This window comes from Hemitrygon akajei, unplaced genomic scaffold, assembly GCF_048418815.1.
Source record: "Hemitrygon akajei unplaced genomic scaffold, sHemAka1.3 Scf000197, whole genome shotgun sequence".
NCBI classification, from domain to species: domain Eukaryota; kingdom Metazoa; phylum Chordata; class Chondrichthyes; order Myliobatiformes; family Dasyatidae; genus Hemitrygon; species Hemitrygon akajei.
In genome coordinates, this window is record NW_027332082.1 from 280,323 (window position 1) to 382,213 (window position 101,891).

At 45.6% G+C, this 101,891-nt stretch overlaps 1 protein-coding gene and 1 pseudogene across 1 annotated transcript; both read right to left on the minus strand.

The window, feature by feature from the left end:
- Window positions 1-34,564: 34,564 nt before the first annotated feature.
- Window positions 34,565-84,396, minus strand: LOC140724363 (uncharacterized). The gene is made up of 4 exons (XM_073038810.1): window positions 84,234-84,396; window positions 49,918-50,085; window positions 38,927-40,091; window positions 34,565-35,629 (listed from the first exon to the last, which is right to left on the minus strand). Exons 3-4 carry the CDS (start codon window positions 39,683-39,685, stop codon window positions 35,372-35,374), a joined length of 1,017 nt encoding a protein of 338 aa, XP_072894911.1. The 5' UTR covers window positions 39,686-40,091; window positions 49,918-50,085; window positions 84,234-84,396; the 3' UTR covers window positions 34,565-35,371.
- On the minus strand, window positions 61,225-101,626 carry LOC140724367 (uncharacterized; annotated as a pseudogene).
- Between the last annotated feature and the right edge of the window lie 265 nt (window positions 101,627-101,891).

Genomic DNA, 101,891 nt, shown 5'->3' on the forward strand with positions numbered 1-101,891 from the left:
GGGAACAGTGTTTCAGCATCTCACTGTTCCTCAGGTGGATTCTACATCGGCTTTGTCCGTCACTTTACCGTTTCAAAATCCACAGCACGAGTAGGAAATTTTATACAGATACGGTATAAGATATATAAGAGGTACACACTTACATAGGTAATTTTAACAGCTTAATACGCACTTTTTCCCTGAATCAAAGAACTGGTCAAAGAACACTGAGGTTGTCTACAAGAAGGGTCAGAGCCGACTCTATTTCCTGAGGAGACTGAGGTCCTTTAACATCTGCCGGACGATGCTGAGGATGTTCTACAAGTCTGTGGTGGCCAGTGCTATCATGTTTGCTGTTGTGTGCTGGGGCAGCAGGCTGAGGGTAGCAGACACCAGCAGAATCAACAAACTTATTCGTAAGGACAGTGATGTTGTGGGGGTGGAACTGGACTCTCTGACGGTGGTGTCTGAAAAGAGGATGCTGTCCGAGTTGCATGACATCTTGGACACTGTCTCCCATCCACTCCATAATGTACTGGTTAGGCACAGGAGTACATTCAGCCAGAGACTCATTCCACCGAGATGTAACACTGAGCGTCATTAGAAGTCATTTCTATCTGTGGCCATCAACGTTTACAGCTCCACTCTCGGAGTGTCAGACACCCTGAGCCAATAGGCTGGTCCTGGACTTTATTTCCACTTGGCGTGATTAACTTATTATTATTAAATTATTATTTAATTATTTATGATTTTATATTGCTATATTTCTTCGCTATTCTTAGTTGGTGCGGCTGTAACGAAACCCAATTTCCATCGGTATCAATAAAGTATGTCTGTCTGTCTGTCTGTCAATCAAATTCTTTCTGAAATACAACTTCGAAAATCACCTGGTGACTCTAATATCAACCGGTGTTGATGCAATATTTTCTGTTTTTCTCTGTCTGGTACAGCAGCGGACAATGTCTGTAATGCTGGGGTCATTGGTTTGCATTTCGCGCCGCATACTCGCCAACATCTGTGTTTGCGACTGACTCCGGTAACAGTGCAAACAGAGAGGGTTTGCGCCAGAAATCATTCATGTTAATGTCCAGTAAAAAATAAATCACGGCAAGCAAAGTGAGAGTGAGTCACATGAAAGGTGCGTCATCACAGGGAATTGACAAGTGAGAGTGGAATCAGCGCTGATGAGGTGGACTCACCCATAGGATTACAGCCTACTGTCGTCACCAGCGATGCGCAGATAATGTCCTGTCATTACACGGACTAGTTTGACAACATCGCATCTGGTGTTGCGATCCCAGCATCGGCCGTCTCTTGAGGCTTCATGACAGGTGTTGCGTTCAGTTCAATGAAATCAGGCGTGTTATTTCCCCACTGGCATCACGGTTCGCTATAGCAGAGATATTTTTGCTAACTAGCGGTAATTAGCACCAGTCACTGTACAAGTTGTTTTCATTATTGGTGACCGATTTTTCTATAAAAGTACGTCATTCTGTGCTTCAGCTATATTGAGGACGGAAACATCCAGACGCGGTGGACTCTGTACAACGTGTGATGCGTGAAGAGTTTTACCCAGTAGGCGCGAAAGAAATTTGGTTTCTGGGCTTTGTAATAACTGTTCGAGCTCATTTACTGGCTATTTACAACTTTTATGAAATTTCGAAACTGGGAACATTCCGAACAGAACAACCTTGGATTAACAATGTTTCAAAAGAGGGCTATTTGTTACCCAGTCATTGTAATTGTCGGTATCCCGGGTAAGTACATTTCGATTACTTATACGGAAGCAGAGACCTCCCGCCGCAGGCTGCTCACAGCTACTGCTGATGTGATTTTAATCGGTGTTTATTAAAAGATCCCAAAAGTGCTGTTCCGTTCCTCTCAACCTCCTGCCTTGTTGTTGTTTTAACCTGGGTAATGCAGACTTATCACTGGAACTGTTTTACCAATTTCTAATAAAAAAAAATTCTCTCCCCTCTTTCTGAAAAGTAAACTCATCTTTCCCCTTCTGTTTCTCCAGGCACTGTTCAATTAAACGACGTTCTGTTTTCTATTCTTCCATAATTCACAATTTTTCCCGTCACCAAATTCTTATCTATGTTGCTTGGTGTCAGCACCATTCCCGCTAAGATGCGCGGGTGCGCAGCCTCGCCATAATTGAGACTCCCCCGCGAACATGGCATTTATGGACAAGCAGCTGGAATTTCTTTTACACCATGTTAACATCATTTTGAAATTATGCTAAAATCTTTCGAATTGTTTGGTAATATAATAATGAAATACTCTGAATTTAACTGTATTAATGAATATAATCCATAAATGTGCTAAACACTAAACTAACCACATTTACATTGAAACATTTTAGCTTCAGCGTACGTGCATTGTCATTGTTTCAAGTTACAACACTGTCACAAATGATCACAATGAAGACAGAATGGAAGTCGGTCGCTCACTGTTCAGAAACCACCATCGCCGTCCCGTCAGAACATTTCACTGTTGCATCCTCCCTGTCAATTGTGACTGTCTGACAATGTTTACGTGTGTTGTGTGATATGTTTTGTCATCGTTTGACTTAGATATTACAAATTTTAAAAAGTGCCGTGCATTTTTACAACTCTGTAAAAATGTTTTGCACGGAGCAATGGCTTGTCTCCGAATCAGTCAAATAAAATAGAGGGAAGTTGGCTGGGGTGCAAGATTTTGGTTTTAGAATCTGAACTTGCAATCGAATAATAACTAAAGCCTCAGGAATGAAGTGTAGATGCGCACTTCAATTTCACTTCCCCTCTCCTTGGAGATACCGCGCTTGGAGTTCTGTGAACAGTCTTGGTCGCCCTGTTATAGGAAAGGCAGAAGTCCGCTGAAAAGAGTGCAGACAGTATTCACAAAGATGCTGCAGGGACTCTCGGGGTTGAGGTACAGGGAGAGGTTCGGCCGAGTGGCATTTTATTGAGGGCAGAAATGTAGCTGGATTCCGAGCGACGTTTCCTCGCATAGAAGTTGCTTTGTGTATTGAACAGCCTGACAAAGGAAATGGGAGCAACAGAGTCGTTAACAATATTTAAAGTACACATGGACAGTTTGACGAATCTTATCCAATCACGGACAACGGTATCAGATGGCCACGTCGGTCAGAATGGAGATATTGGGCCGAAGGACCCGTTTCTGTGCTCCATCATTCTTGGACTCTGCTCATCGCTGCTGCATCGGTGAACGTGAAGAGATTAATGTGAGCATGCGCTACTGTAAAACGCTTTAGGCTGCGTTCACGTGTTCGAACAAACAAAGTATCATTTTACCTCCACTGATAATGTCCAGCAGAGATGAACGATGGATTTAATTTCAAGAGAACAATTGACGGCTCTATTTCTGCCAAAAAATGCTTTTGAATTCCTTTATTCTTATTTTTGGTCTTTTTTGTCTCACTGCAGTTAACCTTGTGGCGATCATCATTCTCAGCCGAGGAAACTGCGGTCTCTCCAGATGCGTTACGCGCTACCTGATGGCGATGGCTGCGGCGGATCTAATGGTGGTGATTATCGAGGTCCTGTTTTACCAGATGGGTCAAGCATACGGATTTGATTACAGAGTCCTGGACAACGCTCCGTTCTGCCTTGTCCACTACGTCCTGTGTCACGTGGCCGTTGACTGTTCCGTCTGGTTTACTGTCGCTTTTACTTTCGATCGCTTTGTGGCCATTTGCTCCACTAAATTTAAAACAAAATACTGCATCCCCAAAATTGCGGGATTGGTGATTGGCGCACTATCTATCGGTTTCTGTTTAAAGAACATTCCGTTTTATTTCATATATATGGAAGCATCATTGTTCTTAGTGAGGGGTAATTGGATCTGTTTCAGTAGACCCGCATTTCCTTTGTCCAAAGGGTTTGAGGGGTTTTATTGGGTGGACCGTCTGTTGAATCCGTTACTTCCTTTCTTCCTCATTTTGACCCTCAATGCTCTGACCGTCAGACAGATACTGGCGGCGAGCAGAGTCCGCAGGGGGCTGAAGGGACTGGGGAATTGCGGGAAACAGCGAGATCCAGAGATGGAGAGTCGGAGACAATCCATCATTCTGCTCTTCAGCCTGTCGGCGAGTTTCCTTCTCTGTTGGGCGACAACCACTCTGGTCTTCATTCTCATACGATGCCTTTACACCGACTTGGAAATGTCTATTCGGCTTTTTCAGGCACAGTTTTGGGGTTCTGTGATTCAGAATTTCAGCAGCTGCACAAATACATTTATCTACGGAGTGACCCAGACCAGGTTCAGGGAGCAGGTGAAAATTCTTCTGCTCTCCCCCTCTGTGTTAGTTTTGAAATGTTTTAGAACCCTCTACCGCTCAGATGAAAGGGTCAAATAGTTTATCAATTTCGAAAAATAAACAGACCTCCTCTACAAGCACATTAATGAAATGAACTCCCCGAAAACGTTACTTCTCCCAGCAGTTCTGCCTTTCCGTCATTTCAGAAGAAAAACATTTATTTTTCTGTTATAGATTAGTTTGCTCTGGTTATTTCTCGTCTGTAAAATGTATTTTACCTTGCACATTAAATCACCCTAATATCCGGTATTACAAACACACAGATCCATTGTAGAAGTGCCCATTATCTAAACCTTTGGAGTGACCTGGCCGAGTCTGCCAATCCCTACATCCATTCTCTTTCTCTCATGTTTTGGAGATTTCCCTTCAGTTAAATTGCTGCTTTGCCGACTATATTAGCCCATTGCTGGGAGACTTATTGTCTCTATTTTTCTGTTTGGCTGAAGCTATCTAGTTTCAGCAAACGTCGAAGCCCCACTGTACGGATCAGTTATGATTTTGCTCGGCCCTACTTGTCTATGATTTGACGCCACGTCGGTACACATTTCATTTTGGCCTGACGGTATTTTATACAATAAATACAAATTGACCGTGCTATAGCAGATTTTCAACTCTGGCCCTTTACAGTAATGATGTCAACATCAGAATATTGGAAGCAAGTTAAAGGACTTTGCGTTTTATACATTCCACATCTATCTTCACCATTCCCACACTGAGTTCGAGCCATTATTATGGCGGTCACTCCATGTAATCTCCATGTTGCTGGTGTCACGGCATGATAATGCAGCAGTTTGCGAGATGCTTCACAGCGCCAGTGACTTCCTGTTTCGTACATTCCGGTTGTTCACTCATTTTCGCAGAATGCTGTGCGGTGATGGAACTGAACTGTGAGCTGTTTGCTGCGTCCGGTGTGGCAAGGTGCCGGGTTGTGAGCAATCACTGTGAATTGAAATCTCTGGGTTTGTACCCGCTGGAGTTCAACAGAACGAGCGGGGATTTGATTGACACCTTTGGAGTGCTGCAATGCCCTGACAGAGTAGATATGGACAGGGATTTTCCAACAGTGGGGAGCCTACGACCGGTCCTCACGGCTTCAGATTGAGGGTCCTTCATTTGGAACACAGATGAGGATTTAATGTTTCATTTCGCCAGGGGGCGGAATTCATTGGCACAGCCGGCTCTCCAGGTCATGTCATCAGGTACATTTAAGCCGGAGATTTGTAGCTTCTTGGTTAGTCAGGGCGTCAAATCTTTTCGGGAGATGGCAGGAGAATAGGTTTGAAAAGGATAATAAATCACTCGTAATGGTATAGTGGAGCGGAATGGCAAGGGTTTGAATGGTTTGTTCTGTTTCAACGACACACCACATGTTTGTTAAGTCATCCAGACTTGTTTTTTAGAGTTTAAACTGTAAATCCAAAATCAAAACTCATGATTTCTATCTGACGTTACTGTGGGACTGAATATATAATTAATAATTCTCCATTTTTAACCAAGATTCCGTTAACGAGCTAATTAAATATTCCTGTGTGATTCTGTGTGACGTGAATTTCATCATTCATTTTTCAAAGCTCGATGTCTCCCTGTCGATAATTAGATCGCCATAACGAGTTGATGACGCGGATTTACAGGAACTGCGGCTCCACAGAAACAAAGTCAAACCACAAGATGTCGCTGTTTCTCCGGACTGGTGAAAGATTTACACTGAACTTCCTCAGATGTCAGTAGCAAGAGCATTTTGTTTTTCATAAACATGAACGAGGAGCTGACAAACTTTGGGGGATCATAACCGTGATATACAGGAAGATTAAAATAATATCGGAAAATATGGCAGATCAAATTAAATACTGAAGACTATGACTCCCAATAATAAAACACGCCTTGTGCACGACACTCCCACACTGACTATGCGTGTCTCCCAGTACCTACTGGGACCAAGTTTCGGCATCTCTTAGCGTCCGCAGACACCAAAACTCCGCCTTTAGCCCCTTCCTGTCACCCAGCGTCTTCCGTACGAGCTGTACCTATTGACCCCCATCTCTCCACCACTGACCATTCCCCCTCACCGTGCTGTCTCATTAAACACACCCTTTTCCCACCAGTTCCCAATGACCACACGTCTCCTCAACAACCACTCCTCCTGAGCCCAGACCTCCCACACGAAAACCCACTGAGTCAACTCCATCAGCACAGGCCCGTCGCATTGAAATCACGGACACCCCCAGACGTTTTACACACACTGCAAGACCAGACACCGCCTCCCTGAGCCCTCCTTCTGAAGCCGCCCTTTCGCGATCGACACATGGCAATGACTTTGATCCTTCCCATCAGCTTTTCCCAGTGGTCTCATCAGATCCCAACAAGATGCACCCCTGTGGCCACGCCGCCCTATTAATCTCTGACTCCGCAATCTCTCAACAGTCCTACGTTGAGCAACTCTCGAGCAACGTCTCCACGAACTGCGCACACACATTCCGATCGATTTCCCTTTAATCCTCACGCGGTCCTACCATCCTCACTGACTCCAACTCTACACCAGCCTCCACGGCCTCCAAGGCTTTCAGCAGCATTCACGGCCTCCACCTCCCCACCAGTCACCACGGCCTCCACCTCCCCACCAGTCACCACGGCCTCCACCACAACACCAGCGTCTACGGCCTCTAACTCTCACCAAGCCTCCATAGCCCTCACCTCCGCAGCATCTTCCTCTGACCGAGCGCATTAGCAACAGCTCCTTTGAGCCCATTACCTCCGCACCAGAACACAGTCTCTGCTCCTACCTGCGATTATCCACTGACCCCACTCATTCCCGAAGTTCCCAATGACCCCACACCGCTCCAACAACCTCGACTGGTTACCCCCCTCCCGGTAGATTATCTCTGACAGCATACTTTCTCCACGCTCCAAAGAAAGGCAGATCCGCCCAGCAGTTCCCAATGACCCCACTCATTCCCGAAGTTCCCAATGACCCCACATCGCTCCACGTCCCCAATAACCAAAAAACTCAACACATCCCACTGACCCCACATCGCTCCACGTCCCCAATAACCAAAAACTCAACACATCCCACTGACCGCACACCTCGTTCACGTTCCGATTAACACCACAACTCCCCCACCAGTCCCCAGTGACGCCGCACACTTCTACGTCCGGGATGGGTCCACACAAACCCGGTTATTTCTACTTACGGCCCAAGTCGGAATGTCCTAACACACCTGCTAGTTCCCAGCGACGCCATCCTTCCTCCGCGTTACAACTGACATTACAACACCTTCACCATTTCCCACTGCCCTCAAATATTTCCACGTCACCAGTGATCACAGCCCTCTCCAGCAGTTCCCACTCAATTTCAACAAACCAAACGGCCCCAATGGTCATAACCCCACTACATGGGTTTCCACTGACTTCTACCTCCTCATTTTCCAATGGCCACATACTGCCCATATTCTCGCTGACTCCACTCCTCCCCATAAACTCACACTGCGACTATTCCTCCCCAGCAGACTCCACAGCTCCCAGGCAGTTGACATTGACCACAGGCCTCTATCAAACACCACCCAGTTCGTATCTCACCCGCCAGACCCTGAAGCCGTCCTCATACACCCAGTCCCCCACAAGCACCGCGACTGCATCTCCGCTCCCGCACTGGCTTGACCAGCAAAACAAGATCCGTGTATCTAATCTTGATTCTACGGGCCCATAACTGCACATCAGCCAACCCCACAGCACCCCTCTGACTCCTCACGCTCAGCAGACGCCCATTGCTCAACAACCACAGGACCCCACCAGCCGCCAGAAACAACCACACAAACAGCAACCCAGAGCACACCCGCACCCCCAGTCATCTGACTGGCCACACACTACTCCCTCGGGATCCAGTATCTGTGAATCCTCGGGAGGATGCCTTTCGGCATTTGGACCCACCCTCAGTCATCTAACTGACCACACACTGCTCCCTCGGGATCCAGTATCAGTGAATCCTCGGGAGGATGCCTTTCGGCATTTGGACCCACCCTCAGTCATCTAACTGACCGCACACTGCTCCCTCGGGATCCAGTATCTGTGAATCCTCGTGAGGATGCCTTTCGGCATTCTCACCCACTCTCAGTCATCTAACTGCCCGCTCACTGCTCCCTCGGGATCCAGTATCTGTGAATCCTCGGGAGGATGCCTTTCGGCATTCTGACCCACCCTCAGTCATCTAACTGACCGCACACTGCTCCCTCGGGATCCAGTATCTGTGAATCCTCGGGAGGATGCCTTTCGGCATTCTCACCCACCCCCAGTCATCTAACTGACCGCACACTGCTCCCTCTGGATCCAGTATCTGTGAATCCTCGGGAGGATGCCTTTCGGCATTTGGACAGAGCCTCAGTCATCTAACTGACCGCACACTGCTCTCTCGAGATCCAGTATCTGTGAATCCTCGGGAGGATGCCTTTGGGCATTTGGACCCACCCCCAGTCATCTAACTGACCGCACACTGCTCCCTCGGGATCCAGTATCTGTGAATCCTCGGGAGGATGCCTTTCGGCATTTGGACCCACCCCCAAGTCATCTAAATAACCGCACACTGCTCCCTCGGGATCCAGTATCTGTGAATCCTCGGGAGGATGCCTTTGGGCATTTGGACCCACCCCCAGTCATCTAAATGACCGCACACTGCTCCCTCGGGATCCAGTATCTGTGAATCCTCGGGAGGATGCCTTTCAGCATTTGGACCTACCCTCAGTCATCTAACTGACCGCACACTGCTCCCTCGGGATCCAGTATCTGTGAATCCTCGGGAGGATGCTTTTCAGCATTCTGACCCACCCTCAGTCATCTAACTGACCGATCACTGCTCACTCGGGATCCAGTATCTGTGAATCCTCGGGAGGATGCCTTTCAGCATTTGGACCTACCCTCAGTCATCTAACTGACCGCATACTGCTTCCTCGGGTTCCAGTATCTGTGAATCCTCGGGAGGATGCCTTTCGGCATTCTCACCCACCCTCAGTCATCTAACTGACTGCACACTGCTCCCTCGGGATCCAGTATCTGTGAATCCTCGGGAGGATGCCTTTCGGCATTTGAACCCACCCCTAGTCATCTAACTGACCGCACACTGCTCCCTCGGGATCCAGTATCTGTGAATCCTCGGGAGGATGCCTTTCGGCATTCTCACCCACCCTCAGTCATCTAACTGACCGCACACTGCTCCCTCGGGATCCCGTATCTGTGAATCCTCGGGAGGATGCCTTTCGGCATTCTCACCCACCCCCAGTCATCTAACTGACCGCACACTGCTCCCTCGGGATCCAGTATCTGTGAATCCTCGGGAGGATGCCTTTCGGCATTTGGACCCACCCTCAGTCATCTAACTGACCGCACACTGCTCCCTCGGGATCCAGTATCTGTGAATCCTCGGGAGGATGCCTTTCGGCATTCTGACCCACCCTCAGTCATCTAACTGACCGCACACTGCTCCCTCGGGATCCAGTATTTGTGAATCCTCGGGAGGATGCCTTTGGGCATTCCGACCCACCCCCAGTCATCTAACTGACCGCACACTGCTCCCTCGGGATCCAGTATCTCTGAAATCTCGGGAGGATGCCTTTCGGCATTTGAACCCACCCTCAGTCATCTAACTGACCGCACACTGCTCTCTCGAGATCCAGTATCTGTGAATCCTCGGGAGGATGCCTTTCGGCATTTGGACCCACCCTCAGTCATCTAACTTACCGCACACTGCTCCCTCGGGATCCAGTATCTGTGAATCCTCGGGAGGATGCCTTTCGGCATTTGGACCCACCCCCAGTCATCTAACTTACCGCACACTGCTCCCTCGGGATCCAGTATCTGTGAATCCTCGGGAGGATGCCTTTCGGCATTCTGACCCACCCTCAGTCATCTAACTGACCGCACACTGCTCCCTCGGGATCCCGTATCTGTGAATCCTCGGGAGGATGCCTTTCGGCATTCTCACCCACCCCCAGTCATCTAACTGACCGCACACTGCTCCCTCGGGATCCAGTATCTGTGAATCCTCGGGAGGATGCCTTTCGGCATTTGGACCCACCCTCAGTCATCTAACTGACCGCACACTGCTCCCTCGGGATCCAGTATCTGTGAATCCTCGGGAGGATGCCTTTCGGCATTCTGACCCACCCTCAGTCATCTAACTGACCGCACACTGCTTCCTCGGGATCCAGTATCTGCGAATCCTCGGGAGGATGCCTTTGGGCATTCTGACCCACCCCCAGTCATCTAACTGACCGCACACTGCTCCCTCGGGATCCAGTATCTGTGAATCCTCGGGAGGATGCCTTTCGGCATTTGGACCCACCCCCAAGTCATCTAAATGACCGCACACTGCTCCCTCGGGATCCAGTATCTGTGAATCCTCGGGAGGATGCCTTTGGGCATTTGGACCCACCCCCAGTCATCTAACTGACCGCACACTGCTCCCTCGGGATCCAGTATCTGTGAATCCTCGGGAGGATGCCTTTCAGCATTTGGACCTACCCTCAGTCATCTAACTGACCGCACACTGCTCCCTCGGGATCCAGTATCTGTGAATCCTCGGGAGGATGCCTTTCGGCATTCTCTCCCACCCCCAGTCATCTAACTGACCGCACACTGCTCCCTCGGGATCCAGTATCTGTGAATCCTCGGGAGGATGCTTTTCAGCATTCTGACCCACCCTCAGTCATCTAACTGACCGATCACTGCTCACTCGGGATCCAGTATCTGTGAATCCTCGGGAGGATGCCTTTCAGCATTTGGACCTACCCTCAGTCATCTAACTGACCGCACACTGCTCCCTCGGGTTCCAGTATCTGTGAATCCCCGGGAGAATGCCTTTCGGCATTCTCACCCACCCTCAGTCATCTAACTGACTGCACACTGCTCCCTCGGGATCCAGTATCTGTGAATCCTCGGGAGGATGCCTTTCGGCATCCGAACCCACCCCTAGTCATCTAACTGACCGCACACTGCTCCCTCGGGATCCAGTATCTGTGAATCCTCGGGAGGATGCCTTTCGGCATTCTCACCCACCCCCAGTCATCTAACTGACCGCACACTGCTCCCTCGGGATCCAGTATCTGTGAATCCTCGGGAGGATGCCTTTCGGCATTTGGACCCACCCTCAGTCATCTAACTGACCGCACACTGCTCCCTCGGGATCCAGTATCTCTGAAATCTCGGGAGGATGCCTTTCGGCATTTGAACCCACCCTCAGTCATCTAACTGACCGCGCACTGCTCCCTCGGGATCCAGTATCTGTGAATCCTCGGGAGGATGCCTTTCGCCATTCTGACCCACCCTCAGTCATCTAACTGACCGCACACTGCTCCCTCGGGATCCAGTATCTGTGAATCCTCGGGAGGATGCCTTTCGCCATTCTGACCCACCCCCAGTCATCTAACTGACCGCACACTGTTCCCTCGGGATCCAGTATCTGTGAATCCTCGGGAGGAAGCCTTTCGGCATTCTGACCCACCCTCAGTCATCTAACTGACCGCGCACTGTTCCCTCGGGATCCAGTATCTGTGAATCCTCGGGAGGATGCCTTTCGGCATTTGAACCCACCCTCAGTCATCTAACTGACCGCGCACTGCTCCCTCGGGATCCAGTATCTGTGAATCCTCGGGAGGATGCCTTTCGCCATTCTGACCCACCCTCAGTCATCTAACTGACCGCACACTGCTCCCTCGGGATCCAGTATCCGTGAATCCTCGGGAGGATGCCTTTCGCCATTCTGACCCACGCCCAGTCATCTAACTGACCGCACACTGTTCCCTCGAAATCCAGTATCTGTGAGTCCTCGGGAGGATGCCTTTCGGCATTCTGACCCACCCCCAGTCATCGAACTGACCGCACACTGTTCCCTCGGGATCCAGTAACTGTGAATCCTCGGGAGGATGCCTTTGGGCATTCTGACCCACCCCCAGTCATCTAACTGACCGCACACTGCTCCCTCGGGATCCAGTATCTCTGAATCCTCGGGAGGATGCCTTTCGGCATTCTGACCCACCCTCAGTCATCTAACTGACCGCACACTGCTCCCTCGGGATCCAGTATCTCTGAATCCTCGGGAGGATGTCTTTCGGCATTTGGACCCACCCTCAGTCATCTAACTGACCGCACACTGCTCCCTCGGGATCCAGTATCTGTGAATCCTCGGGAGGATGCCTTTGGGCATTCTGACCCACCCCCAGTCATCTAACTGACCGCACACTGCTCCCTCGGGATCCAGTATCTGTGAATCCTCGGGAGGATTCCTTTCGCCATTTGTACCCACCCCCAGCCATCTAACTGACCGCACACTGCTCCCTCGGGATCCAGTATCTGTGAATCCTCGGGAGGATGCCTTTCGGCATTTAGACCCACCCTCAGTCATCTAACTGACCGCACACTGCACCCTCGGGATCCAGTATCAGTGACTCCTCCGGAGGATGTCTTTCGACTTTTGGACCCACCCTCAGTCATCTAACTGACCGCACACTGCTCCCTCGGGATTCAGTATCTGTGAATCCTCGGGAGGATGCCTTTCGGCATTTGGACCCACACTCAGTCATCTAACTGACCGCACACTACTCCCTCGGGATCCGGTATCTGTGAATCCTCGGGAGGATGCCTTTCGGCATTCTGACCCACCCTCAGTCATCTAACTGACCGCACACTACTCCCTCGGGATCCAGTATCTGTGAATCCTCGGGAGGATGCCTTTTGGCATTTGGACCCACCCTCAGTCATCTAACTGACCGCACACTGCTCCCTCGGGATCCAGTATCTGTGAATCCTCGGGAGGATGCCTTTCAGCATTTGGACCCACCCCCAGTCATCTAACTGACCGCACACTGCTCCCTCGGGATCCAGTATCTGTGAATCCTCGGGAGGATGCCTTTCGGCATTCTGACCCACCCTCAGTCATCTAACTGACCGCACACTACTCCCTCGGGATCCAGTATCTGTGAATCCTCGGGAGGATGCCTTTTGGCATTTGGACCCACCCTCAGTCATCTAACTGACCGCACACTGCTCCCTCGGGGTCCAGGATCTGTGAATCCTCGGGAGGATGCCTTTCGGCATTTGGACCTACCCTCAGTCATCTAACTGACCGCACACTGCTCCCTCGGGAACCAGTATCTGTGAATCCTCGGGAGGATGCCTTTCGGCATTCTGACCCACCCTCAGTCATCTAACTGACCGCACACTGCTCCCTCGGGATCCAGTATCTGTGAATCCTCGGGAGGATCCCTTTCGCCATTTGTACCCACCCCCAGCCATCTAACTGACCGATCACTGCTCACTCGGGATCCAGTATCTGTGAATCCTCGGGAGGATGCCTTTCAGCATTTGGACCTACCCTCAGTCATCTAACTGACCGCATACTGCTCCCTCGGGTTCCAGTATCTGTGAATCCTCGGGAGGATGCCTTTCGGCATTCTCACCCACCCTCAGTCATCTAACTGACTGCACACTGCTCCCTCGGGATCCAGTATCTGTGAATCCTCGGGAGGATGCCTTTCGGCATTTGAACCCACCCCTAGTCATCTAACTGACCGCACACTGCTCCCTCGGGATCCAGTATCTGTGAATCCTCGGGAGGATGCCTTTCGGCATTCTGACCCACCCTCAGTCATCTAACTGACCGCACACTGCTCCCTCGGGATCCCGTATCTGTGAATCCTCGGGAGGATGCCTTTCGGCATTCTCACCCACCCCCAGTCATCTAACTGACCGCACACTGCTCCCTCGGGATCCAGTATCTGTGAATCCTCGGGAGGATGCCTTTCGGCATTTGGACCCACCCTCAGTCATCTAACTGACCGCACACTGCTCCCTCGGGATCCAGTATCTGTGAATCCTCGGGAGGATGCCTTTCGGCATTCTGACCCACCCTCAGTCATCTAACTGACCGCACACTGCTCCCTCGGGATCCAGTATCTGTGAATCCTCGGGAGGATGCCTTTCGGCATTCTGACCCACCCTCAGTCATCTAACTGACCGCACACTGCTCCCTCGGGATCCAGTATTTGTGAATCCTCGGGAGGATGCCTTTGGGCATTCCGACCCACCCCCAGTCATCTAACTGACCGCACACTGCTCCCTCGGGATCCAGTATCTCTGAAATCTCGGGAGGATGCCTTTCGGCATTTGAACCCACCCTCAGTCATCTAACTGACCGCACACTGCTCTCTCGAGATCCAGTATCTGTGAATCCTCGGGAGGATGCCTTTCGGCATTTGGACCCACCCTCAGTCATCTAACTTACCGCACACTGCTCCCTCGGGATCCAGTATCTGTGAATCCTCGGGAGGATGCCTTTCGGCATTTGGACCCACCCCCAGTCATCTAACTTACCGCACACTGCTCCCTCGGGATCCAGTATCTGTGAATCCTCGGGAGGATGCCTTTCGGCATTCTGACCCACCCTCAGTCATCTAACTGACCGCACACTGCTCCCTCGGGATCCCGTATCTGTGAATCCTCGGGAGGATGCCTTTCGGCATTCTCACCCACCCCCAGTCATCTAACTGACCGCACACTGCTCCCTCGGGATCCAGTATCTGTGAATCCTCGGGAGGATGCCTTTCGGCATTTGGACCCACCCTCAGTCATCTAACTGACCGCACACTGCTCCCTCGGGATCCAGTATCTGTGAATCCTCGGGAGGATGCCTTTCGGCATTCTGACCCACCCTCAGTCATCTAACTTACCGCACACTGCTTCCTCGGGATCCAGTATCTGCGAATCCTCGGGAGGATGCCTTTCGCCATTCTGACCCACCCCCAGTCATCTAACTGACCGCACACTGCTCCCTCGGGATCCAGTATCTGTGAATCCTCGGGAGGATGCCTTTCGGCATCCGAACCCACCCCTAGTCATCTAACTGACCGCACACTGCTCCCTCGGGATCCAGTATCTGTGAATCCTCGGGAGGATGCCTTTCGGCATTCTCACCCACCCCCAGTCATCTAACTGACCGCACACTGCTCCCTCGGGATCCAGTATCTGTGAATCCTCGGGAGGATGCCTTTCGGCATTTGGACCCACCCTCAGTCATCTAACTGACCGCACACTGCTCCCTCGGGATCCAGTATCTCTGAAATCTCGGGAGGATGCCTTTCGGCATTTGAACCCACCCTCAGTCATCTAACTGACCGCGCACTGCTCCCTCGGGATCCAGTATCTGTGAATCCTCGGGAGGATGCCTTTCGCCATTCTGACCCACCCTCAGTCATCTAACTGACCGCACACTGCTCCCTCGGGATCCAGTATCTGTGAATCCTCGGGAGGATGCCTTTCGCCATTCTGACCCACCCCCAGTCATCTAACTGACCGCACACTGTTCCCTCGGGATCCAGTATCTGTGAATCCTCGGGAGGAAGCCTTTCGGCATTCTGACCCACCCTCAGTCATCTAACTGACCGCGCACTGTTCCCTCGGGATCCAGTATCTGTGAATCCTCGGGAGGATGCCTTTCGGCATTTGAACCCACCCTCAGTCATCTAACTGACCGCGCACTGCTCCCTCGGGATCCAGTATCTGTGAATCCTCGGGAGGATGCCTTTCGCCATTCTGACCCACCCTCAGTCATCTAACTGACCGCACACTGCTCCCTCGGGATCCAGTATCCGTGAATCCTCGGGAGGATGCCTTTCGCCATTCTGACCCACGCCCAGTCATCTAACTGACCGCACACTGTTCCCTCGAGATCCAGTATCTGTGAGTCCTCGGGAGGATGCCTTTCGCCATTCTGACCCACCCCCAGTCATCGAACTGACCGCACACTGTTCCCTCGGGATCCAGTAACTGTGAATCCTCGGGAGGATGCCTTTGGGCATTCTCACCCACCCTCAGTCATCTAACTGACCGCACACTGCTCCCTCGGGATCCAGTATCTGTGAATCCTCGGGAGGATGCCTTTCGCCATTCTGACCCACCCCCAGTCATCTAACTGACCGCACACTGTTCCCTCGGGATCCAGTATCTGTGAATCCTCGGGAGGATGCCTTTCTGCATTCTGACCCACCCTCAGTCATCTATCTGACCGCGCACTGTTCCCTCGGGATCCAGTATCTGTGAATCCTCGGGAGGATGCCTTTCGGCATTTGAACCCACCCTCAGTCATCTAACTGACCGCGCACTGCTCCCTCGGGATCCAGTATCTGTGAATCCTCGGGAGGATGCCTTTCGCCATTCTGACCCACCCTCAGTCATCTAACTGACCGCACACTGCTCCCTCGGGATCCAGTATCTGTGAATCCTCGGGAGGATGCCTTTCGCAATTCTGACCCACCCCCAGTCATCTAACTGACCGCACACTGTTCCCTCGAGATCCAGTATCTGTGAATCCTCGGGAGGATGCCTTTCGCCATTCTGACCCACCCCCAGTCATCGAACTGACCGCACACTGTTCCCTCGGGATCCAGTAACTGTGAATCCTCGGGAGGATGCCTTTCGGCATTTGGACCTACCCTCAGTCATCTAACTGACCGCACACTGCTCCCTCGGGATCCAGTATCTGTGAATCCTCGGGAGGATGCCTTTCGGCATTTGGACCCACCCTCAGTCATCTAACTGACCGCACACTGCTCTCCCGGGATCCAGTATCTGTGAATCCTCGGGAGGATGCCTTTCGGCATTTTGAACCCGTGATGCTTCGCGCGTCATTCTGCAGTTTCCCCTCGGCAGGAAAAGTCAACGTTGATTGCATCAGCACAAGTCAGGTTTAGCAGAGCGATAAGGGCGGGAATCATCTGATACCGAATGGGGAAAGGAGAGAAAGAGGGAGGGGCCATTCTTTGGAAAGCCAGTATTCATGACCACCACGGAAATAACCCAGAGAACACTATAGAAGGTTGTCACTCGCCCGATTCAATATAACGTTGAGACTTTATAAAGCACTGTTAGGGCTGCACTTTGAGTGTTGTGAGCAGATTTGAGACTCTCTGATTAGAAAGGATGTTCTGAAGCTAGATGGTGCTCAGTCCTGGTTTACGAAAATTATTTCCGGATTTAACGGCTTGTCATATGAAGAGGGTTTGTTGGTTCTGGCCCGGAATTCACTGGAAAACAGAAAAATGAGGTGTGACGTCTTTGGAAATATCAAATGGTGAAAGATCTTGACAGAATAGATGTGGGATGGATATTTTCTTTTTATTGTGAGTGAGTCTAGGACCAGAAGACGCTGTCTCAGAATAGAGGAGCGTCCTTGTAGAACGGCAAACAGAACCAATTTCGTTAGCCAGAGAGGGCTGAATCCTGTAATTCCTTGCCACGGGCAACTGCAGAGTCCAAGTCTTTATGTATATTTAAGACGGAAAGCGATAGATTCTTCCTTCTACAGGTCATGGATAGAGAGAAAAAAAACAAGACATGGGGGCTGAAAGGAAAATTGGATCAGCCATGATGAAATGGCGGAGCAGACTCGATAGACAAAGTTGACTAATTCTGCTCCTATTCTTAATGTCCTTATGGCCTTAACTGCTTTGCGCTGATTACTATATGAGCCGTCTCGTTAACTTTGCTTCCTGTATCGTTTCGATATCTACACATGAATCGCCCGTCATCTGTGTGTGCAGTTACATTTGAAGACACCTGGTGAACACATTCCCATCACAGGAGCAGGCAGCGCCTTTCAATCACAACCACTTATTGTTTGTACAACACCGCGTGTGTAGCCCAGGTGGTATCCTGGTAAATCTGCTCTTCACCCCCTTTAACGTTTGCACCGTCTCCCTAAGCTCAACATTTCAATTGTGGTCTAACCTGTGCCTTACAGATCTGCAACATTTTCTCACCATGTTTGAGCTCGATTCCAGACAAATGAAGGCCAGCGCGCCTTCCTAACATTGCTCCCGACTTGTTCATAGTTCACAGCACATTCACCATCAAAGTATGTATACAGTAGACAGCCTTGAGGTTCGTCTTGTTGCAGGCGGCCACAAAGCAAAGAACCCGCTTAAAGAAAACAAAAACACACATAATTCAGGACTAAGGAAAACCCCGAGGCATTCCACAAGCATGTGAAGAGCAAGAGGATAAGATGTGAGCGAATAGGACCAATCAAGTGTGAGAATGGAAAAGTGTTTATGGAACCCGTGGAAATAACGGAGGTACTTAAAGAATAATTTGCTTCAGTATTCACTACGGAAAAGGATCCTGGCGATTGTAGGGATGACTTGCAGTGGACTGAGAAGTTTGAGAATGTGCCGGAGATTTTGGAAAGCATCCATTTGGATAAGTCTCCGGGACCGGACGGGATGTACACCCAGGCTACATGCAAGGCCTATTGAGCAAGAAAGGAGGCATGGGATCCAAGTGGGCATGGCTTTGTGGAACCAGAACTGGCTGTCCACTGAAGGCAAAGTGTGATTGTAGACGGGTCATATTCCGCATGGAGGCCGGGGACCAGGGGTGTGCCTCAGGGATCTGTTATGGGACTCCTTTTTTTAATGACCTGGATGAGGATGTGGAGGGATAGGTTAGTAAATTTGCTGATGACACAAAGGTTCAGGGTTTAGTGGATAGTGTGGTGGGCTGTCAGAGTTTATAGCTGGACACTGATAGGATGCATTTTGGTAGGTCAAATACCATAGCAGAGTATAGTATTAATGACAAGACTCTTGGCAGTTTGGAGGATTAGAGGGATCTTGGGGTCCGAGTCCATACGACACTAAAAGCTGCTACGCAGTTTGACTCTGTGGTTAAGAAGGCATTCGGTGCATTGGCCTTCATCAATTGTGAGATTGAGTTTAAGAGCGGGAGGTAATGGTGCAGCTATACAATGTGGTGATAATGGCTTCTAAGTTGAATTTTCCTAATGTGTGTCCTTAATTGGCGATCCGGCATTTACTTCTACCAGTGCACGGCGGAGGTAATCCCAAAGACATAGCTATTTTATGTTAAAGCAGGAGATGAAGAGATCTGTTTATGGAGTTGAATCTATAAATAACAGAAAATATCATGCCAGTATTTACACCTGTTGGGGTCCGGTCCGAAGCCCGCCTTCCGGGTCTTGCTCCGGTCCACGGACTCCGGACTCCAGGCCTTGCAGCCAGCCCTCCTGTCACACGGAGCCATTTAATCATCTTGGCTTAAGGAGGTACACCTGTTGCCTATTAGGGGGTTGGTGTTTATAAGAGGGACTGAGCCTAGTTGTGGGGTCGTCCTGCTCTGAAGCCGGTTTAACCCGCTCTGAATCCTGTTCTGCCCTGGTTGCCGCCCTGCTCGGAATCCTGCTCTGTCCTGGTTGCCGGCCTGTTCTGTATATGTTCTATCCGGTTGGTCTTGTTCCGCTGCTTCTCTCCTGTGCGCTGGTCTCGCGGTTCTGCCGTATTCTCATTGCTCGCGCTGCCACTCTGTCGGTTGCTTTTCCCAATGTACCGTTGTATCACGGTAGTCCTGCTGCTCACCCTGGACCCAGTTTCCTTCTTATCCCTTGCCTTCGTCGGGCAGATCCGGCCGGTCTGCCGCTGTCCGGCGGGGGTTCTGCCCCTGCCTCTCCGTTACCTCCGTCGGGCAGTTCCGGCCGGATTGCCGCTGGCCGGCGGGGTGTCTGCCCTTTCCACCTATTGCTCCCTAAGGGTTCTGCCCCGCACCTGCCCAGGTGTCCGCGACTGGCCCAGGCCTCCGTGTTCCCGCCTGGAAGGCGGCCCTGCCCGGGATCCATGGGGCCCGCCCTAAGGACTCCTACACTTTCCTCCCCTCGTTTCCCATGGGTTGTGCCCCGCAACTGCCCAGGTGTCCGCGACTGGCCCAGGCCTCTGTGTTTCCGCCTGGGAGGCAGCCCTGCCCGGGATCCCTGCGGCCCGCCATGAGGAATCCTCCTGCCCTGCCACGTCTAAACTCTAGGATCCTCCTGCCTTACTCCTCACGTGCCATGGCATCCCCATCCTGTCCTACCCCTAGTACTTCAGTGTCTGCGTCCTGCGTTTGGGTCCATCCGGCCCCCGTTCTTGACATCACCAGGGTCAAACGTGCTGATGGTTGTGCTCGTAATCCACAGGACAGTGAATGGCAGCCTTATCATCTCATTATATTCCTACAGCTAATTGAACGCCACAGTGTTTCAGCATCTAACTGTTCCTCAGGCGGATTCAACCGCGGTTTTGATGGGTTTCAAAATCCACAGCACGAGCAGAAATTTTTAATTCATATACATAATAAGATGTATCAGAGGTATTTCAGCACACACTCACACATATATAGATACATACACACTCCCACAAACACACATATGCATACAGGAGCAAACAAATAAACACCCACACACACATCAGAGGTATGGAGAAGATAGTTTAAGAGATGCAGGGATCGATGGACAGTTCTGGACCTCAAGGTATCGAAAATAATTATGATACAGGGGAGGTTGATCTAAATGACGTAAACATCGATGCCGTCCAGGGCTGATGGAGAACTGGACAGAGTGTCTGTGTACACAGCAGGGATGTTTTATATCCGGTGGCACATAGTGGGGCGGATGGGGTGGGTTTGTTGCCTGAGCGGTGACGCCAGTTTCTCAGTAGTTCATCAGTCAGCCGCATGCTGCAATGTGGAACATTGGATTATTCCAAATGTGAAACCTGAGCTTCCATCACATTCCTACTCACAAACTCTCTCAGTCCCACACTGAACAAGGCTGTCCACTATATAATCAATAAAACATGGACCAGTCTGAAGCTCATATAAAAATAAAATCACAATGAATATTACATTATTTTTGAGTGGGACATCACTCGAATAAACTCACACAGTTGTACACATTGAGGAACGGATAAAAGAATCGGCAAACTGAAGACAGCAGAGAGACTCGGTGAAAGTAGCAATTTAGAATTGTTTAGGGAAATCTATTGATATACATGCTGCTGGAACATGAAACATTCTGCCTCTGTGGGATTTATTTCTATCAAATCGTGAATTTACTTACGCACTTAAATATTTAAATGAAAGCACTTATCTGAAGTGTTTATTTACATTGAACATTGAAGTCGTTGCGCTGCCAAACCATAGAAAATTGCAGACCAGGTGCGGTACTACTGGATGTATCTGGTTGAGAAAGAAATAACATGCAGAATGATGCCGGGCCGAATGGTCTGTTTACCCTATGACTATTATCCGGAATGTACTGTTCGAACAACCGACACTATTCCTTAATGATCTCTCCATCACACAATTATAACATAAACCAACTCAGGGAAGACAACGACTATTTTAAGAGTAGTTACCGGATTTGAGAAAGTAAGAGAAAAAATACTCCGGCTGTCACTGAATCGGTGGCTTCCGGGTACAGGACTGAGACGACACACTTAACGCTCGATCAGAGACTGACAAATACAGACAGGAACCTACACTCTCACACTGTAACAGAGACTGACAGATAGAGAATGAAACCCACACTCTCACACTGTAACAGAGACTGACAGATACAGAATGAAACCCACACTCTCACACTGTAGCAGAGAGTGACAGATACAGAATGAAACCCACACTCTCACACTGTTGCAGTGACTGACAGACACAGAATGAAACCCACACTCTCACACTGTAACAGAGACTGACAGATAGAGAATGAAACCTACACTCTCACACTGTAGCAGAGACTGACAGATACAGAATGAAACCCACACTCACACACTGTAGCAGAGACTGACAGATACAGAATGAAACCCATACGCTCACGCTGGAGGAGAAACCGGCATGAAATGCATAGACACAGTCTATGGGAGAGACAGGGAGTGGTGTGTGTGTGTGTGTGTGTGTGTGTGTGTGTGTGTGTGTGTGTGTGTGTGTGTGTGTGTGTGTGTGTGTGTGTGTGTGTGTGTGTGTGTGTGTGTGTGTGTGTGTGTGTGTGTGTGTTGATAATACTTTTTAATATGGCTTTATTTAATGACGAGGCTTTATTTGACGACCCTGCAAAGGGCACTGTAAAGGAAATGCCAAAGAAACGGGTACTTTTATGACAAACCATGAGATCATATCGGAATGGAATCTGTACATGATTTTGTTAAATCATGCCGGTATTTACACCAGAGAGAAATTGTGTTGACGGTTGTGCCTGTAACCCAAGGGCAGTGAATGGCAGGCTTATCAGCCCATTATATTCCTACAGCTAATTGAACCCCACAGTGTTTCAGCATCTAACTGTTCCTCAGGCGGATTCAACAGGGGCTTTGTCCGTCACTTTACCATTTCAAAATGCACAGCACGAGCAGGTAATTTTATTCACATACTTTATAAGATGTATAAGAGCTATTTCAGCATACACACACGCATACACACACACACACACACACACACACACACACACACACACACACACACACACACACACACACACACACACACACACACACACACACACACACACACACACACACACAGAAACTACATATGTGGAAAACATAGGTTACCAGATGGACTGAACCGTCGACACCTCTAGACTTAGAGAAGGTGTCGGAGATAAACATTACACGGGGGAGGCTGATCAAAATGATGTAAACATCGATATCGCCCAGGGCTGATGGAGAACTGGACAGAGTGTCTGTGTACACAACGGGGATGTGTTATATCCGGGAGCACATAAGTGGATGGTGTGGGGTGGGTTTGTTGCCTGAGTGGCCGAAGTGGAGCTGCTGAATAAAAAAAAGTACGAAGTGAATGACATTAACTGGAAGTCTTCAGAAGGAGACTGAGAATGTCCCTGGATCCAGAGCACACTGAGAGGAAAACAGGTCTATTTGTAAATGAAACAATAGGAGTGACAGTGAAAAATGCCAAAAATGCCGGACACACCGATTCCCGATTGCTCGTGGAAAGAGAACCGAAGTGAAAGTTTCATGTAGGAAAATAGGATCAGCCGTGACCGCTGCCAACACTATTGTGGAAAGTTGTAAACAGAGCCGATTATTGCTCACTTACTGGTCTCATTACACATTTTGGTCGAGTTACATGTAACACCATGTAACCATTAATACCATTGGCATCACCTCAGTCAGATCGCAGAGGGATAGCAGAGGGATCTGACTGAGGGAATGCCAATGGTATTATTGCGTTTGTGTTACATGTCCACAACATTCACACCTGAGACACTGCCGGTGATGTAATTTGTTTGTTCAATAACAATGGTCAGATGTGGGACCTTGTCACTGGAGGTCGATCCCCTGTATAAATCAGAGCCTGTTGCAGTACGTCAGCCCAGAGTGTCTTGCCGAGCTGTGGAATTCAGAGCAATAGCGTTCACTACGTCACTCAAATGGGATATCCAGTAATCTGGCGGATTGAAGACATTTACTACCCTGTTATTTCAGCCGTTGGAATTCCCGGTAAGCCGCTGTCACTCCTGCAAACGGCAGAAACTGAGAGTTAATTCCGATGTTCTGAAGTGTTTCTCTCGCTACTTGTTTCCACAGCCACCTGTCCAGTCCCCGCATTTCAGTCATGGGCGGAAGGCGCTGACAATATTAATCCCATTGCTTTCGTAGCAGACAGCGCTCTATATTGCAGCCGAGATGCTGCCTTTGACTGAAATCCTCTCGCTGCCTTGATGTGGAGGAATAATCGTGAATTGAAATGTCTGAAAACGAGCACACCGGGCTGCACTGCATCCGTGGGAAACAGCCGTCCTTCTTTTAGGTCCCTATGAATCGCCTGACTGGGTGACGGAACGACGGGAGTGGCTCATTTATTTTAGAAAAGTGAGCAGCGGAAACGGCCGATATGGATTTCATTTCATTCCTGTGCGGCTCAGAGCCAGTGATGCCGGTATTTAATGCCCATCCCTTACTGCGGCCAAGGTGGCATTTAAGCAGCTCATTTCTCGTCAGTTTTGGTAATTCACCCAGATTTAACAGAACTTGCAGGAAGTCTCTGACACGCCGATAATGCACACTCCCAGTCGCTCCATATGTCCTTGGTCCGGTTTCTACCCTCTGAGGCAGATAACAAAACACAAGAACTAATCTGATTCTGTCACACTGCGGCTCGATTTCCCTGACTAGTCAGTAATGTCTCTGCCTCCTTCCCTCTCTCTTGCAGTTAACCTGGTGGCGATTGTTATCCTGTCCCGAGGAAAGTGCGGTCTCTCCAAATGCATCACTCGCTACCTGCTGGGAATGGCAGCGGCCGATCTCCTGGTCGTTATCTCTGACCCTCTGCTGAACTGGACTGTATTCATATATTTTAGTTCTTCCTTCCTCTATAGAACTCCCGCTTGCAGGGCCGCCCGTTGCCTGCTCATAGCAAATACCGGGGTCTCTGTCTGGCTGACAGTCGCGTTCACCTATGACAGATTTGTGGCCATTTGTTGTGAAAAGCTGAAAACAAAATATTGCACCGAAAGAACGGCCGCTGTGATTATCGGGACAGTGAGTGTTCTGGGCTGTTTAGAAAGTATCCCTTTCTACTTTACATTGGAGCCTTTGATGATAATTAATGGAGTTTTCTATGGCTGTGTGACCAAAGAGAGTTTCTCTACGTCCCCCTTGTGGGCCGTACTTGAGATGATACATCGCATTTTCATGCCTAGTCTCCCGTTTGTTCTGATGTTATTGTTCAATGCTCTGACAGTCAGACGGATCTTGTCCGCCAGTGAAGTCCGGATGGGGATCCGGGGCCGCAGCAACGGAAAGAATGACAAGGACCCGGAGATGGAGAACCGAAAGAAATCGGTCGTTTTACTATTCAGTATAACCAGTAGTTTTATATTTCTGTGGTTAACACGGGTAGTATTTGATATTTACGTACGGATTGTAAACATCCCTCGCTACTCGGTCGTGGGTACGATTTACATCGTAGAATCCATGGCGACGATGCTGCAGATCCTCAGCTCCTGCACCAACACGTGTACTTACGCCGTGACTCAGAGCAAGTTCAGAGAGGAGCTGAAGAACGCGGTGAAATACCCGCTGAAACTGTTAACTGAATTCGTTAAATTGTAGAGCGACCAGCTGGTTTCTGCAGTAGAATTAAATCAATCGCCATTTTCCTTCATAAGCTATCCACTTGCCGATATGTAGAACCACGGCTAACAACTGAGCGCTCTGAAATACACATGCGTTTAATGGTGATACATTTCACTCGCCGTCTACACCGTAAATATGAAAATTGTCCTTCATCAGATTCCTGCCAAATATGCGATACTCGCCTCAGCGGTAATTCACCCGGTGGCCGCTCTGTAGATCTCGGGAACTGTCCGGGACGGTCCAGTCAGGTCCCGTCCGTTTTATTTTCATTCCCTCCGTGACATCTCATTCTTCGTTCTGGTGATGCCCTCCGTGCTTTTCCCCGGGTTTGTTCAGTCAGGAGGGATCAACTTCCTTTTCTCTCTCTCTCTTTCTCTTTCTGAACGAACTGATCTCCATCTGCAAGTGTAATCGATTTTTGGGAAAAATAAAGAATGATACTGGAAATCCGAATTCAGACACAAATTAATGGAAACGCTCAGCTTGTGAGGTACGGCCGGTTAAATATTCATTAATATTTCCGTCATCTGTGCTTATCGTTCATCACCATGTTAAAAATGTCAAATACCTCGTGTCTGTGGATTCGGACACTATATCTTTCACATTGATTATCGGATGCGGCAAACCACACATAGATATATCGCAGAATTACTTTAAACGATGTAGTGCCGCTCTCTGATCGAACATTACTCACTCTGTTGCATTTCCAGTTCCGTCTCACTGATGTCTGACCTGCAACCGATCAGCGTTGTACAACTTCGGTGATTCTACACTTGCGGGGGTTGACGGAAGCGAGAGTTGACCCGACAGGTAACTTTTCGAGCGCAGAATAGATTTATGCGCCTCACGCCAGTCATTAGTAACTCAAAACTTTATTATACATGACTGTTCCAGTGATACGTAACGATTATGTCCCATCTCCGCCCACCCCTTGAGCACAATCACAGTTTGAATCCGACGGGACTTCATTCTAGTCTTGGTCGATTTAACTCCCAATCAGTTTGAGAGGTTTAGTGACTACAACACAACTGCCTGGCAAGATTAAATGACAAGACCATTGCATCCGGAGATGGTAATGACCCGGGGTTAACTTTGTTGTGTCAATGCACTACATGTCCTTCTGTTGTTGACTGTTGCCTGAGTCCAATCACAAACAAGAGAAAATCTGCAGATGCTGGAAATCAAAGTAATGGACACAAAATCCTGGAGGAACTCAGCAGGTCAGGCAGCCTCTGTGTAAAAGAGCAAGCAGTGACGTTTCGGGCCCAGACCCTTCATCAGGGTGATCCAATACAATAGGATTAGACATTTCTACCACAACTGCAGGGTCGGCGACAGATTTTAGACAAACAGGCATGCCTCTTACAAATAGAGGTAATTGTAATGAATAATATGCAACGGGTTGTCTGAGACCCCGATGTCGTTGTGTTAAATTGCCACTAGCAAACCCTTGGTGTTTATTTACAAATAATTGGAAAGGAGCCGGATAGTCAGACATGCCCAAAGCTGAGACGGTTGACAACGTTGTGTTAAGAACATTAAAGGCTCTGTTCATTTCCTGACTCCACTGTACTTCGGCAGACATGCTCGGTAATGAGGCTTGTCGACGAGGAGCCTCCATCATTCGATATTCAGGAATCCAATGTCTACAGTAATTGACCATTCACAAAACGGGAAGCATTTCAGTTCGGGTGCGGGGAGGTGGCGCATTAATAAAAGCTACAATTCGTTCTTTGCAATTTGCTCCGTTCCTTGAAAAACCATGTCTCCCAAATCCTGTAGAGTGGGCTGACATTTATTTAGGGATGTTTATTGAGGGATACCTTTTGTCTCTTTTCAGCCAGGCTTGGCAACAGAGCCGCAATGTCATTTTTTCGCAATTAACTCGGCCGAGAGTGATAATCTGCAGTTTGTAAATTTCTGCTTTCCCCTGGCAACCGTTGGGCGCTTAAATCCCGTGTGACTGCTGCGGCATAAACCGAGGGGTCTCAGTTTACCCATGATGCACACTGGTCCCAGTTCACAGTCCACCACTGTAAGTGAAGGCAAAAAATACTGACTGTCCTTGTGTAATGGGATGGAGAAAAAGGCAGAACAGGGTCTATAACAGAATAACATCAGATGCGGCAGGAATATGGAGAGGATGACGTTAGCATCGGGCACGACGGGACCAAGAGGTACAACTATCTTGTTAATTGCCCTTAAGTCTGGTAAAAAAAAAAATCACTCACTATCACGACTTGCGCTTGGAATTGGTGAAACAGGGGAATTACAGGGACTACAGGTTGGGAGCAGCACTTTCTGATCCAACAGCGCTTCTATGCCAGGCTTCATACCTTTCACTGCCTCCGGTGACAAATTATATTTCCGTATAGAGGGTGGAACAGCATTGGTCTTCCTGTGGTGGGGCGGAATGTACAATCCCGCATGGTTGTTGTGTATCGACCCCAGGGAGGGAGGTGACCCCTCCGGTGACAAATTATATTTCCGTATCGAGGGTGGAACAGCATTGTTCTTCCTGTGGTGGGGCGGAATGTACAATCCCACATGGTTCTTGTGTATCGACCACAGGGAGGGAGGTGACCCCTCCGGTGACAAATTATATTTCCGTATCGAGGGTGGAACAGCATTGGTCTTCCTGTGGTGGGGCGGAATGTACAATCCCACATGGTTCTTGTGTATCGACCACAGGGAGGGAGGTGACCCCTCCGGTGACAAATTATATTTCCGTATAGAGGGTGGAAGAGCATTGGTCTTCCTGTGGTGGGGCGGAATGTACAATCCCGCATGGTTCTTGTGTATCGACCCCAGGGAGGGAGGTGATCCCTCCGGTGACAAATTATATTTCCGTATCGAGGGTGGAACAGCATTGGTCTTCCTGTGGTGGGGCGGAATGTACAATCCCACATGGTTCTTGTGTATCGACCACAGGGAGGGAGGTGACCCCTCCGGTGTCAAATTATATTTCTGTATAGAGGGTGGAACAGCATTGGTCTTCCTGTGGTGGGGCGGAATGTACAATCCCACATGGTTCTTGTGTACCGACCACAGGGAGGGAGGTGACCCCTCCGGTGACAAATTATATTTCTGTATAGAGGGTGGAACAGCATTGGTCTTCCTGTGGTGGTGAGGAATGTACAATCCCACATGGTTCTTGTGTATCGACCACAGGGAGGGAGGTGACCCCTCCGGTGACAAATTATATTTCCGTATCGAGGGTGGAACAGCATTGGTCTTCCTGTGGTGTGGCGGAATGTACAATCCCACATGGTTCTTGTGTATCGACCACAGGGAGGGAGGTGACCCCTCCGGTGACAAATTATATTTCCGTATAGAGGGTGGAAGAGCATTGGTCTTCCTGTGGTGGGGCGGAATGTACAATCCCGCATGGTTCTTGTGTTCGACCACAGGGAGGGAGGTGATCCCTCCGGTGACAAATTATATTTCCGTATCGAGGGTGGAACAGCATTGGTCTTCCTGTGGTGGGGCGGAATGTACAATCCCACATGGTCCTTGTGTATCGACCACAGGGAGGGAGGTGACCCCTCCGGTGACAAATTATATTTCCGTATAGAGGGTGGAACAACATTGGTCTTCCTGTGGTGGGGCGGAATGTACAATCCCACATGGTTCTTGTGTATCGACCACAGGGAGGGAGGTGACCCCTCCGGTGTCAAATTATATTTCTGTATAGAGGGTGGAACAGCTTTGGTCTTCCTGTGGTGGGGCGGAATGTACAATCCCACATGGTTCTTGTGTACCGACCACAGGGAGGGAGGTGACCCCTCCGGTGACAAATTATATTTCTGTATAGAGGGTGGAACAGCATTGGTCTTCCTGTGGTGGGGAGGAATGTACAATCCCACATGGTTCTTGTGTATCGACCACAGGGAGGGAGGTGACCACTCCGGTGACAAATTATATTTCCGTATAGAGGGTGGAACAGCATTGGTCTTCCTGTGGTGGGGAGGAATGTACAATCCCACATGGTTCTTGTGTATCGACCACAGGGAGGGAGGTGACCCCTCCGGTGACAAATTATATTTCTGTATAGAGGGTGGAACAGCATTGGTCTTCCTGTGGTGGGGCGGAATGTACAATCCCGCATGGTTGTTGTGTATCGACCCCAGGGAGGGAGGTGACCCCTCCGGTGACAAATTATATTTCCGTATCGAGGGTGGAACAGCATTGTTCTTCCTGTGGTGGGGCGGAATGTACAATCCCACATGGTTCTTGTGTATCGACCACAGGGAGGGAGGTGACCCCTCCGGTGACAAATTATATTTCCGTATCGAGGGTGGAACAGCATTGGTCTTCCTGTGGTGGGGCGGAATGTACAATCCCGCATGGTTCTTGTGTATCGACCCCAGGGAGGGAGGTGACCCCTCCGGTGACAAATTATATTTCCGTATCGAGGGTGGAAGAGCATTGGTCTTCCTGTGGTGGGGCGGAATGTACAATCCCGCATGGTTCTTGTGTATCGACACCAGGGAGGGAGGTGACCCCTCCGGTGACAAATTATATTTCCGTATCGAGGGTGGAACAGCATTGGTCTTCCTGTGGTGGGGCGGAATGTACAATCCCACATGGTTCTTGTGTATCGACCACAGGGAGGGAGGTGACCCCTCCGGTGTCAAATTATATTTCTGTATAGAGGGTGGAACAGCATTGGTCTTCCTGTGGTGGGGCGGAATGTACAATCCCACATGGTTCTTGTGTACCGACCACAGGGAGGGAGGTGACCCCTCCGGTGACAAATTATATTTCTGTATAGAGGGTGGAACATCATTGGTCTTCCTGTGGTGGGGAGGAATGTACAATCCCACATGGTTCTTGTGTATCGACCACAGGGAGGGAGGTGACCCCTCCGGTGACAAATTATATTTCCGTATCGAGGGTGGAACAGCATTGGTCTTCCTGTGGTGGGGCGGAATGTACAATCCCACATGGTTCTTGTGTATCGACCACAGGGAGGGAGGTGACCCCTCCGGTGACAAATTATATTTCCGTATAGAGGGTGGAAGAGCATTGGTCTTCCTGTGGTGGGGCGGAATGTACAATCCCGCATGGTTCTTGTGTATCGACCCCAGGGAGGGAGGTGATCCCTCCGGTGACAAATTATATTTCCGTATCGAGGGTGGAACAGCATTGGTCTTCCTGTGGTGGGGCGGAATGTACAATCCCACATGGTCCTTGTGTATCGACCACAGGGAGGGAGGTGACCCCTCCGGTGACAAATTATATTTCCGTATAGAGGGTGGAACAACATTGGTCTTCCTGTGGTGGGGCGGAATGTACAATCCCACATGGTTCTTGTGTATCGACCACAGGGAGGGAGGTGACCCCTCCGGTGTCAAATTATATTTCTGTATAGAGGGTGGAACAGCTTTGGTCTTCCTGTGGTGGGGCGGAATGTACAATCCCACATGGTTCTTGTGTACCGACCACAGGGAGGGAGGTGACCCCTCCGGTGACAAATTATATTTCTGTATAGAGGGTGGAACAGCATTGGTCTTCCTGTGGTGGGGAGGAATGTACAATCCCACATGGTTCTTGTGTATCGACCACAGGGAGGGAGGTGACCACTCCGGTGACAAATTATATTTCCGTATAGAGGGTGGAACAGCATTGATCTTCCTGTGGTGGGGCGGAATGTACAATCCCACATGGTTCTTGTGTACCGACAACAGGGAGGGAGGTGACCCCTCCGGTGACAAATTATATTTCCGTATCGAGGGTGGAACAGCATTGGTCTTCCTGTGGTGGGGCGGAATGTACAATCCCACATGGTTCTTGTGTACCGACCACAGGGAGGGAGGTGACCCCTCCGGTGACAAATTATATTTCCGTATAGAGGGTGGAACAGCATTGGTCTTCCTGTGGTGGGGCGGAATGTACAATCCCACATGGTTCTTGTGTATCGACCACAGGGAGGGAGGTGACCCCTCTGGTGACAAATTATATTTCCGTATCGAGGGTGGAACAGCATTGGTCTTCCTGTGGTGGGGCAGAATGTACAATCCCACATGGTTCTTGTGTATCGACCACAGGGAGGGAGGTGACCCCTTCGGTGACAAATTATATTTCCGTATCGAGGGTGGAACAGCATTGGTCTTCCTGTGGTGGGGCGGAATGTACAATCCCACATGGCTCTTGGGTATCGACCACAGGGAGGGAGGTGTCTGCGAAAGCAAAAGGTGTACGACACGCTCGGGCGAAGTAGGGGGAGCAGGCAGGTAAAACTTTGTTTTAACGCTGAAAAGGGCGAAGTTTAAATATCCCGAATGAAGTTGTAGAGTAGCGTTAGTATTAGGCAGTGAGGTAGACTGTGTGAGGTTTAACCCTGTAAAGTCTGAAGCGCGGGTCCGAGTAGTTCAGGAGTTGCAGAGAGTTTGATGGCTGTGGTGACATGAGGGGTTACGTTTGGCAATTTAAACCGCTCATTCTGTTCTTCACTCATAAACAGTTCTGCCACTGTGTCTTCTGGACCATAATAGTTGCGTCCTGTTAAAGAAAGAGTTTCTGCTCTGTTAGTCACGGAAAGGAGCTTCTGGTGATCGCTCGGCTGAGATGTTTCAGTGTATCGGACGGTGCGATGGAAATGAATCAGAGGTCGGCATGTCGGAATACACTGCCGTAGATAATAAGCGTCGTTGGGCAGTTTAAGAATGTCTGGACTATCTGCACGGTAGCGCAGAGTTGTCCTGCAAGTCTATTCCAGCAGATGATTCCCATGTGTCAAGGAAACGGGAAGCACAGTCAGTCATATTTTCTCCTGTTTTTTGTCTGCACCTGACAACCTCTTCAAAATCACTATGGCTTCCCGATAATGGCAACCTTACACGGTGCCCTGTAACCACTTTCCATCAGTAACGTTATCTCCATCATTATTGTTTCTCACTTTATTCCTCTGCGGACTTCAAAATGTCCTTGCACTGCAGTCCAAGTCGGTCCCACGCACCACTTTCAATAACATCTGACCATTTCCAGGCAAGGGGTTATAAATCTTACAAATTTGTCCCATAGCTTGAACCTGGGACAGGGCCCACGGCCGGATTACCGCGACGGGGCAAATCTTTTGTTTTGGATATTGTGTAACAGGATCTATTCTGATTCGCTTCCCGTTTCCTGGTTAAATACGCAAATAATATTCATGTCCCGTTTGATTTTTAGTCCCATCCGCCAGTGGACAAGCGACCCTGAAAATGGGCTCATTTTTCCTTGGATAGTTCTTTGTATTGCGGTTTATCTCCCTTCTGCTCTTCGGCTTCGGTTGCCTGGGCGTTATAAGGCGGGTCGGGGTGTTTGATTCTGTCGTACAGCTTCTGCGAACATTAAAACTTCGATCAGATGTGAATCCGGGGCGGGCTCGGGCTCTCTCAGACTCTCTAGGTGAGGATATAAGCCTTGAGACACCTCCCGGTTCTTCTGTTCGGACGTCTTCTGCACAGTCGGTCTATTTATTGGTTTCGGAGACTGATGTCGCTGAGCTACCTCCAGCCTTTTCTCAAGACAAGTCAAGGTTATTGTCATTTAACGAAACAACGTTTCGTTTCCCCGACCCAGGGCACACACTACCCACAGATACTTAGGAAAACAAAGACAACATGCTCCGTTGACCAGGCTCAAAATAACAAAGTCAATTGCATAAATCAAAACACTTTATTAAACCCGCGTAGAGTCTCCGTCTCCTCTAACAGTATCTTGTTTAAAATATATAATTTTCTTTATCTCCAAAGACTCCCATAGAGCCACCGTCCTTGTGTCCAACCACACAAGTCACTGGTAAAAGAAATCACATGTCTAGTATATCCACTTTCCAACTAGCCATCATCAGCAGTGGAGATTGGCGGCACCAGCGGCTCTCCCCGGGATTTCGCTACTCGTTCAATCTGCCGGCGCAACTTTCTCATTTTTTTCCTTTACCTTTACAGAGAAAACTCACCTCGCATTTCTGTCAGCAATCTTTACTATCATTACTTACCATCTTCCTTCAATCTACTTACCTGGTTTTCATCATTATCTTTACAGGAAACTCTCTCCCCCGCATTCCTGATCAACTTTACTGTCACTGCTTCCCATCCGCCTTCAATCTACTTACCTGCTCCTGCAAAGGAAAGACAATCAGTCACAAGCACAAGCGTGAACGACATTTCGTTCCGTTCGCCTCTTGCAGACTTATTTATTGTTTACTAATCGGAAAACATCTTGGGTGGGACTAGGATCCGGATCCTCACGTCCTTACTTCCAACAATACTTCACATAATACTGCGGTCTTTCCTACTTGATCTTGCCGATGCCGTCCTTTCTACCCGGTCATGGGCCAGGAGGCTCAAAGCGGATCACCCAACGGGTAGCTAACTCGAAGTTGCCATTCCCACCCACAGTTACTCCATCGTTCGAAACCATTTTGTTGGCATCCTGCTTAACTAAGGCAAATTGTCAGAGATGTTAAAGAATCAAGTTCAGTTGGCAAATCTTTTATTTAACATGCTATCACGGAGAGTCCACATGCGTGGAACTCTAAGGTACAAGTATAATGCTTCTCTTTATATCTAGTAGCAGAGAGGTGTGTGAAATCTTAGCAGAACAATGGAGTTAGTTCACAATGTTTATTTTCATGATTTATTGTTAAACTCATGTCATTTGCGCAGCTGTATTATGGTTCTGAGGAACAGCAGTGACAGGCACGATATTATTTCGTGGAAAACGCAGAAGTCCACAATCTCACAAAGCTTAAGCAACATACAGCCCTGTAAACCTTATATTCGGAAATTTCATCCACAGGGATGGCGGTTGGATGTCAGAGAGACAGAGCGAGGGTGATGGTGGTGAATAATGTTCGGAGGGAGGGAGAGCGTGAATGCCGGTTAGAAGGAGTGGCGTCAAGGAAAGGTGTCACAAAGACGGGAAAACTTTGTCCAGACCCGATTCCTGCCTGGGCACAGGCTGTCTAGGTGAGGATATAGACTCTGAGATTCCTCACCTTTCTTTTGTTTGGACATGGTTTGGACAGTCAGTCTATGTTTTTCTCGGAGGTTGGTGTGGCCTAGCTACCTCCAGTCGAGTTTACTGTCATTTAATAACACACATGCACACCGACAAACTAGACAAGGTTTCTCCGAGCCGGGTTGTAAAGAACAGCAGCACAAACAACACACAGAACACACAACTACTTATGAAAGAAAGGACAGCATCCTCCGATGAGCCACGCACAGATAAACAAAGTAAATCAAAACACGTTATTATATTCAGATTCAGTTTATTCGTCATTTAGAAACCACAAATGCAATGCAGTTAAAAAAAAATGAGACAACGTTCCTCCAGAATGATATCACAAAAGCACATGACAAAACAGACTACACCAGAAAATCCACATAACGTTTGGCAATCCCCAATCCAGGGTCCGGAGAGAATGCTGCGTATTAATATTGCACTACTGTCTTAGCACGTTACCCAGAAAGGAGCTCCAAACCTACCAGACAAAACAAGACCAAAAACTAAAGCTACAAAACCTGCACGAAACCACGTAGTTACAGCAGTGCAAACAATAGCATAATTCATTAAAAAAAAAACAGACCATGGGCACAGTAAAAATAGTCCAAAGATGTTAAAAGACTATAAGTTCAAAAGAAACCACCACACAGTTTCCACAAGTCCTCAGGGTCCCGATAGACTCGTCATCCCACGCAGGCAGCAGAAGGGAATACTCCCGCTATGGACTTCCACGGCGCCGCCCGACTCAGCCTCGCAGACACAACACACAGTGAAAGCGACCTGACCGCAGCGGACTCCATGTCCGGCGAACCTCCGCGCCTCCGACCATCCCCTCCGGCACAGCTTCTCCGAGCACCATCCTCTGCCGAGCGTATTAAGACGGCCCCGCCAACGCGACCCAGAGGAATGGGGGCCTGTTCTTCCCAGCTGAGTCCCGGATCTCACAGCAGCAGCAGTAACGAAGAAGGTCTTCCTGGAGATTTCCTGATGTTCCTCCGTGCTCCCACGTCCGTTTTTCATCCGATTCTGATTGCGCACGGCACCCCGCTTCACAAATAACAGATAATCAGCTCCGGAATGGCCGCTGCAAGCTCCGTCGCGCCGCCATCTTGGATTACAGTTGAATTTGAACACGATTCAGCACTCCATATGTGTACATGCAATTGTGAAAAGAAATACAGACCAGAAAACTTAAATGAGATGCTACCTCAGAAAAACAAATCATCACTGTGGAAGAAAACATTAACCAGTGGAATGAGAATGACCTTCCATGGGAGACATCCCAATGATCTGAGCAGAATAGATGTTGACAAGGAAGCACCGAGCACCTGGACTGAGAGTTGGAGACCTCTTCCCAGAAACAGAGGGGTTCCTTGCAGAAATACAGGACAAGGTGGTTAGCAAAAGGGGAAGAAAATCACAAATACATACAATACAAACAAGGCAATCAATGCAGAAAATGCTAAGAGATACCAGACACAATCCAACACATTCCAGGATCCTGCGACAGTTGAACTCAATCTGATTAATTATACAGCTGCAATCAAGTGGCAAATATCATTCACCAAAATCTTGCTTTAAAATACAAACGGATGAATGACCATGTTAACCTAATTAAGGTACAATAAATTCCAGCCTGATCCACTTAGTCAAAATCTCACAATTTATATGATAATTGATACATTATTACAGATAGGACAATCCATAATAACCATCCGGATATAATATTACAGGATAAACAAGCAAATCCCTCGATAGATATAACAATTCTGAACACACACGTTCCCTGACCAGTGGAGCACCTCACCACAGGTATTGTTTGTGTCATTAGTCAGACAAACAAATGATTTTCTCTGTAAATCAGCTTCCAAATGTTGCTACTCTGTCATTCATTGCCACACCCCGCTGCTGATTTCCTTCTCCTCATCATACGTTCTTACCTCGACCATCGTCCAGAGCCCCAAACTCTGCCCTGTGCAGACTCACCTCTGGTTTCTGACCCTGCTCCTTTGAACATCCAACCAATGTTTTCGCATTCTGCTTTCAGTCTTTAGAGGACAGTGGTGTTTTCTAACAACCCTTTAGAAGCAGGGAAAATGACCCATAATGTGGAAATGAGCCATGAATAAGGAGAGTAAATCCAAATGTCATTCTTCCTCAGCTCAGAGATTTCAGGGGCAAAGAACATCTCAGACAGAACTGCAGTCAGCACAACTTCTTCAGTCTGGAGAAAATTCAAGGGGAACCTTTTCACCCACAGAGTGGTGACTGTTTGGAACCCGTCCCACAGGGGGAACAAGAGGTGAACAACAGGGGAGGATTTAAAAGGACTGTCGTGGGACAGAATCACTGGCAGGGTCCAGCAGGCCTGAGTTGACTCTCTATTCAGTTTAAGATAGTACTTAGGGCCAATATGTCTAAAGATAAATTGGCGCATATATTTCCTAATATAAGCACTATTTGTGACAGATATAACGTAGAAGTAGCTGCTCTAAGAGATGTGTTTAGAATATTATCTAAAGTTATAGATGTGGATGTTCAACCCAATTTGAACCCAAATTTGAACCCAATGTTCAACCCAATTTCAACGGCAATTTTTGGGATTATTCCAGAGGAAATAGGGAGAGTATCTGCTTCTGCTCAACATGAAAAGGCAAATTCTGCCTTTTCAACTTTACTGACTAGGAGTACTATCTTGTTATATTGGAAAGAATCTAATCCTCTACTGTTTTCTATTGGCTCACCTCCATTATGTCATATCTAAGCTTGGAGAAAATTAGAAGCTGGACGTTTGATACATCTTTTAATTTTGAGCAAGTCTGGTGACCCTTTATTCAATATTTTCATATCATTTAATTTATTTTTTCTTTATTCTCTTTAGGGAAAATCCTTATCTGTGAAGGTTTGGAGGTGACTGGAAGGGTGCCTTTACTGTTTGTTTTTCTTCTAATTCTATCCTCAATTGGACTGCCCAATCTCTTTTCTTATTTAGTTTACTGTTTTTTTCCTGCATATAAATAACATTTTCCAATTTTTTTAACGATTTGTTAAGAGTTGTGTTTTTTTGATTACACTGTATATATAACAGCATAACATTAAACCTATCTGACTTTGACAATATATACTTTTCTTTATTGCTGTTTATGTCTTTTGTATTATCTGTTTGCTAAACCTCTCCACTGATTTGTATTTTTTTACTGGAAATCAATAATAAAATTGAAAAAATGAAAAGGACTGTCCTGGAACAGAACCACTGGCAGGATCCAGCCGGCCTGAGTTGACACTCTACTGTACGCTAGGTGTGTTATAAATTCACCAAGTACTGGAGACAGAATTTAAAATAGAACTGACTTACTTCTCTCAGATCCAGAATATTAAACTCCAGTCCCATTAAATGTGAATGTGCAGCAGAAGAAACTCCTCCCATGCCCAGTGACCAGGGTGCAGAACTGGGTGTGGTGATCAGCAGCAATAATTTATGAGTCACTCTTGAAATTGCATTCAGCAATGGTGATGGACAAATATCCAGCATGCAGCTTATTTAAAGTTTCTCCCCAGTGTGAATCCAGTACTGTGTCACAAGGTTAGATTACTGAGTGAATCCTTCCCCACATTCACAGCAGGTGAACGGCCCCTCCCCAGTGTGAACTCAATGATGCACATAAAGTTGAGATGACTGAGAGAATCTCCTCCCAGAGTCTAAGTAGGTGATCAGCCTCTACCCAGTGTGAACTGACTGGTGTCCCAGTAGGTCAGATGACCGAATGAATCCCTTCCCACATTCTGAGCAGGTGAATGGCCACTCCCTTGTGTGAACTCGCTGATGTACCAGTAGGGTAGATGACAGAGTGAATCCTTTCCCACATTCTGAGCAGGTGAATGGCCTCTCCCCAGTGTGAACTCGCTGATGTACCAGTAGGTCAGATGACCGAGTGAATCCCTTCCCACATTCTGAGCAGGTGAATGGCCTCTCTCCAGTGTGAACTCTCTGATGTACCTTCAGTTCAAATGGCCGAGTGAATCCCTTCCCACATTCTGAGCAGGTGAATGGCCTCTCCCCAGTGTGAACTCGCTGATGCACCAGTAGGTCAGATGACCGAGTGAATCCCTTCCCACATTCTGAGCAGGTGAATGGCCTCTCTCCAGTGTGAACTCTCTGATGTACCTTCAGTTCAAATGACCGAGTGAATCCCTTCCCACATTCTGAGCAGGTGAATGGCCTCTCTCCAGTGTGAACTCTCTGATGTACCTTCAGTTCAAATGACCGAGTGAATCCCTTCCCACATTCTGAGCAGCTGAATGGCCTCTCCCCAGCGTGAACTCGCTGATGTAACTTCAGTTTACATGACCGAGTGAATCCCTTCCCACAGTCTGAGCAGGTGAATGGCTTCTGCCCAGTGTGAACTAACTGATGTACCTTCAGATGGGATGACCGAGTGAATCCCTTCCCACAGTCTGAGCAGGTGAATGGCCTCTCTCCAGTGTGAACTCTCTGATGTACCTTCAGTTCAAACGACCGAGTGAATCCCTTCCCACATTCTGAGCAGGTGAATGGCTTCTCCCCAGTGTGAACTCGCTGGTGTACCAGTAGGGTAGATGACAGAGTGAATCTCTTCCCACAGTCTGAGCAGGTGAATGGCCTCTCTCCAGTGTGAACTCTCTGATGTACCTTCAGTTCAAATGACCGAGTGAATCCCTTCCCACATTCGTAGCAGGTGAATGGCCTCTCTCCAGTGTGAACTCGCTGATGTACCAGTAGGTCAGATGACTGAGTGAATCCCTTCCCACAGACTGAGCAGCTGAATGGCCTCTCCCCAGCGTGAACTCGCTGATGTAACTTCAGTTTACATGACCGAGTGAATCCCTTCCCACAGTCTGAGCAGGTGAACGGCTTCTCCCCAGTGTGAACTCGCTGATGTCTCTGTAGTTTGGATGGATCAGTGAATCCCTTCCCACAGACTGAGCAGGTGAATGGCTTCTCCCCAGTGTGAACTAACTGATGTACCTTCAGTTGGGATGACCGAGTGAATCCTTTCCCACAGTCTGAGCAGGTGAATGGCCTCTCCCCAGTGTGAACTAACTGATGTACCTTCAGATGGGATGACCGAGTGAATCCCTTCCCACAGTCTGAGCAGGTGAATGGCCTCTCTCCAGTGTGAACTCGCTGGTGAGCCATTAGATCAGATGACCGAGTGAATCCTTTCCCACAGTCTGAGCAGGTGAATGGCCTCTCCCCAGTGTGAACTCGCTGGTGAGCCATTAGATCAGATGACCGAGTGAATCCTTTCCCACAGTCTGAGCAGGTGAATGGCCTCTCCCCAGTGTGAACTAACTGATGTACCTTCAGATGGGATGACCGAGTGAATCTCTTCCCACAGTCCGAGCAGGTGAACGGCTTCTCCCCAGTGTGAACTCGCAGGTGAGCCATTAGATCAGATGACCGAGTGAATACTTTCCCACAAATTCAGCAGATGAGCAACCTTTGCCCAGTGTGATCTGACTGGTGTGTCCACAGGTGGGAAGACCGACTGAACCCCTTCTCACTCACAGAACAGGTGAATGGCCTTGCCCAGTGTGAACTTGCTGATATACCTTCAGATGAGATGACCGAGTGAATGCACTCCCACTGTCTGAGCAGGTGAATGGCCTCTCCCTTGTGTAAAATGATGGGCGTGCCAGTTGGTCAGATGACCGAGTGAATCCCTCTCCACAGTCTGAGCAGGAAGGATGATCGAGTGAATCCCTCGCTCCACTTCTTAAATATCTAGAGCGAGACAGCAAAACTGGTGTGCTGTGTTTGAATTTCCATTGACAAATTCCTTGTCATTTTTAACCTGAAAAGATTTAAAAATTCATCAGTGGGTGAAGGACAACATTTCAGATGAGCTCACTTGAGTTGCCAACGTGTGATCTGATATCACACTGTTACAGTGTGGTTCAACCCAAGTTGGAGAGAGAAATCACCTTCTAACTGGGCAAAGTGTTGGTATCTGGAATGACCATCAAACTCTCTGATGCGCTATAAGTATGGGGCATTTCTGCCATCTCCAGTCTGTTACTTGGCTCAGTTTGACTCTCTCCATTGGTAATATTCCCCGTTCCCCCTGAGCGGCATGGGTGCCTAGCCCCACAGTAACTGAAACACTCTCACGCAAGTAGCTTTTTTGTTGACATACAGCTGGGATTTTCTTTTATGTACTATTAATTTAAAGTGCCATAGACTTAATGCCATGTAAATATCTCCTAACCTTGTTTAGTTCCACATTGGAGATAAATGGTTTGTAATTCTGAGATTAGTTAAAACCCGAGCAGAAGGATATAAATAAAGGAATTTAAACCATTGAATAAAATCAGGCCCAAAATTAAATTTTCTGATGTTTTAAATAGATAATTCCATTCAACCCAATCAAAGGCCTTCTCAGCACCTAAGGATGTCACACATTCCAATGTCTCTTTAGAAGGAGAATAAATGACATTTAATAAACAACAAATAGTGAAATGAGAATATTGATCTTTAATAAATCCAGTCTGGTCCTTTGAGGTTGTCCTTTGAGTCCTTTGATCTTTGATCTGGCCTTAGAACACTTAGCTATTGCCTTTAGAGAATCTCACTGTATCACTGGGATATTAAGGAGAGGTATTATTCACAAAGTTTTGTTCTATGCCGATGACCTACTACTTTATATTTCTAAGGTCGAAACCTCTGTGCTTTCTTTACTTTCTTGTTTCAGCCAATTTTTAGGATATAATCTAAATTTACATAAGACTGAACTTCTTCCTTTGAATAATTTGGTACCCATTCATACTAACCTTCCTTTTAAAACTGTAAGAAATCAATTAACCTATTTTGGTGTAATAATTACTAAGATTTATAAGCTACTATTTAAAGGAAGTTTTTTCACTCTATCGGGTTACATTAAACGGACACTTTCAAAATGATTGCCTCTTTCATTATCGTTGATTGGCCAAATCAATTCTATTAAAATGAATCTTACCTAAATTTATATACCTTTTTCAGGCCTTACCCGTCTTTATTCCTCAATCCTTTTTTGATTCTCTTGACTCTACCCTATCTTCCTATATATGGAAACATAAACTTTCTCGACTAAATAAATTTCATTTTCAAAAAGCAAGAAAGAATGGAGGTTTAGCTTTACCAAATTTTATGTTTTATTACTGGGCAGGCAATATATGGAAACCTCACATTTTGGTCATACTATATTAATCATGAGGACTGTCCTGCTTGGGTTTCTATAGCTAATTCTGTTCATAAATTCTCTATTATTTCTCTTCTTGGATCTTCACTTCCTTTATCTTTAAGTAAACTAACTGACAGTTTGGTAGTTAAACATACTTTGAGGATTTGGATACAATTTAGAAAATATTTTGTTTTAATGAGACATTCTCTATCAAGTCCTATTTTTTCTAGCTATTTTTTAAACCTTTTTGATCGATGTAGTTTTTAAAGAATGGGATAGACTGGGTATTAAATGCTTCCAGGATTTGTTAGTTGGAGGAAATCTTTTCGCTTGAGCAATTGTCAGCTAAATATAGCTTACCAAAAAACTTTTTTTTTTAACTGCAAATTAGGGAATTTCTGCAGTCTCAATTGCATACATTTCCAAAAAGTCCAGATAAGAATTTATTAGATGTAATTTTTAATCTGAAACCTTTTCAGAATGGTTCAATATCCAATATTTATGGCATGCTGTTGAGAATGAGAAATGTTCCTTTAGACAAAATTAAAAATCTCTGGGAACAAGATTTGCAGACTTCAATCTCTGAGGAACCTGGAATGAAATTTATAAATTGGTTAATACTTCATCGTTATATGCCTGCCATTCCCTCCCACAATTTAAAGTAGTCCATAGGGCCCATATGACTAAGGATAAGCTCTCTCGTTTTTATTTGGATATGTCTCCCTATTGTGACAGATGCAACTATGGATTAGCTTCATTGATTCTTATGTTTCGGATATGGCCGAGTCTTCAAAAGTACTGAAAGGAAGTATTTCAAAGCTTTTCTGCACTTTTTAAAGTTAATTTTAAGCCTAATCCTTTGACTGCCTTATTTGGTATTGTTGGAGGGCAAGATATGATTTTGGACATACCTGATCAGTGGCTACGTGATGTTACGTCATGCTTAAATTTCGAAAAGATTTGGTGTTCAATTTCTGAATCAAAGACTTTCAAACATAATGGGGACCATTTTTGAATTATTTTCAAAGCATTTGATTTGTTGTTACGTACGGCTGTTGGCTCATATTATCATCTATTTCTTTATAATGATAAGGACGTTTTTCTTTTTTTTTCTTTTTTTTACCAAGCAGCTTTTTGTTGGTAGCGGATTAGATTTTTTTTGTATAATGATAAAATTAGAAGATTTCAATATTATGATTTAAGTCAATTTACATGAATATAGGGTATTCATGATTATAAGTGTGTTTCTAATATACGGTATTTGGTACCATTTTATCATTTTTGATAGTTTATATATATACACACAATCAATAAAAATATTGGAAAAAAATCTCCGGATCTGGCTGGTGGTAACAGTGCCGGACTTCAGGATGAACCTGAATTTGAATCCAGCCGGCTCCCCTGCACACTTTCCATCCATGCCGGGTTACGGGCTGCTGATTTCTTTGGAACCTCTGCTGTAACTTGCCTCGTACGCGGTTGCCCACGACGCCAGAGAGGCTTGGAGGGAAATCGTCCGCTAACCGGAGAAACTCCGGTTGCAGCGTACCCCCACGACGCCAGAGAGGCACGGAGGGAAATCGTCCGCTAACCGGAGAAACTCCGGTTGCAGCGTACCCCCACGACGCCAGAGAGGCACGGAGGGAAATCGTCCGCTAACCGGAGAAACTCCGGTTGCAGCGTACCCCCACGACGCCAGAGAGGCACGGAGGGAAATCGTCCGCTAACCGGAGAAACTCCGGTTGCAGCGTACCCCCACGACGCCAGAGAGGCACGGAGGGAAATCGTCCGCTAACCGGAGAAACTCCGGTTGCAGCGTACCCCCACGACGCCAGAGAGGCACGGAGGGAAATCGTCCGCTAACCGGAGAAACTCCGGTTGCAGCGTACCCCCACGACGCCAGAGAGGCACGGAGGGAAATCGTCCGCTAACCGGAGAAACTCCGGTTGCAGCGTACCCCCACGACGCCAGAGAGGCACGGAGGGAAATCGTCCGCTAACCGGAGAAACTCCGGTTGCAGCGTACCCCCACGACGCCAGAGAGGCACGGAGGGAAATCGTCCGCTAACCGGAGAAACTCCGGTTGCAGTGTACCTTTCCCAAAACCATTGCCTCATCCAATTGACTGTCTCATCTTGAATGCTGAGTGACTGAACCAACCTCCCATATGTGACTTTGTCAAGTGTGGGCCCATGTAGAAAACATCAGCTGCCTTGCCTTCATCCACTTTCCTGATAGCTTTCTCCAGAGACTCTATAAGATTGGCTAGACATGACCTACCATGCACAAAACCATGCTGTCTATCCTTAATCTGTCCACATCTATCCAAATATTTACATATCCGGTTCCTGCACATATGTTCTAATAACTTTCCCACTACTGATGTCAAGCTCACTAACATAAAGTTTTCTCATTTATCCTTAGAGCCTTTCTTGAACAGCAGAACAACCTTGGCTGTCCTCCAATCCTCCAGTATCTCACCTGTCACTAAGGATGATTTAAATATCTGTGCTTGGGCCCCCACAATTTCTGCACTTGTCTTCCGCAGGGTCCTGGGGAACAACTTGTCAGGCCCTGGGGATTGATCCATGATAATTTGCCTTAAGACAGCAAACACCTCCACCTCTGTAATCTGTACAGGGTCCATGAAGTTGATGCTGATTTGTCTCACTTCTATCGACTCTGTGTCCATCTCCTGAGCAAATACGGATGCAAAACAACTATTTAAAACCTCCCCCATCTATTTTGAGTCCCGTATAGGTCACCATTCTGTTTGTCCAGAGTGGGCATGTTTCTGTTCTGACCTTCTCCACGTTTCTGTGACAGAGAAGCTGGCCAAACCTGACTGGAAGGGGAATCTGGTAGGAGTGACGATGGAGCAGCAATGGATGGAGTTTCTGGGAGCAACTCGGGACCTGAGTGATCACTACATCCCAACGAAGTGGAAGCATTGGAAAGGCAGGAGGACTCAACCGTGGCTGAAATGAGAACCCAAAACCAACAAAAAAGCCAAAGAGAGGACAAATAAGCTTTTAGAAACCAGGAGAGGACAACTAAAGAAAGTCAGATGAGCTCAGGGTGTGGAAATATAATATTGTAGTCATTAATGTGTCTTGGTAGCACCCAACAGCCTGAAGAATTTAGAGGAACAAAATATCCAGGGCCTCGATATCTCTTGAAAACAAAGGTTCCCTGCACCAGTTACCTTTCACCTTTTATTTTGGTAGGCACATACAAACTCTACACCCTCAAAATTTCACTTCTGAAGAACTCCCACTCACCAAGTACTCCTTTGCCAGAAAACAGCCTGTCCCAGTCCACACCTGTCAAATCCTTGCAAATACCATAAAATTGATATTTCTCCAATTTAAAATCTCAAGAGAGGTCCAGGCCTCTGTTTTTCCATATTTTCTTGGAATCTCATGGCATTATGATCACTAGACACAAAGTGTTGTGATACACTAATTTCTGTCACCAGCCCTGGATCATTTCCCAACAGCTTATTGCACACTTCTACGCCGGATGTTTTACGTACTGATTAAGGAGCATTTGACAAACTCTACCTCATCTAGTCCTTTTACAGTCTGGGAGTCCCAGTCAATATATGGAAAGTTAAAATCACTTACTATATCAACTATTGTTTCTTGGTGTAGTCTGTGAACTCTCTACAAATTTGTTCCCCTACATCCCTCAGACTGTTGGGTGCAACCAATTCCCAGTAATGCCTACGATATCACAATTCCATGCCCTGGGCTCATCTGGCTTTCCTATGATGCTTCTTGCATCGTGATTTCCACAGCTCAACACATTCATCGCACCATGCTCAAGCATTTGGTGCTGACTCTGTCTGAGCTCTGAACAACATCTGTCTGGTGTCAAGAAAACAACCTCTCCCTCAATGTCAGAAAAACCTCTGATGCTGAATTTTGTGGTGAGGACGCAGGAAAGGTTTTCTTCTGATGACTCTTACATGAAGGTCATGTTTGTGCAGGTGTTGCTGCACAGTAGAACAGTGCACCACCACTCCAGAGGCTGCTAAATCTTCCTGAAGGTCTTTTTACAGTCAAATGGGGGTTTTGGTTTGCCTTTCTAGCAATCCTACGATCAGTTCTCTTGGAAAGTTTTCTTGGCCTTCCAGACATCAACTTGACCTCCACCGTTCCAGTTAACTGCCATTTCTTAATTACATTACGAACTGAGGAACCGGCTATCTGAAAACGCTTTGCTATCTTCTTATAGCCTTCTCCTGCTTTGTGGGCATCCATTACTTTAACTTTCAGAGTGCTAGGCAGCCGCTTAGAGTAGCCCATGGCTGCTGATTGTTGGGACAAGGTTTGTGGAGTCAGGGTATTTATAAAGCTTTGCGATTTGCATAACCTGGCCTGTCCTAACGATGACTGTGAACAAGCCATTGTCCTAACAAGCTAATTCAGGTCTGAGACCTTGGTAAAATTTAACTGAGAGCTCAAATCTCTTGGGGTGCCCAGACTTTTCCTTGGTGCTCCTTTCCTTTTTTTCCCCACTCTAAAATTGTACAAAACAGAAATAATACACTAAACTCCTGATGAAGGGTTTCAGCCCGAAACATTGTCACTACCTCCTCCCATAGATGCTGTCTGGCATCTGTGTTCTGCCAGCATTTTGTGTTTTTAATAATACACTAATCTTGCTTAAAATGTTGAAAAGAATGTTTTGTCTTTAATTTTATGACTTTTGGAGACCAGTTCACCTTCTACTCACTTAACTATTCACAGTAACAGGAAGTTTGACCAGTGGTGCCCAGCCATTTGCATACCACTGTATGGGATGGGGTGGAGAGCGCAGGGTGTGACAGGGAGGAGGAGTGGGACTGACAGGGAGCGAAGAGGGAGAACGCGAGGGGTGAGTGGTAGATTTAGGGGGAGAGAAAAGAGGGGAAGACAATGTGGGATACGGGAGCCAGCAGGGAGAGTGTTTGAGAGAGGGGGAGTGTGGGATGTAGGGAGAGAGATAGATAGAGAGGGAGAGAGCTGGAAATGGAGGAGGTTGCAGAGTGGTGGAGGTGAGTGATTGAGAGAGATGAGATTGAGTGAGGTGAGAAGGTGCGTGAGAGAGGAGGAGATGGGAAGGTAGAGGGTGACTGAGATGGCGAGTGAGATGGTGGGTGATAGGGGTAGGGACAGCGATTGAGGGATGGAAGAGAGAATGGAAGAGTAAGAGAAACAGAGGGGATAGAAGGGGAGAACGGGAGAGAGTGTGAGAGAAATGAAGAGAGGCATGAGAGAGTGAAGAGATGAAGAGAGACGAGAGGGGAGTACGATTTGTTAATAGAGTAGAGAGAGTGGTGATAGAGAAGCAGAGCGTGAGGAAAGGGGTGAAAGAGAGTGGGAGACTGGTTGAGTAGCAGTGTAACAGGTGGATAGAGAAGAGGGAAGGGGGAGGGGAGAGGTGGGGACGAAGCAAGGATGATTGAGAGGGAGCAAGAAGGGAGGGCTGAAGTAGAAGGCCCTATGAGGAAGAGGAACTGTGAGGAGGGTGTGGTGAGGGAAATGGGGTAAGTAGCTAGGGGTGAGTGAGAAAGGCAAGGAGATTGGTGTATATGATTTGAATTGTTAGATGAACTAATTATTCAGTCCCCAGTTGCAGGGTCATTAATCACATATGTTCACAAGTCATCGGACAAATCCACCGTGGGTTTACGGTTCCATGCTGGGAATTATGAGTGTGAGGGCAGCTTGCTGTTCTCGGTGTCGGATGTGGGAGGTCCCGGAGTCTCCTAGCCTCCCGGATGTTCACATCTGCACCAGGTGCGCCGAGCTGCAGCTCCTGAGGGACTGAGCCAGGGAACTGGAGATGCAGCTCGATGACCTTCGTCTGGTCAGGGAGAGCGAGGAGTTGATGGAGAGGAGTTACAGGCAGGTGGTCACACCAGGGCCATGGGAGGCAGACAGATGGGTCATGGTTAGGAGGGGGAAGGGGAAGAGTCAGGTACTAGAGAGTACCCCAGTGGCTGTACCCCTTGACAATAAGTACACCTGTTTGAATACTGTTGGGGGGGGAAGACAGCCTACCTGGGGGAAGCAACAGCGGCCGTGCCTCCGGCACAGAGTCCGGCCCTGAAGCTCAGAAGGGTAGGGAAAGGAAGAAGAAGGCAGTAGCAATAGGGGTCTCAATAGTTAAGGAGTCAGATAGGCGATTCTGTGTACGCAGTCAGGAGACCCGGATGGTAGTTTGCCTCCCTGGTGCCATGGATGTTTCTGATCACGTCCATGATATCCTGAAGTGGGAGGCTGAGGAGCTAGAGGTCGTGGTACATATAGGTACCAATGACATAGGTAGGAAAAGGGAAGAGGTCCTGAAAGGAGAATATGGGGAGTTAGGAAGGGAGTTGAGAAGAAGGTCCGCAAAGGTAGTAATCTGGGGATTACTGCCGGTGCCACGCGGCAGTGACAGTAGTAATGGAATGAGGTGGAGGATAAGTGTGTGGCTGAGGGATTGGAGCAGGGGCAGGGATTCAAGTTTCTGGATCATTGGGACCTCTTTTGGGGCAGGAGTGACCTGTACAAAAAGGACGGGTTGCACTTGAAACCCAAGGGGACCAATATCCTGATGGGGAGATCTGTGAAGGCTACTGGGGAGACTTTAAACTAGAATGGTTGTGGGGGTGGGAATCAAATTGAAGAGACTAGGAGAGAAGAGGTTAGTTCACAAATAGAGAAAGCTTGTAGACAGTGTGAGGAAATCTAGGAATAATGGTGCATATTTCCCTGAAGGTGGAATCTCATGTGGTGAAGAAAGCTTTTGGTATGCTGGCCTTTATAAATCAGAGCATTGAGTATTGGAGTTGGGATGTGATGTTAAAATTGTAGAAGACATTAGCGAGGCCAGATTTGGAGTATTGTATACAGTTCTGGTTACTGAATTATAGGAAAGATGTCAATAGAGTACAGAGGAGATTTACCAGAATGTTACCTGGGTTTCAGCACCCAAGTTACAGAGAAAGGTTGAACAAGTTAGGTCTTCATTATTTGGACTGTAGAAGGTTCAGGGAGGACTTGATAGAGGTATTTAAAATTATGACGGGATAGACAGAGTTGACATGGATAGGCTTTTTCCATTGAGAGTAGGGGAGATTCAAACAAGAGGACATGTGTTGAGAGTTAAGGGGCAAAAGTTTAGGGGGTAACACGAGGGGTAACTTCTTTACTCAGAGAGTGGTAACTGTGTGGAACGAGCTTCCAGTGGAAGTGGTAGAGACAGGTTCGATTTTGTCATTTAAAAAAAATTGGATAGGTATATGTACAGGAAAGGAATGGAGGGTTATGGGCAGAGTGCAGGTAAGTGGGATTAGGTGAGAGTAAGCGTTCAGCACCGGCTAGAAGGGCCAAGATGGCCCGTTTCCATGCTGTAATTGTTATATGGTTTTACCGCATATGATTCTGGTCTCCATATCTGACAGCGGGGAGTTTTTACACATACGGGGACAAACTGCAGGTCACCCCAGCTGATACGGGTGTTTCTCCTGTTCAGATGGCGGTGAGGAGGGTGTTGATCTCGGGTTTGTGTAAATCAAGGGCCGGTTACAGTGGGAAAGGGCCGGGACCGAGCCGGACAGCTGGAGGCTCTGGGCTCTCCAGTCTTTCATCCCTGGTTTTAGTTTTGCACTGAGTCAGGATCGCGTGATCAGTTTGCTCTGGTTCCCCAAGCTGGGAGGGTGGACATGGGTGAAGGGGGCCTTCTATGTGTTGGTGTAGGGTGAATGGTTAGAAGGGTGTGGGGGCACTGGCAGGACGGAGGGTGGTTGGGGTACTGTGGGTTATCAGATGCAACATGACCTGGGTGGATGGGCAAGGGGTAAATTACGTTGTCAAAGAGGGTGGATGTGGTCCACAGGATCAGACAGTTCAGCTCACGTGTCCTTTCAGGAGGCCACAAGTCTCTCTTCATCTTAATCACTGACTAATCTTCCTGTTAACATTGAGTTTGTTACAGAGTCCCAGAGTCTGGGAATGGCTGGGTGGTAGGAGGCACAGGGTGATGGTGAGAGGCTGTTTCTTGGACTCAAGTCCCGTGCTTAATGACGTTTTCTGGGGTTACGCCCATTGCTACTTGTCATCTATGTACTTGAGAAAGTACAGGGTATGGGTAGAGAGTTTGCAGCAAGTTCAAACAAATACTGTTTTTGAAAGACAGTCAGCATAAATACTCCCCTCTCTTTCCCTCTCCCCACTCAGAACTGACCAAAAGCTACATCAGAGGATGCAAGATCTTGAACTGAGTAACCACTGTGAGGGAATGGGAGTGGTTTCAAAGGGCTGGGCTGCTGGAAGCACATTACCAGACCTGGAGTGATTGCAACTGGGTCTGACAGAGGCATAACTGGTACTTCTGGGCACATTCGGTCTCACTCCAACTATTTCCTACCTTCCTTTGTACAGGTATGTAATGTCTAAAGGACCAGTGTTTGAGTAAATGAGACTCACCAAACTTTCTCCCGACTGAATCACTGGAATCTCTGAGTCAGATGGGTTCTCTCCAGTTGAAGCTCTCAGTCCTCGTGCTGGTTCACTTGTTGCTGTTCCCTCGTCTTCAGTCGTGGTTTGCCTCCAGTTGGGGTATTTCTTCAAATAAATCTCTCACCACAGGTCTAACTTTAACCAGAGAGACAATGAAGCACATTAATAATGAAAAGGAGAACTAAACATTTCTGCTTAATGTTACTAAGAACAAAACTCACTGAAATTTAAACGTTGAAGGCAGATTTAATGATCTCAGTGAACAATCTTTTATTGTCCCTCACATGTCACAGAATGATATGGGATAAGAAGGAGCCATCATTCAGTCACGGTAAGACATAAGACACAGGAACAGAATTAGATGATTCGATCTACTCAACCCACCACTCAACCACGGCTGATTTTTATTCCAACACCATATTCCTGTCTTCCTCCTGTAACCCTGAAGCTACTTAGCAATCATGAATATATTAATCTCTGTCATAAATATACCCAAATCACAGCCTCAGCCAACCTCTGTGGCAACAAATTCCACAGATCAGACATCTTTTGGCCAAATTTTTTTTTTCATCTGAGTTTTAAGGGGAAGCATCTTTATTCTGAGACTCTGTCAGATCACAGACTCTCAGTCTAATGGAAACATCCTCTCCATGTCGACTGTATCCAGGCTTTTCTGCATTTGGTAGGTTTACTTAACCATACATCCTCCACCACCCCCACCGTCCCTCTGAACTCCATCGAGCACAGGTCCAGAACCATCAAATGCTCCTCATGCATAACACCGATCATTCCTGAGATTATTTATGTAAAGCTTGTTAGCAACAACTCTACTGAACACATTTCCAGGAATAACGGACAAATTGGTACCAGGATAATTTAAAGGGAAACGTTGTGCTTTCTTTACTGTTCTACTATCACATGTGTTGGCACGTGGCCAAGTGGTTAAGGCTTTTGTCTAGAGATCTGAAGGTTGCTAGTTCGAGCCTTGGCAGAGGTTGCCTGTGTGTCCTTGAGTGACGACACCGGTGCCAAGCTGTATGGGTCCTAATGGCATTCCCTTGGACAACATCGGTGGCGTGGAGAGGGGAGCCTTGCAGAGACTCTAACGGAGGCCTACAAACTATCACAGCCAATTTCATTTCCAGGTTAAGACAGGTCCATTTCGTGAAATATAAAGCAAGAAATAAAAAGAAACTGGAATTACCAGAAACACTCAGCAAGTAAGGAACAGCTTACAATACAATTCAATTAATAACATTTCATCAGAATGACTTCAAATATTTTCAGTTTTTAGTGCAGATCTTTAGCACAGCTGCCTGATTTCCACTGTGTGACAGTGAGGGGGGGGGGGGGGGATTTCCAAACACAGTTTGAACACCAAACTCAGGGTCTATTTCTACTGTTGTAAACACGGAACAGCCCATTTACTCACAGCCTCTCCCTGTGAGGGATGGAATGGGAACTCATGCTCTCCTCAGATAGGGAGTCATTGCTTCCAAAGAAACTCCAGAAACAAACATCTGATCCCAGACCAGAAATACTCGATCAACACCTCACAAGCCCAAGCAGCTCAATCCCGGGTCCACTTTACCTGGATCAAAAACCGTGATCTCCCAGGACCCAACCTCACAGACTCACACAGCTGAACCTGCCACTCACCGACCCCGAGAGTCTGACACATCGTCCCCACATCTTACACTGGGTAGTGCAATCTAGGATTTCACCACAAACAATGTCCAGCTGCTCGAAATTTCTGCTTCATTGCAGGACGAGCATCCAGCCCCTTCTGTAGAAGCTCAAACCAAAGTCAAAGCCAAAACACCAGCAGTTTCATTTGCCTGGAATGCCAATCACAGGATTAGAGCCCAAGCACCAACTCTCCCAGTACTCTTTGCTGCCAGTAAAATGCTGCAGTGTGTCAGCCCGTCACTGTTCATAAACTAGCACCTCCACACCAATGCACAACACAACTGGGACCTGATGACCCTCTGGCATTCCAGCTAACAATAACCGATTCTGGAAATGACTCAGCGAGGCCAAAGGTACAAAAGAACACTTCACAATGAAGACAAGGGTTGGAAGAAAGTTTGCTGATATATAACATTGAGGAGGTGGGATACAAGGTGGACTGAGGATGACCCAGATGGTTGATGTATATCACTGAAGCGGGGTTGGGTGGTGTGAGGAGACTGGACAGAGGTTGAACAAGATGAGCAGATGGAACCAGGTGGGAGAAGGGATCAAGGACAATCACTGATGGTCCTCCAGCAACACATAGGTACTGAATGAATAGTACATACTATTGTATAAAAGATTCTAAAATGACAGAATTAGCAAAAATAACAAGAACTTTACCAGATATACTTTGACCCTCACCAAAATTTTTATCAACACACCGTAGAAAGTTTCGCATCCGGACACTTCATGCTTTGCATGGTAACTACTCTGCCCGTGACTGCGAGGAACTGGTAAGACCTTTGGATCCAGATCAGCACATCACAGAAACCATCTTCCCCCCGAGACTTCCCAGTCCCTCGGTAAAGCAGTCAGTGAAATCAAAGATCCCCACAATCTGGGACGTTCTCCTTTCTCACCCACCCCAGTCCGGGAGAAGACACAACCGCCATAAAGCTCCAGGACAAATATGAGGAGCCTCAGGAAGCGAGGCGAGTTCGGGGGAAGTTAACGGGACTCAGTGGCCAACATCAGATTTCCCAACACAACATGGAGGATGCGTGACCACCCACCTGGAGATTGTGAACATGCACAAAGAGATTGTTACATCTGCGGTTAAATGGGAGGGGCAAATGGGATCACGTGACCGGTGGGGTATAACACCCCAGGCATAGACTCCAGCTTCCCAGCATTCTGTGGAAATAAACAGATGCGCCTCACATCTCCTCTCACCTTAAATGTGTCAGACATTTCAAACCCCCAGGAAAAAACATACCCTCTGTCCACTCTATCTATTCCTCTCGTAATCTTATAAACGTCCACCAAGTCTCACCCCAGCCTGCGCCGCTCTGGAGAAAACAACACAAGTTTGTCCAGCCTCCCGTTATAGCTCATGCTCTCTAATCCAGGCAGTGTCCTGGTAAACCTCTTCTGCGCCCTCTCCAAAGCCCCGACATCCTTCCGAGAATGGGAGCGACCAGAACTGTATGAAACACTCCAGATGTGGTCTATCTAGTTTTACAAAGCTGCAACACAACTTCATGACTTTTGAACTCAGTGCTTCAACTAATAAAGACAACCGTGCCATTTGTCTTCTTAACCACCCGATCAATCTGTGCAGTCTCTTTCAGGGAGCGATGAACTTGGAGTCTAAGATCCCTCTGATCATCGACACTGTTCAGGATTTTGCATTTAACACTGTACTGTCTCATACATTCAGGGGTGCAGTGCTAGCAAAGCTCACCGGAGCGCCGCGCCGACACCTCTGTAAAAAAGTCAAAATAAACAAGCACGGAATTTAACAACCCCGGATATTAAATAGAGGGAATTTTACGGAAGCGGGGTTGTTGGCTGGTGGGGAAAAATACCACTAATAACATTAGGATATTTGATCGTTTTTGGTGAAATCCTGGAGCTGTGACTGTTTTTAATTTAGGTACTTGTGAAATTCCTTCTCACTCGACCCGTTATCCAAGGAAGCTGGGGAATACCTGTACACAAATGCGAGCATTTTTCCGCTCTTTCCAATTTGTACCATTGGATACCAGGAAGGAGCTATATTAAGCACGGAATGAGCATCGAAACCTATGTTTAAGAGTCGAAAATAATGAAACAAAAATTCACTGCTCGCTCATCTTCGGCCTGATTTTGATGAAATATTCAAGGTAATCATCCAAAATCCTCTTCTACACCTGGATAAATTTAGTTTTGTTTTGGAAGCCAAATGGAAAAAAAAAATTCTAGGCTACAAGCTAGTTTTACGTCATTTCATATCATTAGTAGCTGATTAACTCCTTGGCCTCGCTCCACCAACTGTAGTTGATTGAAAAGAGGCTCTTTTTCTCTTTGTGTTGACAGGAAAAAGAGTAATTTAGTGAGGCAATGAACGAGATGAAATGCATTTCCAAACCTCCCAAATGGTTGACCTCCTCCCATTAACATTTGCCACTTCCACAATACAATATTTTCTATTCGTATATTGCGATAATAATTTATGTAAAGATTCAAGCTTCTTTAACTTTTTATATATTTAAACACTGAACAGGATGTACAAAGTTCGAACCATGTAACACCTGACGTGTGAGGATATTTTGAGTATCGACACTCACAGGTACACTTCAATATATTGAGAAAGGGATGGAGCAGTGGACCCAGAATGAAGTGATAAGCAGGTGAGAGGACGTACAAAGACAGAGAGGATGAGAGGGAGTGGGAGGGAGGGGTGTGAGGTAAATTTGTTCACCGGAGGGGGAAATCGATATTCATGCCATCAGGTTGGGTGGGGGCACCCAGACGGAATATAAGTTGCTGATCCTGCACCCTGAGGGTGGCCTCAACTTGGCAAGGGATGGGATGACACGTCAGAACGGGAATGGGAATCGGAATTGAAATGTTTGGACATCGGGAAGTCCCGCTCGGAGTGGATAGTTCAAAGGTTAATTTATTACCAAAGCAGGTATTCATAAATAACGCTGAGTTTTTTTCTTCTCCAGAGAAGCACGAAACAAAGAAAGCATGAAAGTCGTTCAGAGAGAAAAAAAATGAAACTCCCTCCACACCCCCCGCATCAAAAAGGACGGCATCCCGATCATTAACCCCCAAAACCCACCAATCCCGCACAAAAGGGTAGAAAAATATCGACACCCGTTATAAAACATTCCTACCCGACACAACTGCGGAGGAGCCGGTGTCACCAGTGTAGAGGCGACCGCATCGGGAGCAGCGGACACAATGGGCGACCCCGGAAGATTCACAGGTGAAGTGTCGCCTCACCTGGAAGGATGTTTGGACAACGGAGAGAGTTCGGCCGTCCGGCCCTTTCACTGTGACACCCCGAACTCCACATCAAATCCGTCCAAACGAATCTGGGCGAACTTTAATGACCAATAAATATAATTCCTCTCAGCGATCAGCTGTCTGAGTGATTCCCTGACTCTGAGAGGAAGGGGTATCTATGGTCCATACTGTCAGGGTATTGAGTTTACCAGGAGACAAAGACTGCAGGGACGAGAGGTTTTCTGTTGACTAATACAATGTGTGTGGACCCCGCTGGCAATTCTGGTGTTGTGACCCGAATCGAGACAAACACCACGCTGCCCATTCCACTAACACGGCACAGCCGGACACATAACAGGGGACTTTACATCTCACAACACTGGATTCCGTGATTAATGTTTTTGTCTCACCGAAAAGTCCATTAACCCTAGCCCTGCAATATGTTGTAAAATCCCGCTCCCCATATTAACACGGGTTATACAGACCAAAGAACAAACTGCCGGAGGAACTCAGTGGGTCGGACAGCATCTGTGGAGGGAAATGGACCGTCAACATTTCGCGCCGAGACCCTCCCTCTGGACTGAGAGTGGACGGGAAATAGTCAGAGAAAAGAGGTGAGGGGTGGGGATGGGGCAAGAGCTTGGGAGTGAGAGGTGGATCCAGGTGAGGGGGGAGGTGGAAGGTGAAAATAGTGACAAGGGTGGGAGGTGAGTGGTGGGGGCAACACGGGGCTGCAGAAGATGGAAATTAATTCCATAGAGGATGAACAAAGAGGTTAGAGAGTATTTGTTATAGAGAGTGCAATGAAGATTCACCTGACTGATCCCTGGAGCGGTGGGGTCATAACCTGAAGAAAGATCAAATGTGATAACTCTAAATGTCATTTAGAGAGTCGAGGACTGAGAGGTGAACACATCGAAATGCAAAGCATCTTTACCGGTTGAATCAGGGATCCCAGTCTCTGAAAAAGGGAATGGGAATCGAGCCCGTGACTCTGTGACCTGGGGGTGGAGGGAAAGGGATCGGGGTAGATATGGTGTGGAAAAGTAGACATGTATCTGGTGTAAATATGGAATAATGTGGGGAATGCGGCGGATGGGTCGGGCAGTGTGTGAGGGGAGAGGAGCAGAGTCATCGGTTCAGGTCGGAGTCCCTCCACCCGTCACCTGATCCCGTTTCCTGTTCACGTTTTTCTGCAGATCTGCAGCATTTGCGGGTCACTGCTCTACGTGTCCGTGTAGCTTCACCTTTGTCCCCTTCAGACAACGCAGTGAGATCCGGATCAAATAGTTCCACACAATTAGAATAGTTTATTACATTTTTTTTCTATTTTTGTACTATATATATACTTATTTTAAATCACAATTGTTAAAATCTTTTGTTAAGAATTAGGTTCTACTGCTACCGCAGAGACAACGAATTTCATGGCATATTCCGGTGCTATTAAACTTGATTCTGATATTAATATGGCAGACCCACCACCGGTCACCTGATTCCATTTACTGCAGATCGTAATGTGAGATTGAAGCATCTTCCATATATTTGCTTTCCACAGAAATGACAACAGGTCAGTTTCCTTCTGTGGTTCCGGAGCAGAAGCTCAGTCTGTCTAATATTTCCACACAATTAAAGTGGGGAATTTGTTTATTCTCATAACGTACTGAGCTACAGTGAAAATCTTGCCTGATGTACCATCCACACAGATCGATACATTACACAGTTTATTGAGCTCATATACAACAAAAAAATAACTGTAACAAAGCATTATGGCTGCAGAGAAAGTGCAGTGCAGATAGACATATGGTGCAGGGTCACGTCGCGTTGCATTGTGAGGCCGAGTCTATTTTATCTTTCATTTGGCTTATAACTGCAGACAGGAAGCCATCCTTCAGCCTGGTTGTACACCAGGTACACCTTTAAGGCTTTTGTATCTCTCTGCCAATGTGGCAGCGGGTTTGCAGCAAGAATGTCCAGGTTGTGAGGATCTTTGAGTACATAGCCTGCTTTTCCGAGGGAGGGGAAGTGTAGGGAGAGTCCATGGAGTGGAGGCTTGTTTCTCTGATGTTCTCTGCTCTCCAAAGTTCTCTGCAGTTCCTTGCAGTCATGGGCAGAGCAGTAGCCATACAAAGGCATGAAGTATCGACAAGGAGCTCAGAGACCTCGGCCTTCACCCTGCCTTGTGTAGCTGGATCCTGGACTTCCTGTCAGATCGCCGGCAGGTGGTAAGAGTGGGCTCCATCTCCTCTGTCTCGCTGACCCTCAGGACACATAACCCACAGGGTTGTCTCTTTTGCCCTGTCATTTACTTTCTGTGCACCCATGACTTATGTCGCCACCCACAGCTCCAATCTGCTAATTAAATTTGCTCAGAATACTACATTGATTGGCCTAATCTCAAATACTGATAACAATCGATCAAATGCCTCCTGACAAGGTTCAGTCCAAACAAACTTTTCACCCTTCTTCAGGAGATTAATCAGAGGAAGAGCAATAGCAGCAAAGTTCTTACAGAACTTACGATAATATCCATCCATTCCCAGAAATCTTCTAAGAGCCTTCGTAGCAGTCAGAATAGGAACTTGAGAAATTGCCTGGACTTTTGCCTGAACAGGAGCCAACTTGCCTTGACCTACAACATAGCCAAGACAGGTCACAGAAGCATGGCCATATTCACTCTTAGCCAAGTTAACTGTAAGGCTGGCCTGCGAAGCCTGTCAAACAGCTTTTCTACTGCAGAGATATGCTCTTCCCAAGTGTCACTCCCTGTGACTAAGTCATCAATATCGGCATCTGTGTGTTCCAACCCTCGAATTTCAAAATCAATCATTATCTGGAATGTTCCTGGAGCATTTTTCTTTCCAAAAGGCAAAACATTGTATTCATACAACCCAGATGGTGTCACAAATGCAGAACTTTCTCTACCTCTGTCCGTCAATGGAACACACCAATACCCTGTCAACAGATCAATCTTTGTAAGAAATTAGCTATTCCAACCTTATCGATGCAATCATCCGCCCTAGGGATAGGATAGGCATCTGTTTTTGTTACTGCATTTACCTTCCCATAATCAGTGCCTCTGAGACCTACTGAATCTGTTTCCACACTTACAACAATTGCTCAGCCAATTTACATTTTCTACGTTCATGCGATATGGGTGTTGTTTAATCGGTTTGGCTTGACCAATATCTGCATCATGTACTGAGACCGTGATTAGCCTGGGAACATCGGGAAATAAATCTTTAAACTTCAGAATTAATTCCTTCAGCTGTTGTTGTTGCTTTGGCTGCAGATGAGACAACTTGTTATCAATGTTTTCTGGAACATCGGAGTTCATTAGTCTAACTGGGACCATGTTTGGCTTGTGAAAAGTCTCAGACGAGTCAATTGTTTCATTCTCAGGGTTGCCAGATTCATATATTTTGACAACAACACTCACAGATGGTGCCTGATTGTCAAAATAAGGCTTTATCATATTTATGTGTACCAGCTGTGTTAGTTTATGTCGGTCGTGTGTTGTAATAACATAATTCACATCATTAAATTGAGAGACTATTTCATACGGTCTATTGAATTTCACCTGAAGTGGATTCGTCAACATAAGGCAAGCACCTTATCCCCCACCTGGTATTTTCTTTCGCAACCTTGCTTATCAAATCAACACTTCATTTTGTTTTGAGAAGTCTTTAAGTTTTGTTTCGCTAGACTACAGAATTGGTGTAGTTTATTTTTGAACTTTAAAACATAGTCTAACAAGTTAACATGTACATCCCCAGCAATCCACCGCTCCTTTTACAAGGTCAAAGGTCACCTCACTCTGCGACCAAATACGAGTTCAAATGGAGTAAAGCCCAATGATTCCTGAACCGACTCTCTTACTGCGAACAAAAGCAAATGTATTCCTTCATCCTAGTCGTTTCCATTTTCAACACAGTATGTCTTGATCATTTCATGTCTTGAGCGTAGAGTGAAATTTTTCTAAAGCCCCTTGTGATTCCGGATGGTATGTAGATGATGTAATTTGTTTTGCTCCCAGTTCATAAACTACCTGCTGGAATAACCCAGATGTAAAATTACTTCCTCGATCAGACTGGATTTCTTGAGGCAAATCGAATAAAGTAAAAAAAAACTCGGTAAGAGCCTTCGACACATTTTTAGCTTTAATATTTCTGAGAGGCATTGCCTCTGGGAATCTGAATGCAGTACACATAATAGTTAGCAGTGGGGCCACTGGGATGACCTGATTAGGTTTAGCCACAACTTGACAAGTTTGACAAATCCCAGCATTAATTTCTGGTTTACCCTGGTTATCCCTGCTACTCTTTTCGAAACTCTTATTCAGGGTAAACATAACCTTATGAGTTAAAGCAAACTGTTCTGCTAATCTAGCAGACTCCTGCATAGTGGCAGCATCATTTCCATCTAAATACATCTTTATGTCATCAGGCACGCACTTTTTGAATTCTTCAATTAAAACCAACTCTTTCAAGCTGTTAAAATCATCATTTACATTTTTATATGTGCACCAGCAGGAAATACACACAAATTTCTCATAAGCAAATTCCATATACGTCTGGTTCACAGATTTCTACAAATGTCTAAACTTTTGCCTGTATGCTTCTGGGACCAACTCATAAGCTCTGAGCACAGCCTGTTTCACTAGGTCATAATGTGTGGTGCATGACCAGCTGGTTAAGGTGTTGAACTAGCGATCTGAAGGTCATGATTTCGAGCCTCAGCCAAGGCAGCGTGAGTGTCTTTGAGCAAAGCACTGAACCATACACTGCTCCTGCACGTTTATAGCCCAGTGGTGCTGATTGGTGCAGTATAAATAATCAGCTGCTTCATCAACTGTCAAAGCAGAATAGGCTTGCTGAGCCTTCCCCTTTGTTATACTTTATGAGACAATTTTCTGTCTGTTTTTCTGCCTCTCTAGCCTCAAACTGCCTCTGCCTTTCCGCAGCCTCCATCTTTAATTTTTCTCACTTGTACTGGAGCTCAAGCTCACTTGTTTACTTTCAGGAAACACCTCCAACTCCTCCACTTTAAACACACTCTCAGAAACATAATGTTCAGCTATTATCCTCTGCATCTGTGCCCTCCTCATTGTCAATTTCACCTTAGCAAGATGTAACCTTTCAGCAATACTCAACAACTCAACCCTTCTGGCGTCCTCTAATACCTCAGAGGTTGGCGCTTCCTGACATCGATCAACAAATTTTCTGCACAGAAATAAATCAAAAGAGATTTCCCCAATGAAATCGATAATTAATCAATCCTCAAATTTGATCATATCCCAGATGCAGGCCCCATTTTGTTATGAACCGTAATGCTTCAGAAATGAACCAGCAGCAATAGACTACTACTGGAGTCTGTTTTTGATGTGAAAACCACAATGCTAATTATATCCACTTATAATATAGTAACTTAGGCAAGTTAAACAACAATTAACAGTGTTATGTGTATGTATGTGTGTAAATATAACTCCCAAACTATTGAGCTCGGGGGAAACAAGACTTGGAGTCTTCAGATGGTAAAGTATGAAAGTTCAGTTCATCCACAAAATAGGTGATGAGAGAGATATTTGTAATTCAGGGTAAATGTCGAGAGAAGACTGTTATGTCAAACAGCAAGGGAGATAAGGCTGAGTACAGAGCTATGGTGGAAATCTTTGTCACATGGTACGAGCAGAATCATCTGCAGCTTAATGTGAAAAAGACTAAGGAGCTGGTGGTGGACCTGAGGAAGGCTAAGGCACCGGTGACCCCTGTTTCCATCCAAGGGGTCAGTGTGGACATGGTGGAAGATTACAAATACCTGGGCATACAAATTGACAATAAACTGGACTGGTCAAAGAACACTCAGGCTGTTTACAAGAAGGGTCAGAGCCGTCTCTATTTCCTGAGGATACTGAGGTCCTTTGACATCTACCAGACGATGCTGAGGATGTTCTACGAGGCTGTGGTGACTAGTGCTATCATGTTTGCTGTTGTGTGCTGGGGCAGCAGGCTGAGGGTAGCAGACACCAACAGAATCAACAAACTCATTTGTTATGCCAGTGATGTTCTGGGGGTGTAACTGCACTCTCTGGCGGTGGTGTCTGAAAAGAGGATGCTGTCCAAGTTGCATGCCATCTTGGACAATGACTCCCATCCGCTCCATAATGTACTGGTTAGGCACAGGAGTACATTCAGCCAGAGACTCATTTCACCGAGATGTAACACTGAGCATCACAGGAAGTCATTCCTGCCTGTGGCCATCAAACTCTTTTAATCTTCCCTCGGAGTGTCAGACACCCTGAGCCAATAGGCTGGTCCTGGACTTATTTACACTTGCAAAGATAAACTTATTATTATTTAATTATTGATGGTTTTATATTGCTATATTTCTACACTATTTTTGGTTGGTGCGGCTGTAACGAAACTCAATTTCCCTCAGGATAAATAAAGTACGTCTGTCCGTCTGTCTGTTCTACAGGTTCCACAGTGTTAAAATGAGAGAACAGTTGCTGTAGATTTTATCCGTCATCTTTACAAATCTACATACGAATTTTCACCGAAAGTGACTTGTCATGAGGGGTATCATCTTCAAATGAATGACCACATCACACCCAGGCAAGGGTTAACACATAAGTGGTCTCCATAGGATATCCCAAATCAGATCCACTCCTATGTGTTAAATGAGGTGACAGCCACACATTCGATGTATGGTGAATCGATAATTAGCCCACCCTTGTGGGCAAAGGAAAGTTCCAAACAGTGACCCTTGGCCACTAGTTCCCTGGTTTCGATCCTTCCATTTTTCATCCGTCTCCATCTGACTCTGAGTGTCTGTGTCCTCAGTTAAAACTAAACAAACTGCGAGCAATGTAAACAAGCTGCAAGTCAGACTGACAGTCCATATCAAACAAAACCTAGGGATTCATAACAATGGTCACTCCCCACTATGAACTGACTTGTGTTCCAGTATTTGGGATGACTGAGTGAATCCTTTCCCACCGACTGAGCAGGTGAACGGCTTCTCCCTAGTGTGAACTTGCTGATGTCTCTGTAGGTTGGATGACCGAGTGAATCTCTTCCCACAGACGGAGCAGGTGAACGGCTTCTCCCCAGTGTGAACTCGCTGATGTACCAGTAAGGTGGATGACTCAGTGAATCCTTTCCCACATTCTGAGCAGGTGAAAGGCCACTTCCCAGTGTGAACTTGCTGGTGTGCCAGTAGTTGAGATGACCGAGTGAATCCCTTCCCACACTCTGAGCAGGTGAATGGCCTCTCTCCAGTGTGAATTCGCTGATGACTATGTAGGTTGGATGAGTGAGCGAATCTCTTCCCACATTCTGAGCAGGTGAACGGCTTCTCCCCAGTGTGAACTGACTGGTGTTCCAGTAGGTGGGATGACTGAGTGAATCCCTTCCCACATTCTGAGCAGGTGAACGGCTTCTCCCCAGTGTGAACTCGCTGATGCTTCTGTAGGGTGGATGAATCAGTGAATCTCTTCCCACATTCTGAGCAGGTGAACGGTTTCTCTCCAGTGTGAACTCGCTGATGTACCAGTAGGGTGGATGACCGAGTGAATCCCTTCCCACAGACTGAGCAGATGAAAAGCTTCTCCCCAGTGTGAACTCGCTGGTGACTCTGTAGGGTGGAAGAGTCAGTGAATCCTTTCCCACACTCTGAGCAGGTGAATGGCCTCTCACCAGTGTGAACTCGATGATGTCTCTGTAGATTGGATGACTGAGTGAATCCCTTCCCACACTCTGAGCAGATGAACAGCTTCTCCCCAGTGTGAACTCGCTGATGTCTCTGTAGGGTGGAAGAGTCAGTGAATCCCATCCCACACTCTGAGCAGGTGAATGGCTTCTCTCCAGTGTGAACTCGCTGATGACTCAGAAGGGTGGATGGATTAGTGAATCTCTTCCCACAGACTGAGCAGGTGAATGGCCGCTCTCCAGTGTGAATTCGATGATGTCTCTGTAGATTGGATGACTGATTGAATCTCTTCCCACATTCTGTGCAGGTGAATGGCTTCTCCCCAGTGTGAACTGACTGGTGTTCCAGTAGGTGGGATGACTGAGTGAATCCCTTCCCACATTCTGAGCAGGTGAACGGCTTCTCCCCAGTGTGAACTCGCTGATGCTTCTGTAGGGTGGAAGAATCAGTGAATCTCTTCCCACATTCTGAACAGGTGAACGGTTTCTCCCCAGTGTGAACTCGCTGATGTACCAGTAGGGTGGATGACCGAGTGAATCTCTTCCCACAGACTGAGCAGATGAACGGCTTCTCCCCAGTGTGAACTCGCTGATGACTTTGCAGGTGGGATGACTGAGTGAATCTCTTCCCACAGACTGAGCAGCTGAACGGCCTCTCTCCAGTGTGAACACGCTGGTGTGCCATTAGGTCAGATGACTGAGTGAATCCTTTCCCAGAAATTCAGCAGATCACCAGCCTTTGCCCACAGTGAACTGACAGGTGTGTCCGCAGGTGGGAAGACTGACTGAATCCTTTCTCACACACAGAACAGGTGAATGGCCTTGCCCAGTGTGAACTTGCTGATGTACCTTCAGTTGTGATAACCGAGTGAATCCATTCCCACTGTCTGAGCAGGTGAATGGCCTTTCTCCTGTGTGAAATGACGGGTTGCCAGTTGGTCAAATGACCGAGTGAATCCCTCCCCACAGTTTGAGCAGCAAGGATGGTCGATTGAACCCCTTGCTCCACTTCTTAAATATCTGGACAGAGACAACCAAACTGGTGTGCCGTGTTTGAACTTCCTGGAGACAAACTCCTTCTTGTTTTTAACCTGTAAAAAGATTTACAAAATCCATCAATGGGTGTAGGACAACATTTCAGATGAGATTACTTGAGTTACCAAGGTTTGATCTGGTATCACACTGTTACAGTGAGATTCTACCCAAGTTGGACACAGAAATCATCTCCTGACTGGGCAGAGTGCTGGTATCTGGAATGACCATCAATTCCCTGATGCTGTTCCTGTTTCTATAAGAATGGGGCATTTCTGCCATCTCCAATTTCTACCTTGGCTGAGTTGGAATCTCTCCATTGGTATTATTCCCTGTTCCTGCTGAGCTGCATGGGTGCCTGGCCCCACAGTAACTGAAACAGTCTCACGCAATTAGTCTTTCTTGATGTGCATCTGGGATTTTCTTTTATGTATTACTAACTTAAAGTGCCACAGTTTTAATGCCATATAAAAAATTCCTGTTGAGGTGAATGGTTGGTCCACACAGCTGTTAAAAAGACAGAGTGAATTTTTGTAATATTTCACATTCTTGTAGAAAATTACAACACAGAAACATGCCCTTTGGGCCATCTAGTCTGTGCTGAACTATTTAATCTTCCCACTCCCATACCCCTACCATGCATGTACCTACATGAACCTCTGAAATGTTGAAATCGAGCTTGCATGCACCACTTGAGCTGGCTGCTCATTCCACACCCGGATGACTGTCTGTGTGAATGAGTTTCCCTTCATGTTCCCCTTAACATTTCACCTTTCACCCTTAACCCATGGCCTCTGGTTGTACTCCCACCCCATCTCAGTGGTAAAAGCCAGCTTGCATTTACACTATCTATGCCCCTCTATCACAATCAAATCTCCCCTCAAACTCCTACAGTCCAAGGAATAAAGTCTTGACCTGTTCAATCTTTCCTTATAACCCAAGTACTCCAGACCTGGCAACATACTTGTGAATTTTCTCTGAACTCCTTCAAAGTCCTTACAGCTTTCCTGTAGGTAGGTGACCAAAACTGCACCCAGTACTCCAAATTAGGCCTCACCAATGTCTTCTACAAGTCAACATAACATCCATCTATTGTTGTCAGTACTTTTGTTCATGAAGGCCATTGGGCTAAAATCTTCCCTTCCATCTCTATCTAACTGTGATACCACTTTCAGTGAATTAAGGACTTTCTTCTACAAGAGGTCCCTTTCTTCTACAACACTCCTCTGTGCCCGACCAGTCACTGTGAAAGACCTCCCTTGGTAGGTCAGACCAAAGTGCAACAACTCACACTTGTCTGCATTAAATTCCTTTTTCCATTTCTCAAACCATTTTGCCAGCTGGTCCAGGTCGCACTGCAAGTTGAAATGCTTTTTTGGCATTGACTAGATGGGCCAAAGAGCCTGTTTCTTTACTGAACTTCTCCATGTTTCTATGGCAGAGAAGCTGGCCAAACTTGTTTGGAAGGGAAAGGGTAGGAGTGACAATTGAGCAGCAGTGGCTGGAGTTTCTGGAGCAATTCGGGAGCTGAGTGATTCCACAGAAGTGGAAGCATTAGAAAGACAGGAGGACACAACTGTGGCTAAAATGAGAAGCCAAAGCCAACGTAAATGTCAAAGAGAGGGCAAACAAAAGAACAAAAACTATTCGGAAGCTTTGAGAAACCAAAAGAAGACAACAAAAAAATTCAGATGAACTCAGTGCGTGGAATCATGATTTGTAGTCATTAATGGGTCTCGGTAGCACCCAACAGTCTGAGGCATTTAGAGGAACAAAATATACGAGGCTTCAATTTCTTTTCAAAAGCAAGGTTCCCTGGACCAGTTACCTTCCAACTTTCATTTTGGCAGGCAAATACAAACTCTGCATCCTCAAAAATTCACATCTGAAGGCCTCCCACTTACAGGTACTCCTTTGCCAGGAGACAACCTGTCCCAAACCACACTTGTCAGATCCTTTCTGATACCATCAAAAATGACCTTTCTCCAATTTAGAATCTCAACCCGTGGTCCAGACCTCTCTTTTTCCATATTTACTTTGAATCTCATGGCATTATGATCACTAATTTCTGTCACCAGCCCTGATCATTTCCTAACAGCTTATTGCACACTTCTACATTGGGAATTCTACTTATTGATTAAGGGCACATTTGACAAACTCTACCCTATCTAGTCCTTTTATAGTATGGGAGTCTTCGTCAATATATGGAAAGTTAAAATCACTTACTGAATCAACCTTTTTGTTTATTGGCATGGTCTTCAATCTCTCTACAAATTTGTTCCTCTAAATCCTTCAGACTGTTGGGTGTAAACAAGTCCCAATATTGGCCTGTCCTGAGCTCATCTGGCTTTCCTACGATACTTCTTGCATTGTGATATACACAGCTCAGCACATTCATTGCACCAGGCTCAACCATCTAACTGCTGAATCTATCTATGATCTGAACATCTGACTGGTGTCAAGGAAACAAACCCTCCGTCATTTTCACAAAAACAAAGGAGCTGATTGTGGACGACAGGAGGAATGGAGACAGGATAACCCCTATTGACATCACTGGATCTGGGGTTAAGAAGGTGAACAGCTTTAAGTTCCTCGGCACAAACATCACCAAGCAACTTACATTGTCTGTACATACCGGCTGTGTTGTGAAAAGAGCACAACAGCACCTCTGTCACCTCAGACAGTTGAAAAAGTTGGGGATGGGGACCAAAATCCTGAGGACTTTCTACAGGGACACATTTGAGAGCATCCTGACTGGCTGCATCACTGCCTGGTATGGGAATTGTACTTCCCTTAATTGCAGGAAACTGCAGAGAGTGTTGCGGACAGCCCAGCACATCCGTAGTGGTGAACTTTCCACTATTCAGTACATTTACACAGACAGGTGTATAAAAAGGGCCCAAAGGATATCAGGGACCAAATTCACCACAACCACAAACTGTTCCTGCTGCTACCATCCAGGAAATGGTACCACAGCAAAAGGAGCAACAGGCTCCGGGACATCATCTTCCACCAGGCCATCAGACTGATTAATTCATGCTGATACAATTGCATTTCGATGTTATATTGACTGTCCTATGTACAAACGATCTGTTATAAATTACCATAAATTACACATTGCACATTTAGATGGAGAGATAACAAAGATTTCTACTCCTCATGTTTATGAAGTAGGTATCTAATAAAGTCAATTCAATTCAATTCACCCTCTCCATTATCTGTTTGGTCATTCTGGCTCCCATTCCCCTTACAGCTTATTTTAACCACATCACCCGCTCCACCCCTACTAGCACTAGCATGCCTTACCACTTGGATATCAGTCCCCTCTTGTTCTGTTCCCCTAACTAATGAATCCCCTATCACCCCTTTGACTTTTCTCTGTCAGGTAATCCCCTTCACCACCAGTTTCTAAAGTGGTCTACCTTTTGTTGTGTTTGATGGGCACAAGAGTACTCTGCAATGGCTATTTAACCTCATTCCCCTTCCTGACTCTCTCCCGGTTTCCTGTGTACGGCACCTTGGGTGTAACTCACCTCTCTTCATGTCATATCTATCACCCCCTCCAACTCCCGGATGATCTGGAATTCATCCATTTCAGGTTCCAACTCCTTAACGTGCAGGGTGCACATCTTGTAGGTGAGGGCATCAGGGACACTAGAGGTCTCCCCACCTTCCCACCAATGTCCCCTGTAATCTGTAATGACCAGTGTGCACATAAATCATGTACTGTGCACTTTTTTTTTTAACTCAGTGACATGTGCACAGTGAATTTTATACAGAGAGGTAATCGTTTTCACGGCTAGCAAATCACTGTTGATAAGTACTTTGATCTCCCCTGGGTTTGATCAAGTTCATCTGCACTCTCACACAACCTATGTAGCGGGCCTGTAACGGATAATGAAGGATTTTCTCACCAAAGCTTTTGCATATTGTCCATATGTGGTTTGCTTGCTAAACTATGCTTTAAAAAGTCAGATTTGCAAATATTACTCCACTTCTTCCCACTTACAAATTCTCCAGCACCTCTTGCATTGCCAGAATACACACAGGTAACACCAGTTTCTATATTGGGCATAAATATTTCCCCTGAACCCTCCTGACGAATTGAGGGTATATAAAAAAATTCATTTTGAACCTGTGTAACCTCTGGCTAAAAGAATAATTGGGAGTGAATAGGAATTTTGAACTGAAGTGAACTCAGTCTTCAGCGTTTAGCTAAGACAGACTCATTACCAGTTCTCTGTGGCTTGCAGAGAGACACATTGAGAGCTGATATTATTATACATTGTATCCTCGTTTGAGTAAAGGGAGGAGGACTCACTGATAAGGACAGGAATGAACATCTGTTTGTAATTAAGTCAGGGCCTTGCAAAGGGAATACCGTAGATTCCGGACTACAGAGCGCACCTGATTTTAAGCCGCTGGCACTAATTTTAGAAATAAAATCATTTTTTTAAATGTAAAGGCCGCACCGGATTTTAGGCCGCACCGGATTTTAGGCCGCACCGGATTTTCGGCCGCAGGTGTCCCACGTTGTAATATGAGATATTTACACAGAAAGATATTACACGTGAGGATTTTTTTAACTTTTAATTAAATCCATATGGTAACAAAAACAAATACATATTGCAAATGCTTTTTTTCGAACCGTGCCCGTACGCGGCTACTTTTAAATATACGTTGCGTATACTTCTTTACTGAACAACATTCCAATATCTCCTAACGACTGGTAAAAAATATATATACTGCAGCCTACCAGGAAAAGTTATTGATACCTTTAACTTAAAAGCAGATTTCGCTCGGATCCAAAGCCGCTCCGCCGCTCGACCCCCTCCTTTCCGTTTCATCGCAAACGGCATTTAAAAGCAGATTTCGCTCGGATCCAAAGCCGCTCCGCCGCTCGACCCCCTCCTTTCCGTTTCATCGCAAACGGCATTTAAAAGCAGATTTCGCTCGGATCCAAAGCCGCTCCGCCGCTCGACCCCCTCCTTTCCGTTTCATCGCAAACGGCATTTAAAAGCAGATTTCGCTCGGATCCAAAGCCGCTCGCGGAATCCGCTCCCCCCCCCTCCTTTCCGTTTCATCGCAAACGGCATTTAAAAGCAGATTTCGCTCGGATCCAAAGCCGCTCCGCCGCTCGACCCCCTCCTTTCCGTTTCATCGCAAACGGCATTTAAAAGCAGATTTCGCTCGGATCCAAAGCCGCTCCGCCGCTCGACCCCCTCCTTTCCGTTTCATCGCAAACGGCATTTAAAAGCAGATTTCGCTCGGATCCAAAGCCGCTCCGCCGCTCGACCCCCTCCTTTCCGTTTCATCGCAAACGGCATTTAAAAGCAGATTTCGCTCGGATCCAAAGCCGCTCGCGGAATCCGCTCCCCCCCCCCTCCTTTCCGTTTCATCGCAAACGGCATTTAAAAGCAGATTTCGCTCGGATCCAAAGCCGCTCGCGGAATCCGCTCTCCCCCCCCCCTCCTTTCCGTTTCATCGCAAACGGCATTTAAAAGCAGATTTCGCTCGGATCCAAAGCCGCTCGCGGAATCCGCTCCCCCCCCCCCCTTTCCGTTTCATCGCAAACGGCATTTAAAAGCAGATTTCGCTCGGATCCAAAGCCGCTCGCGGAATCCGCTCCCCCCTCCTTTCCGTTTCATCGCAAACGGCATTTTCCCACAAGACGCCGCGAAACCGGGTGTGACGTCATAGCACCCCGCGATGTAGTACAGAAAACAAATATAGTTTAAACTAAGTAGGGTAGGTAGCACAATGCTTCGAGTGTTTTCCATGTTGATGAGGGTGAGTACAAATGACTGATTTACAATAATTTAATTGTGAAAGTGCGCTTGATTTATCGTACAATTTCATTGGACCTCTGTGAACTACTCATCAATTTTATTGGTCTACTGTTACGAGGCAAAATGTTTACGAGGCGGCATGAAAAAAATAATGTATTAGCCGCTCTGGATTATTGGCCGCAAAGTTCAAAGCTGTTCAAAATGTGGGAAAAAAGTAGCGGCTTAAAATCCGGAATCTACGGTAACTGATAAGGACTGGACAGTACATCCATCTATAATTAAAACCATTTAGCAAACTCTGTTATCTAAGTAATTAAGTTTTGCACCAACACACTTAGTGGGCGTGCCAGTTCAAATAACAACTTGCAATATTAATGTATGGGATGTACTATGTATAAATATACGGCTGTAACCCAAGTCATTCGACTTGTCAGAAGGTGGCAGTGCTTACGTGCCTTCCCTTTGACAACTGGGACTCAAACTCCTGCAGGCATTTGAATGCACAATAAACCATGGTGTCGATAAGAAGCTGGTCTCCTGAGTTTTATTCAGATTCACCTTTAACATTTGGCATCACGAACAGGGTCCCAATATAGGGAGTGCCAAGCAGACGGGCTGAGTAAGCAGCTGGACCACTCTGGGGACTGCGGAGACCGAACGGAAGCCCAATGGGTATTTTAAATTTGTCACTCACCGTTAGTTCCTTTGGACATACGGTGCCTCACCCAAGGCTGATCACATACCTTGACAGGATCGGGAAAGAAATTGTTGGGAGATTTGTATAAGGTAGGCAAAATTTTACTAAGTGGCCAGGAGGCAGACATGCCAGGTAAATTCATCAATTAAGCAGGAGGTGCCAGCCGGGTAAATTTATCTCATTGTTAATTGAGCAGGAGGCTTTGAGCCCAATAAATTACTTAGAGACCATCGGTCAATTGCAGTCGATTGATACAAGTGGGCCAGCAGCAGCCCGACACAATTTGTGTGAGAGTTCTCCAGACAAGGAAAAATATTTGTGAATGTTGAGTGCAGTGCTGAATAAGAAATTGGGGAACAAAATGTGGCCACGGATGGGGGAGGGTGCAGGAGCCTGGGTTATTACCTCATGAGAACAAGCAGTAAATTTGATTTGGAAAAAGAACTGAGGAAAGAAGTGGAAATTGTTGAAAAGGGAATGGAAGGGAAAGGCATATGTAAAGCGGAACTTTGCCGGCTATGCCACTGGTGGCATAGTGGCTTCAGCGTTGGACTTCGAGGCGAGAGGTCCCGAGTTCGAATCCAGCCGACTCCCTTGCACACTTTCATCTGTGCTGGGTTAGAGCTGGTGAACAAAACAACTCACCCAGCAGAAGGCAATGGCAAACTACTGCTGTAACTTGCCTTGTACATTATTTCACAACACCACACAGCGGCGTGGAAGGAAATCCTCGGCTAACTGGAAAAAATTCCAGATGTGACATACCTTTAAAGTGGAACAGTATATTATCAGCAAGTTGGAGGAATAATGCATGTGATAAAGGGATAGAGTAGTGGTCACCAACCATTTTAAGCCCAAGATCCCCTACCTTGGCCTTAGTAAAATGCAAGATCGACCCAGATCAATTAGTTACACGCATGCGCACCAGGGCAGAAAAGACCGGAAGTAAAACCCCACAACCTGGAAGTACAAATAATGTATAAACACTGGGGCACCCGCCCTTTTTTTGCACGGCAGACCGGTTTAATATTGACAATATTCTTGTGGACCAGCCGATGGGGGATGGGGTGGGTGGGGGTGTTAAACACGATGGGAATACAGTGATACTCATAAGTTCCTTATGTCCAGTCTATTCCGTAATTTAGTTTTTGTGGCTCTCGGCACTTAGCTTCTGTCCCGCGCTGCTCACGTTTTCTCCGCTGAAAAAACTCAACACGTTTGCGTTGAAGTGCAGGGCGCTTGGACTCGGGGTACCGAAGCAGTTTTGAGGGCTTCATTGCCTCATTGGACAGCCTCCTGCCCGCCCGCCGCAAGATGCCTTGGCTTGGTTTCTGTGGTCGTGGGTCGGGTGACAGGACAATCTCAGGGCCGGAGGTCCCTGTGCCGGGGCCGCGGCGGTCACAGTCCGGAGAGAGTGACCAACCGAGCAAGGAGTGTGACAGGGCACGAGCCCGCCCCCTCTTGTAGGATCTATCAGCCGACAAAAGTTTGTTTCAGTAGATCACAGCACGGTAGCTGCTCTGATACCTATGAAACGCTGAGCCCGAATTAGGTCGTCTGCGAATATTTTAGCACCGGATTCCCCACGAACATTCAGTGTGCTAAACCGGTTTAGAGGCAGCACTCCAGGCCAGTAGTGACGGCACTTCCCACCGGCCGCCCGAGGCCAACTGGTGATCTCTGGCATGAGGGTGTCACTGCGGTTAGGCGACTGATGACCTCGCGTGCACTCAAGTTCAACAGTGGGCTGACAGGGAATGAGGAAAGGTGCAGCTGACTCATGTTGTTTCCTCGTGGCCCAGTGGTTGGGGACACTGTGTAGTTACACGCATGAAGAAAGAAGGGAACTAAAACCCCACAATCCGGAAACAACCTCTCAACAGTATTTGCGTATTTATTTTTCTTTTTTTTTGGGATCTACTGGGAAAGTCTCGAAGGTAGACTAGTCGATCGCAATCAACAGGTTGGCGACCACTAGGATAGAGGTAAGTACTGCAGAAGGAACACCAAAGGTTGGGAGACGTTAAAAACAGAGCATGAATGGATGGATGGGCGCCGAAAATAACAGCAGGAAAAACAACGTAAGCAAACCAAGGCCGGTCTACATAGGAGAAGGGCAGGAATGTCAGTCTAAAGTTAGGACTGATAGGGAAACACGGGATCCCGAACCCATGTCTGGCATATCGACCCTGTATGAGTTTTGTGGCCTGCTACAGCACTTTCGCAGGAGACCAAGCCTTTAATGATGGGAATCTGTCCCCCAATTTAATGCCCTACTGCTCCAATGCTTACTAAGCTCGCCAACATCATTAACAAATAATATGGATTGGCCTGACAATGACCAAAATCAAATGCAATGAGCTTTGACATATCATTGGAACAGGGCTTTCGAATGCTAATCAACCCCGAAGGGAACTAATAGTACAGGTGAATGGAGACTGCATCTGTCTGTCGATGGAGTAGCACTAATTCCGTGCTGCTCTTAGTTTTCTCTCCCGCTCACAGCTTAAATTTTGAATTTCAAATTTTTAATTGCTGATTCTTGAAGGGGAGTGATATGTCTATGTCTACGAGAAGTGGGAAGAATCTGCATGAACCTACTGACAAAGGTAATGAAAAAGACGCCGAAGGAAAGATCTGATGAAATGCCATCATGGGCTGAAGATATCGTTCGGACACTGAAATCAATTCAAGATCAGAATAAGGCAATTAAAGATCAACTGGAAAAGAATATAATGAAATGAACTTAATTCTGGGAAAACTTAAAGATATGGAAACTCAAGTTACTAATCATGACGAGGAATTGAAGTCAACTAAGCAAAAACTGCCTGAAACTACAACCCGTTTGGAAAAATATCGTTAATAAGATTATTGATTTGCAAACTAAGTCTCACAGAAACAACATACGAATCATTGGATTGCAGTAAGGAGCTGAAAATGGAGACTTAATGGTTTCTTTGGTAAGCTCTTTCATGATCTATTTCTGACTATTTCATCACAGCTACCTGCTATTGAAAGAGCACACAGGCTGTCCACTTCGAAATTTAAAGACTCAACCAGACCAAGATTTATTTTGGCTTGTTTTCATCACTTTAAAATTAAAGATCAAATAATGCGACAGGCAAGAAAACCTAGTTTTCAGATTCAATGAGTCTGAGCTCCGTTTTTATGAAGATTATCCAAAAGAAGTAATGGAACAAAGAGCAAGATTTGCTTTGGTAATGAAACAAGCATATGATAAGAAAAGATTTCCCTCTTTGAGTTAATCGACAAGAATGAAAGATGTTCCTCCTAATTCTTCCCCATGTACTTTCTTTGACCCAAAAGTCGAGCTGGATTTTGTCCAGGCTATACCTGTCACCGCCACTGACGTTACTACTGAATGAACTATCTGAAAAGCTGTTTGATTATCTGTATATTACTCACACTACAAAAAGAAGATATATGAAGGCTATTTGGATATTTCATTGACAGATTAATAAAAGAAGAAAAGAAAACCTGCTCATCATTACATCCTATTGGATTTTTTTTTGGAAAGAAGATCTACGGTTCAAGTTTGACTGTTCAAATGGTTAATTACATATTTGACTGAGAAAAGAGGATAAAAGGATTTGTTCCTTTTATCTAATATTTGGTTTGATTTTTTTTTTGTTGTTTCTTAAATTACTAACTGGTAGTTTTTTTTCTACCAACAGGGTTTCTTTTTATATATTTATCTGGGAGGGTTAAGTTACTATGATTTTACTAATTAATATTTCCATCAATTTAGTTCAGTTAAGTATACTATTAACTTTTTTTAATCTGTTTTATTATAGCGCCCTATAACTGAATTTAAAGTTTTCTTAGGGATTTAAAGCTAAACTTAAGATGGCGCTGGTTTTTCTTTCTAAGAGATTATATTATTTTGGTTCTTTTTCTGTTTAACACCTGATAGAATGTAAACACTCTCCTTTGTTGAGACTTTACTGTCTTTCTTGCAAGGTCATTTTATATATTTTATGTACTGGCTGGGGGGAGGCAGAGATGAGACCAACAGAGTGGCCCATGTCTTCGCATCCATCTTAGTTCACTTGCCTTTTTTTCAGGCTTTTGGGAGGGTGGGTGGGTTTAGAGTTAATTTTTTTTCCCATTGGGTGGTTCCAGAGCATGCGTGTTTTCTATATGGCTTTATTCTTCATCACTGCCATCTTTGATAATCCCGTATTGGTATGTGTTCTGCGCATGTATAAAGTAAATTAGAATAAAATTATAGTATGGCAGTTAAATGGATTAATGTAATAATTTGGAATATACGTGGTTGGAATTATCCTATTAAACAAAAAAGACTTAAAATTATTAATCGATTCCAACCTGATATAATTTTTGCTCAGGAGACGCATATCAAGGCAGGAGATCAAATTACCGGTAGATTTTTTTCGCTGGTGGAATGGAAAACAACTCCCATGTTACTTCTCAGAGCAAAACTAAGGGTGTGTCTATCTTTATTAAATCTAATATATTTACTCAAGAGGATATTGAGTCAGATTCTAATGGTAGATTTTTAATTGTTAAAGGAGTGATTTGTAATAGAAAGGTTGTTTTGGTTAATTTGTATGGTCCTAATTTAGATGATCCTTCTTTTTTAAAAAGAATATTTGCTTTACTGCCAGATTTAATTGAGTATATGTTGTTAATGGGTGGGGATTTTAACTGTTGTTTAAATCCTATGATTGATAAGAGCTCAACTAATCAACGACTTCCAAATCATTTTGCGTCAGTTATTAACTCTTTTTTGACCGATTTTGGGTTGATCGAATTATGGAGGCATTTACACCCTGATAACAGAGAATGTTCTTTTCTTTCCATGTTTATAAAATATATTCGATGATTGATTATATTGTAGTTGATCCCCGTCTTTTGCCTAATGTTAAAAACTGTGAATATGACGCTATTGCTGTATCTGATCATGCGCCTTTGAGTTTGTCCTTTGAATTTGACGATGACATTTTTGGCCGTCCACCATGGCACATGTCTCAGACCTTATTGCAATGCTCTGACTTTACCAGTTTTATTGAAAGCCAGATAAAAGAATTTCTTTCTTTTTGATGATATAGGAGGTATGTCTAATTTAATTATATTTGATACATTCAAAGCATTTTTATATGGTCTGATTATTTCTTATTCTTAAACTTAAAACTTAAACTTAAACTTAAAAGACAGACAAAAGCAAAATTAGATAAAATTTCAAAACAAATTAAAGATTTAGATAATATCTATGTGACTTCCCCTAATATTGACATTTTAAAAACGGGTGGAACTTCAATCATAATATAGCCTATTATTAACTCATTCAATTGAGAGTTATCTACTTAAGTTAAAGAGCCAATTTTATATCTTTGGAGATAAAAATAATAAACTACTTGCATCTCAATTAAAATCAGCTGGAGCCAAGAGGCAAATTTTGAAAATTCATAGAAAAGATGGTACCCTGGCTTGGCATTATGAAGAAATTACTAAGATTTTTCAAGACTTTTAGACTGAACTTTATAAATTTCAATGTCCAGTAGACTCTTCTGAAATGAATGTTTTTTTTTTACGAACAATTGCTTTTCCTAAAATTTCTGTTGAGGATCAAAAAACTCTGGATGCCTAAATTACTGAATCCAAAATTCATAAAGCTATTTTCTCAATGCAGTCTGGTAAGGCCCCGGGACTTACTGGTTATCCTGTAGAATTTTATAAAAAAATTTGGAAAATTGCTTTCTCCATATATGTTGGAGATGTTTAAAGAATCTTTTGTGAAAAGTGATTTACCCTCTACTTTTTATGAAGCTTCTATTTCTTTAATTCTCAAAAAGGATAAAGATCCTTCTGATTGTGCCTCATACAGACCTACTTCATTATTGAATGTTGATGCTAAGATTCACTTAAAGATAATGGCCAATCGATTGGAGAGTATTTTGGGTAAAATCATTTTTAAAGATCAAACAGGCTTTATAAAGGGTCATTATTCCTTCTCAAATGTTCAGAGATTATTTAACATTATATATTCACCTTCTAAAACTCCACAATGCCTTATATCTTTGGATGCTGAAAAAGCATTTGATTGAATTGAATGGAAATATTTATTTAATGCTTTAGAAATATTTGGCTTTGGTATTAATTTTAATAATTGGATTAAAATGATATATAAAGCTCCTATTGCTACTGTTGTCACTAATAAGTCTAGGTCTCCTTTTTTCAGCTATCACGGGGGACAAGCCAAGGTTGTCCATTAAGTCCTTTGTTATTTAACTTAAGATTAGAGCCCCTTGCTACTGCTCTTTGTGAAGCCGAAAATATTCATGGGATTTTTGTGAATGAGACCATGCACAAGATCTCTCTTTACACTGATGATTTATTGGTATATATATCCAAGCCTGAATAATCTATTCCTGCTTTGCTAAAATTTATATGACAAATTTGGAGCCCTTTCAGGATATAAAATAAATTTTAGTAAAAGTGAATTACTTCCTTTAAATGAATCTTTCTCTATATATGATAATATTCCTTTTAAAGTCATGGATTCTTTTGGATATTTAGGTTTTATAATTACTAAAAAATATCAGGATCTTTATAAAGTCAATTTTCCTCCTTTAGTGGACTTTTTTAGATTTGTTTTTACAAGACTGTTTAATGTCTTTTTCACAGTTAATGGACAAATATGATATCTCTAATACACATTTTTCAGATATTTACAGGATGGGATTTTTTTACGTGATTTTTTACCGATTTACCCCATAGCCTGCTCTTTAAATTTGGCTTATGCTATTTTTCAGTTTAAACCTTGTCAAAAACAATTAATAGCAATCCTTTATAAACAGGTAATGAATGCTCGCATGTCGCCTAATGATAGGGATCAACACACCTGGGAAGTACAACTTCAACATTCACTTTCAGATAATCAGTGGAGTAAAATTTATTATTTAGTCAATAATTCACCTTTCTGCACACGCCATATCTAAATTCAGTTTAAGATAGTACACAGGGCCCATATGTCCAAAGATAAATTGGCGCATATTTTTTCAAATATAAGCCCTATTAGTGAGAGATGTAATGCAGAAGTGGCTACTCTAACTCATATGTTTTGGTCATGTGTAATTTTAAACAATTTTTGGAGGGATGTGTTTGGAATATTATCTAAAGTTATAGATGTGGATGTTCAACCTAATCCACTTACAGCAACTTTTGGGATTATTCCAGAAGAAGCAAGCAAAATGTCTGCTTCCGCCCAACAAAATTTTAATATTTATTTCAGAATATTCCTGTTTTTGTTTACTAAGAAGTTTTTTGATCGGATTGATTCTATTATTCTATCTTTTATTTGGGATAATAAAAGACCAAGAATTGGTAAATGTCATTTGCAAAAGTTGAAAAAGGATGGTGGTCTCACTTTGCCTAATCTATGAATGTATTACTGGGCTGTTAACGCGGTGTATGTCCTTCTGGTTATATTGGGTTGATAGGAATGAACAGCCAATCTGGGTAGACCAGGAACTGAGAGCTGTGAAACAGTTTTATTTAACTTCGTTATTAGGAGTTACTCTACCTATACAATTAGCTAAAGTTGCTAATTTAAACCTATATCCTGTGGTTAAGCACTCTTTACAAATATGGATCCAGCTCCACAATTTTTTTAATCTTAAATTATACTACAAAGTTTAACTTTTTTATCAACATTACTTTTTTAAACCTTCTTGGAGTGTTCCAATTTTTTTTACATGGTAAAAATAAAGGTATTAATTCTTTTTCGGATTTATTTAAAGAAGGCAGATTGATGTCTTTTGAACAATTTGTCGATAAGTATTCTCTCTTATATTCACTTTTTTACAATATCTTCAAGTTAGACATTTTTTTACAAAAATATTTAAGTAATTTTCCTTACATATTGGAGGCTGATTTGTTAGTTACTATTATGAGTATGAACCCCTCGTTGAAAGGTTCTATTGGAAGAACTTATAATTTATTATTACAAAGGGATAAGCGTCATTTACTTAAGATTAAACGGGATTGGGAGAAGGAACTCAATTTCCCTTTTATATGGGAGGATTGGACATGGATTCTGAAGCTGGTTAACTCTTCTTCGATCTGTGCTAGTCATTCACTGATTCAATTTAAAATTGTACATTATTACCATTTGACGAAGGAGAGACTTCCAAAAATATTTCCCAATGTTGACAAGTATTGTGATAGATGTAAAAATGAGATAGCCACACTGACACATGTGTTCTGGTCATGTTCTGTATTAAAACAGTTTTGGAAGTCAATCTTTTCGACAATTTCTAAAGCACTCTGAATCAATTTACAACCTAATAAATTGACTATGCTTTTTGGAATAATTCCTCAAAATATCCATGGTATTTCTGTGTCTGACCAACATGTTTGTTACATTGATAGCTAGGAGGGCCATCTTGTTGAAATGGAAGGATATATCAGCTCCTACTTTGTCACAATGGCTCTCTCAGGTGATGCTGTGTCTTGGAGAAAATTAGAAGTCGAACCTTTGTACCTTTATTTGATTTTGAGAAGAGATGGGGCTCATCTGCTCGTTATTATCATTTCAGTTAACTGATAGATTTCCTCCACGATCTAAATGTAAATTTTTTGATATATCTTTTCTTTCTTTTTGGCGGTTTGATGTTTATTTTTAGAAGCTTTTTGTATGACGCTTGGCTCTGGGGTTGTACCTCCAATGGGTTTCTTCTTTTTTTCCCCCTCACTTTTCTTTTTTTTTTAATTCACAAAATTTTCAATCCTCAAGATAATTTCCTCTTTTATGAGGCATTGTAAGTGTTGTTACTTCGATGCACTTGTGCTATTTTTGAATAATAGTAATAAAAAGATATGAAAAGAATATTAAAGGTGAATATGTTCAGTGGGAAGAAGGATGCGAGCGTGCTATATCTGCGGATCAGAAATGGGAACAACAACCTACCAAGGGACAGGTGGGGACAACAACCCGTTTAGAAATTGACAAGCAAGGATGCTTCCTACTGTGAGTACCACCCCTCAGGAAGAGCCCAGTGTAATATTGACAGTTGCTGCTATTCCAATTCCGTTTATGATTGATATGGGGGCAACTACAACCACTCTCAATCGGGAAATAGTATCGGAAAAGGGATTGCAGTTATCAGACGCAACATTCACTCTGTCTGGGTTCGAAGGCACGAAACGTACGTATTCACATAACCAGCCACTGGAGATGGAATTCCACGGGAACCAGTGTGAGGTTTCATTTACAGTCAGCACCCCGCAGTCGGGGGTGTAATCCAGCAGGGAGAGAGTTGCTCTGTCTGTTGGAAGTCGAGCTTCTCTGAACAGGCAATGGTGTCACCCTGTGACAGGTGAACAACTGATAGCTTTCCCAATTTCCGACCTCCCAGTGGTGGGCACTTACTCTAGACTCCACTGCGTTTGAACCCCTTCTGCCAGTGGTCGACCCCCACGTGACTCTGTGCTGTGACATTACGGGGTGCTCAGCTGAGGAAAGTCAATATTATGCACCCCTCGAGGGACAGAAGTTCCCAGTCATGGTGATTGCAGAGGTTAAAGGAAAAGTGGGCAGTGCATTACTGGCCGAATTTCCGGATTTCCTTTGGCGACAGACAGAACTGGTAGTTCCCCGTACCACTGTTAGTGTTTGCCCTGGGTTCAAGCCAAAGAGCCCAGAGTTCATTGCCTACACCTTGCTGAAACAAGCCTCCAGCACTGAGGGAGACTGGCAAGACTTGGCTGCGGTCCAACTCCGATACTGGAAGGAGTCTGAGGTGAAGGCGGGACATTTGGTGAGACACACTTTTAATATTGACCGATCCCAAGACGCTGTACCCCATCTCTGAGCAAATTCAGGCCATGAAGTCGGTCACACCAACTGTCCCCCTGTCCGGATCACCGTGAAGGAAGGACAGACTCTCCCATCTATTCTGCAATATCCCCCTCTAGCCCGAAGCAATTTTATGAGGATGGAAGCTCTTTTGTGGATCCAGCAGGGAAACAATATTCTGGCTATGCGATAGTGACAGACAGTGAAATTGTTCAGCAAGCTTCTTTTGAAGCAGCTGTCTCCGCCCAGAAGGCTGAGCTGTTTGCTCTGACTCGTGCCTGTATCCCAGCAACAGACTAAAGTGGGAACGTTTACACAGACTCCCGTTATGCATTTGGAATTGTACATGACTACGGGGATCTCTGGGAACATGGGGATTCCTGACTTCCTCTGGCCACCCCATTAGCAATGCCACCATTGTAAACAACTTACTCACCACTCTACAGCTACCTCGAGTTCTGGCTGTTATTAAATGTGCAGCCCACACACGCATGTCCGACTGTGTCACTAAACACAATGCTCTAGCAGATCAGACAGTGAAAAGTGCGGCACAATCCTCAGTAGTTGTAGCCTCCTCACGTTCCCGTCAAGCAACCCTCCATGACTAAAGCAGAACGGGTTTGCCGGACATGTGGGAGGTACGTAATTTTCAGGGGGACGTCTCTGAGGAGGAGTGAAAACTGTGGTCCCAGATGGGGGTGCCAGAAAGACCCCGACCTAGGTTTTTGGATCACCCAGTGGGACAGGTTTGTGTTCCTACACAGTTTTTACCAATATTGGCCAATTATATACATAATTGTACACACCTGGGAAAGGAGGGAATGGTTGGTAACCTGTACCCTGCACACCGGGTACAACTCCCTTGACAGGTGGATCCTTTTCTGTGTCTACAAGTTGATTTTATTGAATTGCCTAGAGTACATTGCTATAGATACTGCTTAGTTATTATAGATGTGTTTAGTAGATGGATTGAAGCTATTCCAACTACCATTAATACTGCTATGACTGTTGTGAAGGTATTATTATGGGATATAATTCCCAGGTACAGCCTGCCAGAGATGCTGAGCTCTGACCATGGCCCACACTTTGTGGTGAAAGTAAACAAAGGGGTACGTAACGAACTAGCTATCAAGCAACAATTCCACTGTCTACACCACCCATGGGCCGCTGGCAGAGTGGAAAGAGCCAATGGCACTCTGAAGAGTAAACTGGCCAGACCAGCAGCGGAGACTGGACTCACTTGGTTGAAGTTCCTACCGTTTGCCCTATTCCATGAAGGATACCCCATAGGGGAAAGCGGGGTTGTCACCAGTTTAAAACATTTATGGATGGCCCATGAGGATATCCTTGCGACCAAGACCTTGTGCACCGTTGCTCCCAGAAAGCCTACCAGCAAAATTAGATATTGGAAGAGATGGGGAAATAAATATGCCAACTAACCAAAATTTTCCAAGCGTTACATTCACAGGTATGACAGGCTTACAAGGAAGAGAACTACCCTGCAGAGAGGAGTGACTATCCCACCATAGAACCTGGGAATTTATCCTGATCAGGAACTGCGATCGAGGGAAACTCAGACCTCGGTGGAGAGGACCATATCAAGTGTTACTGACCACTCCGACAGCTGTGAAACTGAAAGGGCAATCTCGGTGGATACATCGAACAGACTACAAACGTGTTACTGAAGGAAATGAGTAGAAGGAATCTCTCGGACTAAAGGAAATTGTATTGGTTGATAGTAGAGAGTGATGAACCTCTCGGTTTCTTGCTGTGGACTGTCATTTTAACAGATATTGCCTGAGTGATGTCAGCCACCAGCTTTCTCAGCTCCTGTTTGATTCTTACAAAGAGAGAGAGAGAGGGCTGGAACTATTTGACCATGCAGTGTGTTTACACTTGCTCGCAGCTTGTGTTTACATAGCTCAAAGTTTGTTTTATTTAAGCAAGGACACACAGTCAGCCAGAGAGAAAGAAAGAAGATGGAAAGTTCGAAACAAAGGGCCTAGTGGCCAAAGGTCACTGTTTGGACTCTCCTATGCCCACAAGGGTGGGTTAATTATTGATCCATTGTATACCGAATGTGTGATTGTCACTTTGTTTGATCCATTGGAGTGGATCTGTTGGTTTGGGAGTATCCTGTGAGGACCACTTGTGCTAACCCTTGCCTGGGGGTGGTAATTCACTTGAAGAGGATACCCCTGTGACCAATCACTGTTGGTAATAATTTGTATAATGCAAATGGGGATTTTGTTGGAGTATCTCGTGGCTACCACTTTTGTTAACCTTTAGCCGGATTCGGGTGTGTTATATGGTAAACACTTGTGAGAAGGGATACTCTGTGGAAATCACTGTCAGTAATACTTTGTGTGTTGGATCTGGATTGGGAGTACCTTGCGGAATCTACCTGTGTGTTAACCCTTGCCTGGGTGGTAGTTCCTTCTGAAGACAGTACTCCTGTGATAAGCTACTTCTGGTGATAATTCGTATGTGGATTTAGAACAACGACGGATAAGACCTACGGCGACTGTTATCCCGTTTTACCACCAAGGAATTTGTGGAATTCAACGTAATTGCCTTCTCTTGACATTCACCTTGGATTACAAATATCTCTCTTGTCATTTATTCCATGGCTGAACTGAACTTTCATACTTCACCATCTCAAGACTTTAAGCTCGGTATTCCCTGAGCTCAGTGGTTTGGGAGTTATATTTACACATATGTGTACTCATAACACCTTTAACTTTAGATTATTTTGCTTAAGTTGTTATACAAGTAGATACTAATAAAGACAGTACTTTTAATATCAAAACCAGACTCCAGGTGTGGTCTATTGCTGCAGGTTCATTTAAACCATTACAGTGGTGTTTGTGTTTATGTCTTTGAGAGGGCTCACCCCAGCATCCAGTTACGATCTTTCTGTCTCTGTCACACTTATGCCACACGGGTAGAACTAGGGGCCCTGACAGACACAGTGTTTTGACAGATGTATCTCAGGCTCCCACCAAACAGAACTTCCTACACTGGGTAACATGCATCGTGGCCATACTTGCAGGTGCCCAGCAGCGGAGAGGAATAACTGAGACTGAGCGATCTTTGATGATAGTTTTTCTCTCCTACGAAGTAGCCGGGAATTCACGAGAGATAATCAATTTGGCTACAGCACTTGAGCAGCTGGCCACAATACTGCAGGGGCCCTGACAGAAACACAGGCCCAAGTAACAGAAAAATCCACTGAAATGATTGCATTCTGGCAAACAGTCCTATAGAATCTTACGGCTTTATATTTTATCCTAGCTGAGAAGGGGGAACCTGTGCTATTATTGACACAGAATGCTGCACCTATATCCCTGATGAGTCCACTAATGTTACATCCCTCTCCGAGCACACTGCCAGGGATATTGACAGCATCAAGAGAGTAGGGCAGGATTTACACGGGTTCACCGAAGGGTCGAAATGGTGATCTTCGAAGGCCTGTTTGGTAATATGTGGGGCATGATATTGTATTATGTCCTAATAGTTGTACATATCATTGTTATAGTTACTGTTGTATGCCGTTTTTACCCACTGATAGGTCAAAGCTGTACTCGATTGCTTTCTCTGTAAAAAATTACTGTTTTGTTGCTCATGTAATGATCAAAAAGAAGGGAATGATGAAGTATGGTTTAACACTTCGTTCAAAAATAGCAGCCTGTTTTTCTGAAAGAAACTGCTGATGATCAACAGATGTACTAAGCCATGCTGAGCCATATTTCTTCTTGAGGGTAGCTAGCTAGGGTTTCAGGATGCTTATCTCCTTGTGCACTCATGTGTAGAGATAGGACAGCTTCAGTCTGTTTTGTGTGTGTAAGCCATTATGACTATTTTGTAATTTGTCTTTAGGGGCTCCAGCCTGTCATGTAGTAAATATCTTTGGCTCCAGCCTGTCTTGTGTGGGGGTATCTGGACTGATATATCTGTGGTGAAGGGGAATTGTTAGTCAGTTAGTGGATTGGGTGGGAACAATCATTGACTGTTCCTGTTTGAGCGACTAACTGAGTAAGCCCCGGGTGCTTGGAATACAGAGTTTGTACCGTACGGTCTCTGAGTGAGTTTATCCAGATTCGACTTCCACAGAATGGGAGTGGTTTTAAAGGGCTGGGCTGCTGGAAGCACAGTACCAGACCTGGACTGATTGCAACTGGGTCTGACAGAGGCATAACTGGTTCTTCTGGGCACATTCAGTCTCACTCCAGCTGTTTCCTACCAGTGTTTGTGTAAATGAGACTCACCAAACTTTCTCCTGACTGAATCAATGGAATCTCCGAGTCAAAAGGGTTCGCTCCAGTTGATGCTTTCAATCCTCGGGCTGGTTCACTTGTTGCTGTTCCCTCGTCTTCAGTCGCGCTTTGCTTCCAGTTGTGGTTTTTCTTCCAATAAATCTCCCACCACAGGTCTAACTTTAACATGAAAGATAATGAAGCACATTAACAATAAAAAGGAAAACCAAACATTTCTGCTTAATGTCACTAAGAACAAAACTCACTGAAATTTAAACGTTGAAGGCAGATATAATGATCTCAGTGAACAATCTTTTATTGTCCCTCACATGACACAAAAGAATATGGGATAAGAAGGAGCCATCATTCAGTCATGGTAAGACATAAGGAACAGAATTAGGTGATTTGATCCATCTGATCTGCTCCACCATTCAAACATGGCTGATTTTTATTCCAACACCATATTCCTGCCTTCCTCCTGTAACCCTGAAGCTACTTAGCAATTAGTATATTAATCTCTGCCATAAATATACCCAAATGGCACCCTCAACCAAACTCTGTCGCAGCAAATTCCACAGATCAGCCATCTTTTAGCTGAAGAAATTTCTCTCATCTCAGTTTTGAAGGGAAGCATCTTTATTCTGAGACCGTGCTGTCAGATCACAGACTCCCCGTCTAATGGAAATATCCTCTCCATGTCCACTGTATCCAGGCTTTTCAGCATCCGGTAGGTTTACTTAACCACCCCGTCCCCTTTCACCCCTGTCTGAACTCCATTGAGCACAGCCCCAGAACCATCAAATGCTCCTCATACATAAAGCCGATCACTCCTGAGATTATTCATGTGAACCTTGTTAGCAACAACTGCACTGAACTCATTCCCAAGTATAACAGACAATCAGGAAATTTAAACCACTCCAGAGTGAATGGAATAAAAAGAAACTGCAATCACCAGAATCGCTCAACAGGTAAGGAACTGCTGTGGGGACAGCAACAAATTTAAGGATTCAGGTTCACAACCTTTTGTCAGAATGGATTCAGAATTTCTCATTTTTAGTGCAGATCTCCAGCCACTTGAGTTTCTGTTTGATTTCCACTGTCTGACAGACAGGTGACAGTGAGGAGGAATTTCCAAACACAGTCCGACCACTGAACACCCCCCCCCCCCCCAGGTTTATTTCTACTGGTTCAAACACAGAACAGCCCATTTAATCACAGCCTCTCCTTGTGAGGGATGGAATGGGAACTCATTCCCTCCTCAGACTGGCAGTCATTGCTTCCAAAGGAACTCCAGAAACAAACATCTGATCCCAAACCAGAAATACTCACTCAACACCTCATAAACCTGGGCAGCTTGATCCCCGGGTCCATTTTACTTGGATCTAACAGGGGTGCAGTGCTGCCGGAGCTCACCGGAACGCCACTCTAGCACCTCTGTAAAAAACAGTCAAAATAAACAAGAGGGGAATTTAACAGCGGCCGCATATTAAATAGAGGGAAACTTACAGAAGTGGGGGTTGGGGAGAGGGGTTGGTGGCTGGTGGGGAAAATACCACTAATAACATTAGGATAGGATATTTGATTGTTTTTGGTGAAATCCAGGAGCTGTGACTGTGGTGATCCGTGGATTACTTGCTAATACAAAACTAAATTTATCTCACAACCAACCCTATGGCTTCTAAGCAAACAACGTTAACTTGCTTGATAATTATATTTTGTGATAATTAGTGAATGCAACCGTGCGCTACTTTGTCATATTATTAAATCAAGTATTATATGTTTTATTGTACCAGTTATATACTTAAATGTTGTGATTGGCTATAATCTTAACTTATGTCTTAACTATCACTATATTTCTGTGGAGCTCTGGAATTCAAATATATTTCTTTCATCTTGGTATAGTGCAAGACATTATAAAAAGCCATATTCTCATATATTTGTATATACACACACACACGTGTGTGTGTGAGTGCGTGACACCGAACTTGTGTACCTGCTCATTACATATATGTTACGTGAATGGGGCAAGGAAGTTGTTCAGTACATGAAATGAGCAGGTACAAAAATTGGGTGTGACATACAAGGGGTGATTGATAAGTTCGTGGCTGAAGGTGGAAGAAATCAATTTTACAAAACCTTTCCAGCATCTGCAGATTTCCTCGTGTTTACAAAACCTAGCTATTTTCAATTATCTGAAACAGAAAGACCACAAAAGTTATTAATTTCAAACTTTCTGCATAATCAATCAAAGAGTTGAACTACACGTGCAGGTACCGAGAGCTGTATAACTTCAGGCCTACTAACTTTGGCCACGAACTTATCAATCACCCCTCGTACAGCTCAGGCAGCAAAAAATTGGCAAAGCACCCCTGCTCCAGCCGCAGGTCTCAATGCAACCGGCCAAGATTCACACAATCTCAGGATGAACTCCGACTCACCCCCGCTCGAATCGGAGAAATGCCAACAACAGATGCAGTGAGCAAACCGCATGCGTTTATCAGGAGGTTCTCCGCAGCACCACCGGTGGCCGGAGGTCTGCACATAGTCGCCGGTGCCGGGAGGTCTGCACATAGTCGCCGGTGCCCGGAGGTACGCACATAGACCCCGGTGGCCGGAGGTCTGCACATAGTCCCCGGTGGCCGGAGGTACGCACATAGTCCCCGGTGGCCGGAGGTTCGCACAGCGCCACCGGTGGCCGGAGGTCCATGCAGCGCCACCAGTCTCTGGAGGTCCATGCAGCACCACCACTGGCCGGAGGCGGGAGGGACAACGGAGAGGTAAATCAGAAACACGACGAAGTCCGCAGATGCTAGAAATTCAGAGCAACACAAACAAAATGCTGGCAGAACTCAGTAGGCCGGGCAGCATCTATCGTAAAGAGTCAATAGTCGACGTTTCCAGTTGAACCCTCCTTCAGGACTGAGATGGAATGAAAAAAATCGGGGCGGGCGAGGAAATGTCTCGCTGGAAGGTGACAGGTGAAGCCAGGTAGGTGGGAAAGCTCAAGAGCAGAAGAAAATAGAGTCTAATAGGAGAGGAGAGTGGAGAATAGGAGAAAGGGTTGGAGCAGTGGACCCAGAGAGAAGTAATACGCAGGTGAGAGGACGTGAAAAGTCAGAGAGGAAGAGAGGGAGGGAGGGGTGTGAGGGAAGTTTGTTCACAGGAAGGAGAAATCGATACTTATGCTATCAAGTTGGGGAAGGGGGTACCCAGACGGAATATGAGGTGCTGATCCTGGACCCTGAGGGTGGCCTCATCTTGGCACAAGAGGACACGATGGGTTGACATGTCGGAACTGGAATGGGCATCGGAATGAAAATGCTTGGACACCGGGAAGTCCTGCTCGGAGCGGAGAGTTCAACGGTTAATTTATTATCAAATCAGGTATCCATAAACAACTGCAAGTTTTTTTTTTCTTCTCCAGAGAGCCAAGAAAGAAAGAAAAAGAATGAAAATCTTTCAGAGAAAAAAAATCAAACTCCCACCTCACCCCCCCCCCCCCGCATCAAGAAGAAAAGCATCCCAATCAACAACCCCCAAAAAACACACCCTACCCCGCACAACCGCGGAGGAGTCGGTGTCACTAATGTAGAGGCGGCCGCATCAGGAGCAGCGGACACAATGGGCGACTCCGGAAGTTTCACAGGTGAAATGTAGCCTCACCTGGAAGGATGTTTGGACAACGGAGAGAGTTCGGCCGTCCGGCCCTTTCACTGTGACACCCCGAACTCCACATCAAATCCGTCCAAACGAATCTGGGTGAACTTTAATGACTAATAAATATAATTCCTCTCAGCGATCAGCTGTCTGAATGATTCCCTGACTGTGAGAGGAAGGGGTATCTATGGTCCACACTGTCAGGGTGTTGAGTTTACCAGGAGACAAAGACTCCAGGGACGAGAGGTTTTCTGTTGACTAATACACTGTGTGTGGACCCCGCTGGCAATTCTGGTGTTGTGACCCGAATCGAGACAAACACCACGCTGCCCACTCCACCAACAACACGGCACAGCCGGACACATAACAGGGGACTTTACATCCCACAACACTGGATTCAGTGATGAAACCCGTGATTAATGTTGTTGTCCCACTGAAAAGTCCATTAAGGTGCTTTAAAATGCCAGCACTCTCCCACAGATGACGTCACACAGCTTCTCCTCACACGCGCCTGACGTCACACATGGGCTCCCCCACTGGGATCTGCCCTCACGTGCGCGATATCTTACGTCACTCACGCGCTGCTGTGCTCGAGCTTTATCGGTTTAACGGCTGGGCTAATAATCACGTGACCAGCCCCTCCCGCACCCCTGTCAACAGAGGATTCAGGAGCTGCGCTATTCCCATTGGTGCGAAGCGATGTCAATCACCGGTTACAACCAGTCGTGGAGGCGGACAAGCCGAGTGGGCGTTACCCCGCTGAGTCCGTCTCCCGCTCGAGCGCCGAAAAAACCTCAAAGTAAATGTCCGCTTTCTGATTTATTTCCATTTCCCCATTTTAATTGTGTGAAAATATTAGACAGACTGAGCTTCTGCTCTGGAACCACAGAAGGAAACTGAACTGTTGTCATTTCTGTGGAAAGCAAATACCATCCACACAGACAGATACATTACAACAGTATATTGAGCTGATATACGACAAAACAATAACTGTAACAAAGCATTAAGGCTGCAGAAAAGTGCAGTGCAGATAGACATATGGTGCAGGGTCACGTCGAGTTACATTGTGAGTGAAGTTGGGGCGTTTGTGACTGAGATGGGAGAGCAGCCGCTACCTTGCTGATGGTTAGAGGGGCTGAATAGCCTCTTCCTGCTGTTTCTCACTTGATGTTTCAGTGTTCCTGTCCAGCAAGGCTCCGGAGGAATGTGAATAGAAATTAGTGTTTATAAACACAAAACTGATTTAAATGAAACGTGAACATTTCCTGTTTGGGTCTGAATTATGTTTTGGACCGGGATGGGAATTGAGCCGGTGACTCTGTGACCTGGAGGTGGAGGGAAAGGGATCGGGGAAGATATGTTGTGGAAAAATAATCATGTATCTGGGGTAAATATGGAATAATGTGGTGGATGGGTCGGGCAGTGTGTGAAGGGTGAGAAACGGAGTCACCGGTTCGGGTGGGAGTCCCTCCACCCGTCACCTGATCCTGTTTCCCGTTCATGTTTTTCCGCAGATCTGCAGCATCTGTGGGTCACTGCTCTACGTGTCCGTGTAGCTTCATCTTTCACCGTTCAGACAAGGCAGTGAGATCCGGATCGGTCACGTCCTCTCGTTGTGGGTGGACAATGTCTTTTTCTCTGCAATAGTTTCTGCATGTTTCATTCCACTGTTTTTATCTGCTTAAGTGCAGCCAATGTTTCTGGGTGTCTGACCCACTTATGTGAGAATTTAGCCTTTTCTATTTATCTGAGCTTCTCATAAATGTGTAAAGTTTAGTTCAGCTTCACATCAGAATTTCCAAAGCAACAACCCAGTCAAATAGTTTCACACAATTAAGATAGTTTATTATATCTTTATTTTTTTTCTATTTTTGTACTATATATGTATATTCTTATTTTAAATCACAATTGTTAAAATCCATTGTTAAGAATTAGGTTCTACTGCTATCGCAGAAACAACGAATTTCATGTCACATGCCGGTGCTATTAAACCTGATTCTGATATTGATATGGGAGACCCACCACCGGTCACCTGATCCCAGTTACCGCAGATCGTAATGTGAGATTGAAGCATTTTCCATATATTTGCTTTCCACAGAAATGACAACAATTCAGTTTCCTTCTGTGGTTCCAGAGCAGAAGCTCAGTCTGTCTAATATTTCCACACAATTAAAACGGGGAATTTGTTTATTATCATCATGTACTGAGCTACAGTGGAAATCTTGCCTGACGTACCATCCACACAGACAGATACATTATAACAGTACATTGAGCTGATATACGACAAAACAATAACTGTAACAAAGCATTAAGGCTGCAGAAAAGTGCAGTGCAGATAGACATATGGTGCAGGGTCACGTCGAGTTACATTGTGAGGCCGAGTCCATTTTATCATTCATTTGGCTTATAACTGCAGACAAGAAGCCATCCTTTAGCCTGGTGTTACGCGCTTTAAGGCTTTTGTATCTCTTCCCCGATGGGGGAGCGGGTTTGCAGCAAGAATGTCCAGGTTGTGAGGATCTCTGAGTACATGGCCTGCTTTTCCGAGGGAGGAGAAGTGTAGGAAGAGTCCATGGAGTGGAGGCTTGTTTCTCTGAGGTTCTCTGCTCTCCAAAGTTCTCTGCAGTTCCTTGCAGTCATGGGCAGAGCAGTAGCCATACGAAGGCGTGAAGTATCGACAAGGAGCTCAAAGACCTCGCCTTCACCCTGCCTTGTGTAGCTGGATCCTGGACTTCCTGTCAGATCGCCGGCAGGTGGTAAGAGTGGGCTCCATCTCCTCTGTCTCTCTGACCCTCAGCACACATACCCCACAGGGTTGTCACTTTGGCCCCCTCCTTTACTTTCTGTGCACCCATGACTTGTGTTGCCACCCACAGCTCCAATCTGCTATTTAAATTTGCTGACAACACTACATTGATTGGCCTAACCCGAAATACTGATAACAATCAATCAAATGCCTTCTGAGAAGGCTCAGTCCAAACAAACTTTTCACCCTTCTTCAGGAGGTTGGTCAGAGGAAGAGCGATATCAGCAAAGTTCTTACAGAACGTACTACAATATCCATCCATTCCCAAAAACCTTCTAAGAGCCTTCTTAGCAGTCAGAATAGGAACTTGAGAAATTGCCTGGACTTTTGCCCGAACAGGACCCAACTTGCTTTGACCAACAACATAGCCAGGACAGGTCACACTGGCATGGCCAAATTCACTCTTAGCCAAGTTAACTGTAAGGTTGTCCTAGGAAAGCCTGTCAAATAGCTTTTCTACTGCAGAGATATGCTCTTCCCAAGTGCCACTCCCTGTAACTAAGTCATCATTATAGGTATCTGCGTGTTCTAACCCTCGAATTACAAAATCAATCATTCTCTGGGATGTTCCTGGAGCATTTTTCCTTCCAAAAGGCAAAACATTGTATTCATACTACCCAGATGGTGTCACAAATGCAGAAATTTCTCTACCTCTGTCCATCAATGGAACACACCAATACCCTTTCAACAGATTAATCTTTGTAAGAAATTAGCTTTTCCAGCCTTATCGATGCAATGATCCACTCTAGGGATAGGATAGGCATCTGTTTTTGTTATTGCATTTACCTTTCTATAATCAGGGCAAAATCTAACACTACCATCATGTTTGGGCACAATAACACAGGGTGACTCCAATCTCATTTTGAAGGCCTAATAATACCATTCTCCAGCATATACTCAATTCCCTGGTCAGCCAATTTACACTTTTCTACGTTCATGCAATATGGGTGTTGTTTAATCAGTTTGGCTTGACCAACATATACATCATGTACTATGACCGTGGTTTGCTTGGGAACATCGGGAAATAAATCTTTAAACTTCAGAATTAATTCCTTCAGCTGTTGTTGTTGCTTTGGCTGCAGATGAGACAACTTGTTATCAATGTTTTCTAGAACCACCGAGTTCATTAGCCTAACTGGGACCATGTTTGGCTTGTGAAAAGTCTCAGACCAGTCAATTGTTTCATTCTCAGGGTTGCCAGTTTCATTTGTTTTGACAACAACACACACAGATGATACCTGCCTTTCAAAAAATGCTTTATCATATTTATGTGTACAAGTCAGCTGGGTGTTTTACTAACATAATTCACATCATTATTTTGGGAGACTATTTCATACGGTCTATTGAATTTCGCCTGAAGTGGATTTGTCAACATAAAGCAAGCAGCTTATCTACCACCTGGTATTTTCATTCGCAAGCCCGCTTACAAACCAACACTTCATTTTGTCTTGAGAAATCTTTAAGTTTTGTCTCGCTAGACTACAGGCTTGGTGTACTTTATTTTTGAACTTCAAATCATAGTCTAACGAGTTAACATCAATCCACCATTCCTTTTAACAAGGTCAAAGGTCACTCTGCGACCAAATACAAGTTCAAATGGAGTAAAGCCCAGTGATTCCTGTACTGACTCTCTTTCTGTGGACAAAAGCAAATGTATTCCTTCATCCCAGTGTTTTCCATTTCCAACACAATATGTCTTAATCATTGTTTTGAGGGTAGAATGAAATCTTTCTAAAGCCCCTTGTGATTCTGTATGGTACGCAGATGATGCAATTTGTTCTGCTCCCAGTTCAGAAACTACCTGCTGGAATAATCCAGATGTAAAATTACATCCTTGATAAGACTGGATTTCTTTAGGCAAATCGAATAATGTGAAAATCTTGGTAAGAGCCTTCGCCACAGTTTTAGCTTTAATATTTCTGAGAGGTATTGCGTCTGGGAATCTGGATGCAGTACACATAATAGTTAGCAGATACTGATGGCCAGCTTTAGTCTTTGGCAATGGGCCAACACAATCCACTATAACTTTGGAAAAGGGTTCACCGAATGCAGGTACAGGCCACTGGGGTGAGCTCATTCAGTTTACCCACAACTTCACAAGTGCCTTTTGGAAACTCTTATTCAGGGTAAACATAACTTTATGAGTTAAAGCAAACTGATCTGCTATGCTATGATTCCTGCATAGTGGCAGCATCATTTCCATCTAAATACGTCTTTATGTCATCAGGAACGCACTTTTTGAATTCTTCAATTAAAACCAACTCTTTCAAGCTGTTAAAATCAGCATTTACATGTTCAGATGTGCACCAGCGGTCAAAACACACAAATTTCTCATAAGCAAATTCACAGATTTCTTCAAATTTCTAAACTTTTGCCTGTCTGCTTCTGGGACCAACTCGTAAGCTTTGAGCACAGCCTGTTTCACTATGTCATAATGTGTGGTGCGTGGCCATGTGTTTAAGGTGTTGAACTCGCGATCTGAAAGTCATGAGTTCGAGCCTCAGCCGAGGCAGCATGTGTGTCCTTGAGCAAAGCACTGAATTACACACTGCTCCTGCACATTGATAGCCCAGTGGCGATGATTGGTGTAGCATAAATAAATAAATCATAAGCTGCTTCAGCAACTGTCAAAGCAGAATAGGCTTGCTAAGCCTTCCCCTTAATTACACTTTGTAAGAGAATTTTCTTTCTGCTTTTCTGCCTCTCCAGCCTGAAACTGCCTCTGCCTTTCCGGAGCCTCCATCTTCAATTTTTCTAACTTGTACTGGAGCTCAAGCTCACTAGGTTTACTTTCAGGAAACTCCAACTCCTCCACTTTAAACACACCCTTAGATACATAATGTTCAGCTATTATCCTCTGCATCTGTACCCTCCTCATTGTAAATTTCACCTTAGCAAGTATTAACGTTTTAGCAATGCTCAATCCTTCTGGTGTCCTCTAACGCCTGAGAGGTTCACACTTCCAGATATCTATCAACATCCATTGCTGCTGGTTTTCCACACACAAATAAATCAAAAGGGATTTCCCCAATGAAATCGATATTAAACCAATCCTTAAATTTGTTCATATCCCAGATGCAGGCCCCATTTTGTTACAAACCGTAACGCTTTAGAAATGAACCAGCAGCAACAGACTACCCCCAGTGGCCACACATTTTAATTCCATGTCCCATTCCCATTCTGATATGTCTATCCACGGCCTCCTCTACTGTCAAAATTAATCCAAACTCAGGTTGGAGGAACAACACCTTATATACCGGCTGGGTAGCCTCCAACCTGATGGGATGAAAATTGACTTCTCTAACTTCCGTTAATGCCCCTCTTCCCCTTCTTACCCCTTCACTGACATATTTAATTGTTTGCCTGTTTTTGATGTCTCTCTGGTGCTTCCCCCCCACCTTTCTTTCTCCCGAGGCCTCCTTTCCCTTCTCCAGCTCTGTATCACTTTCGCCAATCACCTTTCCAGCTCTTAGCTTCTTCCCACCGCTTTCAGTCTTCTCCTATCATTTCACATTTCCCTCTCCCCCCACTACTTTCAAATCTCTCAGTATCTTTCCTTTCAGTTAGTCCTGACGAAGGGTCTCAGCCTGAAACGTCCACAGTTCTTCTCCTTATAGATGCTGCCTGGCCTGCTGTGTTCCACCAGCATATTGTGTGTGTTGTTTGAATTTCCAGCATCTGTAGATTTCCTCGTGAGTGTTATGTGTATAAATGTGTATAAATATAACTCCCAAACTATTGAGCTCGGGGGAAACAAGGCTTGGAGTCTTGAGTAAAGTATGAAAGTTCAGTTCAACCACAGAATAGGTGATGAGAGAGATATTTGTAATCCAGGGTAAATGTTGAGAGAAGGCAATTATGTCGTATTCCACAGGTTCCATGGTGGTAAAACGAGACCAACAGTCGCTGTAGATTTTATCTGTCATCCTTCCAAATCCACATACTAATTATCACCCGAATTGTCTTGTCATAAGGGGTATCATCTTCAAATGAATTACCACACCACAGCCAGGCAAGGGTTAACACATAAGTGGTCACCGCAGGATACCCCGAATCAGATCCACTGCTATGGATCAAATAAGGTGACAACCACACATTCGATGTACAGTGAATCGATAATTAACCCACCCTTGTGGGCAAAGGAAAGTTCCAAACAGTGACCCTTGGCCACTAGTTCCCTGGTTTTGATCCTTCCATTTTTCCTCCGTCTCCGTCTGACTCTGAGTGTCTGTGTCCTCAGTTAAAACTAAACAAGCTGGGAGTGATGTAAACAAGCTGCAAGTCAGACTGATTTGCCTTCTTAATCTCTCTCTCTTAAAATGACAATCCACAGCAAACAAAACCTAGGGATTCATAACAATGGCCACTCCCGATTGTGAGCTGACAGGTGTGCCAGTAGGTGGGATGACTGAGTGAATCCCTTCCCACAGACTGAGCAGGTGAACGGCTTCTCCCCACTGTGAACTCGCTGATGACTCTGTAGGTGGGATGACTGATTGAATCCCTTCCCACATTCTGAGCAGGTGAATGGCCTCTCCCCAGTGTGAATTCGCTGGTGTCTCTGCAGGTTAGCTAACCGAGTGAATCCCTTCCCACAGACTGAGCAGGTGAACGGCTTCTCCCCAGTGTGAACTCGCTGATGTACCAGTAGGTTAGATGACACAGTGAATCCCTTCCCACAGACTGAGCAGGTGAACGGCTTCTCCCCAGTGTGAACTTGGTGATGTCTCTGTAGGGTGGATAAATGAGTGAATCCCTTCCCACAGACTGAGCAGGTGAATGGCCTCTCCCCAGTGTGAACTCGTAGGTGATCCTGTAGGGTGGATGACCGAGTGAATCCCTTCCCACAGACTGAGCAGGTGAATGGCTTCTCCCCAGTGTGAACTTGCAGGTGATTCTGTAGGTTAGCTAACCGAGTGAATCCCTTCCCACAGATTGAGCAGGTAAATGGCTTCTCCCCAGTGTGAACTCGCTGGTGACTCCGTAGCTGGGATGACCGAGTAAATCCCTTCCCACAGACTGAGCAGGTGAACGGCTTCTCCCCAGTGTGAACTCGGTGATGACTCTGGAGGGTGGATGACTGAGTGAAACCCTTCCCACATTCTGAGCAGGTAAACGGCTTCTCCCCAGTGTGAACTTGCTGGTGTACCAGTAGGGTAGATGACTGTGTAAATCCTTTCCCACAGACTGAGCAGGTAAACGGCTTCTCCCCAGTGTGAACTCGCTGGTGTACCAGTAGGGTAGATGACTGTGTAAATCCTTTCCCACAGACTGAGCAGGTGAACGGCCACTCCCCAGTGTGAACTTGCTGGTGACTCTGTAGGTTGGATGTATCAGTGAATCCCTTCCCACACTTTGAGCAGGTGAATGGCTTCTCCCCAGTGTGAACTCGCTGGTGAGCCATTAGGTCAGATGACTGAGTGAATCCTTTCCCAGAAATTCAGCAGATGACCAGCCTCTGCCCAGTGTGGTGTGAACTGATTGGTGTGTCCACAGGTGGGATGACCGACTGAACCCCTTTCTCACACACAGAACAGGTGAATGGCCTTGCCCAGTGTGAACTTGCTGATGTACCTTCAATTGTGATAACCGAGTGAATCCATTCCCACTGTCTGAGCAGGTGAAAGGCCTTTCTCCTGTGTAAAATGACGGGCTTGCGAGTTGGTCAGATGACCGAGTGAATCCCTACCCACAGTTTGAGCAAGAAGGGTGGTCAACTGGATTCCTTGCTCCACTTCTTAACTGGTGTGCCGTGTTTGAGCTTCCTGGAGATGAATTCCTTCTCATTTTTAACCTGTAAAAAGATTTACAAAATACATCAATGGGTGTAGGACAACATTTCAGATGAGATTACTTGAGTTGCCAAGGTTTGATCTGGTATCACACTGTTACGGTGAGGTTCAACGAAAGTTGAACAGAGAAATCATCTTCTAACTGGGCACAGTGCTGGTATCTGGAATGACCATCAATTCTCTGATGCTCTTCCTGTCTCTATAAGAATGGGGCATTTGTGCCATCTCCAATCTGTGCCTTGGCTCAGTTTTACTCTCTCCATTGGTATTATTCCTTGTTTCCACTGAGATGCATGGGTGCCTGGCCCCACAGTAACTGAAACAGTCTCACACAAATACTTTTTCTTGACGTGCAGCTGGGGTCTTCTTTTATGTATTATTAACTTAAAGTGCCACAGTTTTAACGCCATATAAAAAAATCCTGCTGAAATGACTGGTTGGTTCACACAGCTATCAAAAGGGGTTAGAGTGAATTTTTGTATTATTTCAGGTTGTCACAATCATAGAAAATTTCAACACAGAAACAGGCCCTTTGGGCCATCTAGTTTGTGCTGAACTATTTAAACAGCCCACTCCCACACCTCTACCATCCAGGTACCAACACAAACCTCTTAAATGTTGAAATCGAGCTCGCATGCACCACTTGTGCTGGCTGCTCATTCCACAGCCGGATAACCATCTGTGTGAAGAAGTTTCCCCTCATGTTCCCCTTAACATTTCACCTTTCACCCTTAACCCATGGCCTCTGGTTGTCATCCCACCCAATCTTCGTGGAAAAAGCCAGCTTGCATTAACACTATCTGTGCCTCTCTATCACAATCAAATCTCCCCTCAATCTTCTGCATTCCAAGGAATAAAGTCCTGATTTGTTCAATCTTTCCTTATAACCCAAGTCCTCCAGACATGGCAACATCCTTGTGAATTTTCTTTGAAATCTCTGAACTTCTTTTACATCTTTCCTGTAGGTAGGTGACCAAAACTGCACACAATACTTCAAATTAGGCCTCACCAATATCTTCTGGAAGTCAACATAATATCCATCTATTATTATCAGTACTTTGGTTCATGAAGGGCAATGGGCTGAAATCATTCTTTCCATCCCTATCTACCTGTTATACCACTTTCAGTGAATTAAGGACTTGTATTCCTAGATCCTTTTCTTCCACAACACTCCTCCATGCCCGACCAGTCACTGTGAAAGACCTCCCTTGGTAGGACATACCAAAGTGCAACAACTGACACTGGTCTGCATTAAGTTCCATTTTCCATTTCTAAAAGCATTTTCCCACCTGGTCCTGATCACACTGCAAGCCATGATAGTCTTCTCGCAGTCCGCTAAACCCCCAGTCTTGTCATCCACAAATTTGCTGATCCAGTTAACCACACTATCATCCAGATTACTGATATACATGGCAAACAACAACAGATCCAGCACTGATCCCTGTGGCTACCACTAGACACAGGCCTCCAGTCAGAGAGGCAACCATCTGCTACCACACTCTGGCTTCTCCCAAAGACAGTGTCTCATCCAATTTACTATCTCATCTTGAATGCTGAGTGACTGAACCTTCTTGACCAACCTCCCATATGAGACTTTGTCAAGTGCCTTGCTAAAGTCCATGTAGACAACATCCACTGCCTTGCATTCATCCACTTTCCTGATAACTTCCTCGAGAGACTCTATAAGATTGGCTAGAGCCATGCTGTCTATCCTTTATCAGTCCACACCTATCCAAATACTTACAGTATATACTTGGTTCCTACACCCACATTCCAACAACTTTCCCAGTTCAGATGTCAAGCTCACCAATTTATAATTTCCTAGTTTATTTTTACAGCCTTTCTTGAACAGCAGAACAACATTGTCTGTCCTCCAATCCTCCAGTACCTCACCCGTCACTAACGATGATTTAAATATCTGTGCTAAGGCCCCAATAATTTCTGCACTTGTCTTCCGCAGGGTCATAGTGAACAACTTGTCAGGCCCTGGGGATTGATCCACACTGATTTGCCTCAAGACAGCAAACACCTCCACCTCTGTAATCTGTACAGGGTCCATGAAGTTGATGTGGCTTTGCCTCACTTCTATAGACTCTGTGTTCATCTCCTGAGTAAATACGGATGCAAAAAAAATCTCCCCAAGTCTATGTTATCCCTTCATATGGATTACCATTCTGATCTTCCAGAGAATTAATTTTTTCCCTTGCAATCTTTTTGCTCTTAATATATCTGCAGAATCCCTGACGATGCTCCTTCACCTTGTCTGCTGGGGCAACCTCATGCCTTCTTTTATTTCTTTCATAAGTGTTCACTTGAATTTCCTGTATTTCATAAGTACCTCATTTGTTCCTATCTGCCTGTACCTGGTATGCACCTCCTTTTTATTGATCTGGGAGAGGAAAGCCAAAGGGGTGATAGAGCTGCATGCTGGGAGGTGGGGGTAAGGAGGGTTAAACTAAAGTTGCAGGGGGAATGGGAGCCTGAATAACAGAACAGATAGTGGAGGGGTTGTGGAGACAGATGTTGTTCAGGCCTCAGACAAAGTCAGGAATGAAAAAGTTGAGCATGGTGCAGTGAATATGCTGAGCCCTGTATATTTCAATACAAGGAGCAGTGTAGGAAAGGTGGATGTGTTCAGGGCATGGATCAACACCTGGAATCAACACTAGGATCTGGCAACAGTGGATTGGGACAGGCTGCTTTATGGCAAAGGTGTGCTTGGTAAATGGGAGGCCTTCAAAGTGAAATTTTGAAAGCGGTATCAGAGCGGGTATGTCAGAATAAAAGGTAAAGATAGAAACTGTAGGGAAACTTAGATTGCAAGAGATATTGAGACCATGGTAAAGCACAAAATGGAATTGCATAACAGGGATAGGCAGGCAGTTTCTTATGGAGTATAAGAAATGCAAGAGAACACATACGAAATAAATCAGGATGGCTAAAAGATGGCATGAGGTTGCTGTCACAGAAAAGGTGAAGGATAATCCTCAGGGATTCTAGTGATAGATTAAGAGCAAAGGGATTGCAAGGCACAAAGTTGGTCCTCTGGAAGACCGGAATGGCAATCCACGTGTGGAAACAAAGCAGATGGGGGACATCTTAAATATTTTTCCATCTCTATTTACTCAGGAGATGGACAAAGGGTCTATGGAAGTGTGGAAAAGCGGCATTAACCATTTCAACCCTGGGAAAATAAAAAAAACACTACTCTGGCCACTCACACGCTCAATACCCCTCATCATTTTATACACCAAAAAATGTCTCTAAATATAAACAAGGAAATTATACATTGCACAATCTACTTTCCACGATTCAGTACATTTACACGGACAGGTGTGTAAAAAGGGCCCAACGAATATCAGGGTCAAACAGGCCCAATTCATCAGAACCACAAACTGTTCCTGCTGCTACCATCCAGGAAATGGTACCACAGCAAAAGGAGCAACAGGCTCCAGGACATCATCTTCCACCAGGCCATCAGACTGATTAATTCATGCTGATACAATTGCATTTCGATGTTATATTGACTGTCCTATGTGGAAACTATCTATTATAAATTACTATAAATTACACATTGCACATTTAGATGATGTAAGGTAAATATATCTACTCCTCATGTTTATGAAATATGTATTTAATAAAGTCAATTCAATTCACCCTCTCCACTATCTGTTCTGTCATTCTGGCTCCCATTCCCCCTACAACTTATTTTAACCACATCACCCCCTCCCCTGTTCACTCCCACTAGCAAGCCTTACCACTAGGATATTCCTCCCCTCTTGTTCTGTTCCTCTAACTAACGAATCCCTAATCAGCCTTTTGACTTTCCTCTGCCAGGTAATTCCCCCCAACAGCTACTAAAGTGGTCCACCTGTTGTTGGGGATGGCCACTAGAGTACTCTGCGATGGATATTTAACCTCATTCCCCTTCCTGACTCTCACCCAGTTTCCTGTGTCCTGCACCTTGGGAGTAACTCACCTCTCTTCATGTCATATATATCACCCCCTCCAACTGCTGGATGATCTGGAATTCACCCATTTCAGGTTCCAGCTCATTGAAGTGCAGGGTTACAAGCTGCAGCTGGATGTACATCTTGCAGGTGAGGGCATCAGGGACACTGGAGGTCTCCCCTCCTTCCCTCCAATACCCCTCTAATTTGTAATAATCTCCCCTCTAATTTGTAATAACCAGTGTGCAGATAAATCTTGTACCCAATTTTTACCCAGTGACAAGATGTGCACAGTGAATTTTATAAAGAGAGGTATTCATTTTAACATCTAGCAAATCACTGTCAATAGGAACTTTGATCTCCTCTGGGTTTGATCGAGTTCATCTGCTCTCTCACACAACCTATGTAGCAGGCCTGTAACAGGAAATGGAGGATTTTCTCACCAGAGCTTTTGCACATTGCCCATATGTGGTTTGCTTGCTAAATTACGCTTTAAAAAGTCAGATTTCCAAATATCACTCCACTTCTTCCCACTTGCAAATTCTCCAGCAACTTTTGCATCACCCAAATGCAAACAGGCATCACTACTTTCTGTATTCTACATAAATATTCCCTCTGAACTCTCCCCCGGGTGACTAACGGTGGTGAACTCAGTGAATGCAATGCCAATGAATATGAAGGGAAGGGCAGTAATCTGTCTCATTGGAGTCTGGCACATTTGGGATGTGAAAGCTACTTGTTGCCCAGGGCAAAGGTGTTTGATATCATTACGTACCCAGAGAGAATGGGACAAAACATGTTCTCACCGGTAGAAAAGTCCAGAGCAAGAGGAGGTAGAGGAAGCAACACACACAAAATACTGGAGGAGCTCAGCAGGCAAGGCAGCATCTATGGAAAAGAGTACTAATGCCGATTTTCTGAACTGGTGATGTAAAAGATTTTGTTCCCTTTCTCCGAGTTCCTAATCCTTGCATTTAGATAGCTGGAGCTCAGCTCTGTCTGAGAGATCCTTCGGTTCCCATTCCCTCATCAACCGGAAGCTCCCCGGGGCCCGTGTACAGATCGTGGGCCTGAGAGAGAGGGAAGAGGGCAGCACTGTCCCGGGATTGCTGGTCAAGGTGTCAGAAATTCAAAGGAATTATCCCGAAGTCGGTGTTTAAGATAAAAACACAGAGAATCGCTCTTACCTGCAACCGACATTCTGAAAGTCTTCTGTGTACTGCGCGCATGCGTGATACTCGGGGACGTCCTCAGCCTGACGCCTGCGCAGTTCATCGGCGCTTCAGCGCCGGCGAAATTCTTAACGCATGGCCCTATGGGTAATCACGGTGCCATTAAACATTTCTGCAAGCACCAGTTGAATGTCCATACCTCATTTTTTTTTAACCGTGTGGATAGAAAAATCTGCAGCTGTTTTAACGCAGAAAGCGGCTCCCATAAGCAACATACTCAATATCAACGTGTA

Bases quoted from the DNA above. Each gene is read 5' to 3' on its own strand.
- LOC140724363 (XM_073038810.1), bottom strand. From the start codon at position 39,685: ATGGCTCACCTGCGAGTTCACACTGGGGAGAAGCCGTTCACCTGCTCG. The intron at 35,630-38,926 runs GTACATCAGAGA...TATTTCTGCAAG, and splicing joins CTCGGTCATTTGAACTGAAG to GAACCCCTCTGTTTCTGGGA.